We start from the raw sequence: 137969 nt of genomic DNA, 5'->3' as shown, positions 1-137969 counted from the left end.
TCTACTTTCGAGTGGTCCCTGCATATCGCACAACCTTCCGTAAACCAGGCAAGAGTTTTCTATTCCTTCAGTCAAATGATCATAAGGAACTCATCGTGAGGCTATAGGTGCTGACTGGGAGAGGGCAGATGTCACAGGAAAGGAGACCATGGGCATCTGGGCCACTTCCTCATGCAACTTACTTGTGCCATCAGGTCCTGCTTGGGCTTGGTCTTGTATATATCACTTCCATTTGTTGATTAAGTACTGCTGTGCATGTCCTACTCTATGGGTCAGACAACATACAGTTCATGACAGGCATCTCAGGCCACATGGTGACTTGGTGGCCCATGGTTAAGTTTTCAGTCTCTACTAATGCCCAGTAACAAGCCCAAAATGTTTCTCAAAAGTGCCTAGTTATCTGCAGATGGAAGGTCTTTGCTCCAAAATTCTAAGGTTCTTCACTGTGATTCACCAATAAGGGTCTGCCAAAGACTCCAAACAACACCTTTATATACTACTGACACTTCAAGCACAATTGCATCAGCCAAATTATACGGCCCAAGTGGCACAGTGGCTTCCACAGCAGCCTGAACCTGATGCAGAGCCTTCTCTTGTTCTGGGCCCCACTCAAAACTAGCAGCTTTTCGAGTCACTTGATAAATAGGCCAGAGTTGCACACCAAAATGAGGAATATGTTGCCTCCCAAATTCAAAAAGGCCCACCAGGTGTTGTGCCTCCTTTTTAGTTGTGGGAGTACCGAGATGCGATAACTTATCCTTCACTTTAGAAGGAATATCTTGACATGCCCCACTCCACTGGACCCCTAGAAATTTCACTGAGGTGGAAGGCAGCTGAATATTTGTGGGATTAGTTTCTCACCCTCTAGCATACAACTGTTTTAGCAATAAATCCAGAGTCATTGACATTTCTTCCTTCCTAGGTCCAATCATACTCCAGGTCATACCTTCACTCTCATAGACTTGTTCTAATTTTCTTCAACTTCGAATTGAACTGGCATATGAGCAGTTTATGATCTGTTCCACAGTCAAGCCCTGGCTTTATTCTGACTGATGATATTGAGCTTTTTCATCATCTCTTTCCACAGATGTAGTCAATTTGATTAATGTGTATTCCATCTGGTAAGCTCCACGTGCATAGTAACCATTATGTTGTTGAAAAAAGGTATTTCATTGAAAAGTCATTGGTCTTGCAAAATTCTATCACACCATTTCCAGCATCATTTCTATCACCAAGGCCATATTTTTCAACTACCAATTCTTCTTCTTTGTTTCCAATTTTCACAGTCCAATCACCAGTACTTATCAACCCATCTTGATTGCATGTTCAATCAATTTCAGACTACAGAAGTTGGAAAATATCTTCAATTTCTTCATCTTTAGTCTTAGTGGTTGGTGATAAATTTCAATAATAGTCATATTAACCAGCCTTCCTTGTAGGTGTATGGATATTATCCTATCCCTGACAGCGCTGTACTTCAGGATACACCCTGAAATCTTTTTGATGATGAATGCATCTCAATTCCTCCTCAAGGTGTCATTCCTGGCACAGTAGACCATATGACTGTCTGATTCAAAATGGCCAATACCAGTCCATTTCAGCTTTCTAATGCCTAGGATATTGATGCTGATGCATTCCATTCCATTTTTGACTACTTCCAATTTTCCTAGATTTATACTTTGTATGTTCTATGTTCTGATTATTAATGGATGTTTGCAGCTGTTTCTTCTCATTTTGAGTCATGCCACATCAGCAAATGAAGGTCCCAAAAGCTTGACTCCACCCACATCACTAAGGCTAACTCTACTTTGAGGGGGCTGCTCTTCCCCAGTCCTCTTTTGAGTGCCTTCCAAACTGAGGGGCTCCTCTTCCAGCACTATATCAGACAATGTTCTGCTGCTATTCAGAAGGTTTTCACTGGCTAGTTCTTTTCAGAAGTAGACTGCCAGGTCCTTCTTCCTAGTCTGTCTTAGTCTGGAAGCTCAGCTAAAACCTGTCCCCCACGGGTGGCCCTGATGGTATTTGAACACTGGTGGCATAGCTTCCAGCATCACAACAATACACAAGCCCCCACAGTACAACAAACTGACAGAACACGTTGAAAGCTAAGGACTGAAGACCAGACGAGTTGTGGAATGACATCAAGGACAAAATACATGAAAAAAGCAAGAGGTCATTAGAAAGATAGGAAAGAAAGAAAAAAACAAAATGGATGTCAGAAGAAATTGCGAAGCTTGCTCTTAAGTGTCAAGTAGCTAAAGCAAAGGGAAGAAATGATATAGTAAAAGAGATGAACAGAAGATTTCAAAGTGCAGATCAAAAAGACAAAGTATTATCATGACATGTGCAAACACCTGGAGTGAGAAAATCAAAAGAGAAAAACATGCTCAGCATTTCTCAAGATGAAGGAACTTAAAAAGTCAAGCCTCAAACGATTCTAAGGGGAAACTATTAAATGATGCAGGAAGCATCAAAAGAAGAAGGAAGGAATACACAGAGTCACTATACCAAAAAGAAATGGTCAACATTCAACCACTTCAGAAAGCAGCATATGATCAGGAACCGATGGTCCTGAAGATAGAGGTCCAAGCTGCACTGAAAACACTGGCAAAAAAGAAGCCTCCAGGAATTGACAGAATACCAATTGAGATGTTTAAACAAATGGATGCATCACTGGAAGTGCTCACTTGTCTATGCCAAGAAATTTGGAAGACAGCTATCTGTCAGATAGCCAACTGACTGGAAGAGATCCATATTTATGCCTACCCCAAAGAAAGGCAATCCAACAGAATATGGAAATTGTCGAACAATATCATTTATCTCACACTCAAGCAAAATTTTGCTGAAAATCATTCAAAAGTAGCTGCAGCAGTACATCAACAGGGAACTGCCAGAAATCCAAGCGAGATTCAGAAGAGGACATGGAACCAGAGATATCCATGCTAATTCAGATGGATCCTGGCTGAAGGCAGAGAATACCAGAAAGATGTTTACCTGTGCTTTATTGACTATGCAAAGGCATTCGTCTGTGTGGATCATAACAAATTATGGATAACATTGTGAAAAATGGGAATCCCAGAAGACTTAATTGTGCTCATTTGGAACTTGTACATAGATCAAGAGGCAGTAGTTCAAACAGAAAAAAGGAATACTGTTCAGAAAGGTTTGAGTCAGGTTGTATCCTTTTACCATACTTATTCAGTCTGTATGCTGAACAAATAACTTGAGAAGCTGGACTATGTGAAGAAGAGAGTGGTACCAGTATTGGAGGAAGACTCATTAATGACCTGTGTTATGCAGATGACACAACCTTGCTTGCCAAAAGGGAGGGGGACTTGAAACACTTACTGATGAAGATCAAAAACTACAGCCTTCAGTATGGATTACACCTCAACACAAAGAAAACAAAAATGCTCACAACTGGACCAATAAGCAACATAATGATAAATGAATGGAGGAAAGATTGCAGTTGTGAAGGATTTCATTTTACTTGGATCCATAATCAACAACCATGGAACCAACAGTCAAGAAATCAAACAACACATTGCATTGGGCAAACCTGCTGCAAAAGACCTCTTTAAAGTGTTAAAATGCAAAGATGTCACCTTGAAGACTAAGGTGCACCTGACCAAGCCATGGTGTTTTCAGTTACCTCATACACATGCAAAAGCCGAACAATGAATAAGGGAAGACTGAAGAAGAATAGATGCCTCTGAATTATGGTGTTGGCAAAGAATATTGAATATACCATGGACTGCCAAAAGAATGAACAAACGGTCTTGGAAGAAGTACAGTCAGAATGCTCCTTAGAAGCAAGGATGGCAAGACAACATCTCACATACTTTGGACTTGGTATCAGGAGGGATCAGTCCCTGGAGAAGGACATCATGCTTGGTAAAGTAGAAGGTCATCAAAAAAGAAGACCTTCAGTGATATGGATTGACACAGTGGCTGCAATAATGGGCTCAAGCATAACAACTAATGTGAGGATGGCACAGGACCAGGCAGTGTTTCGTTCTCTTGTGCATAGGGTCACTATGAGTCAGAAGTGACTCAGCCGCACTTAACAAAAACAACGACAATTCCAATTATCATATTGTCATCAATGTAATGGACTAGCGTGACATTTGTGGAAGGGAAAGGTGATCAAGGTCACTGCAGACTAAATTACGACATAGAATGGAGAAGTGATATAACCCTGAGGGAGGGAAGTGAAGGTGTGCTGACCTTGTCAGCTGAAGGTGAACTGTTTATGGCAGTCCTTCAAAACAGGTATGGAGAAAAAGGCATTAGCCAGATCGATAGCTGCATACCAGGTACCAGGAGATGTATTAATTTGCTCAAGCAATGAAACCACATCAGGAATAGCAGCTGGAATTGGAGTCACCACCTGGCTAAGTTCTCAACAATTCACTGTCATTCTCCAAGATCCATCTGTTTTTTGCATAGACCAAGTAGGCGAGTTGAATGGGGATGTGGTGGGAATCACCACCCCTGCATCCTTCAAGTCCTTGATGGTGGCAGTAATTTCTGCAATCCCTCCAGGAATGTGGTACTGCTTTCAGTTTACTATTTTCCTACACAGAGGCAGTTCTAACGGCTTCCATTTCACCTTTCCTACCATAATAGCCTTTACTCCATTTGTCAGAGATCCAGTATGGGGTTTCTGCCAGTTGCTGAGTATGTCTATTCCAATCATGCATTCTGGAACTAGGGGAATCACTACTGGATAGGTTCGGGAACACACTGGATCCACTGTGAGACAGACACGAGCTAAGACTCCATTAGTAACCTGACCTCTATATGCCCTCACTCTGACTGGTGGGCAACAGTGGCATTTTGGGTCTCATGGAATTAGCGTCAGTTCAGAGCCAGTATCCAGTAATCCCCAAAAAGTCTGATTATTTCCTTTTCCCCAGCAAACAGTCCTTCTTGTAAAAGGCGGTAGATCCCTTTGGGAAAGGCTAGGAGAAAGACTAACAGTATAAATTTTGGGAAGTGTACTGGGGTCCTTCCTCAAGGGGACCTGGCCTCCCTTTCATTCAAGGAGTTGTGGGTCTGTAAGCTGTCTCAAGTCTGGGAATGGATTGAGGGGCTGCGACTCTCTATTCTGGTGATTTGAGTTAGACTGCGGTTCGTTTGACCTACAATTCTTCTGCTTGTACAGATCAAGTAAATATTTAGTACGTCTTCCAACTATTTCACTCCTAGGGACACCATGACTAAGCAGCCAACACCGTAAGGCCATATGAGTCAGATTGTTCTGATTACTGCTTTGACTCCACTCGATTACGGTAACCGTGCTCACCTTGTCTTTGTCAATTGAGTGTCTCCACTTGGCCCCTACCACCACAGGGTGGAATCAGCCCCATTGTAGTTAAAAAACAAAACCAAACCCATCACTGTTAAGTCATTCCAACTCATAGCGACCCTATAGGACAGAGTAGAACTGCCCCATAGGGTTTCCAAGGAGCGCCTGGTGGATTCGAACTGCCAACCTTCTGGTTAGCGGCTATAGCTCTTAACCACTATGCCACCAAGGTTTCCCCATTGTAGGTAGGTGTCCTAATTCAGTTAGGTCAGTTCCCACTGCCAAATCTGACTTACATAAAATAGCAATCACAGTGGTCTTCAGGGATGCTGGGGCTCCCTTCACAAATTTGTTCCTCACCATTGTGGTAAAAGGTGTGTCCTCTGGGCACTCCATGTGTGGGTCTGTGGGTCTAACCTGATAAATCTACTCTAACATGCCAGTCTTCCTGAGCCTTTGGATACCTTCTTCTACAGTATACCAAGGCAGGTCTGGTACTTCAACTTGATTTAGTGTAGACCTCTGAGTAATCCATGCTTCAGTGAATCAATCAAGTAAACTATTCAATCCTTTCCTAACCTCTCAAGCTGAAACACTGAATGAAGAATCTGTGCTTAGTGGGCCCATATCAATAAACTCAGACAGATCCAATTTTATGTTCCTTGCACCATTATTCCACACCCTTTATAGCCATTCCCACACATATTCCCCAGGTTTCTGTTTGTACATATTAGGAAAGTCAAGCAGTTCTTTTGGAGTGCAGCATACCTCCTCACATTTTATGCTTCATCTTTTGGGGCTCATTGGGGCTTAAGTCTAGTTGTAGGTCTAGAAGCAAACATGGGTGGTGGGGATGTGTTCTGAGAACATTCATCAATGTATTACAAGGTATCTACCTCAGGCAATACCCCAGGCAACACCTCAGGTGATATTTCAGACAAAGACTCTTCAGACACAGCTGGGTTAATCTCATCAGATGAGGGTAGAAGGGATAACGGTTTTACTGGGGAGGGTGGCTTAGCAGACAAAGATGCAGTGATCTCTTCATATTGGAGTAAGAGGGCTGGTTCTGTTGCCAGGAATGATTCAATGAAATTTAGGGGCCAAGTCCCCAACTTCCTGATTATCTGCCCATATGTCCCCATTCCAAGTTTCAGGATCCCTTTTCTTCCCGATCAATGCCCATACTTTAACTTCAGACACCACTCGAGGTTTGGAGATTCAATTGGCTTAATTCAGCCACTCTTATGATAAGACTTTCGGTTTGTGTTTCAGCAATACCAACTCTGTTATTACAAGAAATAAGTCTTTTTCTTTCAGGACACAAGTGGCAACTTTGAGGCCTTTTATTCAGTGCTTGAGCTGTGACTCTGAAGCCCTGAGCTCATCTCTTTCTTCCACCACTTTGTCTAGCAAAAGGAGGTCCAACCAACCACCTTCCCTATGCTTCTCACTCTGACAAAATTGTAGAAAAATATCAAATGTGTGATCACCCATAGCCTCACTTTTCTTCAATACTTGATCTATTGGTGGTGATATTTTGTGCATGAATATGGCCACCTCACTCCATGGATTAGCAGTGCTCTCTTTACTACTGGGGACAGAATTATCAGCACCTTTAAAACTAATCAGACTTGAGAACCAATTTAAAAAACTCATCCTTATGATTTTGTTTCTCTAGAACGACTTTTGGAAACCCTGGTGGTGTCGTGGTTAAGAGTTTGGCTCCTAACTAAAAGGTCAGTAGTTCAAATTCACCAGGCACTCCTTGGAAACCCTATGAGGCAGTTGTATTCTGTCCTATATGGTGACTATGAGTCAGAATTGACTCAGTGGTAATGGGTTTGGCTTTTTTGGTTTAGAAACACTTTTGGTATCAAATGTCTTAGGCTGGGTTCTGGAGAGAAGCAAAACCAATAAAGCATATATGGAGAGAGAGAGATTTCTCTCAAGAAAATGGCTCACATGATTGTAGAGGCTGGCAGGTCCCAAATCTATGGGCCAGGTGTCAAGCTGGAGGCTTTTCCTGACTCATTTAGCTGCAGTGGCTGACAAACCCAAGATTGGGAGGTCAGATGGCAGGCTGCTGGCTCAACTCGCAAAAACTGGAGGTCCGATGACAACAAGTTGGTTGCAGGATCTAGAGCAAGCAAATGAGGTTTGCCAGAATATCCATACATATATTAGATACAGGCCACACCCTCAAGGAAACTCCCCTTACAACTGATTGGCAGATCACATCAGATCACATCATGGAGGACGACTATATTATTATATAACTCCCAAACTACATTATTACATAACGGCCAAACCACTAAGAATCATGGCCCAGCCAAGCTGACATACAACTTTAACCATCACACCCCCCTCATAGCAAAGGGGACCTGAATTCCCTTCCCCATTATTTCAGCCACATGGTAATTTATGAGTGCATCTCCGTAGTAAAGTTGCCTTGAGAAGAGAAAACAGTTGAGCTACACATAGAAGGAGAAGAGAAAAGATACAGCAGAGATCCCTTAGGGCAAGGGGAGGGGTCCGAACAAACTCCATGACCAGAAGAAGGCAGAGAGATGGTAGGATGCCCAACTTGTCCCATTTGCCCAGGAATTTTCTGGTATTAAAACTGTAAGTCCTGTGTTACGGAAACACCCTCTATACCTCAGTCCAGGGGAAACCAGGACTGTTGATCACTGTAATGATACGACAGACCAAAGGTCCATGGACAAAAACTTCACCCTCGTTTGACATAGAGGGCCAGGACAGGACTGGCATAACTGTGGATCAAAGACCCTACCTTGCTGTCTGTGAGGAGAAAAAAGAGTAGCATTTCATGATGAAGAAATTTGGAAATGGATAGGCGTGATGGTTGAAACACAAGATGGATGTGATTAATGTCACTAAATTGTACATGTAAAAAAATGTTGAAATGACAACTGTTTTGTTTTATATATATATTTACTACCAAAAAAAAGAGTAGTATTGGAGTACCTGGAGTGAGGCAGGGTGTAATTGAATGGTGGCCCCCAAAAACCTGTGGGTGTGACCTTATTTGGAAAAAGTGTTTTTGCAGATGTAATTAAATTAAGGATCTCAATATGAGATTATCCTGGACTATCCAGGTGGGCCCTAAATCTAATGACATGTGTTCTTAGAGGAGACCAGAAGAGGAGGAAACATACAGATGGTCTTAGGCTGGGTTCTCTAGAGAAGCAAAACCAGTAAACTGTATAAATGTGCATAGAAAGAGATTTACATCAAGGAAGTGGCTCACGAAACTGTAGAGGCTGGAATGTCCCAAATCTGTAAGTCAAGCTGGCGGGTTCTCCTGATTCACACAGCAGTAGGAGCTGATGAACCCAAGCTTGGCAGGTCAGACAGCAGGGCTCTTGCCCACAGGCTTCGAAGACAAACAAATCCCAAGATTAGCAGGCAAGACCACAGGCGAGCTGCTAGCTGAAGTCCCAAGAACCAGAGGCCAGATGAACAGGAGCCAGCTGCAGGATCCAGAGCCAGCAAAAGCCCACAAGCCTTGCCAGAGAATTCACTTATATTTGATGCAAGCCACATCCCAAGGAACTCCTTTCAACTGATTGGCTACTCAAGAGCAGATCCCATCATGGAAGTGATCACATTATATCAAATCTCATCATGGAAGTGATCACATCATCATATGACTGCCAAACCACTGACACACAACCTAAACAATCACAGAAGGCTATGCGAAGACGGAGGCAGAGATTTAAGTAATACTAGCCAAGGAATGCCCCTAGAGCTACCAGAAGCTAGAAAAGGCAAGGAAGTATTCTCCCCTAGAGTCTTCAGAGGGAGTATGGCCCTGCAGACCCTTGGATTTCAGACTTCTACCCTCCAGAACTGTGAAAGAATAAACTTCTGTTATTGTAGGCCACCAAATTTGTGGTAACTTATTATAGCAGCTGTAGGAAAGTAATACACAGAGAAACAAAGAAGCAACTCAACTGTACACCTGAGAAGTACAGGTGAGGCAGCAGGTGAGTGCCCAGGTGAGGCTGACTTAGAGGCAAGAGAGGTAGAATCATTTCCTGCTTCAGTACCATAGGGAAGGATGCTACTCTAAGATAATCGAAACTGGCAAAGTGTGGCAAGCTTCTTCCAGGCAAGGAGGCCAGATATCAATCACTTACCTCCATAGCGCTAACACCCCTGCCCCACTTCTCCTCACTCCACACAGGTCTCTGGCACTGGACACCACAGCTCATGATGCAGGACCCACTATTCCCAACAGTCAAAGTCACTGCTGCAACCACTCAGGTATGACCTCTGAACTTGTGAGGTAGCACAAGGCATGTGCTGGAATTCTCTGGAACATGGGTGGGGGAAAGGGCTCCAGCACTGCCTTGAATCCTGGACCCAGCCTCCAGTCCCTCTCCCTCCAGGAAAGGCAACAGGGCTCTCTGGAAGGGGATGATTTCCCTGAAGGCTCCCTCAACACACCTAACGTTCCCACCATTAAAGTTACTTCTCTGGGTTGGACGACAGCGGAAGGTGGAATTCCCACTATACAAATACACACCATTTTCTCATGGACAGAAGAGAAGGTGCTGGACAGGGAAGGGAGCAGCCATAATGGGAAGGGCTCCCAGGAGGACAGGTCTGAGAGGCCAAACCCCAGATGGTAAGGAAAGGGGTCAACATCCCATTTGTCTAATTGTCTGGAGCCAGGTTGCTCTGGCTCAACGTTTTGCTCCCAGTATGGGCCTGGGCATCAGTAGAGAGGGGAGCGGAGGAGGAGGAGTCCTCAGCAACTGTAGGTTGCCGGTAGACCCAGCCACAGTCTTGGCAGCAGCATTTCTGAGCTCCACAGCAGTGTTCATCCCTAGACAGTGCACCAAACACCAGGGAAACACATTCTGCAAAGTGTGCCAGGCACACGCCCTGCTTGGCTCTGAGATGAAAGAAGGGGATGAACAGGGAAGGACAGGCCCCACCAGCCCAAGCCCCAAACAGGTCCAGGCCTAGGCTCCCCATCATGACCAAGCCATATGTGGTTGAGACTGTAATGTAGTTTGGAGAGGATACTAACCCTTTGCCATTTAACTGATTTTGACTCATTGAGACCCTACAGGACAGAGTAGAACTGCCCCATAGGGTTTCTAAGGAGGAGCTGGTGGATTCAAACTGCTGACTTTTGGTTAGCAGCCAAGATCTTTACCACTGTTCCACCAGGGCTCTGGGTAGATACTAGATAATCATAAACCCTTCCTCCCAGGCATCTCCCCCACCCCCGCTCCAGCCTTCTCCTGTCACACACTTAGAAACCAGAAAAAACTTCAAGAAAAATCTTTTAAGAAAGACAGTTATTCCAGCCTCTAGCTGACATGGATGGAACCCCTGGGCCAGGATCTGCCATGCTTAGCTGAGTCAGATGAACTGACCCTGTTACTGCTGGTTCCTGCTGAGTTGGTTTTCAACTCATAGCAAACCCATGTGAATGAGCAGAACTGCCCCGTAGGGTTCTCTAGGCTTTAATCTTTACGGAAGCAGATCACCAGGTTTTCCTCCAACAGAGCCACTGGGTAGGTTCAAACCTCTAGCCTTTGGGTTAGCAGCCAAGCACTTAAATATTGTGCCACCATGGCTCCTTGAACTAACACTGCTGCTTGGCATAAAGTCACCTTGTGGGAAGTAGGAGACTAGACCTTACCTTTAGACCTACACTGTTCAATATGGTAGCCACTGGGCATACATCGATATTGAGCATTTGAAATGTGGCTACACCAAATTGAGATATGCAGTAAATGTAAAATATATCCTGGATTCCAAAGACTTAGCGTGAATAAAAGAACAAAGTACCTTATTAATAATGTTTACATTGATTACCTCTTGAAATCATAATGTTTTGAAAATATTGGTGTCTTAGTCATCTAGTGCTGTCATAACAGATATACCACAAGTGGATGGCTTTAACAAAGAGAAATTCATTTTCTCACAGTCTAGTAGGTTACAAGTCCAAATTCAGGGCGTGGGCTCCAGGGGAAGCCTTCCTCTCTCTGTTGGCTCTGGACAAAGATTTCCTTGTCCTCAAACTTCCCCTGGTCAAGGAGCTTCTCAGGCACAGGGACTTTGTGTCCAAAGGACTCGCTCTGCTCCTGGTGCTGCTTTCTTGGTGGTATGAGGTCCCCCATTCTCTGCTTGCTTCCCTTTCCTTTTATCTCTTGAGAGATAAAAGGTGGTGCAGGCCACACCCCTTTACCTTGGATCAGGGTGGTGGCCTGAGTAAGGGTGGTGTTACAATCCCACCCTAATCCTTTCAACATAAAATTATAGTCACAAAATGGAGGACAACCACACATGGCCTAACCAAGTTCATACACACATTTTTTGGGGGGGTGGGGTAGGGACAATTCAACCCATGACAATGGGGTTAAATAAAATTATTTAATTTAACCTACTTTTCACTTTTTTTCACGTGGCTACTAGAAAATTTGAAATTAAATATGTGGCTCACATTACATTTGTATTGGAGAGCACTGCTCTAGCTGTTTCCTTCTGCCCAAGAATTCTACTCGGACTAACTTCTCATTTATGTACACCTCACTTTCTTCCAAAAAAGATTTGAGGAACTTAATATATTAAACAGGTTACCTGAAACTGAAAATCATTAAACCAAGAGTGAGACGGAGCAGAGACGAGTAATATGAATGAGATGGTGGCAAGAGGACATTAATCGTGGCAGAGACGCTGAATAACAATTGCTCACATTTATGAAGCACATATTTTGTGCTAGGCTCTGTGCTACTTGCTTTACATGTTGAATCTTCATGGAGATCCTTGAGATGGGTAATGTATTATCCCCGTTCTGCACACAGCTAATAAAGCAGCAAGAGTCTGGATTCAAACCCAGCCCTGACTCCAAAACCTAAGCTTCTAATCCCCAAAATATTCTGTTTACCAGAATCGAGGACAAAACTCAGCTCTTGGCTTCCTGGTAGCCAAGGCAAAGATAAAACCATAAGCTCTAGAAAGCACCTACCACAAGGGCTGGTGACACAGGAGTGCCCCAGAAGTGATTTTCCTGCCCATTCTCACATTAGCTTGTTGTAAGAGAGAATGTTTTTCCTGGCCTGGAGTTCCACAAGGAATCTGGACCTATTTACAAGAAACACTGATACAAAATGATGAACAGTGTCCCCCAGACACATTTTACCAAAAATGCGGAAGCATTCCACATCATATGGAAAGGGAGGGCACAATGTTAGGTCTGAATTTATTAAGTACAGTCCTGTAGGGATCCAGAGTATCGACCTAGCTGCAGAAATTCTTCTCAAAGTGGACAGAAAACGCTAAGAGAATCTCAGATAATACTGTAGATAGCAAACTTTTCCCTAAATGTTCCAGTTGGCGACCCTGTGTGTGTCAGAGTAAGAACTATGTTCCATATGGTTTTCAATGGCTGATTTTTTTTTTCCCCGGGGCCTTTCTTCCAAGGCACCTCTGAATAGACACAAACCTCTAAACTTCTGGTTAGCAGCCGAGCACATTAACTGTTTCCATCACCACCTAAAGACTCCTTTCCCTAAACTGTTGTTGCTGTTGAGTCCATTCCTACTCATGGCGACCCCACGTGTGCAGTGTAGAACTGCTCCCTAAGGTTTTCAAGGCTACGAAACTAGGCTTCTGGAATGTTTCCCTTGCCTGAAAATGGCCTGTGATTTAGACCTCTGCTGCCCTCTGGTGGCACTAAGAATAAACCAAAAACCCCGACTCAGAGTAGCACCAGGCAAAGAATTTGTTGCACTCACAACTTCCTGCCTGTTGTGGTTCCCACACTCACCTCCAAAGCACAGCAAAGAATAGGATCCAAGTGGGGGACAGAATCTGAGCCCCCCACCACTCCCATTAGGTCTGGAGCCTCACTGAACATTCTCATCCCATCTCACAAACCCCATTTCACTTCCTGTCCTTGTTGGAACTGGCCTCCCGGCATAGGCTAGAGCCGGGGCGCAGGTTACTGAGAGAAGAAAACAATTCAAGGCTGTTAGCTGATGGTCAGTATGTAAGAACAGGGGGCAGAGTGACCAGGGTGTGGACGAGAAATATGAAAGGGAGAGTATAAATTGGTCAGAAAGGTTAAGGGTCAGGCTCCATATCACACCTGGGACTTACTCTACAAGAGAGAATCTTCATGCTGAAAGGGACCTTAAATCTCACAGAGATCAATGTTCTCATTTTTTTAAATGAGACGCAGCAGCCTAGAGGGGGGAAATGACTTGTCCCAGATCATACAGCCCATCTAGACCAAAACCCAGAGTTACCCCTGCCTGTCCCCCTTTTCTTTACTTTACAAACTGTTACAGTTCCTCCTAAACTACTGGCCTAATTTATAGTGACAGGAAGTAGAACATCAAAATTAGAAGAATTGTGTAGTCAAACAGACTCCAAGTTTCAGTCTCTACCCCTGTGACTTACTCTGGGACCCTGTAGGACAAGTTCTTTAAGCTTTCTGACTCTCAGTTTCCTCATCTGAAAAACATAGGGAATTCACAGGGCTTCTATGAGCATTAAATGAGACTGTACATGTAAAGTTCTTAGCTCAGTGCTGGTACCTACCTAGTGATCAATAAAGGTTAGCTGTTAAGCTAGCAAGCTGCCATCTAAGATGCATCAATTGGCCTCAACCCACCTGGAGCAAAGGAAAATGAAGAAAACCAAAGACACAAGGTAATTATGAGCCCAAGAGACAGAAAGGGCCACATAAACCAGAGACTACATCAGCCTGAGACCAGAAGAACTAGATGGTGCCTGGCTACACTTGATGACTGCCCTGACAGGGAACACAACAGAGAATCCCTGATGGAGCAGAAGAGCAGTGGGATGCAGTCCTCAAATTCTTGTAAGAAGACCAGACTTAATGGTCTGACTGAGACTAGAAGGGCCCCAGAAGTCATGGTCCCCAGACCTTCTATTAGCCCAAGACAGGAACCGTTCCCAAAGCCAACTCTTCAGACAGGGATTGCACTGGACTATGGGATAGAAAATGATTCTGGTGAGGAGTGAGCTTCTTGGATCAAGTAGACACATGAGACTATGTGGGCAGCTCCTGTCTGGAGGGGAGGTGAGAAGGCAGAGGGGATCAGAAGCTGGCCGGATGGACATGGAAATAGAGAGTGGAGAGAAGGAGTGTGCTGTCTCATTAGGGGGTGAGCAACCAGGAGTATATAACAAGGTATATATAAATTTTTGTATGAGAGATTGACTGATTTGTAAACTTTCACTTAAAGCACAATAAAAATTTAAAAAAGAAAAAAATCAATTCGACGGCATCCAACAATAATAAGTACTTGCATATTGGGTTTGACATCTTAGAACACTCCCTCTTAAAACCAGCCACCATGCTGTAAAGAAGCTTGGGCTAGGCTATGGAGTGATAAGAGGCTCCCCGGAGAGAGAACCTGAAGGATGTTCCAGTGGCAGCTGAGCTCCCCCGCACGAGGGACCTCACTCTACCATGTGGGTATAAGAACTGCCCAGCTGAGCCCAGTCAAGCCACACAATCTGTGGTTTTAAGCCACTACACATTGGGATGGTTTGTTATGCAGCAATAGATAACTGAAACCCTTATTGATGGAGCCCCAGGTTTGTTCTGAGAGGTAATAAGTCCAGCTAAGATTATTCACTTCCCGATAGTCCCTTGAAACTAAGGGTGACCATAATCTAAGACATAAACCGGGGAAACTTTTGCATCCCTGATACAGGGAACACCCCTTTCAAACTGCCCCCTCACTTCTTTCTTCTTCAGGTCTGAAAGGTAGACATAACACTAGGGGGGTAGGGTAGTGTTCTTTCAACCAATAGGCAACTAGTATGAGGACAAGAGTCAAGGACTGCAAAGGAGAAAGAGAGGAAAAGCCTCATCCTTGTAAGCATCATGGTATCACCACACCAGCCTTGGTGCCTGGCTCGGGACTTCTTGTCATAAGAGAAAAACAAATCCTATTTTGGTTAATTTTCTGTTGTGTACAGCCAAACACATTCCTGATGTGCACTTTCATCAACCCTATGAAGATAATGAAACTCCGAGAAGAGAAGGGGCTTGCCCAGAACTACAGAATGAGTCAGTGCCAAAGCATGACAAAACTTGGCCTCTTGGTTGGCAATGAAGTACTCTTTCTACTACACCATGCTTAAAACACGCAGGCAACTGGCCAGATCCTCGGGAATAGACGCACTGAAAGAGGCCACATCATCCAACCAAACCCACTGGCCATGACTCATTCATCTCAGTGTTTATTTCAAGTTATTATAATGGAGGAAAAGGCGACAGGCAATGAAAGCTTTTGTAGAAAGCCAAAGCAGGACTGGCCCAGTGACTTGAGTAGGAACAGACTCTGGGAAGTCTGCCCGGATGGAAAAAGCAAGTGTTGAGCTCCAAAGAGAACACACCCAACTAAACAACCGAGGTATAATGCTCCTGCCTCCTACATTTCCTGAATAGCCCCTATTTCAAATATTCTATGCCATTGTCAGACTGTGTCAAAATGACGTGTCCTGATTTTCAATTCAGAAAATATGGTTACCGTAACCACCAGATGCGCCTCCCCACACTTCCCTCACCTGCTGGACAAACAGTGAAATCCATTTAACAAAGAACAAAAGCCTTTTATCCCATAGTTGAGAAGGCTGGGCCTGGTGGAAAAAACCAGCATCGTAAACTTCTCATGCAGTTGTGTCACATACCCTAGGAAGTGGGGGTGGAGATCACCATACTCCCCAGATTTCACCATTTTGCTGAGCTTGGGCCTGAAGTGACTGGTGCCAGGAGCACTCTGCTACCACCTGCCCTGGTCCCTAAGTATAGAGACCCAACCTCTACTCTCTTCTAGGCCAGGCTTCCTTGAGCGTTTAACTCTTGTGACACCAGTGCCCCTTAACTCTTTCTACCACATCATGCTTAAAACACACAGGAAAATGGCCAGGTCCTTAGGGGCACTCAGAGATTTGCCAAATTTTAGGAGGAATGAAGGGATGCTTTGGGGATAGGCTAAGGCCCCAAGGGTCAGAGTACATCACCTTTGATCAGTGCCCAGCATCACCACCCAGTCAGTCCAACACCCCGTCTGACGCTTGAATCCCTGCCAATGCCCTCCTCTCAGCTCGAACATCTGAAGTGAATGGGGACCTCACTACCTCCACAAGCTAGACTCTGCCATCCTTTGACAACCTTAGTATAACAAAATTTCCCCATATACTCAACTGAAATCTGGTTTTCTAGGAGTCCTAGCCGTTGGTCTTTTTCCTATCCCCAAACTAGTGGCTGTCAGGTCAATTCCAACTCACCGTAATTCGATGTGTGTCAGAGTAGAATTGTTCCGCGGGGTTTTCTTAGCTAAAATCGTTATGGGAGCAGATCTCCAGGCCTTTCTTCTGCAGCGCTGCTGGGTGAGTTCAAACCACCAACCTTTCAGATAGTAGTTGAGTGCAAACCATTTGTGCCATCCAGGGAATGCTATTTCTTTGCAGATTCTTGAGCTAAGAACATAGCAGGCACTTAATTATTGTTCTTCGAAATAAATACTAACAACAAGATGGTGTGTGCATATTTGAGAAAGAAACAAGCAGCCCCATAGACCACAGTGTGTGGGGATGGGATTTCTTTTCCAGCTTCTGTTTAAGATTGGAAATGCAGAGCTCTTGTTGCAGCCAGACACACAGCATTTCCCTACATATGGACGTGTCTCATTGGAGATGCACCTTTTAAAACAGGGTCGTTTTTAAGCAACCCTGACAATCTCTTTATCTCCCTGTAGCAAAAAGGTAGACAGATACACAGAGAGGAGATAATGGCACCTGGTGACACCCACCAGCATAGCAGAAGACAAAGTCAGAGGAAGGAAGCCCTGAGCTTCATTGAAGCCTCTCTGGCCCCTGGCACTAAAGGAAAGAGACAATAAGAATTAACAATAACCATTTACTGACATTTATTACTTACCAGGAACATCGCATTTAATTCTCAAAACAATCTTTTGAGGTAACAACAATTACCCCCATTTTAGAGATGAGGAAACTATAAGGCTTAAAAAAGGCTATTTAAGGGGCTTTCAAAGGTCTGCCTAGTTGTAGGATCTACCCTCTCAATTACTCTCTTAAACAGATGTTTTTACGTAACTGAAGGAAAACTGTGTCCTAGGAATCCTGAGTCCAGGGTAAAAGACACAGATAATCAGTGGTGCATTCTTTTCTGAGAGAAGGCAAAGAACTGGGACACTGACTGATTACCCCACAAAGGGGAAGAGGTACTGTAGGTAAATTAGACTTCAAGAGCCGATCTAGGAGGCAGGAAGCTCTCTGATTCTATCTACCCCAGAGGCAGGCTCAGGGTGCACACTGGGATTTTAACCCTCCTGCCAATGTACCATTAGGAATGTCTCCACGGGAGACCCAACCGCAGCCCTGCTGCAGCACTTCTGTCCAGCCATACATGACTTATCCCCCGGCACAGGTCTCTGCACAGGTTCTCATCAGGAGGGCATTCTCCCTCTTTCACTGCAAAAGATACCATATAAGGTTGAGGTAATTGGCCAGGCCTCAAGAAATGGAGAAGGGAAGCCAAATGTACTTCAAGGACTTCCAGCCACTCCAAACATTCCTATCCAAAATACATCAGCAACACCTTCCCCTCCTCCCCCTCAACCACTAACAAGAGTCTGCCACCATTCTGCAGATAGAGAGAGAGAGAAAAGCTGGAGTGATCTAGTTCTTACTTTAGGGAGCTCGAGGGAAAAGTTAAGGCACTCTAGTGGCGCAATAGTTAAGTGCTTGGCTGCTAAATGAAAGGTTAGAGATTCAAACCCACCAGCAGCTTCTCCGGAGAAAGATAATGACGATCTGCTTCCATAATGATTACACCCTAGGAAACCCAATGGGCGGTTCTACTCTGCCACATGAGGTCACTATGAGTTGAACTCAACTCAACTCAACTCAATAGCACGTAACAATAACAATAAGGAAAAGCTGGAACTGCTGGGAACCCCAAATGGAAGTCTTAGCTCCTTGTCCAGAGATGGTAAAGACAGCCAGAGAGGCCTATGCTGGCTGTCCTGAGAATCAATTTACCCAGCCCTGTACTAGAGATGGCCATCTCCACGAATAAGGAACATCTCTGGGAGGAGGTAGGGGATGGCCTCTCCTCCAGTCTCTGTTACTGTTAGCCAGGGGTCTCAAATGACAGCTTGTCATTCTCTCCTGCTCAGTTCTGGCCAGAAGTGTGCACACCTTACCCAGGGTGCCAGGGACCCAAGAACAAGAAGTGCCTTCATAAGGAAGCAGTAGCTCAACATCCTGATGATGCTGAGAGCTGAAGTGAGAGCTCAGCTCAGGCCAGAAGTGTGCACAGAGGGTCAACTGAGGGAGGAGCAGGACTGGGGGACTTTCTTAAACCCAGCCCCAAAGTCTTCCCTTTCACAACATGCCCCAAAGTTATCTTCTCTATGCCATACCAAAAAAAAAAAAAAAAGTGATTGGTTGCTGGTGTGCAGGAAAATTGCTGGCATTACCACAGGGCACGTGAGATGAAGGTGATCAAACTCTGTAATGCAATATACACAATATCCGTGGGAAGCAAAGAGGAGCCTAGTGGGAGCTAGAGAAATGGAGGGATCAAAGAGAGAAAATAGCCAAAACAAATTCAACGCATTGTCTCCTGTTCATCCTAGCAATCTGGGAGACAGAATGGAATAGACCATTTGGAAACTCCAAAAAAAACTACAGACAAGCAGTATTGTTCAGGACTAATACAAACACACCAAAAACCTACATCTTGGTCCCTCTAACCCAGTGTTACGGATTGAATTGTGTCCCCAAAAACTATGTTTTGTAAATCCTAACCCCTATCGGTGGTTATAAACCCATTTGGGCATGAGTTTTCTTTGTTATGTTAATGCGACAGGATTAGTATAGGTATGTCTTATTCAATTTCTTTTGAGATGTAAAAGAGATTAAACAAGCAAGAGAGAAGCAGAGATGGGGGAGGAGTGATGCCGAGCCACATGGAGATCTCCAAGGAACCAGGAAACAAGCTGAACAGACAAGGACTTTCCCCAGGGTGGACAGAGAGAAAAAGCATTCCCCTAGAGCCGGCACCCTGAATTTGGACTTCTAGGCTTCTAAACTGTAAGAAAATTAATTTATTTGTTAAAGCTATCCACTTGTGGTATTTCTGTTAAGGCACCACTAGATAACTAAGACAGAATTTGATACCAAGAAGTGGGAGTGCTGCTCTAACAAATACCTAAACGTGGAAGTCATTTTGGAATTGGGTAATGGGTGGAGGCTGAAAGAGTTTTAATGTATCTAATAGTAAAAGCCTAGAGTGCCTTGAAGAAACTGTTGGTAGGATTACGGATGCAATTCTGGCAAGGGCTCAGAAGGAAGCGAGGAGAGCCTTAGAAAAAGTCTTTATAGTCTTAGAGAATACGTACATATAGTGCCAGCGAAAGAGTGCTGCTAGACAAGTGGGTGTTAAATGTGCTTCTGATGACACTTTAAAAGAAAATGACGAACGTGTGATTGGACAATGGAAGAAGAGCACTGCTTTTATGCAATGGCAAAGAACTTGTGTGAATTATGTTCAAATGTTTGGTGGAAGGTAGAACTTGTGATGAACTTGGATATATAGCAGAGAAGATTTCTAAGCAAGATCTTAAAGGGGCTGTGTAGTTTCTCCTTGCCACTTACAGTAAAATGTGAGAGGAAAGAGATGAATTTAAAAATGAACAATGCAAAACTAAAACAAAGATTTGGAAAATTCTGTTGTACAAACTAAGGACACGTGCCCTAGAACATTCACCAAAGATGTGGCTACACAATCTTTTGTTAAAGAGATCAAGCCTGCAACTGATGGATCTAACAGACTACCACAGCAGAAAACACATCAGCTTCGACTGAAGGGGACAGAAAAAGAACAAAAGGAAAGACCATTGTCTACCTCTTGGAATTCTACAGGCAGGAAACAGGGCAAAGGTGCTATATCTGTTGTCCTCCAAGAAAAGAAAAGAATTAACCCTGGAGCAGCTCAGAGATAAGCAGAAATGCTAGAAGGAGGATGGGAAGCAGGGCCTTCTCAGTTTCAAAAGGTGGGGCCATGTTCTCCTGAATCTCAGAGTGGGGCCAAAGCCTCCTAGGTTTCAAAGAGTCAGATATTCACCAACTTGGTTCTGGAGTTTGGGGCTGCTATTAATGTGTGCCAGGGGGATGGGGCCACAGCCTGAAACTGAGGGGATGGGGCTGCCATGTTCAAGAGCCAGAAGAATGGGGCTTGCCAGGGCCAAGGGAGTAGGGTCACCAATCAGATGTACTAGGAGAATGGGGCCACCCAAAGCTGAGGAAGCAGAGTTGCCATCCCATTGGACCTGGAAGACTAAGTTGAAGCTCAGAGTTGAGGGGCCTCCACACAGAATCCAGAGGGCATGGCAAACACCCAGAGACTGGAGGGCGAGGCCGTTGCCCACATGGTCCCAAAGGACGGAGGATTATTTTCAAGCCTTGAGAGCTATTGTAAATTGTTCTGCCAGATGTTGGACTTGCTGGGTGCCCATTATTCCTTCTTTCCCTCCCATTTCTCCCACCTGTAATGGAAATGTCTAACTTGTGCCTATTCTACCATCGTACTTAGGAAACAAATAACTTGTAGTCTAGATTTCACAGGTTCAGAGATGAATAGGAATTTTGCCCCAGGATGCCTAAAGTCTCACCTATATTTGATTTAGATGATTCAGAAGATGAGATTTCGGACTTGGAGTTGATTTAAGACTTTTGGGATGATGTGATGCAGTGAATGTGCTTTGCACGTGGCCAGGACATGAGTTTGGTGGGGCCAAAGGGTGGAATGTTATGGATTGAATTGTGTCCCCCCAAAATATGTGTTGTAAATCCTAACCCTTATGCCTGTGGTTGTAATCCCATTTGAGAATGGATTGTCTTGTTATGTTAATTAGACAGGATTAGTGTAGAATGCATCTGTCATGGATTGAATTATGTCCCCAAAAAAATGTGTGTATCAACTTGGTTAGGCCATGATTCCCAGTATTGTATGGTTGTCCTCCATTTTGTGATTGTAATTTTATGTTGAGGGGATTAGGGTGGGATTGTAACACCATCCTTACTCAGGTCACCTCCCTGATCCAAGGTAAAGAGAGTTTCCCTGGGATGTGGCCTGCACCACCTTTTGTCTCTGAAGAGATAAAAGGAAAGGGAAGCAAGCAGAAAGTTGGGGACCTCACACCACCAAGAAAGCAGCACCAGGTGCAGAGCGTCTTTGCTCTTTGGACAAGAGGTCCCTGCCCCTGAGAAGATCCTTGAGCAGGGGAAGATTGAGGACAAGGGCCTTCTTCCAGAGGCAACAGAGAAAGCCTTCCTCTGGAGCTGACGCCCTGAATTTGGACTTGTAACCTACTAGGTGACTAATACAGTGTCTTAAATCAATCTCTTTTGAGATATAAAAGAGATTAAAAGCAAACTAGCAAGCAGAGACAGGGAAAGAGAGATGCCAAGCCACTTGAAGATTCACCCAGGAACAGAAGCTCAAAGAGACAACTTACCTTCCTCCAGGGCGGACAGAGAGAGAAAGCCTTCACCTAGAGCTGGCACCCTGAATTTGGACTTCTAAGCTCCCAAACTATGAGAAAATAAATTTCTGTTTGTTAAAGCCACCCACTTGTGGTATTTCTGTTATAGTGGCAGTAGATAACTAAGACACTCATAAAGGCCATCCTTGGATTTTATGAAAGCTAGTTGGCAGAACAGCTGCCATTACTCACATACTCTTGACCATTTATATCCCTTTCTTTCTTCTTCCTTCATTTTTATTTTTCTATTCTGCTTATGACACAACGTTGGCCTTGATGCACAATGGTGTTCATTGGCACTGCTTAACTCTGTCAGAGTTAAAGGGCAAGGGACATTCAAAGCACAACGTAAAAACCTTTTTAATAGGGCCAAAGAGTTGGGTGCCAGAAGTTGCCTGATGTTGGAGCATAGATATAATACTTGTTGATGATGCTGTTGTTGTTGTTGGGTGCTGTCTAGTTGATTTTGACTCCTAGCAACTCCATGTGACAGAGTAGAACTGACCCATAAGGTTTTCTAGGCTGTAATTTTTTACGGGAGCAGATTGCCAGGTCTTTCTCCTGTGGAGCTGTTGGGGTAAGTTAGAACTGCCAACATTTTGGTTAGCAGCCAAGCGCTTAACAATTACGCCACCAGGGCTCATTAATATGTGGTTTATGCACATTATTTATCTTAATCTTCACAATAATCTTGCACAGGTAAGAAAACTAGCTCAGAGAAGTTGAAAAAAAAAACTCCCAGGGTCATAAAACTAGTAAGTAATAGCACTGGAATTTAATAATAGTAACAATAGAGTTCCTGGTAGTTTAAACAGTTAATGTGCTTGGCTACTAACCAAAAGGTCCACCCAGAGGCACGTCAAAAGAAAGCCCTGGGGATCTAATTTGGAAAACTCAGCCATTTAAAACCCTATGGAACACAGTTCTATTCTGACACACATGGGGTCACCATGAGTCAGAATAGACTGGACATCAACTGGTTTGGGGTTTAACAATAGGTAGCATTGTTAGCATTGTTTGAGGGTTTATTTCTGTCACATTCTAAACACTTACATGAATTCACTTGATCCTCACTTGCAGCCCTATTGGCTAGGTACTATTATCCCCATTCTACAGCTAGTGAAACTGAGGCACAGAAGGTCACACAGCTAGTAAGTTGTAGAGCAAAGGCAGGCAGTTCAATTCCATAGCCAATCTTCTCAACCACAGTACCATTTTGGATTTGAACCCAGATCTTTCTAACCGCAAAACTCACCCACTTTCCATGGTGATTTGGCAGTTTTTAGCCAATCTGTGAAAAGGTGAAGTTTTCAATGATTTTACCCATTTTGTAATGTTAATATATATTGATCATTCTGTAATATTCCTTGGACTCAAACAGACATGGCTCTGCCAGCTTGCTTGTCTGTTTTCCCACTTTTGCCTATTCTGTAATATTCCTTGGATTCAGGCAGACATGGCTCTGGCAGCATGCTTGTCCACTTTCCATGTTTGCCTCTTAGAACATACGCTAAAAAAAAATCTTTCTTTTTGGTCTAAAAAAAAGACTCACCCACTTTCTACTACCCCAAATTGGGAGCAGTAAAAGGAAATTCCTCTACCACCCATGAATCAATCCAGTTCTATTGAGGGATGTCCTAGCTCTGAGGCAGATGGAATTCACACTCGACAGCTGTTAAGCCTCTCCAACCCCAACCGAGCCAGAGGCACCAGTCTCTGGGGAGAGAAGCCCAGCTTCCTGGGGCTGGGGGAGTCAATTGGCCAAGACCCAAACTTCATTCCGTCATCTTCCGAGGAGAAACGGCAGCACCTGGGGTCAAGAACCTGGAGAGACCCGGTGGATGGGTGTTTCAGTTGGAATGACCCAGGTTTCCTCTTTTGGGGTTTCCCGTTCCCTGCCTCGGAAACACTGGTGGCAAAAATAGTGGTTAAGTGCTACGGCTGCCAGCCAAATGGTTGGCAGTTTGGATCCACCAGGGGCTCCTTGGAAACTCTATGGGGCAGTTCTACTCCGTCCTATAGACTATGAGTCGGAATTGACTGACGGTAACAGGTTTTTGGTTTAGTTCCCTGCATTAGTCCCCACTCTAATTCCAGGGGCTGGAGGGGGGCATGTTAAAATCTACAGTTTTCAGAGACTGAACGGCAGACGCCGCTGTATGGAACGCCCCCTCTGTTCTCTAACCCCACCCCACGGAAATCTGCTCCCTCCTCCTACACCGCGTTTGTCCCCGTGCCTTAGCCGATCCAGAGAACGGCTCTTGGCTGAACGTCCGCTTTAAGTTCGCCAAGACCCACTGTCCACCCCCGAGGCACAGCTCGGGAGGAACACCCAGGTATCCCCCACGCCCAGGGCCTTCCCGTGGCCGGGATCAGGTTAAGAAGCGGCAGTTTGGTTCCCACGGCAACTCCGCAGCTCGCCGCATCGCGCTTCCGGGCCAGCGAACGGCGCGCTCCAGTGACGTCACGGGGCCACCTTCCGGCCGGTGGCAGTGTCGGCCTGAAGTTGTGGGGCCTTGGGGCGCCATGGGGGCCACTGGTGATGCCGAGCAACCGCGGGGGCCTGGCGGGGCAGAGCGGGGCGGCCCTGAGCGGGGGGACGCGGGCGCAGCGGGGCAGCTGGTTCTCACGGTGAGGGCGCCCCCGGGGGCCAGGGCCGGGCTGGGCTCGGGCCGGCAGGGCCTCGGGCTCCCGGGTCACTGGCCCGCGGGCTAGAGAACGCGGCGGCTGGTGGTGCCGAGGGGGTTGGCGTTTTCGCAGCCAGTCGACCTGGATTCAAATTCTGTTGCCGCCTTCCTAGCTAGGTGACGTGGGCTAGCCCTGTCAACCCCCCGAGATGATTAGTTGCCTCATAAAGTTGTGGGAGTGGGATGATAAATGCAGGTGAAGCGTTCAGCACATCATCTGCCACAGAGTAGGCCCTCGGTAAACCCCTCCCCTACCGCCACAGAAAAGCTGGGGATGGGACTTTTGAGGCAGGGAACTTTTCCTCGGTTCCTCTTCCCTGGCAGAGCCTTCCAACCGCTGCCCTACCCCCATCACAAGGAGAGGCAGTGAAGAGGTCTGAGAAGCAGGGATGTCTAGGTTTAACTTCATACTCACCCTGGCACCCTCAGCCCAGTGTCACGGGCCTTATTGACATCTGCTCCCCTGGTCCCCACAGAACCCTTGGAATATCATGATAAAGCACCGACAGGTGCAGCGAAGGGGCCGCCGTTCACAGATGACGACAAGGTAAGGCTGGCCTGGGTGGAACTTCCTAAGCACTGACTTGGATGGCAGCTTTAGAGCCCCTGCTGCACAAGGCCGAGATGAGATTTACAGCCAGTAGAAGGAGTTCTGGACTTGGAAAGAGAAGAGCCAGATTCTGTAACTTTGTGTGACCTTGAGCAAGTCACTTCCCCCTCTGAACTCAGCATACAAAATGAAAGAGGTGGATTAAACAATGCCTACGATCGCTGACATTGTGGTTGTGGTCTCTAAGGAGGCAGGATAGCATAGAGATTAAGAGCACAGGCTCTGTAGTCAGACAATGGGTTCAAATGTAGACTCTGACATTTATTAACTGGTGACCTTGGACATAGCACGTAATGTCTCTGAGCCTCTGGTTTTCTCAGCAGTAAGATGGGGCTAATAGTATCCATCTAGGGGAAGGGAGAGAGCACGAGATGGGCTTTTTTAATGTTAGTTATATTTCTTGACCTGGGTAATGATTAAGTGGGTGTTTATAGTTATGTATTAAAGTGTGTGGACTTTTCTGTATGAATATTATATTTCATAAAATAGTCGTGATGAGACTGAAATAAAGCCATGGATCTAATGTGGTTTGCACAGAACCTGGGCACATAGCTAGTTCTCAGTAAAAGCTATCTGTTATTGCTAAAGGATCCTGTATCAGTAATTAGCTGGGCAGACTGGGAAAGGGTGCGTTTCCGACATGCCTTCTGTGGAATTTACATTGACTTTACCCAAAGAATTTGGTGTTTGTCCTCGGTTCCTGAGAGATAACCCCTCAAAAAAACCTTGGAATTTCCCTAATGGTTTAAATGTCCTCGATAAGGACTCCATACCTGACAGGTTATTGTGGAGGGGACTGTGGAGTGGGGGGCTTGCTAGGCCAGAGGAATGTACCTCCCAGTGATTACCTCTTGGTGGCCAGGCCAGAGAGCCCCACCTTGTGATGCCTCATGATGATCTCGTGATATCAGCCGATCTCAGGGAAGAGGGGCTGGAGTTTGTATTGTGTAATGAGACCCCCAACAGAAGTTCTGGGCATAGAAACTCCATGGGCTTCCTTGTTGGTGAAAGACGTCAGTGCACGTGGGGAGGTAGTGCATCCTTTGGCACATGGTAACTCCATACTGGGAATCCTCCCAGACCCTCTTCATTTGTATCCTTTTTTTTTTTTTGCTGTAATAAAGCTGTAATCATAAGTACTCTAGCACTTTTTTGTGAGTTCTGTGAGTCGTTCCAGTGAATTATCGAGCCCAAAGGAGTAGTAGGATCCAGCAGGTCAGAACTGAGGGAGCCCAAGAGGGACTCCCAAGCTTGCAAGTGGCATCTTAAAGAGTAGGGGGAAATCCCAAACCTGTAGCCAGCAGGTCAGAAGTGAGGGTGTCGTGAGAACTCCCAAACTTGCAGCTGGCATCTGCCTATTTGGCAGTCTGAAGGATGGTGTCCTTTTAACTTGTGAGGTCTGGCTTAGCTCCAGGTGGCTAGGGTCAGAGAAGGAAGTGCTACGTAGGCAGCTGGTGTCAGAAGTGAACAAAGAAGTGAAAAGTGGAGATTTGGTTTATGTCGATTATTATCTAATACCCCCCTGACTGTGTCTCCCTCCTAATGCAGTTTCACAGATCCTGCCATCTCCATGGACCTCCTCCGTGCTGTCCTGCAACCTAGTATCAACGAGGAGATCCAGACTGTCTTCAACAAGTACATGAAGGTGAGAGGAACCCAGGACAAAAGATTAAGAGGGAGAAAGACTTAGGGGCAGCCCAGTCCTTCCCTGTGTCAGCACCCTCTCTGGATCTCTACTAAACACGGATAGAGCTGATCCTCGTTATTCGCAGATTCCATATTTTTTAATTCGCCTGCCCACTGAAACGTACTTGTAACCCCAGAATCAACGCTCACAGGGCTTTCGCTGTCATTTCACAGACACGTGCAGAGCAGTGAAAAACTTGAGTCTCCCATTGCACACGTTCCCAGCTAAGGTTGAACTAGGCAATGCTCTGCCTTGTTTCAGCTCTCATACAGTAAACAAATGTCCATTTGCTGGTGCTTAGTGTCACGTTTTTCTCATTTTGTGTTTTTTATTGGTGATTGCACTGTTTAAAATGACCACTAAGTATAATGCTGCAGTGCTATCTAGTGTTCTAAGCACAAGAGGCTATGATACGTCTTACAGAGAAAATACCTGCTAGATAAACTTCATTCAGGCATGAGTTATAGTGCTGTTAGCCCTGAGTTCAATGTATAATGGATCAACACTAAATATGTTGTCTTTAAGTAGAAGCACATATAAAACAAACAACATATTGCATTGGGCAAATCTGCTGCAAAAGACCTCTTTAAAGTGTTAAAAAGCAAAGATGTCACCTTGAGGGCTAAGGTGCACCTGACCCAAGCCATGTATTTTCATTTGCTTCATATGCATGCAAAAACTGGACTATGAATCAGGAAGACCAAAGAAGAATTGATGCCCTTCAATATTGTGTTGGTGAAGAATATTGAACACACCATGGACTGCCAGAAGAATGAACAAATCTGCCTTGGAAGAAGTACAGCCAGAATGCTGCTCAGAAGCGAAGATGGCAAGACTTCGTCTCACATACTTTGGACATGTTTTCAGGAAGGACTAATCCCTGGAGAAGGATAGTATGCTTATAGAGGGTCAGTGAAAAAGAGGAGGCCCCTCAACAAGATGGTTTGACACGGTGGCAGCAGTGATGGGCTCAAACATAGCAGTGGTTGTGAGGATGGCACACAAATGGGCAATGTTTCATCCTGTCGTACATAGGGTCGCTATGAGTCGGAATCGACTCATCAGCACCTAACAACAACAGGGTATGTATTGATCGGTTGACAAAAATGTTATGATCAGGGACTTGCAGGAACCTAACCTCGTATTTCCACTAGAGGAATAGTTCAGTGTTCACTAGTTCAGTGTTCACAGTGACTTTGTAAAACATCGTGGTGGTTTTGTGTGCTGTCAAGTCAGTTCTGACTCATAGTGACCCAGTGGGACAGAGTAGAACTGCCCCATAGATTTCCTAGTCTACAGTCTTTACAGGAGCAGATCACCAGGTCTTTTCTCCCACAGAGCAGCTGGTGGGTTCCAACTGCCAGCCTTCAGTTAGCAGTCAAGTGCTTAACCATTGTGCCACCAGGGCTCCTCTTACAAAACATAACTACTACAAATTATGAGAATTGACTCCATCTAAAGTTTCCTAATTCTGATAATCCAAGCACTTTTTTCCCCTCGCTGGAGGTAGTTTGAATACCTCTTTCACCAAGGTGTTATGAGGATGAAAAGAGGTATAATGTGCTTAACCCTGTGCCTGGAACATAGTAAGTGTCCAGCAAATGTTGCTGTTATTTTTTTTTTTTAATAATATCACCGGTATTGTTATATAAATTCTTTTCTAGGCCCATATATAAACCTCTACATGACTCTACCTGAATGTCCCATGGATGCTTCAAACTGAGCATGTTCAGAACTGAACTCTTAGTTTTTCTTCCTAAACCTTTTCCTTTCGTATTTATTAGTTCATCCAACAAGTATTTTTTGAATGCCTGCCATAATACTAGGCATTATTCTAGGCACTGGGGATATGGCAGTGATCAAAACAGGCAAAGCCCTTGCTCTCTGTTATGTAGGATTTAATGTTAGAAGTTAATACAGATACGCCCAGGTTTGACATGCATAAACTCGTTTAGTCTGTTGCAACATAGTCATGGCAAGGCAGGCAAGTAAGACCTCACAACATTCATTTAGAACCAGAGAATCAGAATTAGCAATTACAATATAAGTTCACCGGTTAAAGTCTAAATTTATTTGATTTCAGGTATTTACCTTTAACAGAAGGTCTTGGGAGGAAGGCTTGATGTGGCTTGAACTTGGCAGAGGTCCCTCAGAGCTAGGGCCTGAGGTCAGCAGTAGCAGGCAGAGTCTCAGCAGGCCCTCGGTGTTCAGGGAGAGCAAGGGACTAGAGAAAGATCACTGCCTCTGCCTTCTGTCAGTGAGTGTGCAGAAATTCAGGGTTTACATGTGAAATTCTCACCTTGGCCTCACACAACAAGGGCCACTGTGACATGAGAGACTAGTATGTTATATCTCCTGTCCAGGGTTAGAGATTAGCTAAATTTCACCTCTTCCCTTCAAGATTAGAGATTGGAGAGGTTGTTTAGCCTTATGTCTTAAGGTTAGTTTACAAAGATTACCTAGGTTCTGTTTTCTTGGTCACAGCATGCCAGCTCAAAGTGAACTTAAAGGTCGTTTACGTTCTTCACATACTTCACATGCTTCTATGTCTAAGTTCAGAAATTTTCTAAATAACTTTCTAGTGACAGGTTTATAATAACTTAGTAATAGCGTTGCTGTGAGTTGGAGTCGGCTCCATGGCAACGGATGGTAACGTTAGAGAGCCTCACAGAGGTAGACGTATTTCTGAGTTCACATTATGAGTCCTTATATATCTCTACTTTGAAAGCATAATAGTGACTTACACCTTATGTGATTTGGGATCAATATAAAACGTAGAGTACTCTCTTTAAACAAATACGTGCTATGTTAGAGAATGACAGAGGAGGTCGGGAAAAGAGTAAGCAGTAGGAAACAGGGATGCTATTTTATGTATTGTGGCTAGAACCCCTTTCCTGAGCAGAGACCTTAGTGAACTGAGAAAACAGCAAGCCACGTAAATACCTGGGGAAAAGTAGTCCAGGCAGACGGAGCAAGGGCACGGGCCCTGTGGCAGGAGTGTGCTTGGCATTGTCAAAGCAACAAATCGGCCAGTGGGGCTGGAGCAGACTGAGCAATAGGAGAGGTGGTCCAAGAGGTAACCGTGGCTTGGGTATTAGCAGTAAAGACATTGGGAAAGAATCAGATTCTATATGTATTTTAAAGGTAGCCACAGGATACGCCAGGATTCAGATCTGTCAGATGAAAGAAAAGAAATAAACAACTCCCAGATTAATTGTCCTGAGCAACTGCAAAAATGGAATTGCCATTTACTTGATATGAGGAAGACAGGAACAAGCAGGGGAAAGCAGGAGCTCGGTTCTGGACACGCTAAGTTTGAACAGTACCACCATTCACATAGAAACCAGGAACCCTGTCTTCTCTTTCATCTTCCATATCCGGTTGAGTCCTGTGCATTCTACTTCAGTCTGTCAAATACACCCTATTCTCGCTTGCGTCTGCCTTGCTTCAGGCCTATGTTATGCCTCACCCGGACTTCTGCTATAATCCCTAAATGCCTCTATTTTATCAATACTGCCAGAGTAGTCTCTAAAATGTAAATCTGAGGGTGTCACTCCCCTACTTAAAATCCCTCAGCGACTTCCCATTGTCTTCTGCGCAAAATCCGAAGTCCTTAACGTGGCACATATGCCCTACTATGGTTGACCCCCAGCCACCACCCCCAGTGTACCCTGGCTATTGTTTGTTGTTGTTGTTATGTGCCATTGAGTCAGTTCCGACTCATAGCGACCCTATAGGACAGAATAGAAGTGTCCCATCGTTTCCAAGGAGTGACTGGTGGATTTGAACTGCTGACCTTTTGGTTAGCAGCCGAACCCTTAACCACTGCACCACTAGGTCTCCTCCTGGTTATTACTGTCCCTAATTTAATTTTTGCACCATGCTTTATCACACCTCACACCTGTCCATATGCAGAAATAAAGAGGTTAAGCCACTGTGAAGAGACCAGGACAAGACTTAGTCCAGGACCATCTGCCTTCAAACCCTTTTCCTTGTTGCTTCCCAGTAGCAGATACCACGATTCAGGGACTTTCCTCCTGGACAAAAGCTGCAATAAGCACAGTTTGTAGCTCTGAGCTCCCTGCTTTTCCAGTCTGTGAAGATCCCTCCTTATCGCATTTGTTTTCAGAAAAGGTACAGATAGCTTAATTGTAGCTTATAGCATTAGGCATTATAGCTTCAGAGAAATTCACAGCTTACACGTTTACAGATTGACCTTATCTGATCTTTTGACAATGTTCCCAAATCTCAGCTACCCATTTCCTTGAAATGTTTCAGGGTAAGTAAGTTTTAGATACGACTGAGCTTAGCTAAGACCAAGTTAATCTTTATTGATTGTTTTTCTGGTTACTAAATGCATATCCCTGTTTTTAAAAAAAAAATTAATCATATGGATAATAGAGAAATGGGTAAATGGATGCAAATATGATGAAACAGATACAGCCAGATGTTACATTTAGGCTCTGGGTGTGTGTATTTGGGCGTTCATTGAGTAATTCCTGCAACTTTTCTGTATGTTTGAAAATTTTCATAAGAAAATGTTGGAAAAATAATATAGATATTAAAAAAAATGAAAACTGAAGGTCACTAAAACTCACCTCCCTGAGATACCAACTGTTAATAGTGGCTACATGGTTTCCCAGGTTTATTTGTGCCTATGTATGTTTAAAAAAAATTAGAATCATTTTACATACACTGTTCTACAACCGGAAACCCTTGTTGGTGTAGTGGTTAAGAGCTACGGCAGCTAACCAAAAGGTCAGCAGTTTGAATCACCACGCGCTCCTTGTAAACTCTGTGGGGCCATTCTACTCTGTCCTGTAGGGTTGATATGAGTCAGTGTTGACTCCACGGCAGCGGGTTTGGTTTGATTTGGTTTTTTTGATTCTACAACGTGCTTTTTTCACTTCACAGTATATTTTGGGCATGTTTCAGTTAGTGGTCAGTACATATAGCTCATCCTGATTCACTTGTAACAGTTGCAGAATGGTCTGTTGTATGGGTGCAGCGTAATTAGCCAGCGCCTCGAACGTTTCGCTTGTTTCCAGTTTTTCTCTGTTGCAAACAGTATTACAGTGAACACCTTGAATGTACCTCTTTCTTCACTTGGGAGAGGATTTCTGGGGGATAGATTCCTAGAGATGAAGTTGGTGGGTAAAAGAGAAAACACATCTTTCCCTCCAGAAAGGTTCTGCCATCTTAAATTTCTACCAAGAGCGTTTGAGAACACCTCGTTCGTAAGCTAATTTCATTCTCATGTCCAGAGGTAGCGCACAATCACCCAGTATTCATTGCACTGCCCACCTCATAGACTGACTGTAAAGTGTCCAGATTACTTTAGCTGGCTTTACTTAGCCAGTAATCAATATTTAGCACCAGAATTAAACTCCAGTTTTTTGTTTTAAGGTCAAACTCATCTGATCACTCCATTTCATTTGGTCTGAAGTATTTCCCTCCTAAACTCTTGAGGTCTCTAGCCCAGTCTTTTCACATTCCTCTCCTTGGTTTGATGTTAACAACACAGGCAGTTGACCTTGCTGAATATAAAGTAGCATATATCCCCATAGTTGTCTCTCATGTTAGGGGCATTGGTGATAGGGTCTAGAATTTTACTACGCTCTGACAGAACTGACACTGTCATCTAGAGATGTGACTTGGATTCTGTGACTGTTTTCCCAAGTGCTTTGGTTTGGGGCCTCATGTCACCTTGTCCGCTGGTGTTTTCAGGCTGAAGCTGTCCCACGTATCCAGCCATGAAAGCTTCGGCTTTCCCCAGCAAGTTGGGGCAGCTGGCATCCTGGTGTCCTTGCCAGTTCACATTTCCCCCATTCTACGGATGTTTCTTTCAGATTGAGGAAAGTCAAAATTCAATTAGGACTTCTGTGATCTGGATCTTCTCTGGCCTCCCCCTGGCCTGTTCATTTCAGGCACTGACATTCTTTTTTTCTTGCTACAGAAGTAATACATGTACATTATAAAAATTAAGAGAATATAGATAAACAAGAAGAAAATAATAATCCATAATCTCACCACTGTTCCTTTAATATATATCTTTATAGTCCTTTTGTCTATGTGTGTTTATTTTTTGCTGTATTACATAAACAGGTTCATACTGTATGAGCCAAATTCTTATAACTTGCTTCCTTCAACTAAAGCCAAAACAAGTCCGTTGCCACCAAGTCAGCTTCAACTCACAGCAATCCTATTGCACAGAGAAGAACTGCCCCATAGTTTCCAAGGCTGTAATCTTTATGGAAGCAGACTGCCACATCATTCTTCGGCGGAGCAGCTGGTGGGTTTGAAGCACCAACCTTACAGTCAGCAGCCAAGCTCAGAGCCACTGCGCTACCAGGACTCCTTTTGTTTCCTTCACTTGGCTATGTATCATGAATACCATTTTGTACCATTTTTCTCCTATACCATCATCAGGTCCCTAGGTGGCGCAAACGGTTTGTACTCTACTGCTAACCTAAAGGTTGTCACTTCAAACCCGAACCCATCTAGTGGTACCGCAGAAGATGGGCTTCTGTTAAGATTACAGCCAAGAAAACCCTATGGAGCAGCTCTACTCTGTAACACATGGTGATGAGTCCGAATCGACGCAGTGGCAGCTAACAGCAAAACAGGCTGCTGTCATTTTTAATGATTTACTGTCGTTTTGAACAGTTGCATAGTATTTCTTTGTGTGGATATGCCACAGTTTATTTAATCTGTAGGTAGACTGGACATTAAGGTCAAGCTTTGATTTTGCACATTAGTGCTGTGGTGACCATCCTTGGGGCACCTCCATGATTACATCTTTAAGAGAGGGAGTACAGTGGAAAGCAGTAGACCCTGGGATATGAATCTCAATCTGTCTGGTCCCAAAGCCATGCTCATAATTGCTTTCCCCTTCTGTTTGAGAGTTAGGATGAAAGCTTTTTTTTTTAATACCCTTTTTCCTTCAGATTGATGCAAACGTGGCAGGACCTCTGACCCTGTCTTCTGTTGTGCTTCTCTCTAGTTCTTCCAGAAGGCAGCAATGAATGTACGAGACAACATTGGGGAAGGAGTGAATGCAGAGCAGCTGATCCAGGAGGCCTGTCGCAGCTGCTTGGAGCAGGTGAGACCTAGGAGATGAGATGTAGCCACAAGGCTTCGCCCTCAGGGATCTGCTAAGAAATATGTTTTCATCATTTGTGGTTCCTTTGGGAATACTCAACAAGCCATTTACATCCAGATAGGGCTTGGAGCTGTTGCTAACAAGAAGGAAAGGGAAAGGGAAGCTAACATTTATCTAGTAAAGTTATATGCCAGGTACTGTGTTCGATGATTCATTACTTCATTTGCATCTCAGAAGAAACCCTATACAGAAGGCACATGTTGGTCCCTATTTTACAGAGGAAGAAATTGTGGCTTGGAACAAGCAAGAGGTAGAATAGCTGAAGTCTGTCTCACTTCTGCAAGTGCTTGGTCAGTCACCCTCCAGGAGTCCTGGCTCCTTTTGGCATTGTGGGGACTATCACTCTTTCTGCCTCCCTGCCTCTCAAAGTGTGGGCAGGAGGCATGACCTCAGGCCTATAAATGCCTATGTTCCCAAGATAGTAATGAACCTGTTTACATGTGTCAACTGCTGTTATTAATAGGAATTGTCAGCATCACCCAGATTCTCTGCTTGATTGTGAAACCATTAGCCATCAAAGATGGAAATTTCTTCATCATCAGAGCCAGGAGGACTAGCTTGAGTTCAGCCTTTGAGGGTAGTAAGACGAGACAGTTGTCTTCTGGGAGGTTGGCTGGCTGTCTACTCAGGCACAGCCTTTGAAAGGAGTAACCAGGGCCTGGACCTCAGCTTCGAAAGGATAGAACTCTTATCTCACTGGTGCAGATCGACAGAAAGCCAGTCTGGTTCTGGTAGAGTATTAAATTCACCCGCTCATCTGGGACTGCAGTATGTCATGATCATTATAACATTTGCTGATGATAAAGTGCAGACGTTTGCTAGTATTTTTTATTATTTAAGAATAGTTATAATAATATTTATCTTTTATAAGTTTGAGCTGAATCAAGATTAAATTTATAAAACCCTCCATTCTCATTTACATCCCAAAATGCTTTCTTAAATTTATTTATTTGTTCAACCAATCTTGACTGAGTACCTTCTATATGCCAGGTACTATGCCAGATTCCAACAGTGGTGTGCAGGATAGACATAGTCCTTGCCCTCAGAGCCACTGGCATCACTCAGATAACCATACACTGTATCTATAATTACAAACTGTTACAAGTCCTGTAACTAGCTAAGGCAATGAGACAGGATGCCATAGGGGGCAGAGCCCAGGGGAGCATAATATGTCCAAAGAACAGAAGGAAGCCAGTACTGCTGGCTCTCAGACAATGAAGAGAAGAATGTCCGTTGATCAGGCTGGCCAAGGCCAAATCAAGCAGAGCGCTACAAGCCAAATTAAATATGTGGATATTTACTGAGACTTTATGTTTGCTTTCTTATTTTGATGAGTAGGTTTGTTAACTTTCTTTCTGATTACCTTGGAATTTACTCCTATCTTCCTAAGTTTAAACCAGTCTTCTATTACTTGATAACACCTTGACTTGCTATCAGTTTGAAAGTTCTATACCCACACTGTTTGTTCCCTGTTTTATTGTTCTGACATTGTTGTCACTTACAGATTGAGTCTTCTGGTCCTCTGCTGTGAATTTTTTAGTTTTGTTTTCTCCCTGAGAGTTCATTATCTGGGTGGGTGTCTGGCTGGTGCTGTCTTACGTGCTAGATTTAGATGGTTGTCTGATGTTGTTGGTTCTCTAATTGAAGCACTCGCTTAAATAATTCTTGTAAGTTTGGTTTGGTTTTTATTCCCTTAATTTCTGTTTATCTGGAAATGTCCTAATTTCGCCATCATATTTGACCAAGAGTTTTGCAAGATACATTATTCTTGGTTGGCAGTTTTTTTCTTTTAAGATTTTGTATATGTCATCCCATTGCCTTCTTGCCTGCATGGTTTCTGCCAAGTAATCAAAGTCTAGTCTTACTGTTCCCCCTTTGTATGTGACTTTTCATTTTTCTCAAGCTGCTCCCAGAATTCTTTCTTTGTCTTTGGTTTTAGCGAGTGTGATTATATGTCTTGGTGTTTTTCTTCTGGGGTCTGTTCTATATGGGGTTTGTTGAGCTTCATCGATGGTCAGCTTTTCATCTTTCATGATATATGGGGAGTTTTCTGTCAGCAAATCTTCGGTGACCCCCTCCGTGTTTTCCGTTTTCTCCCCGTCTGGTGCGCTGATCGAACACAGATTTTTGCTTTTGATTGTTTCTGTGTTCTTAGAGTTTCATCATTTTCTTCCTCTGATTTTTGCTCAAACAAAGTGGTATCCAAGGATTTGTCTTCAATTTTGCTGATCCTGTCTTGCATTGTTTCACATTTGCTCCTAAAACCTTTATTGCATTAACCATTTATAAAATCTTGTTTATCTTTTAGATTTCTAATGCTGTTTTTGTATGCTTTCTAGTTATTTATTTTGATATTTTGTTCCTGTATTATTTTCCTGATTTCTTCCATTGTTTTGTCTGTCTTTTCCATGATTTTGTCTGCATTTTCATTCATCTGTTGGAGAACCCTGAATATTAGAGTTTTTAATTCACTATCAGGTAGTTCTAGTGCCTTTTCTTCTAGCAGAAGGTCATCTGGTATTTTATTTTGGTCGTTTTCTAGAGCCATCTTCTCCTGTTTTTTATATGTTTTGATATTGTTTCCTGTCTTTGGGACATTCAGGAATTGGTTTTTTTGTTTTTTTTTTTTTTCATTTATTGATTGTAGATTTGATTGTTTCATCCTCCTTTTTTATTTGGTTACATCTGGGCAGGCAAGCCGGGTGTGTTTTGTTGCTTGCTCGCTTGTGGGTACGATACTTCTCACTACCTCGTCCAGGTGGGCAGGCCCGGTCACTGTGCTATGGTGCACAGGGCCGGTCCAGCGAGGGTAGAGGGGCAGGAATGGGTAGTTTGCAGCACAAACTTGGGGGTGACAGGGCGGGGCTGGAGGGCAGTTCAGGGCAGAGTCCAGGGAACCACGTCATACCGCTTGGGGGAATGGCACTTGGCACACAGTGTAGCTAGCCAGAAGGGAAGAGAGAGGATGTGATAGACAGAGCTAAGTGGGTGGGTGAAAGAAGAGGAAGAAGAGAGAGAAACAAAAGTAAAAAAGAAGTAAAAAGCAAAAAATGAAGGAAAAAAATGAATATTTATTAAAAAAAAAAAAAAAAAAAGTAAAAGGTCAACGCTGTAGGATTCGGTGGATGGGAGCGGGGCAGACCCAACAAGGCTATGTGCTGCTGGCTCTCTAGCCAAGCCATGTTGCTTAGCCTGTTGAGAAGTGGCATGGGTGGCACGCGGGCCTAGGTTGGTGGGAGAAAGGAGAGGAAGAGGGAGAAGAGAGAGAAGAAACCAACAATCAACCAATCAAATAAAAATGTGGTGGGGGAGCTGACCATTGGGGGCAGGGCGGCATTGGAGTGGCTGCGAGCTGATGTCTATCTCGCCGGGTGGCATGGCACAGCCTGTCAGGAAGGGACAGGGGCAGTGCAGGGCCTAGGTGGGAGGTAGAAGGGAAAAGATAAAGATTACGGTGCTGAGGAAGCCAGCCTGTGGAGGTGGTGCAGACCCCAGGAGGCCATATGCCAGCTGCTCTCCAGCTGAGTGGTACAGCGCAGCCCGCCAAGAAATTGGGGGTAGCACATGAGGCTGTGTGGATGGGGGAAAAGAGAGAGAGAGAGAACCAACAAAAAAAAGCCCAAAAAACAAACAAAAATACAAACCAAAAAAAAAAAAAAAACAAGCAAGCAAAAAATGGCACTGAAAGGACTGCCCGATGAGGGCAGGGCAGACATTGGTGGCAGTGAGCTGGTATCACTACAACCAAGCAACCATGGCCCGTTACCAAACAGCAGAGGCTTCGTACAGAGAAGAAGGGTGGGGGATGGGAAGGCATGTATCCCTGGTTACCAGCTGCCCTGTCTCCCGTGGGAACTCCATGAAGTTGCCTTCCCGTACTCCTTGTCTGAGTTCTTTGGTGGCTGTAGTCCAAGATGGCAAATCCAGCCACATTAGCTGGTAGGGGACCTCCACTCTGTGGCTGTCCTTGTTCTCTGTCAGTTTCTCATTCCATTCGGTGCTTGGTTGAGTTCTTTATTCCTTCATTTGGTATTTAGGGTTCCAGGATTGACATTTGTATTTGTTTATTTCATTTTTCGGGTCTTTCCTGCAGAGGGACAGCATGGTGCTTCTGTCTGTAGTGCCATGTTGGCTCTGCCCAGCAAAAAATGTGGACTTTTAAACAGAAGAGTGGAAAAGATTGCAGTGAGGAGATCGGTTTGGAAAGGAATTTAGGAAAGATGAAGGTGAAGGTGAAATTTAAGTGAATTGGGCATAACTGTACTCCGTGAATGGCTGTACGTTTCCAACCTCCTGAATCCCCTTGTCCACTCTCCAGGGTTCCCCCTTTCCAGTACTGATGTAACTGGAAAGCCAGAGTGTAGAACAGAAGGTTGTTTGGTCATTATCAGGTCGGAGCCCAAAGAGCTATTTCATCCTCATGCAACGTGAAACAAGATAAATCAAGAAACTTGAAACTAGTCTGTTAACCATTCTGAGCCTCAATTTCCTCATCTCTAAAGTTGGAGTTAAGACCACTTCCCCACCTGTGATTTGCCATGAGGGTTAAATGAGATAGTATACATAAACTATTAGCAACACAGTGCACGTACGTACAGCACAAAACATACTACATATTAAATACACGGTATTTACATTCATAATTACGTATAATAAGTAGTTTTGCCTCACAACAGAGTCGAGCTTTCAGGGGCCAGAATACCTTGAATCTCCTTGGGGTCCTCCTTTTTAAACTATATGCAGAACATCTTGTTGTATTAACAGATTCTTCAGAACGAACGTAAGGCAGTTAGATTTTTTTCTTAGTTTTGCTTGATTTGCTTTTTTTTACTCGATTTGCTTTCTTTTGACTCTATTTGCTTGTTTTCACTTCTGAGACCACATCTTGACCATCTCAGTAGTATTCCCTGATCTCCTCAGCTACTCATTTAGGGTATACCCACTTAAAGCATGTAGATCGATAACTAAAGACTCAGTGTTACCTGCTGCTATTACACTAAAACTAGAAAATACAAATTTTAAGGAAGAAAATTAAAAACAATAATTTCTTTTGACATTTTGATGTGTTTCCTTCCAAAACCAAAACCAGCTGCTGTCAAGCCAACTCCGAATCTTGTCTACCCACGTGTGTCACGGTAGAACTACACTCCGTAATCTTCGAATCATGTCTGCCCCACGTGTGTCACAGTAGAACTACACTCCATACACTCCGAATCATCTCTGCCCCACATGTGTCAACGGTAGAACTACACTCCATAAACTCCGAATCATGTCTGCCCCACGTGTGGCACGGTAGAACTACACTCCATAAACTCCGAATCAGGTGTGCCCCACGTGTGTCACGGTAGAACTACGCTCCATACACTCCGAATCATCTCTGCCCCACGTGTGTCACGGTAGAACTACACTCCATAAACTCCGAATCAGGTCTGCCCCACGTGTGTCACGGTAGAACTACACTCCATAAACTCCGAATCAGGTCTACCCCATGTGTGTCACGGTAGAACTCCTCTCCATAAACTCCGAATCAGGTCTACCCCATATGTGTCACAGCAGACCTACACTCCATAAACTTTGAATCAGGTCTGCCCCACGTGTGTCACAGTAGAACTACACTCCATAAACTCTGAATCAGGTCTACCCCATGTGTGTCACGGTAGAACTACACTCCATAAACTCCGAATCAGGTCTACCCCATGTGTGTCACAGCAGACCTACACTCCATAAACTCCGAATCAGGTCTGCCCCACGTGTGTCACAGTAGAACTACACTCCATAAACTCCGAATCAGGTGTGCCCCACGTGTGTCACGGTAGAACTACGCTCCATACACTCCGAATCATCTCTGCCCCACGTGTGTCACGGTAGAACTACACTCCATAAACTCCGAATCAGGTCTGCCCCACGTGTGTCACGGTAGAACTACACTCCATAAACTCCGAATCAGGTCTACCCCATGTGTGTCACGGTAGAACTCCTCTCCATAAACTCCGAATCAGGTCTACCCCATATGTGTCACAGCAGACCTACACTCCATAAACTTTGAATCAGGTCTGCCCCACGTGTGTCACAGTAGAACTACACTCCATAAACTCTGAATCAGGTCTACCCCATGTGTGTCACGGTAGAACTACACTCCATAAACTCCGAATCAGGTCTACCCCATGTGTGTCACAGCAGACCTACACTCCATAAACTCCGAATCAGGTCTGCCCCACGTGTGTCACAGTAGAACTACACTCCATAAACTCCGAATCAGGTGTGCCCCACGTGTGTCACGGTAGAACTACGCTCCATACACTCCGAATCATCTCTGCCCCACGTGTGTCACGGTAGAACTACACTCCATAAACTCCGAATCAGGTCTGCCCCACGTGTGTCACGGTAGAACTACACTCCATAAACTCCGAATCAGGTCTACCCCATGTGTGTCACGGTAGAACTCCTCTCCATAAACTCCGAATCAGGTCTACCCCATATGTGTCACAGCAGACCTACACTCCATAAACTTTGAATCAGGTCTGCCCCACGTGTGTCACAGTAGAACTACACTCCATAAACTCTGAATCAGGTCTACCCCACGTGTGTCACGGTAGAACTACACTCCATAAACTCCGAATCAGGTCTACCCCATGTGTGTCACAGCAGACCTACACTCCATAAACTCCGAATCAGGTCTGCCCCACGTGTGTCACGGTAGAACTACACTCCGTAAACTCTGAATCAGGTCTACCCCACGTGGGTCACAGCAGACCTACACTCCATAGGGTTTTCAATGACTCATGTTTCAGAAGCAGATCACCAGGCTCTTCTTTGGAGGCATCTCTGGGTGGGCTTGAACCTCCAACTTTTTGGTTAGTGGCCAAACATGTTAACCATTTGTACCACCTAGGGACTCACACATGTTTTTATACATATGTGTTCATTCATTGAGGCACTGGGAATACAACAATGAGCAAAAACAGACCACCCTTGACCCCAGAATCCTCTCCAGCTCCCACACTATTTTTCTGTTCCCTTTTACAGCCAGACATCAGGAAAGGTTGCCAAGAATCACTGGCTCCACTTTCTTACCTCCTGTTCAGTATGTTTTGGCTTCAGCCCCAACCAATTTGCTGGAGCCCCTTTTATCAGGGTCACCAGAAACCTACAAGTTGTCAAACACTGTGGACCCTTACTGTCTTTGACTTACTCAGCTTCTTGGTGGCATCTGTCGCCATGGATCGTTTCATCTTTCTTGGAACATTTTCCTGTCTCACCTCCTGGCCTTTACTGAGCTTTCTCAAGTTCATCTTCTTTACCTGACCTAACTGTTGGCACATTCCCGAGTTAAGACCTCAGACCCCTTGTCTTCTGTGGCTCACTCTCTTTCTAGGTGATTTCATCTAGTCCAGTGGTTTTGAAGCCCATTTAACTGCTCTTGATTCCCAATGTGTATCTCAGCTCTGTGCTGCATCCACTGTTCCCCACCTCCAGTCCATCTTCTCACACAGCAGCCAGACTGACCTCTTTAAAGTGAAGCCGGTTGTGTTACCACTTCCTTCCTTAAAACCCTTTAAGGACTTGCCATGGCCAGCCAGATACAATGCAAACACCTCTGAACCACAGAGCCTGTCTGAACCAGCTCCTGCCTCTTTCTCTAACTGCATCCCACCCCACCTCCCCCTTACTCACTATGTTCCTGCCACGCTGAACTCCCGTCCATTCCTCCAGCACACCAAGCTCGGGCCTTTGCACTTGCTGTTCTCAGTGCCTGGAATATTCTGCCCCTAACTCTGTACATAGCTGGCTCCTTCTTTTTTGTTGTTCAGGTCTTTGCTTAAATATCACCTTCTTGGAGAGGCCTTTCCTGACTACTCTACCCAAAATAGGCCCCCCACCTCCCGTTACTGTCTATAACTTCATTTGTCTGTTTCCCTCATTTCATTTATTTCAATCTAAAATTCTTTTTTTTTTGTTTATTTTCTCTCTGCTTCCCACTCCCATCTCTGCTAAAATCTGAGCTTTACAAGAGCTGAGGCCTGATCTTGTTTATTGCTGTGAATATGGCCCTTAATATGTGTACATTAAGTGATTATTGAAAGATTGAGCAAGTGAATGAATGAATGAACAAATGACAAATGTACAGACATGGTACCTGCTCTCATAAAACTTACAGCCTAGTTAGGCAGACAGACATTAATTATATTACCACACAAATGTCTGCGTAAGTACACTCTTTACTAGAAAGAGACAGTTTGGAGGAGATTATGAGTTCAGTTTTGGACTTAGCAAATTTGAGACATCCAAGCAGAGACATGGAACAGGCTGTTCATAGTTGCCAAGTGAAGCTGTGCACATAGATGAGAGTAGATAGAATGTCTAATGAGAGAGGATAGAAGGAAAAGACCCAGACAGAAGAGGATAAGCCAGCAAAGAAGACTAAGGATGAGCGGCCAGAGAAGTAGGAGGGAAGCTGGGAAAGGATGGCCCCAGGAGCTGGTAGAAAAGTGCTTCAAGAAGGGTTTGCTCAGCATTGTCCAGTGCCGCTCCAAGAGGTCCTGGAAACCAAGCTCTTCACATGGCCTCCACGGCCCCCCTTCCCCACCTCACCACACTCCTCACATACCACCCTTCCCTTTGCCCGCTACTTGCCAGGCCTTCTTTTTCTCCCTCAAATCAGCCTGTTCCCACCTGAGGGTTTGTGCTCTCTTCCTTGCTGAAACAGACTTCTCCTCAGCTCTCTTGATAGCTGGCTCCTTCTCCTTCACAGCTCACCTCAGAGGCTACCTTCTCAGCAAGGCCTGCCCTGACCACTCTGAAGTAGCCCTGCCCTCAGCTGATTCTCTGTCACAGCTGCCTGGGTTTTTTGTTTTGTTTTGTTTCCTTGAGAGCATTTATTGTGATCCAAAATTACCTTCTTTGTGTGTTTGCTGGTTATGCAGATCACCCACAGAATGTAAGCTCCACCAGAGCACCGGCCTTGCTTGGCCTGCTTACTGCTCTGGGCCCAGCACTTCTGTACTAGGTACTCAGTCATTTCTTAAATGAAAAAAAGCACGTTACTGAGGAATATGTTTATGTTAATGCATTTAGTTTAAAAGATATAGCACATATTTACATGGATAAAAGTCAGGAAGAATTTACATGAAAATGTTAAAAGTTTTCTGTGTGTAATGAGATTTCGGGCTTGTTTTTTTGTTTTGTTTTGTTTTTGTTTAGATTTTCTAATTTTTTCAACAATGGTCATTATTTGATTTTTTTAAGAAACAGATACATTCATATCTAGGGGTGACTTTATACTGACTATGAAAGTGTTTTCACCCCATTTGGAGTTATGTCTATAAAAATGGAGGCGGGGAGTGCTTTCCCACCAAAACGGTGACCATTAACACTTGATCTTTTCACTTCAGGCTAAGCTGTTGTTTTCAGATGGAGAAAAAGTCATACCCCGGCTGACCCATGAGCTTCCAGGGATAAAGGTCAGAGTCATTGCATCCTGGGGCAGAAAGGGGGAAACTAATGAGGTTGGGGGGCCTTGGGAAATTTTGTACTACCCATTTGTAAGACTCAGACCAAACGGTATCGTGGCAGGAGGGTGTCTGAGGCCTGAACAGGGTGGGGCCACATGGGGCTGGAGTCCAGGAGCTCTCTTCTGTAACAATCTCTTCCACTGACTTCCTTCCTTCTTCCTGTAGCGTGGCCGCCAGACAGAAGAGGAATGTGCCCATCGAGGAAGCCCCATCCCCAAAAAGGTAAAGCATTTCCCCATTTTCTGCTGGGAAAGGGCCCTTCAGCTCTAGCAGAAGGTGCTCTGCTCCCTGAATGCATCTTTAGGCCTTTCTAGGCATGAGAGGCAGGGACCCTAGAAACAGTCACTCCTCACTTTATGCTCAAGCATCCTTTGTTGTCTTTGGAAAACCATCTCCCCCAGGTGACCCTAGTGGGGTGGTGGGGACTTCCACAGGGCCAGGCCTCTGACATCTGTTCTTTGTGGCAGAGGAAGGGACGGCCTCCTGGACACATCCTGTCAAGTGACCGGGCAGCCGCCGGCATGGTGTGAGTAGAGGCCAACAGTGTGGTGAGGGTCAAAGTGGGGAGAGGAAGTGGGTGAGCCTGGAGGAGAGGAAGCCAGAGCTCTGTGCCTGGCAAAATCAGATCCATCTGTGTAACTCACCCTGAGGGAGGGTAGCCCTGGTTTGAGGGAGGGGCCAGAAGGCAGTAAGGAGGAGGCTGTTTTATCCTGTTTTTGCCCCAGAACCGTTCAGCCCACCTTGACTAAACGCCAGAGTTTTTTAATTGTCCTTAGCATGTATTGGGTCCTTATAATGTGTCAGTAACTGGTCTAAGCACCCTACATTCTTTACCATTTAATCTGTACAGCTACCCTCAAAAGAAGTTATAATTAATTTTGCCAGTAAGGAAACTGAGACTCAGATGACTTCCCCAAGGTCATAGAGCTAATAAGGGGCAAAACTGTACTGCGCTGGCTCCAGAATGGTAGTTTTCAAACATTTTTGAAGCAGCAGAATCTTTTTCTTCAAAGAAAACCTTACATAGAAGCCCAGTATATATAAAGAGATAAAGCCAAGCTGGGCTGGCTGAAGGAGGATGGGGGATAGTTTAAAACTACTGGCCTACGAGATGAAATAGTATTAATAGTCACACCTTAGATTGGTCTCCTCCCCAAAGAAAGTGTGAGTACATGAGGGACTCCTACCACCACCAGCAAGCTTTCTCCCGGTCCTAGGTCTCACCTTGGAGAAGTCACCCTTCTTCTTTCCTTCCAATCAGATGGAAACCAAAATCCTGTGAACCAATACGCCGTGAAGGCCCCAAGGTATGGTGATCTCAATGTGGCAGTAACCACTGCCCCAGGGAGACTCAACCAAGGCTCTGGGGCCCACCATGAGGGAAAGGGGCTGAGGTGGTGAAAGGTGTATGCACTCCATTCCAGAGTTGTCTTTCCCCAGTCACACTGGCCTCCACAGAAGATCCCATATAGGGATTAGAATTAGGACAAAACAAAGAGAGGGCTTCAGTCTTTATTGAAGAAGCTTTCTCCCTATAAAAGCTAATGATCACTAATATTTATCCAGTATTTAATAGATGACAGGCACTATTCTAAGCCTTTTGTATGGATTATCTCATTTAATCCTTACAACAATCTTATGAGATAGATTCTGTTAGCATCCTACAATTAAGGAGCTTCCTTTCCTGCCAGCTCCCCGTGGATAGGAAATTATTTTATCTAATAATTTTATATCATTAATACTGAGGCTTAGAGACTTGTCCAGACTCACATAGGTAGTATGCTGTAGAGCCTGGTCTCAAACCCAAGGTCTGCTGACACCAGAGTCTCTACTGTTAACCTTTAGCTTCTGGTTGTCTCCAGAACAGTTGTTTGTGAGCCCTTTTAGCAGTAAAATCCTTTCTTCAACTACAGTCATATATGAAAGCCCACTAAGGTAGATAAGAACACCGCTGCCCGGGCTCAGGCTTGTCCAGTAGACATTGTCCACTATTTGTCTTGCTGGCTGTCTGTGCTCCACACTGGTGATCACTCCTCTCTTCTAAAACTCTTACTGCTTTAGAGCTGGTAGCCCTGCATTCTCCTGGATCTTTCTGTTCCTCTCCAAAAGTGCCTTTTCTCTGTTTTGTGTGAACAGTAACCCATATATTGAGTATTCCCCCAGAATTCTCTCCTTGACCCACTTCTGCACCTGTCTTAGTTATCTAGTGCTGCTAGAACAGAAATACCACAAGTGGATGGCTTTAACAAACAGAAGTTTTTTTCTCTCGCAGTCTAGGAGGCTAGAAGTCTGAATTCAGGGTGCCAGCTCCAGGGGAAGGTTTCTCTGTCTGTCGGCTCTGGGGGAAGGTCCTTGTCATCAATCTTCCCGTGGTCTACCAGCTTCTCAGCTCAGGGACCCTAGGTCCAAAGGATCCACTCCACTCTTGGCACTCTTTTCTTGGTGGCATGATGTCCCTCTCTTCTCTGCTCCCTTCTTTCTTTTATATCTCAAAAGAGATAGACTCAAGATACAACCTAATCTTGTAGATTGAGTCCTGCCTCATTAACATAACTGCCTCCAGTCTTGCCTCATTAACATCATAAAAAAAACATTAACATCGTAGAGGTTAGGATTTACAACACACAAGGTAATCACATCAGATAACAAAATGGTGGGCAACACAATACTGGGAATCATGGCCTAGCCACGTTGACTCACGTTTTTGAGGGACATAACTCAATCCATGATAGCACCTAAAGTTTCTCTCCAGATGATGTAAGTCATCCATGCTTATGGTTTCAGGGGCCACCATGTGCTAAACTCCCACACCTCTTTGTCCATCTCAGGCTTCTCTTTCTAGTTTAAGGCTTACAGATCCCACTGCCTGTTGGACCTCTCTGCCTAGGAGTTCCATAGGCATTCCAAACTCAGCATACCTAAAGGTGAGCTCAGAATCTTTCCTCACAGACCATCTTTTACATTCTCTACCTTAGTGGTCTTCGCCTCTTCCTTTACTTCACCTCCCTGCATCCCCTCAGGTCCTGGATGATGCCACCTCTTAAATATATTGCAGTTCCTGTTCCCTCCTCTTCATCCCACTACTGTCCTAGTTCAGGCCCTCATCTTCCTTCAAAATGCTTTATTACAGCAACCTCTCAACTAGTGTCCCTACCCTGCCCCTCAAATCCATTATCCACACTGCTGGGAGAGTGAGCCGGCTTTAAAGCAGATCTGTCTGTCACTCTCTGTTTACAGCCCTTCAGTGACTCCCCATTGCCTAGAATAAATAAAACGTGAACACCTAGAACATGGCATACTAGGGCCCTAGCCCCTGTCTGCTTCTGTCTCTAGCTTCATTAATTGCTACTCCCTAACTTGTACACTCTCTCCTTTAGCAGCACAGAATTGCTTGTAGTTTTTCCAGTCCTGTGCCTGGATTGTCCTTTGTCCTTCCCTCCACCCCGCCTAACGCATGCTCATCCTTTCAGAGTGAACTTGGGAATTATCTCTTCAAGGAAGCATTCCTGACTACACCCTCCTCTTCAGTACCCCTCGTAAAACGCCCTGCACCCATCTGTATTGTAGTCCCATGATTACCTGTACATATGTCTGTGGTCTCCTGCAGAACAGAGTGTATCTTATTCATTTCTTTATCCCCAGTATCTAGCACAGGGCCTAGCATATTAAAAGTACGCAGTCTTTTTTTGTGTGTGTTGTTGTGGTTGTTGAGAATATACACAGCAAAACACACATCAATTCAACAGTTTCTACATGTATAGTTCAGCAGCATTGATTACATTCTTCTAGTTGTACACCCACTTTCACCCTCCTTTTCTGAGTAGTTCCTCTCATTAACATAAACTCACTGCTCACTAAATTCCTATCTAGTTTTTCTAGTACTTACTTTCTTAAACTATCTATCATCTGCCTTGAGTATTATGGTCTTTTAAGAACTATCTATATAGGATCAAAGTGACAACAGCAACTCGAAAGAGTAGATGCCACTGCCAATGCCACTGCCGTTGAGTCCATTCTGACTCATAGCGACCCTATAGGACAGGGTAGAACCACCCCATAGAATTTCCAAGGAGCGCCTGGTGGATTTGAACTGCCAACCTCTTGGTTAGCAGCTGTAGCACTTAACCACTACGCCCCCAGGGTTTCCGAAAGATTAGATAGGAAGGTGAAAATGATTGCACAACTGGAAGACTGTAATCAATGTCACTGAACTGTACATATAGAAACTGTTGGATCAGTGTATGTTTTTATGTATATATTCTCAACAACAACAAAACAAAATAAAAATAAACCATCTGTTGAATAGAGGACAAGGGTGGTGGGTGGGAGAGGGCAGGGGGAGGAGTGTTGCAGTCCCACCCACCAGATTCAACTTCCCCCTCACCAGCCTCTCCATTTTTTGCATAGTGGGACCCAGCTCGGCTGAATGAATCCACCACCTTTGTGTTGGGGTCTCGAGCCAACAAGTAAGTCTGAGAGTTTTGGCACTGAGGGAAGGGGGAGCTCGGGGGTCCACCACGAGAACTGCAGCCGCTGGAATCCTTACCCTCATCTGTTACTTTTTAGGGCCCTGGGCATGGGGGGCACCAGAGGGAGGATCTACATCAAGCACCCACACCTCTTTAAGGTAGGTGGGTGGTAGCCGTGAGCCAGGCCCTTGCACAGGGAGTAGATGGCACAGAGAAGCTTGGAACAAACTTGGGTCTTGAAATCAGGAAGTCTGGGATGCAGCTGATCCTGTGCGATTAACGTTTGCCTTTTGTAATTTGCTTTCCACCTCTGTGCCTTAATGACCGCAGCTACTTTTCCTTGCATGTTTATTGTGCTCCAGACACTCTTTTAAGCTACACTTACATCATGTCCTAGAACTGTTTTTAAGATTAGTATTCTTGTTTTACAAACGAAAAAAAAAAAATGGAGGTTCAGAAAGGCTAAGTGACTTGCCCAGGATTACTTAGCTAGTCAGTGATGAGTTAGAGTAGAACCGTCCCATATTGTTTCCAAGGCTGTAATCTTTGCAGAAGCAGACTGCCACATCTTTCTTCTGCACAATGGCTGGTGGGTTCAAACTGCCAACCTTTTGCTTAGCAGTTGAGTGCTTAACCACTTTGCCACCAGGGCTCTAAAATAGATTAAACGAAGGCACTGGTTCTAACCCTTTTCAGAAAGGAGGCTTCACTTCTGAGAACAGCTGTGCTTCAGTCTCCACTGGGGAGGCTGGGTGATGAATTCACTCTCCCTCTTACGTTAATTTGCATTTTCTCAGTCACAAGAGCATCCAAATATATTGGGAAAATAGTCCAAGTGTGTTGAAAACACGGGGTTTTTTTTTGCACCTATACATAAGGTTTGGTGCCCTGTGCCAGAACTGCACAGCCCGTTTAATGTCCCAGAGTCATAGGCTCTGTGTACCACTTCTGTACAAGTTTGCAAATTCTCTGAAGTCTGACCTGCTTTCTCTGCTTTCGCAGCCTTATGTCCTAGGATTCCCAACACCCAGACAATTTAACCTGCTTGCTGTGTCTTCATTTTCCTTTCTTAGTGTCTTCACGCCTGCTGTTCCCTTCACCTGGGTGATCTCCCTCCCCCACCCCATCTCTGCCTATCTGTTCTATGAGATCTACCTCCTCCAGGAACCTGGCTTGCATCATCCCCCAAGTGGATATGTTCTTGGAGCTTCTTGGAATTCCTGGTGCACAATGGTTAAGAGTGTGGTTTCACTACAGGTTCTATTACTTACTAGCTGTGTGACTTGGCAAGAGGCTCCACATTTTGAGCCTGTTCCATCGTCAGTAAAGTGGGAACATGATAGACTGATCTCTTAGGGTTCAAAGAACTAAGAGAGAGTACAGTAAAGCACGAGCATAATGCCTGGCACGGAGTAAGGGCTCAGTAAGTGGTAGTCGCTACTAGCAGCAAGGTTCCCAATTCTAAAACCCACTGTTTATAATAAATCCCAACCCACACCCTCATCATCAGTGGATATTATCTCTCATTTTAATCTTTCCAGTCTAATAAGTGGAAGGAAAACCTTTCTGTTGTTCTGCTTTGGAGTTCCATGTTAGTGATGATGAGCATCTTTCTGTTCATTTAAAATCTATTTGTATTTCTTCTGTAAACTGGTTATTACAGCGTTTGCCCATTTTCCTGTCCTTCAAAGGGCATTATTCTTATTTTTCTTTTCCTTTTTTAAACTCTCTTATGTATAGAAATAACATAAACCCATTCTTACTGTAAAAAGAAAAGATTTAAAGAATATATCAGAGCTTACAAGGAGCAAAGCAAAAAGTAGCCCTTCCTCTGTGACTGTCTCTCCTTCCTGGAGGCGACCACCAACAGCAGTGGCATGCAGCCTTCAGTCTGTGCACACACACACACACGTGTGTGTGTGTGTGTGTGTGTGTGTGTGTGTGTGTCACTTAATGGCTTTCTACTTACATGGAGATCATACCATCTTGTTCTCTGATTTTATTTTTTTACCCAAAAATTCATTCATCCATTCACTGAACAAATGTGTATTGAGTGCCTACAATATGCTGGGTGCTTTCAAAGTGCTGGAGATACCAACCCACTGCCCTTGAGTTGATTCTGACCCATGGAAACCGTAGAAGACAGTGTAGAACTACCCCCTAGTGTTTCCAAGGAGCGGCTGTTGGATTCGAACTGCCAGCCTTTTGCTTACCAGTCAAGCTCTTCAGCACTGCACCACCAGGGCTCAAGCAGTGAACAAAACCAAGCTTGCCCTCATGAGCTTACATTCAAGTACAGGGCAAACTGTGACCTGTAGGCCCAATTCAGCTTGTAGCCAGCTTTTGTCCAACTCAGGGATTTTTACATTTTTAAAGGGTGGTTTTAAGAAAAAACAACAAAAAATATGAAAGCCTAAATTATTTACTGTCTGGCCCTTGATCACTCCCCTCTGTCTAAGTTGGTTTTTTCTCCGTGTTTTGCTGTCACAAACAGTGCTGCACCAAACTTGCTGGCACCAGGGTCTTTGTGTGCCTGTGTAGGTGGTGCTGAAGGCTGAGTGCCTGGAAGTGGAAGTGCTGGGTCAGAGAGTGCACGCTTGTGAAATTTTGATTAATACTTATATTACTTGGGAAGTGAAATATTTATTTAAACCCAAAGGATGGTGACCACGCAGCCCAAATTTTCCAGCTTTGTCTCAAATATTTTTCCTATTTTATAAACCATATATGTGTCAGATACTATGTTTAACACTTTTTATACACATCTCATGTATTCTTAACAACAACCCAATAAGTATTAATACTCTGCATTTTACATACGAGGAAACTGAGACTCAAGGAAATTAAGGCTCAGGTTTACAACTCTAATAAATGAAAGAAGCAGAACTTAAACCTTGTTTGTCTACCTCCACAACCATGTTCTTAACCGTGATTCTGTTCTCCCTCCCCTAGTGCATGAGGTGTCCTGATTTTTTATTTACAGATATGGTCGCGATAATAACCATAGGTGTTGTAAGCCACCTCAGACCATTTTTTTTTTAAAGAGGAGGTTCTAAATAAATTAGTCACCAGTCCCACCGGTCACCAGAGATGCTGTTTAGAGAAACAAAGGGCGTGAGAATTAGAAGTGTCCTAAATCTCTGGGAATTGGGTCCCTTACCCTGGCCTCCTGGGAATTAGCGCAACCAGCTTTGAAGAGGCTGGGGAGCCCTCTACATCCACCATTCTGGAACAAGATCTTGTAGGTAAGAACCGCTCAAGCACCAAGAGTATGCTCTGGGACTAAATGAGGAAAGGCACCCTCGCACCAGACTAAAGTCTCCCTCTGTGACTTTATCTCTCTCAGTATGCAGCTGACCCCCAGGACAAGCACTGGCTGGCAGAGCAGCATCACATGCGGGCAACAGGGGGAAAGATGGTAAGCACTGTTCACACATGCCACTGCCACAAACCCACCCAGGGTTCTCGCTATCAGTGGCAGTTTTTGGAGACTTCGATGAATGTGAGAAAGGAGACTTGCAAGGGTAGAAGGGCCCATTCCTTCATGAAGAGCAGGCTGTAGTCCCAGGATTCCCTTCCCCCTTCCCTGTCCCCAAGTCTGCCTCCCACATCCTCCCCCCAAGACCACATATCTGGATCATACTGGCTATGCATAGAATGGTGGGTACAAGACACTGTTCCCTCATGAGCCCATTGACAAGATTTCACACATTGATCACAGCACTTTTCTGGCTTTGGAGTCTTTTCTCAACACAGTACTCCAGGCAGCACTCACCTGTCAGTGGAGTTAGCCTGTGAAATAAAGCTTGTTCACCACACCTGGCGCAGTCCCTTTCCGAATCACCTTCATTTAGAGAACTCTTCTTAGCTCATATCAGGCACCCACCTTAGGAAAATTATTGTTGAATGTGTTCTAAAACTATCGTGAAAGGCTTTGTCCATCACATGCTCCCAAAAGGGCTCCGTCCCAGAGCAGGCCTTGGCATTGTGCCACAGTATCTCTACCCCCTAGTGCAGTACAGCAAGGTACTGGACAGCAGGGCAGATTACCATGTTTCCCCTTTGCCATGAAGCTCAAAACCAAATTGTCTTAGTCCCCAGAGTTATCAGATAGCTTAGGGCTTTGTGATTGAAATGTAAGGGCTCCCTTGCAGACGGACGTGCCATCTTCTTTCTGTAATGAAAGCTGTCTTATTTTACTGCTTATTTATGCCTCGACGGCAGTGGGTTTATTTATACCTACACTTTATTTCAAAAAAGATTTCTGGGAGCTTACTAGGGATACATAAAGTACAGTATAACATAAATAAGAAATAGATGGAAAAGAAAAGGAAAGACAGGACTTAAAATTAAGCCAAGAGCAAGACGAGTTAAAAAAACATTTTTTTTTTTAATTGCCGACCTCGGTGACCTGAGAGCACTGGTAGGAGTGTTCACAAACTCAGCTCAGGGCCCCTCTCAGGGACACCTGATCTGTTACATAGTTCACCGGGCCTACAAGATAAAAACAATCAGCATCTCAGGGGACACACAGTTACCCAAGACCCTAAGGCTAGAAAGAAATATCTCCCATGGAAGACTCGAATGTGGTGTTCAACATCCCCTATGTGGGAGGCTTCCAAGAGGGCTCCCTCCCAGAGCTGGCCTTGGCATTGTGCCACAGCAGTTCTACCCCAGGACAGTACAGCCCACTGCTAGACAGCAGAGCTGTTTATCCTGGTGGCCATGAAGCTCAAAACCAAATTGTCTTTGTCCCCAGAGTTCGCATATAGCTTCCTCCTCCTGGCTTCCCGTTACCAGGTATATTGTTCTCTCTCCCACCATTTTGTTGTAAGCTAACTTGGATCCTTTTTTAAAAGAGGGGGAGGCATAGATAAATAGTCACCAGTTTCTACTACTCCATCCATAAAGTTTCTATTTGAGTAAAAGATTATCTCAAGGAACCATCCTCTAGACATCTCCTTACTTTTCTTCCCTACAAAACTGTAAACTCCCCCTTTCAAGCCCAGCAACAGACCTTACATTAAGCAGATGTTTTAATAAAGAGCTATTGAGTTAGAGTAAATCAGGCCTTAACCACTGTCTTTTGCTGCCGCCCCAGGCGTACCTCCTCATCGAGGAGGACATCCGGGACCTCGCTGCCAGCGATGACTACAGGTAAACCCACTAGGTCTCCTTTCCCTTACCCTGCCCCCTTCCTTCAAAGTAGCCCTGGGGATGAGGCTGGGCCCACATCCTTCCTTGCTTCAGCTTCCCTCTTCAATTTTCTCTTCCAGGGGCTGCCTAGACCTGAAGTTGGAGGAGCTGAAGTCCTTCGTCCTACCCTCCTGGATGATTGAGAAGATGCGAAAGTATATGGAGACGCTACGGACAGAGAATGATCATCATGCTGAAGCGTCTTCACAGACTTGAGGCTGGCTCCCTGGCTACACGTGGATGCCCCCCTCCAAGGCCCTCTCTTCGTGGCTGAGGCCACCACTGGGCCTGCTCCTAGTGGGATCTCAGCAGCATTACGCTGGGCCTGGGCTAGTTTTTAGTGACCTAATGCAGAGCACCCCTAGACTGGCATGTGGTCCTGTATTTGTAAAGTTATTGGGATAAGAAGCAATTAAATAGTTTGTAGTAAACACAGATGGTGAGCCTGCTGTGCAGTGTGCCCTTTGGGGGCTGGGAAACATCAACGGCGCTAGGAGTGGGTGTAGGAAAAAAGAACCAGCTCCCCTCCCCCTTCCCAGATTAGACCTGGGAGGGGTACACTGTCCCATGCGTATCTGCTTTATGAGACCAACTTCCCTGTCCCTCTGTTGTTTACCTCTTCACTCACCTAAGGAATGGATGTGACAGAATGTGATGGTTGGCCCCATGGCAGTGGATGAGGGACCATATGAAAAATGCAGAGTGGCATTTATTATCCCCATTAACTGACAGGCCCAAGATGACGCAGCGAAGCAGTTGGAGAAGCAGGATATGAACCCGTGTTTCCTGATACGCAGTCTTCTGCTTTAGCCCTGGCTTCTAGTCTTCCCCTCTCAGTGCAATTTTTAGATACCTGGGGCCCCAGCAAAGGTGTCCAGGGCATTATAATGGGAAGGAGCAGGAGTTTCTGTTTTGGGGGAGAGGTACCGGTTCCCCAAGATTGCACACACTCCCTCCCCCAGGGAAAACTTAAGGATCACGGTTGGGCGTGCCGGGCGGATCCGAGAGTAGCTAGGCGTTTGACTTTCAAGAGGCTCATCCCATGTGGACTTTTTCTTGGCCCTTTAATGGTCGGCGTTTTCTAAAGGCCACCAATCCATTACGGATTCGTTAGTTAATGGCAGCCTCGCCTACCAATCCGTCCTCAGAAGGAAGATCCCGCCGCCCAATAGAGGCGCGCTGGTGGGTGGGCCTATCAGTTGTGCGGTGACGGAGTGCTCCGGGGCATCTCGTTGGCTGGATCAAACCCAAGCGGGCCGCTGATTGGCCGGCACTGCCGGAGGGTTACAATTCAAACGCGGGCGGACGGCTCCGCTGCCCTGCAGTTGCCGTCGTGTCTGCCCAGTTTCTGTCGCCCTGCCAGCGCCGCCCGGATGGCTTCCCAGAACCGCGACCCAGCCGCAGCCAGCGTCGTCGCCGCCCGGAAAGGGACTGAGCCCAGCGGAGGCGCCGCCCGGGGCTCCGTGGGCAAGAGGTGAGCGGGGCAGAGGTGAAACACCCGTCGGAGCCGGGCATGCCCGGGTATTGGAGCCGAGAGCGGGACTTCCGGGACCCCCACCTCATATTGGACAGGGGAGGTCCGGAGGGCAGCGGCGGGGACACGCTCGGACCTCGGGCTGCTCTTTGAGACCCTTCCGAAGGAGGACGGGAGGGTAGGAATGCTGCCGGTGTTCTCCCGCCGCGGAGCCGAGATGAGGATACGTCCGGGACCCTGTAGCTGGTGTGGACGGAAAGGGGAGGACTCGAGATTGAGAACTTGCCGGAAACTTCCTGCAGGAGCCTGGAATTAGGGAGGGTGAGGGCTCACTAGGATCTTCCTGTGGAGATGGGGTGAAGTGGAAGCCTCCCAGACTGCTCCTCCAGACCTGCAGGTGACCCCAATGCTCTCTTTGCAGGCTACAGCAGGAGTTGATGACCCTCATGGTGAGTGACTGAGCCGCCCAGATCTCCAACCAGGTGGTCCACCTCCCACCCAGTTATCACTGGCCTTTTCTCTCCTACATCAGGCCCTTGGCTGGACGATGTGGGGCTAAAAAGATGAGTGTGGTCTGCCTACTTCCTTGAAGAAGTTCACACACTCCTACACCTTTTCTTCCAGCAGTCTTTTCTCCCAAACCATCCCCTCACAGTTATCTCTCTGAAGCCTTCCTCTGTCCAGCCTGGCTCTCCTTCCCTGCCTTAAGCTTTACCCTGTCCGACTCCCCACTTTTCTTAGCATTTCTAGTTCTGTCACAACTTTGGAAGGCTCTCTTCCTAGATGTCCTTTTCTACATCAGCCATGAATATTCAGCTCAAATCCTCCAACTCCCACACTGCATATCTCCCTAGACTGTGAAGCCTTTCCTACAACCAGTCCTAGGCTTTATATGAAACCAGCACTCGATTGCAGGTGGAATGAATTACCAGCAACCAACATGATCCTGGGTACAGAGCTGCCTTCTGCTTCCCTGCATAACCCCTCCCTCCTCAGCCTGCCCACCATCCTCTGTAATCCCAATCTAATCCCATCCCCAGAAAGACCCTGTCGTCTTGGGCTGGTTGCTTTATTTTGGATCAAAATGTGATCAAGTTGAGGGGAAGGGACTCACCCACTGACCTCCATTGCTGTGCCCAAAAAGTGTACTCAGAAGTGCAGTAAGTCTTGTTTCCTCCCCAGATGTCTGGTGACAAAGGAATTTCTGCCTTCCCTGAATCAGACAACCTTTTCAAGTGGGTGGGGACCATCCACGGAGCAGCTGGCACAGTAAGTGTAGGGTTGGGTTGCGTGAGTGTGACTCTGTGAAGTCTGGGGTGTGGGAGGAGAAATGCAATTGCCGGTCTGCTTCAGCCGCGCGAAACACTCCGCCAGGTTGTTCACTGCTCTGAGCCTCGTGGCTTTGTTCTTTCCATGTCTACAATAAGATGGTGGGTTTAAAGCAAGACTCGCCATCTTAGGGCCAAATAGCAAAGTAAATGAATGAAGTACATGTGAGCTTTTTTTTTTTTTTTTTTTTAATGGGAGGGGGATAGGTGCCCTGATTCTCAAAGGGGCTGCTTCCCATTGTTGCAGATTATTTGAGATGAACTGAAACTCAGACTTGTGTGCAGAATCTCATAGTTTTTACTTTTTAGAGTTAATGAAAATCCTAATTAGTTTACAACCCTGGACCAAAGGATCGCTGCTGTTTCCTCTAACTCTTATTGATTCTCCACTGATGCTTCATCGGGGCATATTCATCTCCTACAGGGCACCTAACAGCTCTAACCACAGCCACCAGATAGGAGAGAAAGCACCAGAGCCGACCTGGAGTTTTCTTTGTCTTCAATTTCCAGACAGAAACCCCACTGTCCTACCAAGCCCCCTGGTCTGAGGCTCGGATTGGGATATGAGGCTGAGATTAGGGACGCTCACTCTCACCTCTTTTTCCAAATGGCAGGTATATGAAGACCTGAGGTATAAGCTGTCTCTTGAGTTCCCCAGTGGCTACCCTTACAATGCACCCACGGTGAAGTTCCTCACACCCTGCTACCACCCCAACGTGGACACTCAGGGTAACATCTGCCTAGACATCCTGAAGGACAAGTGGTCTGCCCTGTATGATGTCAGGACCATCCTCCTCTCTATCCAGAGCCTGCTGGGAGGTAACTACTGAGACCAAGGCCCTCCCTCTGCACACAGGGAACCTGCCCAGGACTCCCCTGGGCCAGCCTTTTCTGCCCCCTTGACAGTTCCTTTTTTCTCCACCCACAGAACCCAACATCGATAGCCCTTTAAACACACATGCTGCCGAGCTCTGGAAAAACCCCACAGGTGGGTCCTTTGTCCTCAGGCATAGGGTACTCCCTGCCCAGCCCTCAAACTAAAGGATCCCAGTGACTTGGGACAGTGTCATAAGTCAGCTCTGCCCCTCCCTGGTGCTCCTGGTTTGCCTGTTTGCAATAAAATCAGGAAATTCACTCCTACCCCCTCCACTTTGAAGGAGCCCTGGTGGCGCAGTGATTAAGCACTTGTGCTAACTGCAAGGCTGGAGGTTCGAACCCACCAGCCGCTCCGTGGGAGGAAGATGTGGCAGTCTGCTTTTGTAAAGATTACTGCACTGGAAACCCTATGGGGCAGTTCCACTCTGTCCTCTAGGGTCAGCATGAGTCAGAATTGACTTGATGCCGATGGGTTTGGTTTGATTTTTTTGGACCCGGTCTGCATTGATGTAGGTTGCAGGGCTTTTTAATAGAAGGCAAATGACTGCCCTCTCCAGTCTCACTGGAAACAAAGGCCATCCAGGAGGGAAGCTAGCCTCTCCCCAACCTCTCGAACCTTTGTTTCCCTGGTCAAGCTGCCCTCTTGCCCATCTTCATTCCTCCTGTCCCCATCACTCACCAAGACCTACCTGTTCTCTTCCAGCCTTTAAGAAGTACCTGCAGGAAACCTACTCAAAGCAAGTCTCCAGCCAAGAGCCCTGACTCCGTCTGTCTAGCCTCTCTCCTTGTGTTATCTTTATTTTTTTCCTTAGCTGGTCTGTCCTCTCCTTGATTTCTGTATAGGTCTCTATCTTAAGCTGTGACGTCATTTTTTGTTTGTTTGTTTTTTAAATTATGTCTCCATTTGAGCCCTTTATGAATATATTGAATAAATACATTTTGGGTTTTGTTTTGTTTTTCTTTTGCAAGGGGCTCCCTTACAGTTATTCTAGAGTTGGAGGTCCAGCCATGTCCATGGAGGTCAAGCTTAGGATCTACCTGGGCTCTTGCCCTTTTCCCCAAAGAGGAGAAGCAAATGCTAAGCTGTGGGGCCCAGCAGTGGTGTGACTAGGATTTGTTCCCTTGTGACCTTATTTTACAGCTGTGTATCTCTTTTCCTCATTTGTATGATAGGCATCACAGTGATGCCTGTTTCTGTGAAGTTGTGAGGTGTACAAGGAGTGTTAGTGGACTTTGTCCCAGTGTGCTGCAGATAAGCCTGAGCCAGACCTTGGGCTGAAACAAAAAGGGGGTGCGTGTTGAGGCGAGGTGAGAGACCAGCTACCCACCTTCTGGCACTAGAAGGTGTTCTGGCCCTGAAAATAAGAAGGCTCAGGCCACCCTACAGCAGGCCCAGGGTCTGAGGACGCAGTGAGAGGGAGCCCCTTCCCTGTCAGAATCCTCAGGACTGAGCGAGCTCTGGGCTTATTTCCAGTCCCAGGTCCCCCATGGATGGCTCCATGCACCAAGGGAGTACATTCACCTCCTGCTCCATCTCTGCCAGCAGCTCCTCCAGCCACTACCCACTGGCACAGGCTCCTAGCCCCTCGAGTCACCTTCCCACTGGCCCACTGCAGTCTTTGGGCCCCTGGGAGGAGACACCAGTACTGACCAGCTGGGTCCACACCGGGCCAGGGGCAGGCAAGGTGAAGAGCAGGCAGAGGTGATCAGCCCAGCCCAGGTCCTGTAGGAATACCTCCAAGGTGGACAAGCACAGCACCCAGGTGTGCTCCAAGACGGCCCAGGTCTTAGGCTCAGCACCCAAACCGGTCAGCTACCCCAGCAGCTGGTCCTGCAGGCCTGTGAGTGGCTGGAGCAGAAGGAGACAGCAGGGGCACCTGTCAGGAGGGTTCCTACCTGCCCCTTTCTCTTCCAACTGCTAGCCCAGGCCCCTGTCCTCTGCCCTATCTCCACATCAGGCAACCACATGTGAAAAAAAACTTGAGTTGTCAGAGCTGGAATTGAAATGCAGTAGTCTTCTGCTGAGTTTCCTCATTGTGCTCTTAGCCCTCTCCTGAGGCTCAGGGCGGTGCTTCACAGTCTAAAGTGAGGATCTGGGTAAAATGCAAATTTTGATTAGGTAGACCTGGGGCGAGGGATGACGGAAAGGCCTGAGAGTCCTTTCTCATCAGTTCCCAGGTGATGTCATTGCTGCTGGTCTAGTTAAAGGTTTAGAGGGATTGTTCACATGTGGTCCTTCCAGCTGCTCAGGCATCAGCTGGGAGCTTGTTGGAACTGTAAATTATCAGCCCCCATCTGTTAGGCTCTCCAGGTGATTCTGATACTTGCTCCAGTTTGAAAATCACTGGCTCAGAGGATGTCTGACAGGAGCAGAGCTCAGTACCTGACACTAAATTGGTCCTTCATAGGTGGTGGCCGAGGGGACCAGAGTTTTGTCTGTCTTTGGGAAAAATCTCTCTGTGTGATCATCAGTTATGGTGTTTGGTCCCCCAGATTGTCACATGACCTACTTTATGTCAATCTACTCTGTCGTTCAGAACCAATCAGAGACTTCCTTGGAATTAATCACTGGTAGAGAAAATCTTTTACTAATTGGGTTACTAAAAGGGGGACGGGGGGGCAGTAAGTCTGGGCTGCTGATGGAGACAGCTGCAGATGGAAGCAGCCAAGCAGAGGCCAATAGCTGAGAGAGAGGTGACACAGGAGACTCTAGCCTCCAGTCCATGCTGTGACTTCTCAGTTTCATAAGCATTGGCTTAAATCAATTTGACCTTTAACTTTCTGTCACTTGAAACGAAGAAGGTACTAGAATAAGTGTTGTTGTTGGGTGCTTTTGACTCATGGAGGCCCCATGTGACAGAGTAGAGCTGCCCATAGGGCTTTCTAGGGTGTAATCTTACAGAAGCAGATCACAGGTCTTTCTCCCATGGAGCCGCTGGGTGGGGTCGAACTGCCAACCTTTCGGTTAGCAGCGAAGCGCCTAACCATTGTGCCACCAGAATTCCTTAGGGTAAGTATTAGAAAGTATTATTACTCCCATTCCATTCAATGCAATCATCAAAAGCCTACAAGGTAAAGGTCCTGTGTTTGCGGCTGGTGATAAATCAGAGAAAAAGACAGTCTTGTCTTCAAAGAGGCTGAAGTTTAGGGGGTGGATAGACACATCAATTACACAGTAGAATAAGTAAGTGCTCTACAGAGTGGTGGTTAAGAGCTCAGACCACGCAGCTTAAACAACTATTAGAATCCTGGGTCCACCACATGCAGCTTATAAACACATTTATACTTAACCTCTCTGTAAAAAAGCCCTTTTGTTTTTGGTGCTGTGGTTAAGTGCTCAGCCGCTAACCAAGAGGTCGACAGTTAGAGCCGGGTTCATTCTGGTCTGAACCCCTGTTGAAATTTTGCATTTCCACCCTAGATATACTGAATCAGAATCAACATTTCAAAACATCCCCAGGTGATTCTTATGTGTAATAAATTTTGAGAACCACTGCTTTATTAACAGTTCTCAGAATTGGTCCCTAACCAGCAGCATTAGCATTGCCTGGGAACTTGTTAGAAATGCAACTTCTCAGCAAGGGTTTGAACCAGAAGGAACCTGTTTGAAGCCCTGGTTCAAACCCACCGGCCGCTCTTCCGAAGAAAGATGTGGCAGTCTGCTTCCATAAAGATTACAGCCTTGGAAACCCTATGGAGCAGTTCTACCGTCTTCCAGGGTTGCTAGGAATTTTTTAGGAGTCAGAATTGACTCTGTGGCAACAATTTCTGTTAAAATGAAAATACGAGTACCTGCCTCATAGGATAGTCATAATGATCTTAGGACAGCGCCTGGCACATAGTAAGTCATCAATAAATGTGTATGGGACTCACAAGTTGCTATGAAAGCACAGAGGTCAGGCACCTAAGGCAGAATAAGAGGGTCAGGGAAGCCTTTCCAGAGGCGATTGAGCCCCGGAGGTAGATAAGAACATGGGGAGAAAAGGAGGAAGACAGGCTGGCGGAGTAGCACAGGTGTCCAACCACAAAGGGCCTTGCCTCTAAGGTTGTTGTGTGGGTGAAATGAGACAACGCATTCAATGCATAGCACATAGTAGGCATTCGATAAATGCGGTCATTATTAAACTCCAGCACTGATCCTGGCTGGAAATACAAACTGGAGACTTACGAATCCGATAGAAAGGGGAGAAGAGAACATGAAAGGGCTGCAGCAATGAGTAAGGAGAGTTCAGTGTTTCAAGAATAACGAAGGTCTGAGACTAGAAGGACCCCGGTGGTCATGGCCCCCAGACCTTCTGTTGGCCCAGGACAGGAACCATTCCCAAAGCCAACTCTTCAGACAGGGACTGGAGTGGACAATGGGATGGAGAGGGATGCTGGTGAGGAGTGAGCTTCTTGGATCAGGTGGACACTTGAGACTATGTTGGCATCTCCTGTCTGGAGGGGAGATGAGAGGGTAGAGGGGGTTAGAAGCTGGCGAAATGGACACGAAAAGAGAGAGTGGAGGGTGGGAGTGGGCTGTTTCATTAGGGGGAGAGCAACTGGGAGTATGTAGCAAGGTATATATGAGTTTTTGTGTGAGAAACTGACTTGATTTGTAAACTTTCACTTAAAGCACAATAAAGTAAATAAAAATGAAAAAAGAATGATGAAGGTGACAACAGCAACTCAAAAGATAGGAACCTTAGGAGGCAGTAAGTTTATCTTAATGAAGGAGGAACAATTCAGAAAAGGAGTGTGAGAATGGTCACACAACTCGAAAAATGTAATCAGTGTCACTAAATTGCACATGTTGAAACTGTTGGTGTTATGTTTTGCTGTGTATATTCCCAACAACAAAATAAATAAAATTTAGAACAAAAAGAATGATGATGGTGATAATGATAATAATTAACAGCATGTATTAAAAGCACTCCCTGGGTGGCACACATAGTTAAGTGCTTGACTATAAACCAAAGGTCGTTGGTCCAAACCCATCCAGGGGTACCTTAGAAGAAAGGCCTGGCTGGTGATCTGCTTGCAAAAGGTCACAGCCATTGAAAACCTTATGGAGCACAGTTCTACCCTGAAACACATGGGGGTCACCATGAGTCAGAATTGACCCCACAGCATATGGTTAGTATTTATTAAGGTGGTTACTAGGTGCTAGGCACTGTACCACGCACTTTGCACACAACCCTGTGAGGTAAGTCCTACTGTCATTATCTCCATTTCACAGATGAGGAAAATGAGGCACAGAGTAGTTTAATACGAGATTCAAACTCAGCCAGCCTACTCTAAAGCTAAACTATCACTACACTTACAGCCCGATGCCTGCTATAATTGTGTTTTGGACAAAGAGCTCCAGGAGCCAGAGTCGGCAGCCAGAGGGATCAAGGAAGGAGAAGATGGTATGAGAATGGGATCTTGTGAGTTGAAGAATTTGTCAGGAGGAAAGGCGTTTCACGCAAGAACACGTGCAAAGGCCCAAAGCCTTGAAAGTGCATGCCTGTTCCTATCAAGAATGGTTGGTTTCCCAGTGTGGCTGGAAATCCGCAAGGGGGCATGGGGGGAGGGGAGCAGAGGGAGGAATTTGGATTTAGATCCTAGAAGCAATGAGGAGCCTCGGAGGGCTTCCAACAGGAAGTGGCCGGATAAGAGTTCTCTCTAGCCTGATCATGATGGTGGCCCTCTGTTGAGCGCATCGGAGGGGGCATAGGGCAGGGAGACTTGACGAGGCAGGCAGGGATCCAGGGTCGAGATGACAGGTCACCACCCCTTCATGGCTGTGTTGCCATCCTCACGCCTACCTACCATCGACGGTACCTCGCATCCCGTTAGCCCGCGGAAGAACAGACAGGCAGAAACCATGCTGGGGTGGGTGAGCACACAACACACTCCCAGCTCCCCAGACCGGTGGCCTGCGTAAGGTGTGGCGAGTACGGTACCCAATACCCAAAGGCTCCAGAAAGGCAGGTGGAGAGGTGAGGGGACTGCAGGGCTCTGCCGCCCGGGTCCCAACCTCCTGCTGCGCCCTCAGCCTATACCCTCCCACCCCAACCCGAGCTCCCTCCGCAGGCTCACCCGACTCAGCTCGAAACCCCTGCGGCCTCCCTCCTCCAGCACCAGCCGCAGCCGATGCACGTCCGCGGAGCTACACAAGCCCAGCTCCAGCTGCGGGTAGCCGGCCACTAACCCGCCGACCTCAACTAGCGCAGCCCAGCACAGGGCGACCGCCGCCTCCGCTCCCGCACCCCGACGCCCTTCCGCGTCCCTCAGCTCCCAGCCCACCGCCCACCCCCCTGGAGCGCCATCCAGACGGCCCTGAGACCCGATATCCCGGCCCTCCGGTCACTGAAGCCACGCGCTTTCCAAGGCTTGATTTTATTCGTTCCAGACACAGAGCCAGAAGGATCCGCGCCTTTCTCCCGGGCGGAGGTGGAACCGGGCGGGGACAGGGCGGAGCCGCCCGCGCCCGGGGGAGGTGCGTTCTAGGCGCAGGCCCGACTCCTTACTGCACGCCCTCCATCATCTTCAGGAACTCTGCGGGGAAGGAGACAACAAGCGCCAAGGATGCTGGCTACGGCCACGGCGAGGGGCGCCATGTCATCAATTGATAAATAGCACCAAGGTGCCCCAGCGCAATACCGGCTCGCAGGGGTGGGGGACCCGGTCCCGGTCAAGCTAGGCCCAGCCCTGCCCTCAAGGCCAAGGACACCCAGGTGGGTGCCAACCGCACCCACGTGCTCCCTGGACGCTCCCGCGTGGCCCCCTTCTCCGCCCCCGCGGCCCTCACCATCGAAGTCGATGCGGCCATCGTTGTTCTTGTCTCCGTCTTTCATTAGGGACTCAATCTCCTCGTCTGTCACGTGCTCCCCGGAAGCTCTGAAAATCTCAGCCAGCTCCTCCGGGTCGATGTAGCCATCTGCGTTCCTTCAGGGCAGAGGGGCAAGACCAGGCTCAGGGACTGGACCAGCTAGCTGCCCTGGCCATGCGGGACAGTTCTCCCACATCCTCACCCCAGAGAACCTTGGCTCCCTGCCTGCCGACCAAGCTCCCAGGCCCCCAGTGCACCTGTCGAAAATGCGGAAACATTCGGCCAGCTCCTCCTCGGTCTTGCCCTTTGCATCCTCTTTCATCTGGCGCACCATCATGACCAAGAACTCCTCGAAGTCGATGGTGCCGCTGCCTGAGGGGAGAGGGTGGCCAAGTGGGCCTGAGCCCCAGGTGCCTGCTTCTCCTCGCCATCACCACACCTGCCACGAAGGGCCACCCACTCACCATCCTCATCCACCTCCTCGATGATGGCATCCAACTCCTCTTTGGTGGGTGTCTGGCCAAGCATCCTCATCACGGTGCCCAACTCCTTGACACTGATGTCACCGCCACCATCAGCGTCGAACATATCAAAGGCAGCCTTGAACTCTGCCAGGGGGGATGAGGGCCCAGGGCTGAGTGGAACCTGGGTTTGCTGTCACCTCCAGAGCCCCCATCATAGATACACTTGCCCTTCCACCCTGCTCTACACCAGACACCCCCCCCGCCCCCCCCCCACACACACGCAGCTGCAAACACCCAGCCGGCCAACCTCACTCACCAGCAATCATCTCCTCGCTGAGGTAGGACCGAGCCTCAGCCTGCTGGTCCGTCTGCAGAAGACACAGAGAGTCAGAGAGCAGAAAGGGCAGCCATAGCACAGATCCTTGCCATAGCTCCATTCTCCCCAACCCCCATTTCTGTAAGCACCCCCACCCCCACTTCCTCCAGAAGACCAGGTCCAAATTTGTCACACCTCCTTCATGGCCTCCCAGCACCCAGCCACATTTAGAAGAACTAAGAAGAAGATGTAGATTATGTCTAAGGCCTCCTTACTGGTCAATCTGAGGCCAAATTAGGAACACCGTGCCCCTGTGACGATGAGCAAATCACTCAGAACTGTGATTGAAATTCATCATAGAGACGAAATCATGTTTGCGTTAGAGTTTTGTAAAGCACCAGCACCTTTCCAGCATGATTTTCCAGTTTTTCCTAGCTCCTAATGGTGCCAAATGCTTTAGTAGGTACTCAGTAAATGTTTGTAAATAATAATGCAACACAAAGTTCTTGAGCACCTACTATGTGTCAGGCCACAAGCAAGTATTGGAACCACCAAGAAGAGTGGGACCCGTTATTCTGAGAACTTGAAGAGATGCAGCTCCAAATGTTGAGATTCCTTCTTATGAGTCAATCATTAAAGACTCTCATGCTGGGCAGAATGGGATGCAGCCCTTCAGGGGGTGAAAATAAGACTGCTGCGAGGGTTTCCAGTCACATCCAAGCCAGACCATCTGGGTAGGTTGCATGGAGGAGGGGCTGTTGCAAGGAGGCTGGCAGCAAGGAAGGGCTGAGATGTCCAAGGAGTTCTTCGGCCTCTGGCCCTGCTCCTTTCTCCCCTCCCCCTCCCTTTCCCTATGCCAGGAGGGCAGGCTATTTTTAGTCAGGTGTGGGCAACAGCAGCTGGTCCTTGGGGTCTGGTTACTCCTTGAAGTGGGGAGGGGAGTCTCAGAGGAAAATGACAACCCCAAACCAGGACCAGTCTCTGAGAATCTGTGTCTCTAATTCTAGTCTGTTATCGTCTATCCTTTCCCATCAGCCTCAGGGCTCTTGGGGCCCTGCCCCTGAGCTGTTCCCAGGTGTTGCAGGCCTCCTTACTTCCAAGGGAGCCTTTTCCTGTCACTGACAGTAGTAGGTTTGGCCAGGCTTCTAGCCCACTCTTGCCACTGGCTCACTGGCTGACCTTTGTCAACTCACTCTGGCTCTCAGGGTCCCCATCTGTACCATGAGAGAGCCAAGCTAAGAACCCCTCACAGCTCTATGACTGACATTGCTGGAAGTCCCAGAAGGTCTAGAAGAATCAGCAAGCCTTGAGGATCAATCCCTGGAATATCCCGGCCCTTCCCCTTCCAAGAGAAGTTGAGGGACTTCTTCCCAGGCTTTCTTCAAGAAACTTGGGTTCCAAGGAAACTTCACACTCTTCTGCAAACATCCAAGTTACTGCCCCCCAGAGCACCCAGATCCGTCCTCAGAGAAGCCCAGAGGCACCCCAGCGAGTGAGGGAAAAGAGTCCCTCCTTATCCTTACCATGGTTGCAGGTCACTCGGACACCTCTGCCACAGGTCACCTCCTCTGAAATGCACCACCCAAAGATGTCCTGGCCCACTCCAGCCCCCGGGATTTGTAGGGGCACCCCCTCCTCCCACCCCCCCTGCTCCCCAGGACTGGATACCCTGGCCAATCAGATCCTGGGGTCAGCAAGCCCCACCCCTCCCAGAGCCCTAGCCCATTACCTAATTTAGCCAAGGGCCCTTGCAGAGAAATTTAAGCCTCTGAGCAGGTGGCAGGACTTGATGTCCTAGTCCTAGATTCTTATGAGGAGTACCCACCCTGCTCCGCCATCTCGGAGAGCGCCCCCCCTCCGCTCAGGAAGCATACTTGCTCCAAGATGGGAAAGGATCATCAGAACAGAAAAGTGAGGCAACATGGTAGAGTGGGAAGAGCACAGCCTTGTGGTGTGAAACACAAGATCCAAGTAATGCCTCTACAAGCTGTGTGACCTCGGGCAAGTGGTCATGCCTCTGTAAGCCTCAGTCTCCTCAGCTGCAAAATGGGGATAATTAAAACCTCCCTCACAGAGAGACCGTGATAAATGGGAACCCAGGTATAAGTCACCTAACTTGGGCCAGGTACATGGGGTTGGAGCTTGGCAAGTGGAATTTCCTGTCCTTAAACCATAGTAAGGGGTAGGGGACAGGATGAGGGGGAAGTGGTAGGTACAGCTGCCATTTATTGAACCTCTATGGTGTGTCACACACTGCGCTAGGCATTTGAACCACATGATCTGACCAAGTATTCATCCTGTGAGGTAGCAACTATTATTATCCCCCCTTTTACTGAAGTGCTTTATAAATCCTGAAGGTCTGTATTTATGTTGGTGATCCTTACTATTGATCCTGACTGGAGAGAAACTGAGGCAGTCTTTGGGCGGCAGCAGGTGTCCAGAACAAGTGTGTGGAGGGTTCCGGGAGAGAGTGCAGATTTAGAGAGGAAAGAAAATAAGCATTGGAAGCAAAGACTCTTCTCTGAAACTTACCTTCTCTAGGAAAAGGATGTATGGGATTGGGATTCTTTTTTTTTTTTTTTTTTTGCGGGGGAGGAGCGGGCAGTCAGGGGAAAGTTCTCTAAGTACGTGAAGCGGCAGCTGGCCCCTTCCTAGAGCTCCATGAAGAAGTTTGGAGGAGCTCACCTGGCCATCTGGAGGGTGAAGGGGTGGGCAAGTCAAGTCTGAAGGGAGTCCACCCGTGAGGGTCTAGGCTGGGCGTTGCCAAATATGCAAGGCTCCTGGACAGTGGCTAAGTCAACAGTATGAGCACTGAGGCCACTCAGTGCAGTTCCTAGAGCCAGGGAAGGGGGGCTGGACAGCAGGAAAGGCAGATGGACAGTGGCAACTGGGCTGCCCCCTTCCCCCTATATATAGACATTCCAAGGAAAGCTGTAGGGAGCCAGGCCAGACTAAATCAGGCCTCCCCCAGCCAGGCAGAGGGCCAGGGGCGACACCTAGGGAATTTCAATTTGGACACCAGTCCCTTTGGAAAAGAGGTCCTGGAACCCTCAGAGATCATTTGTTCATTGATTTGTTCTTTTGTTTATTCAGGGAAATAGGTAAGGTCCCACCCACCAGTCCAATCTCACTCCCCCGGCTCTCTGCACCTTGCCTGTTGCTGTACTCTGGTCGGTCTTAAATACTTAAGTCCTCCACCCCTTATAGCCTCCAGGCCTATGCACATGCTCTTTGTTTGTTTGGAGTTTTTTTTGTTTTTGTTTTTGTTTCCTGCCAGGATCCCTCCTCCTCTAAGGCCAGGCCAGGGGAGTCCAGGGTGGCCTCCAGTAGTTTCCTCAGTCATAAGCCCTGAGCCTGTTCGGCATTCCATAGACCACAGAAGGTTTCCTGTATCCCATCTCATCCCCCAGGACCCAGCGTGTGGCACTTAACTGTGCCGTGGAGTTGATTCTGGCTCATAGCGACCCTATAGGACAGAGTAGAATTGCTCCATAGGGTTTCCAAGTCTGTAATCTTTACTGAAGTCGACTGCCACATCTTTCTCCTGCAGAGTGGCTGGCGGGTTTGAACCACCGACCTTTCAATTCGCAGCCAAGTGCTTAACCACTTCACCACCAGGGCTCCTTACTTGGCACCTTACTTGGGTGTTCAATAAATATGGTGTTCTACATAAGATTAACTGAACTGAATGAATCTGGTTCAATATAAGGAGGAACTTCCCTATAGTCACAGATTAACAATAATGGGAATGGAGAGCCTCAGGAGGTACTGAGCTCCCTGTCACTGGATGTACGTAAGCAGGAGCTAGATGACCATCTCTCACGGAGGCTGTAGGGAGATATCTGAACAGTCTAAGACTAGTGGAGAACACAAGACAGGACATCAGGAGACCTCCTGCTTCCATGCTTCTGGCCCTATTTGTATGAACCAGGGCAGTATGAAGGTCTTTCCCTCACTGAGCCTCAGACTTCCCGCCTGTAAAATGGAAGCAGATTTCTGAGGGACCCTCCTGCTCTGACAGCCAAGGTTTTACGAACCCCTGCTTTGTACCCAGGTCCCTGGGTGCCACAAACGGTTTGCACTCAGCTACTATGGCAGCTTGAACCTACCCAGTGGTGATGCCTCAGAAGAAAGGCCTAGCACTCTGTTTCCAGAAGATTATAGCCCAGAAAACCCTGTGAAGCACACTTCTACTCTGAAGCACATAAAGTTGCTCTCGGTAGGAATTGGCTAGACGGCAACAAGTTTGTGTTTTTTAATTTATACTCAGATTTACGACGCATATGCCAAAGGTCAAGTTAATATTCAGCCAATGTTTGGTGAATGGATGAATGCTGAATGAATGAATGAGATGTCTTTCTTGCCTCAACACCCTGCCTGTAAGCAGAATGAAGAGGAATTAGAGCTTTGCTGTTACACCCACCCACCCACTGCCATCTTAAATCCCAGCTCCCCCGTTCCCTAGCTGTGGACCTTGGAAAAGTTGATTTGTCTTGGTTTCTTCATCTTGAAAATGGACCATTACTGTCCAGTAATAGCCTCCTCTCCAGGGTGCTATGAAGCTGAGGCGTGGCAACATGTAAAGTGCCTAGAACAGGACTCGGGGCAGAGTGGAAGCTTGAGAAATGAGAGCTCCACTCAGGGGTGGGTTAACCAGCACGGTATGTATGGGTTTACTTGTGTTAGTAATCTGTAGTGCACAACTTCACAAACCCCAGTGTACCTTGTTTATAGGGTAATGCGTGCCTGGCTCCGCCCCTTCTGATCATCTGTTCATCTCTCCACCCTTCTCCCCTGTGCCACTCAAAAAGGGTAGGTGCAAAATAAATTATATATATAAAACAAAACAAAACCCGTTGCCAGCAAGTCAATTCCAACTCATAGCAACCGTAAAGGACAGAGTAGAACTGCCCCATAGAGTTTCCAAGGAGCACCTGGTGGATTTGAACTGCTGACCTTTTGGTTAGGAAGTATAGAATTTAGCCACTAAGCTGCCGGGGGTTCCATATGTATGTAAAGGATAGGCACTACAGTCAGGCTGTGTTTGATTGCATAACTAGCAACATCTGCCCTGCAAGGGACTGGTAGCTAGGCCTTCTAACAGAAAAAAGCATGCTTAAAATCTTCTTGACCTACTGGTCCCCTCTGGATAAAAGATAAAACCCAGCCCCAGAGGAGGTGCTGAGATTACTGGCCTGCAGCATGGGAAAGAACTGGCTGTAGAACCCAGAAGACCTGAGCTCCAAGCCCCCATCCCCAGAAACCTCTGTAAGCTTGTGGCTTTGGGCAAGTAACTCTGCCGGCTGGGTCTCAGTTTCCCAGTTTGCTTACTTTCTAAGTGTGAAGCTCAAAGAGGATTGTGAAAGCCTGTGAACCCTGTGGAAGCCATGATCGTTATGTAACTGATCAATACCTCGGCCACCCTGCAGCAGGCGCTGGACTAGGGTGGGACCTTCCTTGAGCTGCAATCAATCTCTGCAAAACTGATACTATTGTTCCTGTTTTCTGTTAAGAGAAAACCTAGGAAATCTAGGTCAGATGCCACACCAAGCCACGTGTCTTTTCTTGGTCTCAGTTTCCCCACTGGAGAAAGGGGCTTCCTAATGTCACACAGGAGCCCTTCCTAATGTCACATGGGTGGAGCAGTGGTTAAGAGCTCAGCTGCAAGCCAAAATGTCAGCAGTTCGAATCCACAGCCGCTTCTTGGGAACCCTATGGGGCAGTTCTACTCTATCCTACAGGGTCGCTGCAAGTCAGAAGCGACTCGACAGCAACCGGTTTGATTTAATGTCGCATAAGGACCTGAGAAAGTGGAGCATCAGGTGGAAACCGAGGGGGAGGGAGGCAATACTGGAGTCGGCCTGGGTCTTTGTGAGTGGTAGAAGGACACAAAGAGGGTGTGCGCCCTACGGATTGGGGATGATCAGCAGGTGGCTTGGAGTTCTCCCGGGGATGACCCCAAGCCTCTCCTGGAGCTAAGGGCCCGGGATTCTCCGGAGGCTCCAGGGAGCGGGCGGGGCCAGAGGCGGGGCGGCGGCAGGAAGAGGCCCGAGCGGCGCTCAGAGCGGACTGGGCCCGGCTGAGTCCGGCGGAGCCCAGCGGCTCCTGGAGGCTTCGGCGAGCCGCTGGGGGCTGCTCGGGGACCCCAGGGGAGGCGCGCTCCGGAGTGCACCGCTGGGCGCTGGAGGTAGAGGCGCGCGAAGGGGGCACAGGGACGTGGGAGGAACCGGACCCTCTGGGAAGACCGCAGCCCTGGACGCGTAGGTCCGGGAGGCGGTGGGGCGGGAGTCCCAGGACTCGCTGGGCCCCCCGGGGCAGGGCGGGGCCTCCGCGGCTCCTCCCCCTGTGGGCGGGCCCGCCCCCTCCTCCCCGCGGGCTGGGTCCTGCTCCCGGGTGGGGACCCAGCGCCGCGCTCCCCCCAGAGTGCCATGGCCTCCCGGCTCCTGCACCGGCTGCGGCACGCCCTGGCCAGCGACGGCCCCCGGGAGGCGGCGGCCGGGCCCGAGGCGGAGCAGTTCCCGGAGAGCTCGGAGCTAGAGGATGACGACGCCGAGGGCCTGTCCTCCCGCCTCAGCGGCACCCTCAGCTTCACCAGCGCCGAGGACGACGAGGACGAGGACGACGAGGAGGCTGGCCCTGACCCGCTGGCCCCCGGGGATGGGGCTTCGGGAGAAGACGCAGGTGAGTGTCGGGGGACGAGACCAGACCCTGGAGCTCAGTTAGGCCTCCATCCCAGCCGCGTTCCCGAGAGCATCTGGGGGCACTCAGAGTTGATCCAGCCGAAATTCCGACACTTCTTTAAGTGCCCCAGCCACCTCTTGGCTGTGTGACCTTGAGAGAGTCACAACACCTCTCTGAGCCAAGTTTTCCCCTGCTTCAAATAGGGGAAATCACCCCCATCTCTGGGCTGGTGTGGGCTTTAAACATATGTATGGCATGGGATACACATGGCAATACTGTGCTGACGATGCTTCGGGATGAGAATATTTATTCAGCGCCTACCATGTTCCAGACATTGTGCTTGGCACCCGGCTCCTCACTGGCCCTCAATTTCCTTTTCTGTAAAATGGGGATAAAGCTTGTCTTACAGCTTAAGAGGATAAATGAATTCCTGGCATGTGGTTACATGCGTCCTGGCCCTAGGCCTGGTGATGTGACCAGTACCTGTGTGCTTCCGCAGAACCAGGCCCCCCGCCGGACGGTCCTCGGGGCAGTCAGCTCCTGGCCCGGCAGCTACAGGATTTCTGGAAGAAGTCCCGTAACACCCTAGTACCCCAGCGGCTGCTTTTCGAGGTGACTAGTGCCAACGTTGTCAAGGATCCACCCTCCAAGTACGTGGTGAGTGAGGGTCCAGGTCCTGGGCTGTGAGCCCAAAAGAATGGTATGGCTAAGAGAGAGCAGGGAAGGCTCTAACTTCTTGGAAGCAGAAGGGTGAATACAGTTAGAAATGGCTGCCCCATTTTACAGACGGGGAAGCCAGGCCAGGAAGGGGCTGAAACTTGAGCAGATCCTCAAATGACTTAGCTTTTCCGAGTCTGACTGAAGTGGAGATAATGAACTTGCCTCCTAGTCTAGTTTTGGGACAGAGAACTTATATGTGTGAAAGGGTTTTGCAAACTGTAGCAAGATAACAGGGGGAAGGACATGATCTGGGTTAGACTTGCAACCTGAATTGCATGGGCTAGTGGTTAAGGAAGTGGGCTTTGGAGCCAGAACAAGCTGAGTCAAATCCCCCTTACTGGATCCCAGATTGATCTCAGGTGTTTGGTATTGGGAGAGTCATGTGACCTTGTTGACCCTCAGTGTTCTTATCTGGGCAGTGGGAATAATGACAGTGATATCTACATCAGAGGATTGTAGCAGGAATTAAAGGAGACAGTGCACAGAAAGCTTTCAGCATGGTGCCTGCCTGGCATTCTGACATGTATGTGTAAGGACCCCTGGTGGTACAGTGGTTAAACACTCTGCAACTAACTGAAAGGTTGGCGCTGTTCAAACCCACCAGCTGCTCCGCGGGAGAAAGATGTGGCAGTCTGCTTCCATAAAGATTACAGCCTTGGAAACCCTATGGGGCAGTTCTACTCTGTCCTATAGGGTCGCTACGAGTCAGAATCAACTCAATGGCAATGGGCTGTTTTTTTTTATATCATTATTTACTTTGGGTTGAAAATGGCTGGCATCTAGGGCCTCCTGTGGCCTCCTTCCAACCCAGGATAACCAATTCTCAAGCACCCACCCTGTACAGTATAATCTTGTCCTAAGGGCTAGACTTAGGAGGCCAGTAGGGGCTTGGGGTGAACAGTAACATGGAGGAGAGGCCTTGGAGTCCCCATTTTCCTTGCTGTGGAGAGGAGGGACTGGCATGAAGAATGAGGTCTACCAGGTTGTGCTCCCTGCCAGGCCTGAAACCCAGCCCGGCCTGGCCAGTCCTGGCGGTGGTGGCGGTGCTCTGCCTCTCACGTCCCTCTTCACCACCCGCCTCTGCCTCTGACTCAGCAGGAAGGGGGCCTGGAGCCCTGTCCCACATCTGGGCCTCTCCACCCCTCTCTGCTGCTGTTAGTACACAGGTCCACACCCATGGGGACACTCCTCCAATTTGAGCAGGGGTTGATTCTGTGATGCTCAGGTCTTAAGTGGCAAAGGTCTTAGAGTTCTAGGATGGATGAGGGGTAATGCACAGGAAGGAGACACTAAGAATCAGTCACCTAGGAGCAGCCCAGAGGCAGGGAGGAATGGGGGCCCATGTCTGGGGAAGCAGTTCACCTCCTCTGCCCACTGGGGACCCCTGGTCCCCATCTAACTTCTGGGGGAAAAGCACAGGCTTTGGAATCTGACCTACCTGGGTTTGAATCCCAGCTGGGCCACTTATCAGCTGTGTGCCTCAGAGAAAGGCTTTGAGCCCTTTGCCCCCGCCCCCAGTCCGCTTCCTCAGCTGCCTACCAGATAATAACACCTTCCTTGCAGTGCTCTTGTGATGATTAAATAATACTGTAAATGTTCAGCACATAGCACAGGGTGAGTGTTCAGTCCATGGAGCTACTATCATGATTTCCTGTCTTGGTGGGAGGTTACAAGGATCAGATGAGATAATGGATGTAAAAAATTTTTTTGCAAAAAAATTAAAAATAAAAATAAAAGCTTCATGAACATAAGGGGTTATCATAGGCCAGTGTTTGCTGAAGTGTATTCTGCAAAATAATGGTTCCTGGGATATTAATAACTGTTCAGGAAAGGGTTTTGCAGTCAGTATGTTTCGGGAATGCAGATCTGAATGAGAATAAGATAGGTTTCTTTATCGTGAGACTTTCGCATCCTCTGTATTAACATACTTGGTGAAGTAGAGGGCCGGTGAAAAAGAGGAAGACCCTCAACGAGATGGATTGGCACAGTGGCTGCAACAGTGGGCTCAAACATAGCAACAATTGTGAGGATGGCGCAGGACTGGGCAGTGTTTCCTTCTGTTGTACACAGGGTCGTTGTGAGTCGGGACGAACTCCACGGCACCTAACAACACTGAGAATCATCAAGAGAACAGAGTAGGCAAACCTAAGTGACCAGGAGTGGCTATAACACCAGCAAATCTGCAGAACACTGGAGAGAAAAAGGTGGTCTCCTGGTAGTATGGAGTCCCTGGGTGGCATAAACGGTCAAGCGCTGGCCTACTAACCAGAAGGTTGGTGGTTTGAATGTACCCAGAAGCACCTCAGAGGAAGGCCTGGCAATCTACTTCCAAAAGATCACAGCCATAGAAGACCCTACGGAGCTCAGTTCTACTCTGACACACGTGGGGTTGCCATGAGTCAGAACTGACTCGATGACAACTGGTATTTCTTGGTTTGGTGTCAGTATACCTTTAAAACCTAGCACTTGCTAATCCCTTTTTTAAACCTGTTGGCTCAGCATTACTGTCATTAATCCACACTCAGGTTCTCAGAACTGGGGGGAAGCTCAGCGGTCATCATGCTCAGTGTTTCCCAAAGCCTCTGTCATTCCAGTACCGCCTTCCCAGTTCTTGTCCTGTCTGAATATCACTTGTACCACTATTGGCTTCATATTTTCTTTAAATGAACCTGCTTTTTTTCATTTTCCTTAAATAAGTTTATTTTAAAAGACCATTTTACAACAGCACTGTATGTGTGGAAAACCTCACTTGCCATAAATAGAAGGTAGACATCAAAATAAAGGCAGAGAAAATGAAGCTGCGTCAGCCTAGATGCTGCTGTTGCCGGAAGGGGGCCCTGACCTGCGATTAGCTTTCGGGCTCTTTTCTAAAACTGGAGATGAGAAATGTTGGGGGAGTGCTTAAAAAAAAAAAAAAGTGCCAAGCTGAGAGCTTCTCAATTTATAGTCACAGAGATTAAGAGAGGACTAAAGGGGAACCACCTCCTATCTGTGATTCATCATTATTTACCCTGGTACATAAAAACGAATTACTTCACTTGTACACGTTAAGTCAACACCGACCTGGTCCAACGCTTCTGGTCCTAGAAGGGGACTGTTTTGCCTGCAGTCACATGGTGAGGTGGAAGCCGACCTGGGGTTTGGAACACCTTCAGTGTCCTTGGCACAGCGTTCCGGCTGTCTGAAGACTTGTCCTCTGGGCCTGGTTTGGAATAACCTGGCCTGGGTAGAGGCTGTGTCTGGAGAGGAACAAAATCCAGGATGGTCCTAAAGGTTGGCTCGGAGGCCTGGAACCTGGGTTTCTGAGCAGCTGTTGGAACAGCCAGCAGGGCTATGGGGAAGGGGTGTTCCCTAGAAGGAGCAAAAAGGGCCAAGTAGCCCCAGTCCCTGAAGCTCATCTCTGTCTTTCTCTCTCCGTGCTGACGTGGGCCTGGGTCATTTCAGACGAGCCTCAGGTAAGATGGCTGGGGTTTCCTAGCCACTGCCCAGCTGCTCCCACCTTCCTGGGCCCAGTCCTAAGGCTGAAGGGGAGAGGTGGGAGGGTGGTGAGGAAGGGAACCCGTGGAAGCCTTGCACCTGCCCTGACACTCATTCCCCCTGCAGCTCTACACCCTCACCGTGATGGGCCCAGGGCCTCCAGACCGCCAGCCAGCCCAGATTTCCCGCCGCTACTCGGACTTTGAGCGGCTGCATAGAAGCCTGCAGCGGCAGTTTCGGGGCCCCATGGCTGCCATCTCCTTCCCCCGGAAGCGCCTGCGCCGGAACTTTACAGCAGAGACCATCGCCCGCCGCAGCAGGGCTTTTGAGCAGTTTCTGGGCCACCTACTGGCGGTGCCCGAGCTGCGCCATGCCCCGGACCTGCAGGACTTCTTCGTGCTGCCTGAGCTGCGGCGGGCGCAGAGCCTCACCTGCACTGGCCTCTATCGTGAGGCTCTGGTGCTCTGGGCCAGTGCCTGGCAGCTGCAGACCCAGCTGGGCACCCCCTCAGGCCCAGACCGCCCCCTGCTAACCCTGGCTGGGCTTGCTGTGTGCCACCAGGAGTTGGAGGACCCTGCAGAGGCCCGGGCCTGCTGTGAGAGGGCCCTGCAGCTGCTAGGGGACAAGAGCCCCCACCCTTTCCTGGCGCCCTTCCTAGAGGCCCATGTCCGCCTCTCCTGGCACCTGGGCCTGGACAAAAGCCAGTCAGAGGCGCGGCTCCAGGCCCTGCAGGAGGCAGGCCTTACCCCCAAGCCACCCCCCAGTCTCAAAGAGTTGCTCATCAAGGAGGTGCTGGATTAACCCTTGCCTAGGCCACTGTGGGGAGGGGCTGCCCCAGGATGGAGGGACCCGATGAGGACATGGGCTGCAGCTGGGAGGCTGCAGGGGTGCTGGGAGCCCCTAGAAATTTCACGAAGAGAATCTGCAGCAGACCAAGGAACTTTGTTGCTTCTGTCCCGCTGGGCTCAGGATGAGCTTTGGCTGGAGTTGCCCTGGGGTGGTGGAGGGGAGAAGTCTGCCACAGCCTCTCCAGCACAGCAGGATCAATGTTCCCTTTTCCAAGGGCAGGGACTCTGACCCTGAAGTCCTGGAGTTGAGGGTTGCTATTCCAGCCCAGGGAAATTAAAGGCCAGCCGCTCCAGTGGTACCAGTCTCTTTATTGGTCGCGTGCATTGGAAGGCCCAGCCTTCTACTGTAACTCTTGCTTCAGCAGTAGAGGTGGAAGGGAAGTCCTTGAAGCCCCAGGCCAAGCTGGTACCTCTGGCTAGAGCTTGCTCTTTGAGTCCCGGGGCTTCACTCGGATCACACCCTCCTGGGCACAGGACACAGCCAGGACCCCATCCCGACGCCACAGCCGCCCATGGACCAGTCCCCGGGAGCCACCTGTGGGCAAGGGGTAAAGTGGGTACGGCCTTCGCTCCCTAAGCACAGCCAAGCGTACTTCTTGAAAAGAATTTAGCCAAGGGCAGGGCCAGCCCATGCAAGGGCGCCACTGACTGTGTCAGCTGCTCCATGTCTCCCTTTATAAGCCTATTATGGTCAGTCACTGGAGGTGACCCCTCCCATGGGAACTTACCTGACAGTTTACAAGCACTTTCACATATCTGCTGGCTTCCTCAAAAAGACTGCAGAGGGAAGGACTCAGAGAACAAACTTTAAGTGGCTTGGCCGAGGGGATCCGCTTACCTCTGACCACTTGTGTTAGGAAACCCTTCGGTTGCCTTTATAACCTCAAACCAGGTCCTTCAGGCCAGTTATTTGTGAAAACTTCCATCACCAAGGGGAGGAAGAGGCTGGGGGCAGAAGACCTGGGGCCATGAGGTCTGGGGACTCTCCATTGCTGGCCTTAGGTCTGAGTTGAACGTTTAGGAAGGGAACGATTGGCCTTCCTTACAGATAGCTTAGCTCACTTAGTCCTCACAATAGCTAAGCGAAGCAGGCGCTTGTTCCATTTCCAGACAGTGACACTGAAGTCTCTGGGACTTGGGAACTGGGCCCTGAGGACCAGGGCCAAACCTGAACCCAAGTGTCCTGACTTCAAGCCTGTTAATTCGTATTTTGATGCTCTTGATACTTGAGAGCAGCCCTTTCTGAGTATAAGGAGTCCTTTAAGTTCTGTCCCTGTTTCACAAAGTAAGGCTTTTCTTCGTTTGAAGTGGACCTCCTTGAAAAGGAAGCCAGGGTTCTGAGACTAGACATTAATGAACGAGTGTGGGTTTCTCTCTCTCCCATACAAGGATGGTCCAAGTAGTGGAGTCCTTAGGAACCGGTGAATCCCTGACCCCCAACCAGGTTAATCACAGAATCACTTGGTGCTTTTGAAAAATGCAGATTTCTGGACCTTAGCCAAGACCTGCTAAGTCATAACCAAGTGGGTAGAATCTGAGTATGTTTTGAAAAAGCTCCCCCAAGTGGCGGTCTGATGAACCACCACTGCTCTAATGCAACCCCCGTTTGCTCAGATGGAGAAACTGAGGCTCAGAGAGGTGTTGGGACTTGCCCAAGATCACACAGAGAATCTGGGGTGATTCTGGGACTAGAACTGGGTCTCTGTGAATCAGTCCCTTGACATTCCCAGCATGTTAGAAAAATTTAGAGCTGAGAAGGTGTCTCATCCTTGAGCCTAACCCTGTCATTTTGAAGGATGCCAAAGCCTGGGACAGGGCAGGGGAGGAAGTGACCTGTGCAGTGCCCCACAGGAAGGGAGGCAGCATCACCTGAGAAACAAGGCTCCCTGCCACCCCAGGGGCAGTGCCCTCGCCCCACGTGGCCCCACACTCACCAGCCCAGGGGCTCTCGCACTCATACAGCATCCAGTGGTCCGCTCGGAAGGGGGTGTGGAACCACATGGAGTGGTCCAAGGAGACCATGAAGTGCACCTTATGCTGCCACTCGTGGGGCAGCAGTGCTGTGCCCAGGAAGGCATAGTCCGAGATGTAGGCAGCCACACAGCAGTGCATCTTGATGTCACCCTCCCCTGCAACAGGTGCCAGCCCCATCAGCCCTGGGCTCCTGGGCTTTATGGCTCAGCACCTGCAGTGGGGTGGGATGGAAGGGGCTCCATGCACAGATATGCAGACTTTACTGACAAGGGTACCTGGCCCAAGGTGTGTGTGTGGCAGGAGATAAGGGGGGAGATGAGTGAGGATGGAGATGCAGTCTTCACTCACCAGTCTCCCACCCGGGCCCCGGAAGGGGTGCCTTTTTCTAGTTGGCACAAAGGCACCCTTAGAGTTAGCAGCAGACCAGGAGAAAAACCTCAGGTGCCCTGCCTTCTTCAGAAAGGGCCTACATTGGGATTGTAGTCACCTCCCCATTCTCCCCATGCAAAGGGCTAAGACAGCCCTGGTGAGAAACTGGGCCAACTTCCCCATCACACAAATAAGGAAACAGTACCCGAGAGGGCAAGTACCAGGCCCAAGGTCACAGGGTGATGAGTTGCAGGTCTAGACCCCTGGAGAGAGTTTTCCTCCAGTCCATGGGGTCCTCTTACCAATATAGCCCCGGGCTCGCACCCAGAACATCTGTTTGGGCTCCAGGCGCTGCAGCTGGCTCAGGGTGGGTGGGTTTATGACCCTGATCTCAATGGGCACCTCCTGGGCAGCAATCCGGTTCAGCCCCACTCGGTACCTCTTGTGGAGGTTAGGGTCCCTGAAAGTAAAAGGGAGAGTGGGGAGATGCAAGAAGAGCGGAACTTCTCATCTGAGCTGCCTCTTCTGACCCCCTCCTTCCTCCACAGGACTCCTGACTTGTCCCCAAAGCTCCCCTCTGCTTGTGGCAGGCACAATAGTAGTTTTTTAATTCCTTCTTTGCTACATATGAGCCATATGGCTTTGTCTCAGTTAGTGATCTCTCTGAGCCTATTTTCTCATCTGCAAAATGTGGATAATCATAGTAACCTGGCTGATAACAACGTGGTGAAGACAACACATTATAGCAGTAAGACGCACACTTGAGAGGCACTATTCTGTTCTAAACGTCTCACATTAACTCACGCCTCCCAACAACCCTGTGAAACTGGCACTGTCATCACCCCCTTTTGATAAATGAAATAAGTACAGAGAGGCCACGTAGCTTGCTCAGAAAGTGGAGAGGGCATTTGGACCCAGGCAATCTGGCTCCATAGTTCATGCTCTTAACCATGTCAGCATTCTACACAGTCAGGAAACAGCAACTTGGCCTGAGTTACCTAACATTAAAGCAGCTGGGAACAATCTTCTCCCCCAGAGGGAGGGGCCCGTTTCCAAGGAAGCCCTTTCACCACAGTAACAACCACCCATAGTGCTTCTCGGGGTGCCGCCATTTTCATCCCTATCCTCACGAGTGCTGTCCCACAGAACTTTCTGTGATGGAATGCTCTATACCTGCACTGTCCACTATGGTAGCCACAAGCACATGTGGCTTTTAAGCTCTCGAAATGTGGCTAGTATAACCAACAAACTGAATTTTTACTTCTTTTAATTAATTTAATACAGCCACATGTGGCTAGTGGCTACCTTACTGGACAGCACAGCTCCATAAGCGGAGCCCCTAAAGAACAAAAGTCCTCATTTCATTTCAGCAAACATTTGTTGGGCACTGACTACATACAAGGCCCCCTACTTATTCCTGTCAAGAGTGGTATAACTACCATTTACTGAGTACCCTCTAAGTGCCTTATTTCCCTTACCTCATTTAATCCTCACAGCGGCCTTGGGAGGTAGTAATTATTATCAGCACCATTTTACAACTGAGGGCACAGGCTAAGAGAGGGAAAGCAACTTGCCCAAGCTCACAAAGCCAGTAAGGACCAGTCTAAATTTGAACACAGGCCTTTTGGGCTCCTAAACCCACATCCATCTACCCTGCTGCCTCCCCAGCATCCAGCACAAGGCAGAGGAGCTGTCCTTGTGATTCAGCTGTGAAGCAGGCAGGGCAGAAGTGACTACTCCCATGTCTTAGATGCAGAAACTAGGATCAGAGAGGCTGGGGAACTGGGCAAGTCCACAGCAGGTATGCCCTAACTCAGCCGGCCAGAAAACACCATCTGTCCTGAGTCTGGACCTGGTGCTCTTTCTCTTGCACCAGCATTTTTCAAACTTTATAGGCTGTGATCCAAGTGAGAAATACATTCTACCAGGTGATACACCCAGTAAGGCAAAGGCAAAGAGCTGGTGGCAAAGCCATTAAAGTGCTTGGCTGGTAACCAAAAGGTTGGTGGTTTGAACCTACCACCCACTCTGTGGGAGAAAGATGTGGCATTCTGCTTCCATAAAGATCACAGCCTTGGAAACCCTATGGAGCAGTCCTACCCTGTCCGAGAGGGTCGCTATCAGTCGGAATCGACAAGAGGGCCAATGGGTTGAGTTTTTGGTTGATATTATCTAAAGCAAGGAGCCCCGGTGGCACAACAATTAAGCACTTGGCTGAGAACCAAAAGCCTGGCAATTCAAACCCACCAGCAGCTCAGTGGGAGAAAGATGTGGCAATCTGCTTGCATAAAGATTACAGCCTTAGAAGCCCTATGGAGCAGTTCTACTCTGTCCTATCGGGTCACTATGATTCAGAATCGAGGCAATGAGTTTTGGTTTGGAAGGCAAAGGCAGCGACCAGTCAGAGCAAATTTGGGCCATAGCTTCGCAGCAGGGTTCTAGAGGACACCCACCCCTGCCAGGCATTAACTCCTAAGCTGCTGAATCATGGGTGACCAGGAGAAAGGAGAGGAGATCATGCAGTGGCCTGAGGAGGTGACTATTTACCAAGTGGTTACAGAAGTATTTCAATATTTTAACAGCCAGTAAAGCTGTAACAGTGCCTGCACTGGCTGAATATAAACCCTGCATTTTACATCATGACCCAATACACACACAACTGAAACTCAAGTGTCACCAAAGAATTCTTACCCTTCCTACGTACGATATACTCCAATATCTTCTTTTCTATTCTATATTTCTAAAATGCTGGTCAAGACCCATGAAAGGATCTCATGACCCACTAATGACTGAGAACCGCTGTTTGAAAGCACTGCCCAGGAGCCTCCAGGCTTCTCACCTTAAGTACTGGTCAATGAGGGTCTCATAGTCGAGCAGCTCCTCTGGCGGGGGCACAGCTGGCATGGAGAACTGGTGCTGCAGGGGACTGGGCTGGATCTGTTGGAAGGAGGCCTGGCAGATGAAGATGGGCTTGCCGTGTTGCACGGCCCTCACGGAGCGCACCGAGAAGCTCGCCCCTGTTCGCGTCCGTTCCACCTGGTATAGCACTGGCAACTTTGGGTCTCCTGCAGTGGGCACAAGGGGCACAGTGAGCCCTACAGGCTTTGTAGACAGCACAAAGGCCAGGTGGGCACCTCTGCCACTGGTCCTCTATTCCTTTCTCTGTTCAGTAGCTAGGGACTGAGACCAGGTACTGGGGATACAAAGAGAGCACTAGGTGGAGTGCCTCCTGTCAACAGCACAGAATACTTGGACTCGGCCAGATTTCCTGCATTCAAACCCTGGCTCTGCCACTCACCAGATGTGTGACCTTGGAAAAGTCGCTTAACCTCTCTGAGCAGTTCACTCCAGTAAAATGAGGACCCTCATAGTGCTCAGACCTCACAGGATTTTTATGAGAATTAAATGAACTCATAGTTGTACAGTGTTTAGAATAATATCTGGCTCATAGTTTTTCATAGTTAGTACTCTCTAAGTGTTGGTTAAATAAAATAAATTCTCTCAGTTCTTATCTTGTTCTGTCTGTGACTGGGATCATGTCATGACTACAGAATCATTTCTTTAAAATCAGGGGTCAGCAAACTATAGCCCGTGGGCCAAATCCAGTCTGCTACCTTTTCTGGTAAATAAAGTTTCTTTGGAGCACAGTTACAATCATTTGTTTGCATATTGTCTATGGCTGTTTTCGCGAGCTACACAGCAGAGTTGAGTTGTCACAAAGAGACCCGCAAAGCCTAAAATATTTACTATCTGGTCCATTACAGGAAAAAAGCTTGCCGACTCCTGCTCCAGATTTTCCCAGCTCTAAACCTGTTGACTCAACGGCAGTGGGTTTAAACCTGTAGCATGCTACATTCCTGTACTACATTCTTTTACCTCCCTAAAAAAAAAAAAAAAGACATTCTGCCTTGGGCTTTTAGAGTTGATAATATAAATGACAAAGATTACCCACCCTCAGCATCTTTTATAAATATATATATCATTTAAAACATCTTCATTGGTTATATTTGAGGTATGTGGTAAAGGGTCACATCACAAACTACTGAGAGCTTCCCTTTTTGCCTTGCTGCCAGGGAGCTGAGAACTAAATTTTGTGAGAAACTACAGCAATATGCCTTAGCCCAGTTTTTTGGTAAAGTCATTTTCCCCAGGCTCCCTATTAGGACTACTCTGTTGTCCTTTGACCTTTATTTTGATAGTCCTTTGATAGCTATCAATTATCTTCAGCTGTCTTGCAGCCTTTCCAGGAAGAGATAAGGAACAAATAATTGGTGATTTATTTTGAAATGGTAGCAAGGAAGAAGATCCTTCCCCCAGAACCTGGAACGAGCACTGTGATGGTTAATGTTATATGTCAACTTGGCTAGGCCATGATTGTAATTATCTTCCCTTTTTGTGGCCTGATGTAATTATCCTCCATTTTATGTGTTGAAAGTCCTAACCTCTACGTGCTAATAGGGCAGGATTAGTGTAGGGTGTATCACGAGTCACATCCTTATAAGCAGGTATGACCCAAGTCACACCCTTGCTCAACTATCTGACGTGATGGGAGTTTCCTTGGAGGGCACAGCCTTCATTCAATATACATGGATGACTGGCAAAGGTCTCCCTTGCTCTGGGTCCTACATCGAGCTCGTCATCATCTGACCTCTGCTTCTTGGTACTTGAGCCAGCAGCCTACCATGTGACCTGACGATCTTGGGTTCCGCAGCCCCTGCAACCATGTGAGTCAGAAGAAGCCTTCCAGCCCAACGCCCGACCCATGGATTTGAGAACTGCCGGCCTCCACAACTGTGTGAGCCATTTTCTTGAGATAAATCTCTATCTATATACATATATAGATATATACACTTCACTGGTTTTGCTTCTCTAGAGAAGCCAGCCTAAGACAGGTACCCTGGTAGCCCTACACGGATTTGTAATGATCTTCACAAGTGAAAAGAGAAAGTAGCAGAAGACTGTGGAGCTGGAGGCACACAAACCTGGGTTCAGATCGTGGCTCTGCCTCCCTGAGCAGCTGTAGGAGCTGGTTACAAATCTCTTTAGGTTGCCATTTCCTTATACACTGAATGGTGGCAGGAATGCCCACCCTCATGTTATGAGGACTAAGTAAGATAATGTACCTGGCCATCCTCTGTGCCATGCAAATATTAATTATTCTCATAAACTCATCATAAAAAATGATTATTATCACTTATGGGAAACCTGCAATGTGCCAGGCACTGCACTAGAGGCTTTCACTACAAAGAGTTATAATTCTTTCATCACAGGATAAAGAATCAGATTCTGAGGGATCAAGTAATGCCCCTACTTCCACAAGGCAAGACAAAACCGCCAGGTCTCTCACTGAGCTAGGAGGATTACACTACCAAAAGGCCAGCATCTTGGAAGCTTACAGCCAAACTGAAGAAATAAAGTCCAGAGGTGCTCCCAACTAGCACAAAGGTAAGAACTGGGCTGGTAAGTAGCGATGACAATCACAGTCAAGGGGCTCAGGCAATAAAGGAAGGGGGAGTGAAGGGCATGGTAATATGGTGTGAAAAAATAGATTTATTATTATAACTATTTTTTATTTTTAAAATGAAAGAAAACCCCCCCCTATTGTTTTCTGAGTACAAATCACAGAATATAAAGTTAAACAAAATCTTCCCAGCTGGTTTGACTCTGAAGAAGACAACAAGTCTAAAATTGTGGGCACCTGCCTTAGAAGTCAGGGGTATGGAGGCAAACCAAGTGAGATTTTTGTTTCTCAACAGAGAGTGGGTTTTAAAAGACTGCCCCTTGCTCCTTGACCGGATCCCCGAGCTATAAGCAACTATAGAGATCATCCAACTAAAAGCCCCTGGACCAACCCTTCCTCTCCTCCCCACTAACTTCACTCTAAAGAGGGCACAAACCAAGCCTCAGGGAGGGAGGTCATCTACTCAGTGTCACAAGGCAAGTTATTGGCAAGGCTGAAACTAGAACCAAGATCTTTTGATTCCCAGCCTGGTGCTCTTTTCTCCAAGCCAGGCAGCTGTGCCCCCCAAACCCCTAACAGAGGTTACAGCAGATGTGAGGATCTAGCGCCATACTCACACCAACAGGAAACAACTAAGAACCAAGTCTTGCATCATCAAGAGCCAGAGAACAAGTTAACGGTCTCAGTAAGTGTAAAGTCCAAAGCTCTTTGTCGGCCCCAGGCCTTGTTTCTCTCTTGGCTCCCCTGCGACTGGAACTCTCTGTCTCCGTTCTTCGCTTCCCCTTTCCCCTCAGTCAGCCCCCCAAAGCCAGGAGGAAATGGCTCCTAAGCCCCCCTTCTCTCCCTCTCTCCTCAGTCAGCCCTCCAAGACCAGGGAGAAGTGGCTGCCGGGTCCCCAGGACTGGGTGGGGGCAAGGAGGGGGTGGTTTACCTGCCCGAACAAAGTAGCAGTGCAGGGAGTGTACGTGGACGTCTTCAGTCACAGACTTGGCTGCAGCTACCAGGGCCTGACCCACGATCTGACCCCCAAACAGCCGCTGGGTGGTGGGTACCCAGTAATGCCTTCCTCTGTGGGAAGAGGAAATTGGGAGAGACTTGGGTAGGGGCTGAATCCTACAGCTCTCAAAGAGCCTTTACTGCAGGATCTCTTAAATTTATTGGGGTTTGGGATCCCTTTGAAAAACTGGTGAAAGCCATGGGCCCTCTCCCAGGCAAATATCCTCACACATTACTCTGCATACAACTTCATGGCCTTCATGACCACCCAGAGCCCTTCTGTGGATTCAGTTAAGGATAACAATCTAACTCACTTATTTCACACTCAGAGAATGGCGATCAGAGAGTTCAAATGACTTGAGCAGGGTCACAAAGCTTAAACATTGCACATCCTGGACAGTTCTGGAGTCTTTTGACCCCAAGTCCAGTGTTTCTTCTACTCCCCATATCAGAGTAAGACACAAGCATCTTGGGTGGACCAAGATGAACCTCCAGGGCTGAGTCTATCCCCTATATTCCTCAACCACAACAGCCCAGTTCTTTCTAGAACCCGATTCAGAGCTGGAAGTGTAAAGATGAGGAAATTGGGTCCCCCGAAGTGAAAAAAGACCAGTTGGCATGTGAGCCCCAGCCCCAATTTAGTATTCTCCATAGCACTGTATTGCAAATAACCCTCCAGGAAGTGATTTACAAGTCGTTAAGTGGACGGAAGGGAAGTTAAAGCCAAAGATGGATTCCAATAAAGCCAGTAGGAGCTCTGGAGGCCAAAGCGGTCAAGAGCTTAAGTGAACTGGGAAGGAAAGAGGCTCAGACCTCAGCATGAGCAGCAATGAGCTACCAAATCCCACCAAGTAGTGGGGAAGGAGTATGTAAAATTAAAAGGATAGTAAAGATGCAAGAAGCTGCGAATCAGGGGACTTAAGTTTTAAACTAGATTTGCTGTGTGCCCTTAGGTAAATCACTGCCCTCTCTGGGCTGACTCCCCCAGGGACCCCAAGGGCCGACTGCCGTATCACAGGTTACCACTTTATTTGCCCAGTTCGCAAGAGCGCTGCGCAGTCCGGGCATGGAATGGGAGGGAGGAAGCCAGTGCAGTCTGGACAGCGCAGTGAGGGCCAAGCCCTCTCTCGATCGCGGCAGAGCCTGCAGCCTCCGCACAGCCCATCCTCGTTCAGGAGCTGAGGGACAATGGGTGGCGGCTGCCGAGACCAGGGGCCTCCGTCCCAGTGGGGGCGCGAGCCGGATGCTGCAGGCTACCTGAAGAGATCTTCGTCCAACGGCTCAAGGTTGAGCACGCTGGTGACCAGGACGCTGCGGAGGTCCCTGGGGGGATCGTGGCCTTCCTGCCCGTCCTCCGGAGCCTGCGGGGACGACATCTTACTAGCTGGCGGCTGGCCTCGGTCACTGCCCTGGGCGAGGGAACTGGAGACATACCCAGAGCCGGAAGCCCCCGGCAAATTGCCCTCGTAACCGGAAGTGCCCTGCGGGACAGTGAGAAGGCGGGATCCGACTATGATTGTTGATGTTCCTATCCGTCTTCTGGTGGATGAGGCGGGATTTCTCTAATGATTGGAGAAAATAAGTGCCACTCTGGGGTCCCGTGTGTGATTGGGTGTGATACTGAGGGGGCGGAGCCTCGGGGCTGAATAATAAGGACTGAGTGTCAATTTCCCTCTGTCAGGCAGTAAAGACGCCCCTCGCCCCAGAAACCCCTCAGACTTGGGATCCTCCTGAGCTCCATAACAGGCACTCAAGTGGAACCGACCTCTAAGGGCCCTGGACCTAGACCAGCCTGTAGACCCTCACAGTGACCTCTGACCCCCGGTGTGATACTGGGCCCACGCTAGGACCAGCCCCTGCTGTGGGCTGAGGGGACAGCCATGGAGCTGGGCAGCTGCTTCAAGACCTACGAGGACTTCAAGGAATGCTTCAGCGCCTACAAAAAGGAGAACAGGTGCTCCTTCATTCTCAGAGACTGCGTCTCCGTCCGCTTCCACAACCTCCACCATGGCACCTCTATCCGCGAAGACATCCTGTAAGGGCGGGGCGGGGGCGGGGCAGGAGGATGGGGAGGAGGGTGGCCGGCCCACCGGAGGGCGGCCTGGAGGAGGAGGAGGAGGCGGGAATGCTCTTGGGCCCTTGTCTCAGACTTCCGCAGCCATTCATTCAGCAGGCACCTGCTGAGCACCTGCTGCGTGCCTTGTGGATATAGAGCAAACCCTCTTTAGGCGTTGCTTTTTGACCACCCACTTCACCGTCACTCACTCATTCCTTTCTTGAACAAGCTTTTCTGGAATTCATAACTGCAGTTTGTCCTATTTTTGAAGCACCTACAGTATTCCAGACACAAAATACTGCCTTCAAAGATGGATAAAAACGCCTTAGCGTTTTATTCTTTACAAAGCAGTAACAGGTCAGTTGGTGATTGTTGCATTCATTCATTCTGTAAATGGTTCTTGAGCTCCTAATATTAACAACCATTTTTCAAACACTTTGCATGTCCCAGGCAGCGTTCTGTACTCTGGGCGTGCTTTACCCCTCAGGGCTGTATCAAGGATTAGACGTTATTCTTCTCATTTAACAGATAAGAAAACAGGCTTAAAGAATTTAAGACAGGAGTTGAAAACTCAAATGCCTTTTGGGCTCAGGTGAAACAGCCCAGGGTAAGAAAATGTAACATAACTTTTTATTGTACTGTAAGAATAAGAATGATGAAATAACGCCATGGGGACAACAGAGAAAACTGTGAACTGGGGCAAATTAGAGAGCAAATCCCATCTAATCGACTCCAGCTGATTACTGCCATGTGAAAAATGAAGATTCATTGTTGCCAGAATTTTGGGCGAGAGGAGTGAGAAACAGACTTTTATGTGGATTTGGCCACTTTTTAAAAAAAATGGAAATTAGTTCAAATTGTGGGCTACACTATGTGGGCCATCTCTGAGAGTCAAAAATAGTGTATCTCAGGGCCACCAGTCTAAGACCTCTGGTTTGAGAAGTTGGCCAGAGCTCCCCAGCTTGGGAGCCAGGCAATGTGTGTTCTTTCTGTTACTCAGAAGTCTACTGTTGTGTTGGGTACAGATGACGTAGAGATGATTAAAAAATCCAGCCGACCCTGAAGGAGCTTAAAGTGGAATAGACTCGAACTCAGATAAGCCAACCTGTAAGTGATAATGCTTTAAAAGAGACTTGTGCAGAGGAAGAAGTAACATGCCTGGGAGGTATGGAAAAGCTTCACTCTGGAAGTAATGGTTTCTCTGGGCAGTGAATACACACAGAGGGCTAGAGTAGGAGCCTCAAAGTCCCTGGGTGGTGCAAAAGGTTTGCTCTGGACTACTAACCTAAAGGTTGGTGGTTTAAACGCAACTCATATGTCAGTCATTCTGTGTGCCATCATCTCAGCTCTTGCCATGTCCTGTACTACAATTTACTTAACGTTTTTTTCTTTAAATTCACTCAGGTTTAATATTCAAAGTAACCTATTTTAGACCTAACCTAGGAAATAATATATATGAAGTAACAGCATAAACCCGTTTGCTATTGAGTCAATTTCAACTCATAGCGACCCTATAGGACAGGGTTGAACTGCCCCGTAGGGTTTCCAAGGAGCAACTGGTGGATTCGAACTGCTGACGTTTTGGTTACTAGCCTCAGTGCTTAACCACTGTGCCACCAGGGCCAAAAAAAAGTGCATTCTGGAATCAGACTGACGGATTCCAGGTAAAATGCAGAGCATTCATGTGAAATGAATGTTATGTATTTATAAATAATCCTGAAAATATCTGTTCTTAAGCAATCTGAGGTCATTTTGGACCCCTTATGGGAAACTCGGTCTTAGCTAGTTGTTCATTTTTCTTTAGGTCTCAGCACTTCCTCCAGGAAGTCTTTCTTAACTTCCCCAAGATTAGGTTTGATGTTCCTGCTGTGCTCCAGCAGCAAGTGTTACACCTCTTTGCATATTGCTTTGTAATCCAGTTTACAGAGTTTTCCCCATTGGCTGTGCTTTTCCAGGGAGAAACTTTGGTTCACCATTGTGTCCGCAGGGTCTAGCTCTGGGTTGGGCCCATAGCAAGTCATTGTATATTGAATGACTGAATCATCAAGTGCTAAAAGTGTGCTTCAGGGGAATAGGTGCTGCAGGAACTGGGAAGAGAGAGTAATCACTGGGCTGGAGAAGTAAGAGAAAGGGAGACCTGAGGTGCACCCCCTAAAGATGGAGAGGGGGGCACTGGGGGGTATGTTAGTTTTCTTTTTGCTGCTGTAACAAATTACATGAACTAATGGCTTAAAACATCACAAACTTATTTTTAGATTCTGTAGGTTGGGAGTCAGACATAAGTCTCACTAGGCTAAAATCAAGGTGTCAAGGAGAATTGGTTCCATTGCCTTTTCCAGCTTCTACAGACGCCTAGCCCTCCTTGGCTTATGGTCCCCTTCCTCCGTCTTCAAAGCCAGCAATGGCAGGTGGAGCCCTCCTCACATCATATCACTCTGACCTCACAACCCCTTCTCTGACTCCCCTTTTCTGTCTCCCTCTCCCACTTTAAGGACCCTTGTGGGGAAACCTACTTAGCTAGAAGGAAGATTTATGCTGAAGAATAGTGGGGAAGAATTGGATGGGCCCAGATAAATAGGCTGGAGGGTTGACATTAGTTTCATTTATTTTTGTCTTTGAAGGTTGAACAATTTTAAAAATTAATTTGTTTTGGTTATAGTTAATATAGTAACTAAATTAAAAAAAAAAATCAAACAGTACCAAAAAATCTAAAAGTCAGTGTCCCTTCAGCATTATTACCTAGAGACAACCACTGTTAACCTTCCTGAGACGCTGGTGCCTGAACAACCGTATTGTCTTTGTGCATATGTATTTTAGCACAAGTGGGAGCGTACTATCAATACACGCGGTTCTGCACCTTGCTCTTCTCATGTATCTGTGTATCTTGGAGATTATTCCGTATGGCTTCTTCCACTTGTATGTGCAAAGCATCCTTACTCAAAGTTCCCTGGTTTAATTCATTGATTTCAGCATTTATTTACTGAACACTGATTCCATGCTAGAGTCTGGAGAGACAGTATTGAAAAAGATAAAGTGGGTTCCAGCCCTCCTGGAGCTTACCTTCTGGTCAGGGAACAGATACTAACTTATCACCACAGAAGTAATTATTTACTTAAAATTGTGGTAAGGGCTGCAAAGGAGAAGTCTAGGGTGCTGGGTGATGGAATGACAGGGAAACAACCTGGTTGGGTGGCCAGGGGAGAGTGGTGGTGGTGGTGGTGGAGGAAGAAGGTATCGGTTGAAACTTGATACCAGTTCAGGTTCTTGATTAGAAAAGTGATGTTGTCATCCCTGATACTTTGCAGAGATCATTTACAAAGCACGCGCACCTTCATTATCTGACTTGTTATTTTGTTTGCCTATTAAGTGAGTTAATACATGTAGAGTGCTTATAGGAGTGCCTGGTTCATAGGAAATAGTCCATAATTGTAAGCTGCTATTATCGTTATTATTTTGCAGGTGGGGAAACACAGCCAGGGGAAGTCAAATGTTAAAAAGGGACTAATAATTTCTACCTCTCTGCTTTAGGTCCAAGGAGCCCTGGTGGCACAACGGTTAAGCTCCGGCTGTCAACCAAAAGGTCAGTGGTTCAAACCCACCAGCGCTCTTTGGGAGAAAAGACCTGGCCGTCTGCTCCTGGATAGATTACAGCCTAGGAAGCCCTATGGGGCAGTTCTACCCTGTCACATGGGCTTGCTGGGGGTTGGAATTGACTCCACAGCCTTCGACAGCAGCAGCTTTAGGTTACGGCACTGAGCTCATTTACATAACACTCGGAAGGCTGCTTTGCACGGAGTTCCAAATGTGTGAGCACAGGCAGAAGAGCGGATAGATAGAGGCCAGGAGTAGGTGGGAGCAGGCCCCCAGGCAATCGAGGCATGGAAGAGGAAAATCATGAGAACCTGTGGCAAAAAGCACCCTCACCCCCAAAAAGCACATGGGTGTGAGCCAGGGAAGTCTGAATCTGGTACAGTCACAGCCAAGAAAAATGGGAAGGGGCAGAAAGGAGGGGGCAGGTCAGAGTAGGGAGTAGGGTAAGATTTCAAGAAACCGTAAGAAAACACTTAGGTGTTAGGATAGAGTAGAACTGCCCCGTAGGGTTTCCAAGGCTGTAAATCTTTCTGGAAGCAGAGTGCCACAGACTGCCACATCTTTCTCCCGTGGAGTGGCTGGGGGGTTCAAACTGCCAACCTTTCGGTTAGCAACTGAGCGCTTAACCACTGTACCACCAGAGCTCCTCCCTTAGCCTCATGGTTAACAGATGAGAAGGGAAATCAACAAGGATGATAATAGGATTGGAACCTGAAAAGGAAAGGATTTGCATAGCAAAGAATGAAGATAGATCCTTGGGAAACCTAATACAGCCCTGGAATATTTGGGTAAAACTGACCTCTGCATATTGCAAAAGTGAGACAGGAAATGAAGTACCATAGTGTTTGCAAAAATTACACCAGGGAAAAAAAGTTGGCACTTAAGGTTGTTCTTTTTGTTTTTGTTTTGTTTTTTTTCTTTGCCTATTCATCTATGCTTAGGCCAGTACAACCTCAAGTTGTTCTTTGATTATTCTAAGAATAAGCATATAGTTGTCATTATAATCTACGTTTTATTAAATATAATATTAACTCCATAATTTTTGTCTTATTTTTTAAGGTGAAATTCCACTCAAATCTTTTTTCTCCCACTATTTACTGTGAAATGTTGCTTCCAGGGATGTCCTTGGCTACAAGGAACTGAAAACCTTACTCAAATTGGCTTATTAGTTCCCATGTAGAAACCCAAAGGTAGGCCTCTGCAGGTGACTGTCTCCGAGGCCCAGGCTATTTCCATCCTCCCACCCTGCCATCCACAGTTCTCAGCTGTGCCTTCAGCGTGGCTCCCCACATGGCACATCCAGAGGAAAAAGCTTTCCTTGGTGTCCTGAAGACTTCCTACTGCCTTTCTTGGCCAGAATTGAGCCAGTATACGTGCCCCTTCCTAATGGGATTACCTTAATTGGCTTAGACTAACCCTGAAGCACAGAGCTCTGTGGAGGGGTGGCAACCAGAATAAAATGGAAGTTCTGTTAGAAAGGAGGAAGGGAGGGGACAAAGTTCTGTGGGGCTGGCAACAAGCAGAATCTACCAAAGCCTTTTAAATGGATTCCCTTTAAGTGGTACTGATCATTCGTAGAACAAGAGGGACCTGTTCCTTTGGTATTTCCACATTCCTGACTGTGCAGATGGAGGTTTAGAAGAAGTGAAGTGCCTTGTCCAAGGTCGTACAGCTAATCTGTGGTAGAACTGGGATTGAAACTAAGGTCTCCTGACTCCGGAGTCTTGTTCCTAACTCAAACTATATTGTCTGAGATGTCTTTAAGGCGCCCTGGCAGCACAACGGTTAAGCACTTGGCTGCTAACTGAAAGGTTGGCAGTTCAAACGCACCCAGCAGCTCTACGAGAGAAAGACCTGGCTATCTGTTCCTGTAAAGATTATAGTCTAGAAAACCCTATGGGGCAGTTCTCTGTCACATGGGGTTGAAATGAGTTGAAAATCAACTTGATGGCACTAACAACAAAGATGGCTTTGCCTATTCTTTTTTTATTGTACTTTAGATGAAGGTTTACAGAACAAACTAGCTTCTCAATAAACAATTAGTACACATATTGTTTTGTGACGTTGGTTACCAACCCCACGACATGCCAATACTCTCGCTTCTCGACCTTGGGTTCCCTATTACCAGCTTTCCTGTCCCCTCCTGCCTTCTAGTCCTTGCCCCTGAGCTGGTGTGTCCCTTTAGTCTCATTCTGTTTTTTGGGGGCTTTGCCTATTCTTCATCTATAAAAATCCTACTCATTGGTCAGGGCCCAATTTACATACAAAAAAGGGCACAAATCTTACACAAAATTAATTGGGAGCCTTAGTTAATCATACCGATTTCTACGGTCAGAGTGCCTCACCTAGTTTTCAGTGATAAATATATTGTTTGTGCCTCTATTTAACATTCAGTTGATTTTGACTTTATTGGCCACCTGTGTAATAATCTGCTCATGAGACTTTGAGAGTAGGAACTATCTAATTTGTCTCGGTAGCCTTCTGAGCAACTAGAAGTATTTGGTACTTAATTGTTGTTGTTAGTCTCTCCCTCATGCCAAACTTATGTATGATAGAACAAAACATTGCGTGCTCCTGCACCATCCATCCTTACAACTGTTGGAATGTTTGAGCCCATCCGTTGCAACTCCTAGGTCATTTCATCTCACAGAGGGTTTACCGCATTTTCTCTGACCCTCTACTTTACCGAGTACGATTTCCTTTTCTAGTCATTGGTCTTTCTTGTTGTCCAAAATAAGCAAGTTGAAGTCTCGTCATCTTTACCTCTAAGGAGCATTCTGGCTGTACTTCCTCCAAAATGGATTTATTTGTTCTTCTGTCAGTTCACAGTATATTCAATATTTGTCGCTGATACAATTCAAATGCCTCAATTCTTCAATCTTCCATTTTCAATTGTCCAGCTTTTACATGCATATGAGGTAATTGAAAATACCATGGCTTCGGTCAGGTGCACCTTAGTCATCAAAATGACATCTTTGCTTTTTAAAACTTTAAAGAGATCTTTTGCAGCAGGTTTGCCCTATACATCGTTCGATTTCTTTCTTTAATAATATTTTATTGTGTTTTAGGTTTAGCAAATTATTTTATACATACTGTTGAGTCACATTGGCTACATTTTTCACAGTGTCAAGATTCTCATTATTTCCATTCTGGTTGTCCTGTTTCCATTAATCCAGCTTCCCTCCCCCCTTATATATTCTTAATTGTTGTTGTTAGGTGCCTTCAGGTTGGTTCCAACTCATAGCGACCCTATGCACAACAGAATGAAACACTGCCTGATCCTGCGCCATCCTTACAATCGTCATTATGCTTGAGGCCATTGTTGCAGCCACTGTGTCAATCCATCTCATTGAGGGTCTTCCTTTTGTCTGCTGACCCTATACTTTACCAAGCATGACATCCTTCTCAGGGACTGATCCTTCCTGACAACATGTCCAAAGATCCAGTCTCGCCATCCTTGTTTCTAAGGAGCGTTCTGGTTGTTCTTCCAAGACAGAGCCGTTCGCTCTTTTGGCAGTCCGTGGTATATTCAATATTATTTGCCAACACCACAATTCAAAGGCATCAATTCTTCTTCCATCTTCCTTATTCACTGTCCAACTTTCACATGCATACGACAGGATTGAAAATACCATGGCTTGGGTCAGACGCACCATAGTCTTCAAGGTAACATCTTTACTTTTCAACACTTTGAAGAGGTCCTTTGCAGCAGATTTCCCCAATGCAATGTGTCTTTTGATTTCTTGACTGCTGCTTCCATGGCAGTTGATTGTGGATCCAAGTAAAATGAAATCCTTGACAACTTCAATCTTTTCTGTGTTTATCATGACATTGCTTATTGGTCCAGTTGTGAGGATTTTTGTTTTCTTATGTTGAGGTGTAACCTATACTGAAGGCTGTGGTCTTTGATTATCATTAGTAAGTCCTTCAAGCCCCCTTCACTTTCAGCAAGGAAGGCTATGTCATCTGCATAACGCAGGTTGTTAATGAGTCTTCCTCCAATCCTGATGCCCCATTCTTCTTCGTATAGTCCAGCTTCTCAGATTATTTGCTCAGCATACAGATTGAATAGGTATGGTGAAAGGATACAACCCTGACATACACCTTTCCTGACTTCAAACCATTCAGTATCCCCTTGTCCTGTCCGAACAACTGCCACTCGATCCATGTACAGGTTCTTCATGAGCACAATTAAGTGTTCTGGAATACCCATTCTTTGCAATGTTATCCATAATTTGTTATGATCCACACAGTCGAATGCCTTTGCATAGTCAATAAAACACGGGTAAACATCCTTCTGGTATTCTCTGCTTTCAGCCAGGATCCATCCAACATCAGCAATGATATCCCTGGTTCCACATCCTCTTCTGAATCTGGCCTGAATTTCTGGCAGTTCCTTGTTGATATACTGCTGCAGCTGCTTTTGAATGATCTTCAGCAAAATTTTGCTTGCGTGTGATATTAATAATATTGTTCTATAATTTCCACATTTGGTTGGATCACCTTTCTTGGGAATAGGCATAAATATGGATCTCTTCCAGTTGGTTGGCCCATAAGCTGTCTTCCATATTTCTTGGCATAGACAACTAAGCACTTCTAACACTGCATCCATTTGTTGAAACATCTCAATTGATATTCTGTCATTTCCTGGAGCCTTGTGTTTTTTCGCCAATGCCTTCAGTGCAGCTCGGACTTCTTTTTTCAGTACCATTGGTTCCTGATCATATGCTACCTCTTGAAAAGGCTGAAAGTCAACTAATTCTTTTTGATATAATGACTCTGTGTATTCCTTCCATCTTCTTTTGATGCTTCCTGCATTGTTTAATATTTTCCCCCACAGAATCCTTCACTATCACAACTCGAGGCTTGAATTTTTTCTTCAGCTCTTTCAGTTTGAGCAACGCCAATTGTGTAATTCCCTTTTGGTTTTCTATCTCCAGCTCTTCGCACGTGTCATTATAATATTTTACTTTGTCTTCTCGAGATGCCCTTTGAAATCTTCTGTTCAGTTCTTCCACTTCATCATTTCTTCCTTTTGCTTTAGCTGCACGATGTTCAAGTGCAAGTTTCAGGGTCTCCTCTGGCATTCATCTTGGTCTTTTCTTTCTTTCCTGTCTTTTCAATGACCTCTTGCTTTCTTCATATATGATGTTCTTGATGTTATTCCACAGCTTGTCTGGTCTTCAGTCATTAGCGTTCAATGTGTCAAATCTATTCTCAAGATGTTCTCTAAATTCAGGTGGGATATACTAAAGGTCTTATTTTGGCTTTCGTGGACTTGCTCTGATATCATATCAATTGCATACGAGCAATTGATAGTCTGTTCCACAGTCAGCCCCTGGCCTTGTTCTAACTGATGATATTGAGCTTTTCCATTGTCACTTTCCACAAATGTAGTCGATTTGGTTCATGTGTATTCCATCTGGCAAGGTCCATGTGTATAGTCACCGTTTATGTTGGTGAAAAAAGGCATTTGCAGTGAAGAAGTCGTTGGTCTTGCAAAATTCTGTCATTCCATCTCTGGCATTGTTTCTATGACCAAGGCCATGTTTTCCAACTATCGATCCTTCTTCTTTGTTTCCGACTTTCGCATTCCAATCACCAGTAATTATCAATGCATCCTGACTGCATGTTCGGTCAATTTCAGACTGCAGAACCTGATAAAAATCTTCAATTTCTTCATCTTTGGCCTTAGTGGTTGGTGCATGAATTTGAATAATAGTCCTATTAACTGGTCTTCCTTGTAAAACCCAACCCAGTGCCGTCGAGTCGATTCTGACTCATAGACTTCCTTGTAGGCGTATAGATATTATCCTATCGCTGACAGCGTTGTACTTCAGGATAGATCTTGAAATGTTCTTTTTGATGATAAATGCAGCACCATGCCTCTTCAAGTTCTCATTCCCAGCATAGTAGCCTATGTGATTGTGTGATTCAAAATGGCCAATACCAGCCCATCTGAGCTCACTAATGCCTAGGATATCGATGTTTATGCATTCTATTTCATTGGAATTTCTACTAGAAATTCGGCCCCATGCTTGAACCCCTCTATATTCTCAGCCCCATTGGTGTCTGACCAACAGCAAGCACATGGTAAATATTTGTCGAATGAGCCACGATCTTGTCTTCTTTACAAAAATTTGCCAGCTGATCCTAGCCTTTTCTTTCTTTTTTCTTTTTTACCGTACTTTAGATGAGGGTTTACAGAGCAAACTACCTTCTCATTAGACAACTGATACACATATTGTTTTGTGACATTGGTTGCCAGCCCCACGACATGTCAACACTCTCCCCTTCTTGACCTTAGGTTTACCATTACCAGCTTTCCTGTCCCCTCCTGCCTTTTCATCTTTGCCTCGGGGCCGGTGTGCCCATTTAGTCTCGTTTTGTTTTATGGGCCTGTCTAATCTTTGGCTGAAGGTTGAACCTCAGGCATGACTTCATTACTGAGCTGCAAGAGTGTCCACAGGCCATACTTTCGGGATTTCTTCAGTCTCTGTCAGGTCAGTAAGTGTGGTCTTTTTTGTGTGTGTGTGTGAGTTAGAATTTTGTTTAAGTTTTTCTCCAGCTCTGTCTGGGACCCTTTATTACGTCATTTGATTTCTTGACTCTGTAAATGTTTGCAATGAAATAAAGAACTTGCTCAAAGTAATAGTGCTAGGGATAGTTCCAGTAAGAGTAATAGCCAATGGTGCTTGGCTGAGAGTAGCCAAGTCATCTACTCCTATTGTAGGAAGAACATTCTGTGTCATACATTCACTCATTTAATGTTCATTCAGCGTATGTCTATAAAAACCCATTACCATTGATTCTGACTCATAGAGACCCTATAAGTACCAGGTACGGTGCCAGACACTGGGAGTACAGTGGAAGCATCAGCAGGCCCCTTCCTTCTGGGGTTACAGTCCAGTAGGCAAGTATGGATTGGAAGGAAGCAAGACTGACTGACTTGCCTTCCTCCACTTTGTAGTTGAGCACTCTTAGATATTGTTGTTGTTTTATACTATCAAGTCTATTCTGACTCATAGCAACTCTATAGGACAGAGTTAGAACATAGCCCCTTAGGCTATGATCTTTACAGGAGCATGAGGCCGGGTCTTTTCTACCGTGGAGTGGTTGGTGGGTTCAAAGTGCTGACCTTTCAGTTACCAGCCAAGTACTTAACCATTGTACCACCAGGGCTCCTTAGTCTTAGATATAAACACTTCAGTATAACTGAATGTTTTGTTGCATTACACATAAGGTCTCTATGAATCAGCACTAACTTGATGGCACCTAACAACAACAACAACAAAGGAGATTCAGAAAGAATAAAACCTCGTCCCTATTTTTAAGGGAATCTGTGCTTTTACCAGCGAGACAGAAATAAGTATAGATTGAAATAACAATAGCACTTGGTGAATTTTTACAAAAGATTTGTGTGCTTCAGTGTACGTAAATTATATCTCAGTCCAAAAAAACTGAAGGAAGCAGAAGAAAATAACAGAAGCTTAACCCAGTGTCTATTAAGTATGAAATGCATGATGCCGACAAGGACAACAAGTTTAGGAACCATTAAGGAAGTCTTCCAAGGTGAGGAAGAAAAAAATGGGAATTCAAAGAAAGAAGTCAAATCTGAGAAATATTTTTAAGGAAGAGAGGAAATATAACAGTTAATTACTCAGACTGTAGCCAAGCCGGCTTAATGTAAATCCCAGATCCTCCAGTCTCAGCTGTAATGACAAATCCCAGAGCTTCATCCTTGAGGACGTTACCGAGCTTCTTTAAGCCTGTTTCCCATCTGTAAAATGTGGGTGATAATAGTACTCCTTTCCTAGTATAAAATGATGGAGGTTAAGGGCTTACTATTGCTGGCGTATATGTATAATAAATCCTCAACACATGTAGTAGTGGTAGGAAAGAATTAAAAAGTCTCGGGAACATATTGGATATAGGCACAAAGGAGAAGGAGGAATTAAAAAAGAATACCAAGGTTCCCATATTGGAAGATATGGTCATTAATGGAGCCAGGAATGGTCAAAAGAACTATTTGTTGGCAGTCACTAGTATCTTTTTTTGGAGGAGCTCAATGAACATTCACCGAGTGCACATCCCCAAACCGAACCCACTGCTGTCAAGTCAAATTCTGACTCATAGCGACCCTATAGGACGGGGAGAACTGCCCCATAGGGTTTTCAAGGCTGTAATCTTTACAGAAGCAGACTGCCACATCTTTCTCCCATGGAGCAGTTGGTGGGTTCAAACTGCCGACCTTTGGGTTAGCAGCTGAGCACTTAACCACTGTACCACCAGGGCTCCTCTTAGTGTACATAAAGCCAATATAATTTGATGAGCTAGAGTTATGCTAAGATATTGAGAGAACAGAAGGGTAGAATCCAGTCTATGTTCTTGAAGAAGGCTCCCTGGAAAAGACAGTGATTGCATGTGGTCTTGAAGGATGAGTAAGCTTTGAGATGAAGAAAGGGGGAAAGGGCTTTCTAGACAGAGGGACAAACATGAACAAGGCAGGAAGGGGAGACACAGCATAGTGAATACAGGAAGTGGTACGCAGTTTGTCTTTCTAGGGCCTAAAGAGCAAGATGGGTGGGGGGTGCGAAACGCAGCTAGAGAGATAGGCAGAGGCCCCATGGTGGTCACCCCTCACTCCCTTGCCATACTACTGGGCTGCTCCAGCCCCTTCCTGGCCCTGAGCTACGGGTGGTGGCACTATTCTTCCACTGTGTACACAACAGGTGGGGGCGTCCTCAGTCCCAGGCCCCTCCACCCTGTCATTAGTGGGCATGACATATCCTGTTTTTCTAAGCGTGTCCCACAGGATAGGCAAACAGGACCAGCTGGATTAATGTTTGGAAAAGGGTGGTTGAAGTTCCCTGGCTGTGCCATGTTATGCCAGAGATCTTTTCCCATTCCCATGGTCTTTGGGTGGCACAGATGGCTTGAACTCACCTACTCACCTAAAGGTTGACATTCTAACCCACCCAGCAGTGCTGCTGAAGAAAGGCCTGGCAATCTGCTTTCGTAAAGATGACAGCCAAGAAAACCCCATGGAGCAGTTCTACTCTGTCACACTTGAGGTCACCGTGGCTCGGAATAGACTTGAAGGCAATGGGTTTGGTTTTGGTGTTTGGTCTTTGGGCTGGAACCTCCCGTGGGGAGGCAAGGGTGTGACCTGTCCCAACCACCAGTGATTCATCCAGGAAGGCTTTGATAAGCATCTGATGGAGGAATAGTATTGTGTTAAGAATTTGGAATACAGTGAGGAATCTCTCAGTCCTAACACTTGCAGACTACCCATCCAATCGGAAGGGCACTACATAAACATTTGAGAACTTAAATAGCAGGAAAAAAAAAAAACAAGAGAATGTCACAAGGCACAGGAGCTATAATAATAGCAGTAAACAAACAAACAAAAAAACCTGTTGTCACTGAGTCGATTCTGACTCATAGTGACCCTACAGGACAGAGTAGAATTGCCCCATAGAGCTTCCAAGGAGCGCCTGGTGGATTCGAACTGCCGACCTTTTGGTTAGCAGCCTTAGCACTTAACCACTATGCCACCAGGGTTTCCAATAATAGCAGCAGCTAACATCAATAGAAGGCTGAACCAGGCTCTGGGCTGAATGTTATGCCTGTGGTTCATTTATTCCTTGCAACAACCATAAAAAGATAGCCTTATTTTTCGATGGCGTCCCTGAGTGGGGCAGTTAACACATTTGGCTGCTAACCAAAAGGTTAGCGGCTCGAGTCCACCCGGATTACCTTGAAAAAAAGGCCTGGTGACCTACTTCCAAAAATCAGCCCTTGAAAACCCTATGGAGCACAGTCCAACTCTGACACACGTGGGGTTGCCATAAGTCAGAACTGACTCCACGGCAACTGGTATTTTTCGATGAGGAAGCTGTACAGAGAGGTGGAGTACCTTGCCCAAGGTTAAACAGCTACTGAGTGCCGGAGCCGAGATTCAGATCCAGGCGGTCTGCCCCCGGTGTTCCCACTGGTTAACCACTAGGTGTACTGCCATTCAGCTAAGCCTTGTTAGATAACCCATTGCCGTCAAGTCGATTCTGACTCATAGCAACCCTGTAGGACAGAGTAGAACTAACTGCCCCATAGGGTTTCCAAGGCTGTGATCTTTAAGGAGGCAGACTGCCACACCTTTCTCCCACAGAGCAGCTGGTGGGTTCAAACCGCTGACCTGCAGCGAGTACTTAACCACTGCTCCACCAGGTCTCCTTGTCTTTTAGATTTAAAAAAAAAAAAAGTTGCTGTCGAGTTGATTCCAACTCATAGCGACCCTATAGGATAGAGTAGAACTGCCCCATGGGGTTTCCAAGCAGCAGCTGGTGGATTCGAACTGCTAACCTTTTGGTTAGCAGCTAAGCTCTTAACCACTGCACTTTTTAAATAAATGCTATGAATTCAGAGAAAGAAGCAATTACTGTTGCGTGGGGCATCAGCAAAGGCTCCCTGGAGAAGGTGGGACCTGATTTGGTCCTTAAGTATGGATAGAATGAGGATAGGAAGAGAGAAAGTGCAGATATTCAATTTAATTACCCCTTCCTTCAAATCATCACTTTCTGCCTAGAATGGCAAAGCTAGAAGAACCCTAAAGATCATCTAGCCCAGTGGTTATCAAACTTTCAGGATGTGGACATTTTTCTTTACATGAAACAGAGAGCAGGCCTGGACACACCCAGCCCCAAGGGCCCTGAAGAGCTCAGCTCTAAACAGTTGATCTAATCCAGGTCCTTAATGGGTCAGCTTTTCTCTCTGATGCCTGGAGGAGGAGGCAGAGGCTCCCAGAGCACAGGAATGAAGGGGACGTTTTAGGCCGTGAGGAACCAGCTGGGTACACTGCTGCCTGCCTCTTGTCTGTTTTCCCTTATATCTTGCCTTGGGTTGAATTGTTGGCAACTAAAATGGGCAACAGTAAATGGGCAACAGCTGGGGCTTAAACTGTTACAGATGAAAATGTGGAGAGTTGCAGTTGGCGAGGGTCTTTAAGAAAGGGCTGGATTCTTTGGGACTTGAGAGTTAACCTAAATTGTCCTTCTCAACATCCTACACTACGCTGTGGTCACCAGGAAATGTATCAGCCAATATAAGTTCCTAAGAGTGTTAGCTACAGAGCCTTGTAAGTGGAATAGGGTGGCCAGCAGCATTCTCATTGTAACCTCTACCTTCCCTAGATATGTGCAGGTGAAATTTGTCTGTATTCGGACCCAGTCAAACAGGAAGAGAACATCAGAGGCAGACACGTGCCCAGCATACTTGTCCCTGCGGTATGATGAGAAACTGGATAGACTGTTCATCAGTGGGCTAAACACTAAGCATGTACATGGCGACTCTACGACTGCAGGTCCTGGAGGAGATACCACTGGCAAATCTCAAAAGACAATGCGTCTGCAGAAACCCCAGCCAGCGTGGCCCCCAATCAACAAAGACCTTGACGCTGAGAAGTCCCCAACCGAACCATCATTTTGCTTAGATAAGGTTCAAGTGCCCCCAAAGCATGAGCAGGAGGGCATCACTCCTTCTGACCTGGCCAGTATAGCAAAAGTGATGAAGAACTTTCTCAGGTTAGATGTAGGCTCCATGGCCTCCCTTAGTGTGGGCAACAGCCAAGTCCTGGACCGACTCAGCTTCCAGAGCAGCAAGATGAGTGACCTGTTCATCCGTTTCCCAGAAAGTCTCCTGCTGCACCGGGTGGAGAACGCCCAGGGCCACATCCTCTATGCTTTCCTGGTGGAGAACAAGGAACGAGAGGGGCGAGTGGTACACTTTGCCGTGCTCAAGGCTGAGACCGCCACCTCCGTAGCCAAGATGCTGAACATCTTCACAGAGTTCAACTCCGACTGGCCCAAGGTCAAGGTGGTTTTTGTGGACCCATCCTTCCCTCACCGGGCCATCCTGCAGGAGATTTTCCCTGCTGCCCGCATCCTCCTTTCCATATACCACACGACCCGGCTGTTGGAGAAGAAGTTGCATCGTAGTTCAGCAAATGCGTCCTTTAAAAGGCTCATGAAGGAAGCCCTGCGGGAGGCTGTGTTTGTCACTTCAGAGGCCAGCCTGCAAAATCTCTCTCACATGTGCCAAGCCCTACTGGACAAGGAGCTCTTCAGCTTCCTGCAGGCCCACTGGTTCTCCTGTGAACTGCTGTGGTACATGCATGTCAGGAAGGGCCTGCACGCATGTAATACCTACATGGACAGCCTTGACGTCGTCACCAGCAAAGTGTCAAGCCTCTTCCGGGAACAGCAGTCCCTGCTGGACTGCATCCTGCGCTTTGTGGATTACATGGACTTGTTTAACACCAAAGGCTTGAAGAACTTGCCCACAGTTCCTCCCAAGCCAGCTCCTCCCAAGCTAAAGAGGGCCCGGCCAGCAAGTGGCATGCTGCCAAGGTCCAAGAAAACTTTGGGAACCTGTGGAGGGAAACTTCCTAGACCTTCCTGGCTCCCTGTGGCGGAGACAAAGCCAGACTCGCAGCAGCCAGAGCTGCGGTCTTCCCAGGGCGGCATGCTAGCCACTTTGCACCAGAGCGGCTCTGAGCTGGCCTATAAGCTGTGCCGTAGTGAGTGGGAGGTGGTAGAGAACTCCACCCACCTGGTAGAGGTGGTTGGCTCCTCAGTGAATGTTCAGCTGCTAGAGGATTCCCACCAGGCTAGCAAAGATGGCTGTAGCTGCAGCTGTTCCTTTCAGCAAAGGTACCACCTGCCATGCCGGCACATTTTGGCTCTGCTACACACCAGCCAGCAGCCCGTGAGTGAAGCCATGGTGTGCTCCCGGTGGCAGAAGAGGTACCAGCACCTCCTTGGGCCCAGTGGAGAATTTCGGGACCCTATTCTGGTCCCAAACACAGGTCAGCATGAGAACCAAGGACGGAACAACATGATCAAAGACCTAAGCAGGGAGCTGGCCAACCTGCTAATGCAGAGTGAAGGGCCAGAGCTGGAGGAGCGCTGCTCCACCCTGCGCAAGATAGTGGACATCTGGGCTGACCCCTGCCAACCTCCTGAGCTCAGGCAGCAACCTAGGGACTTCAAGGATGTGGGCCACCTCCCTTTCCTCTGGGGAAAGCAGGAGGAAGGGGAGGGTCTCCTTCCTGCTAAGCCATGATTCATGACTGAAGCACCTGCACTGGAGCACTGGCCCCAAAACACCACTTTTTCGAAGTCAGAGAGCTCAAAGTGGCAGGATATGCCAGGGGCCAGCATTTCAACCAATGTCTTCCTAGGTAGGGCTAGGAGGAGTGTTACAATAGGGAGGAGTGGAACCCTACTGTACGCGAAGGCCCTTTGGATCTGCCCCTTTTCTGCTCTGCCTTTGACATTCCTTAAGAGCCTCATTCATTGTTCAAGGCCAAAGTTCTCTCTGTGCTGAAAGGTTACCCTCCTTTTTTACCCCCAACCCCTGAGATCAGATCTTATTCACTCTACAAAGATAACCCCCCGCCCCAGGATAGGTGAGACAAAATGGGCCTGGCAAAAGGGCCTGTTTTCAGGGACAAAGGGAGGGAGGGTGATCCTTGACTGTTGCTGCTCTTTATACCTATTTTTATTCATATTAAATAAAAGTGTTTGTTTGTTTTAATAAAATCAGATAAGCAGGAGAAATGTGTTCTGCTTGAACAGGGAAGGAAGGGGAGTTGGCTTACCTAACAGGAGGACTCCTGGCTTCGCTATCAGGAAGTGGGTGCTGTAGGTTGGATTTGTTAATTTTAAAGGAAATTGAGTATTATCAATCTAATGGGGTTATGGAGCCAAATAGAACCTGATGCCTCCAATTCAAGCACTTACACTCTCCCACTTAACACTCTCCCTACCAACCAAGTCTGCAGATTGATTTCAGGCTACCTCATATGCTAGCTGTTAGGTGCCATAGAATCGGTTCCGACTCACAGCAACACTATATACAACAGAACAAAACACTGCCCAGTCCTGCACATCCTCACAGTCATTGCTATGTTTCAGCCCATCGTTGCAGCCACTGTGTAAGTCCAACTCCTTGACGGTCTTCCCTTTTTTTACTGATCCTTTACCAAGTGTAATGTCCTTCTCCAGGGATTGTTCCCTCCTAATAGCATGTCCAAAATAGGTAAGACGAAGTCTCACCATCCTCTCTTCAAGGAAGCGTTCTGGCTGTACTTCCAACACAGATTTGTTTGGTTTTCTGGCAGCCCATGGTATATTCAGTATTCTTTGCCAACAAACATAATCCATATGCATCGATTCTTCTTTGGTCTTCCTTATTCATTGTCTGGCTTTCGCATGCATATGTTCTTATTGTTGTTTTTAGGTATCCTCAAGCCACTCGTGACTCATAGCAACCCTATGTGCCACGGAACAAAACACCGCCCAGTCCTCTGCCATGCTCACAATCATTGCTATGCACGAACCCATTGTTGCAGCCACAGTGTCAGTCCAGCTCATTGAGGGTCTTCCTCTTTTCCACTACCCTGTACTTTACCAAGGATGATCTCCTTCTCCAGGGACTGATCCTTCCTGACAACATGTCCAAAGTATGTGAGATGCAGTCTTGCCATCCTTGCTTCTAAGGACCATTCTGGTTGTACTTCTTCCAAGACAGATTTGTTTGTTCTTTTGGCAGTCCATTCAGTATTCCTCGCCAATACCACAATTCAAAGGCATCAGTTCTTCTTCCATCTTCCTTACTCACTGTCCAACTTCACATGCATATGATGTGACTAAAAATACCATGGCTTGGGTCAGGCGCATCTTAGTCTTCAAGGTGATATCTTTGCTTTTCAACACTTTAAAAACCTTTGCAGCAGATTTGCCCAACGTAATGTGGCTTTTGATTTCCTGATTGCTGCTTCCATGAGTGTTGTTTCTGGATCAGAGTAAAATGAAATCCTTGACAACTTCAATCTTTTCTCTGTTTATCATGATGTTGCTTATTGGTCCAATTGAGAGGATTTTTCTTTTCTTTATGTTGAGGTGTAATCCATACTAAAAGCTGTGACCTTTGATCTTCATCAGTAAGTGCTTCAAGTCCTCTTCACTTTCAGTAAGCAAGGTTGTGTCATCTGCATAACACAGGTTGTTAATGAGTCTTCCTCCAATCCTGATGCCCCATTCTTCTTCATATAGTCCAGCTTCTCAGATTATTTACTCAGCGTACAGATTGAATAGGTATGGTGAAATGATACAAACCTGACACACACCTTTCCTGACTTTAAATCACACAGTATCGCCTTGTTCTGTCCAAACAACTGCCTCTTTATCCATGTACAGGTTCCTCATGAGCACAATTAAGTGTTCTAGAATTCCCATTCTTCAAAATGTTATCCATAATTTGTTATGATCCACACAGTCGAATGCCTTTGGATAGTCAATAAAACACAAATAAACATCCTTCTGGTATTCTCTGCTTTCAGTCAGGATCCATCTGACATCAGCAATGATATCCCTGGTTCCACGTCCTCTTCTGAATCTGGCCTGAATTTCTGGCAGTTCCCTGTCAATATACTGCTGCAGCTGCTTTTGAATGATCTTCAGCAAAATTTTGCTTGCATGTGGTATTAATGATACTGTTCAATAACTTTTGCATTCAGTTGGATCACCTTTCATGGGAATAGGCATAAATATGGATCTCTTCCAGTTAGTTGGTCAGGTAGCTGTCTTCCAAATTTCTTGGCATAGACAAGTGAGCACTTCCAGCGCTGCATCCATTTGTTGAAACATCTCAATTGATATTCCATCAATGGAGCCTTGTTTTTTCACCAAGGCCTTGACTGCAGCTTGGACTTCTTCCTTCAGTATCAGCGGTTCCTGATCATATGCTACCTCTTGAAATGGCTGAACATCGACCAATTCTTTTTGGTATAATGACTCTGTGTATTCCTTCCATCTTCTTTTGATGCTTCCTGCATTGTTTAGTATTTTCCCCATAGAAACCTTCACTATTACAACTCAAGGCTTGAATTTTTTTCTTCAGTTCTTTCAGCTTGAGAAATGCTGAGCGTGTTCTTCCATTTTGGTTTTCCATTTCCAGCTCTTTGCACATGTCATTATAATACTTTGTCTTCTCGAGAGGCCCTTTGAAATCTGTTCAGTTCTTTTACTTCATCAGTTCTTTTGCTTTAGCTGCTCAACATTCAAGAGCAAGTTTCACAGTCTCTTCTGACATCCATATTGGTCTTTTCTTTCTTTCCTGTCTTTTTAACAACCTCTTGCTTTCTTCATGTATGATGTCCTTGATGTCATTCCACAACTTGCCTGGTCTTTGATCATTAGTGTTCAACGGGTCAAATCTATTATTGAGATGGACTCTAAATTCAGGTGGGATATACTCAAGGTTGTGGTACTTTGGCTGTCATGGACTTGTTCTAATTTTCTTCAGTTTCAGCTTGAACTTGCATATGAGCAATTGATGGTCTGTTCCACAGTCAGCCCCTGGCCTTGTTCTGACTGATGATATTGAGCTTTTCCGTCATATCTTTCCACAGATGTAGTCGATTTGATTCCTGTGTATCCCATCTGGTGATGTCCATGCGCATAGTCGCCATTTATGTTGGTGAAAAAAGGTACCCACAATGAAGAAGTCCTTGGTCTTGCAATATTCTATCATGCGATCTCCAGCATCGTTTCTATCACTAAGGCCGTATTTTCCAACTACTGATTCTTCTTCTTTGTTTCCAACTTTCACATTCCAATCACCAGTAATTATTGATGCATTCTGATTCATGTTCAATCAATTTCAAACTGCAGAAGCTGGAAAAATCTTCAATTTCTTCATCTTTGGCCTTAGTGGTTGGTGCGTAAATTTGAATAATAGTCGTATTAACTGGTCTTCATTGCATATGAGGTGATTTGGAAATACTACGGCTTGGGTCAGGCGCACCTTAGTCCCAGAGTGACATCTTTGCTTCTCAACACTTTAAAGAGGTCGTTTGCAGCAGATTTGCCCAATGCAATATGTCGTTTGATTTCTTGATTGCTGCTTCCATGGGTGTTGATTGTGGATCCAAGTAAAATGAAATCCTTGATGACTTCAGTATTTTCTCCATTTATCATGATATTCTTTATTGGTCCAGTTGAGAGGGTTTTTGTTTTCTTTATGTTGAGGTATAATCCATACTGAAGGCTATAGTCTTTGATCTTCATCAGTAAGTGCTTCAAGTCCTCTTCACTTTCAGGAAGCAAGGTTGTGTCATCTACTTATCACAGGTTGTTAATGAGTCTTATGCTAGCAGAAGGAGCCAAATAGACTGGGGGGAAGAAACCTGAATTATAGACTTGAATGCCAGCACCTTGCTGGGTGACAGTTTCTTTGGTCTTAGTTTCCTAATCTGTAAAAATTAGCATGTTGGCCTGATCTAATCCTGAACGAACCCACACTGCCCCCCAACCCTGGATTTATGTAAACAGAACGTTTTCCTTGCATTAATAAGCACAAACACTGTCTTTTGTGTTGTGCTAATTTGTAGTATTAATCGCCTAAGGCCTGGTAGCCATCCAGTCTTCCAAGATTGTTGGAGGTCTAGATTGACATTTTCAAGGAACTGAATCCAACATGGCAGTCAGTCTTGGTTCTTGCACTAATTCGCCATGACCTTGAACAAGTCACAGCACTACTCTGGACCTCTGAAATACTGGAGGGGGTTGAGCTGGAGAACACCAAGGTTCCTGTCTTTCCAGGGGATCTGGATTTCCCCAGGTCTTGAGGGTAGGGCCCCTGAGCCCTGAGGGAGAGGCAGAATTTGAGACTTAAGCTTCAGTTTCCCCGTAACGCAGTGCAACTACATATTCACCGTTTCCTTACTCCCTGAGGCTTTGGGGTTTGAGTAAAAAAGTTCCCGTAAAACACTGGTATTTATTTTCATTTTCAGCCATTGAGGGAGTTTCTATTAGTAGCTCCCCGTTCCCGTAGTCTACGCAGAGGAGAGGCTCCGGGATTCCAGCCTCAGGGCTCAGACTTGTCTGGATGCAAGCGTCCTCAGGCTGTCATTGGTTATCGCCTACCGAGCGCCTCGTAACCCTGGTAACAGTGCCGGCCCACAAGGCGCTGGGCAGTGATTGGTCCATGGCACCAAATACTAAAAGCGAACTCCTCAGGCCATTGGCCTGAGTCACTGCGAAGCAGGCGTCGCGGTTGGTGAATCGAGAGGTCAGTCAGAGTCGGGGGCAGGGCCAAAGTGGGAGCAATGGCGTTGGAGCCAGGCTTTGGGTGAGTGATTTTGGAAGGGGTGAGTTTGTGAGGGAACAGTCACCGGAGTTAGCCATGACACAGGTCCCACAGGGATGGTAAGTTGGCTCTTCATCTGGCACCGGCCTGACTCCGAGTGGGAACGTCAGACGTCCACATCCTCCGACCCGGGGTTGAGGTGAGAGGTCAAAGGCCATGTCCCCACCCCTTCCCTGGCCTTTGAACTCCAGATGATGTGCAAAGCAGTCAGCCTCCTGAGGCATAGACTAGGTTTTCACCTACTTACAGAGTGATGGTGGGCAAGTCATTTAACCTGAGCCTCAGTTTCTTATCTGTAAAATGGGGGCAATAATCCGGTTTGAAGCCAAATAGAGGAAATATTTGCAGTTAATTGTTGTCAGGTGCCGTCGAATTGGTTCTGACTCATAGAGAGGACGCTGTCCCGTCCTGCACGGTCCTGCGCCATCGTCACAACTGTTGCTATAGTTGAGCTCGTTGTTGCAGCTACTGTGTCAGTCTGACTCATTGAGGGTTTTCCTTTTTTTCGCTGACCCTTTACCAAGCATGATGGCCTTTTCCAGGGACTGATCCCTCCTGATAACGTATCCAAAGTAAGTGAGATGAAGTCTTGCCGTCCTTGATTCTAAGAAGCTTTGTGGCTATACTTCTTCCAAGACAGATTTGTTCGTTCTTTTGGCAGTCCATGTTACATTCAATATTCTTCACCAATACCATAATTCAAATGCATCAGTTGTTCTCTGGTCTTCTTTACTCATTGTTCAGCTTTTGCATGCATACGAGGTGATTGAAAACACTATGGCTTGGGTTAGTGCCTTTTAGTCCTCAAAGTGACATCTTTGCTTTTCAACACTTTAAAGAGGTCTTTTGCAGTAGATTTGCCCAATGCAATGTGTGGTTTGATTTCTTTACTGCTGCTTCCATAGTTGCTGATTGTGGATCCAAGTAAAACGAAATCCTTGACAACTTCAATCTTTTCTCCATTTATTATGCTGTTGGTTATTGGTCCAGTTGTGGGGATTTGTATTTTCTTTACGTTGAGGTATAATCCATACTGAAGGCCGTAGCCTGTGATCTTCATCAATAAGTGCTTCAAGTCCTCTTTGCTTTCAGCATGCAAGGGTGTATCATGTGCATATCACAGGTTGTTGATGAGTCTTTCCCCAATTCTGATACCCCGTCCTTCTTCATATAGTCCAGATTCTTGGATTATTTGCCTAGCATACTGATTGAGAGGCTACAGGCATTGTTTGCCCCATTTTGTGGTTGACGGGATTGAGGCACAGAAAGTGCCACTGATTTGCTCAAGATCACACAGCAAGTTTGGAGCAATTGCAGCTCTCTTGTATATACCAGGACCAAATGAAAGAATGGGTGCCAAAAAGTATTTTGTAATTATAAAATGCTGTACATTTTTAAGGCCATATGCAGCTCTGGCCTTTACATCCATTTAAATCCCATGGAGCCAAATCTTTCCATGGCTGGCTGCTTATCATTTAGGTCTCAGTTCCCATGTCATCTCCTTCCTCCCAGAAATGCCTTCCCTGACCACCTAAGCTAATTTCTCCCTCCCTCCCTCAACCTCCCCTCTGGTCTGTTACCTAGAATTATGGTCTTTGTAACCTTCACTATTTGATATATCCTTGTTTGTTTATATCTTTATTGCATATTTTCCCCCAGAACAGTGCTGATACATAGTAAGTGTTTAATAAATATTGTCTGGATGAGTACTTGAAGCGCCACGTCCCCACTGGTTCATTAAACCTCTTTTCCTCCATAGGCCCGTCTTTGGAACAAGATCTTGAGAGTACAGTCCAGCCTCAGGCCTAGACGTAGTGGTGGCTTGAGAGACTGAGAATCTCTGGACAGCAGCCTCAGGGAGAGAGCACTTCAGGAGATAGACACCTCCCATCTCCCCCATGGCCCTGACCATGCTGAGTGAGCCCCCAGTTAAGGACCCAGGCCCACCCATGCTGCTGTACCAACTTAGCAAGACTGCCCAGTTAGAGACCCTCAATTACCAGAGCTGCTCTATGCAGGGCATTTTTGCCCAGTTCCCTGAGATCTTATTTATCCACCGGACCTATAACCCAGTAGGCAAGGTGTTATACACCTTCCTGGTAGACGGACCACAGGTACGGCTAGAGGGTGCCCTTGCCCGTGCAGTCTACTTTGCCATCCCTGCCAAGGAGGATGCTGAAGGCCTGGCCCAGATGTTCCAGGTGTTCAAGAAGTTTAACCCAGCGTGGGAGAGGGTCTGTACCATCCTAGTGGATCCCCACTTCCTCCTGCTGCCTACCCTGGCCATGGAGTTCCCTGCTGCTGAGGTCCTGCTCTCAGCCTTCCACATCTGTAAGTTCCTCCAGGGCAAGTTCTATCAACTGTCCCTTGAGCGGCCAGTGGAGAAGGTGCTCCTGACCGCCCTGCAGAGCACGATGTGCTCAGCCACTGCTGGCAACCTGAGGAAGTTGCACGCGCTCCTGAGCAGCTGCATCCCCCCGGCCCAGCTGCCCGAGCTCTACTCACACTGGCTGCTCAATGACCGCATCTGGCTGGCGCACCGCTGGCGGAGCCGCGCCGAGAGCAGCCTCTACTTCCAGGGCCTGGAGGTCACCACCCGCACCCTCAGCCAGTTCTTCAGCACCCCGTGTGTGGAACAAGGCATGGCCTCTCTGCTCCAATACATGCAGCAGAACTCTGGAGACAGGGCAGGCTTCAGCCTGGGTCTGAGCCCTCAGAGCAGTGCTACCCACTTAGACAGCACGCCTGAAAGCCCCCACGTAGTGCAGCTGGTAGAGTCCCACATCCAGCACTCCCTCAGTGTCATCTGCACGGAGCCAGCTGCACAGCTCTGCCTGGGCGAGTTTGCTGTCGTCCAGAAGTCTGTGCATCTCATTGGCTCTGGCTCAGAAAAGGTGAACATCCAGATCCTGGAGGACACCCACAGGGTGCAGCCCCAGCCCCCTGCCAGCTGCAGCTGCTACTTCAACCAGACCTTCCACCTGCCCTGCCGCCACATCCTCGCCACACTCAATGCCCGCCACCAGGTGCTGCAGCCCGACATGCTGCCAGCTCAGTGGGAGGCAGGCCGTGCTGCCAGTCTAGAAGGCATCCTGGGCAGCCAGTGGAGCGAGACCCTGGAAAAGCGCCTGGCAGTGGCTTTCCTCACTGAAGAGGTCAGGCGGCTCTTGCAGCACTGTAGCCAGGAGGAGTTTGAGCGGCGATACAACACCCTGCGGGAACTTGCCGACAGCTGGATCGGCCCTTATGAGCAGGTCCAAGTCTGATCGCCGTCAGTGCCCAGACATGTTCATGCATGTGTACATGTTCACATCCTCCCCTGCACACACACACACACACACCCAGCTGTATTTCTGTGGGCCCTCCTCCGGGAAAGGAAGGACAAGGGTCTCCTCCATTGTAACTGCTACCTACAAGCCTTTCAAAAGGTAAAAACCATTCTTCACTGGAGGGTCTTAAAAACAGGCAATCTCTGCATTAAGACATAGGACATTGCGTGGAGAGGTTGAGAGCTGGGCTTGGTCACAACTTCCCAGGTCATGCGATGACTTCCCTACCCCATCTCCTGGGAGAGAACAGGCCTAGAAGCCTTCCCTCAGAGGAAAAGGCCCCTCGGGAGGTGACCCCACCAGGCTCCCAGTATTTCCCTCCCTTCTCTGTCCTGGGGTCATTAAAGTTGAATGCAGCACATTCCAGCTCTTATGTTGTTTAGTTTTTTTGTTCTGGGTATATCCTGGAAAGAATATAGACTAAGGAGTCAGACACTATGTGCAAATCCTGGTTCTTCCCCTGCCTGACTTTTGGTTCAGCCTTTTACTAGCTAACTGATCTCAGGCAAGTCACTCTAAGCCTCAATTTGTTCATCTGTAAAAATGGGGATCCCCACAGGGTTATTAGGTTCAAAGGACAGTGGGCATGTACTGGGCCTGATGCCCAGTGGGTACTCAATTAAGTGCTCATTTCCCTTCCTTACCTGTGGTCCCACCATCTGCCCTCAACAGGCTGGAAAATTTAAAGCTAAAGGGAAATTTACATTGCCTAGCTCAGGACGTTGTATAAGACATTTTGATTGAGTCTCCCAAATGATATAAAAGCCTCCACTCTCCAAGCAAGGCCTCCTATACCACAGGTAATTTTACTTGTAACTACTCTGACAAGACCCATCTCCTGGCCTAGCAGTATCTGCAGAAAGTTCCTGGGGTCTGGGCCCTCATGAAGGACTGGTGTTGGTCAAGTGGCTCAAACAACCACCCTGTCCCCATCCCTGCCATAGGCACCGCCAAAAACCATATGGAAAAGCCACCCTATGTGTCTGGTGCTATTTCATCCAGCTACAAGCAGGAGCCAGGAGGTGGGCCCCTCCTGGGTCTCACTAGGGGCATCTGCCCAGAGGCCGTGTGGGCGGGTGCCTGCTCCCACCGCATGCCTTCCACAGCTCCCTCTGGCTCTGGATGGGCCATCATGAAAGCTTGAGCTGCCCGGATCAGGTCCTCTTCCCGCAGGCCTGGGACAGGCACGGTGGGGATGCCAGCGATCATCATGGCCAAGGTTAGGATGCAGATGTCAGGCTGCGAGCTGGCCTCTTGCCCTCCTGTCTCAGAGGGCACCTGCAGAACCCCTGGTGACACCCCGCACAGCAGCAGGGACCTGGGCCGGCCGGGGCCACCCACCTGGGGCACTCGGCCTCTGGAACAGCCATCCTCCCAGCCCAAGCTCTCCGGCTGCCTCATGGGAGGGAATCTGTGGCAGTATGGGCTGTACTCCTTCCGCCTCCGCAGTGGCTCCCAGCCAGCCCCTTCAGGGCAGCCCCTGGCTTCCTGCATGGCTAGGGCTGGGCCCCAGGCCTGGGCAGCAGGTGTCAGCTGCTCAACTTTCTGGCTCAGTGGGCCCCGCCCACCAGGGGCCACCACCACTGGCTCTGCAGGGCTGTAGAGGCCAAGGGAGGAGCCCGGAGAAGCAGCCCCACCTGCAGAGACAGGAATGAGATGGAATGTTGTTACTGTTCTCCTTGAGGAGGCCCTGAGGGGCAGGGCATAGGGGTGACATTGGGAGCAGGTGACAAGACTAGCTCAAGAGGACTGTCTTGAGGTTGGGAACTAGGTGTTATCCATCCCTCCAGTGCCCAACACGGAGCAGGTGATGGAGAAGTGTTCGTTGAATGAATGAATGAACAAGTGGGCAGTTACTGGCAAGGACTTTTGAAATGGCTTTTCTTCTAAGAGAATTGGCTCCAGGGCCAGCCCAAAGATGCCCAGCAGAATCCCCACCTCCCCAGAGCCAGAAAGCAGCTTCTCGGGGAAGGCGTACCCCCTCCAGTTCCAGGAGCCCCTCTCTCACCTTGGCCAGAAGGCAGAAAACCCAGATGAGTTTGTGGAGACCTGAAGTAGGACATGGCCAGCCCAAGGCCCCTGGTTGTGAGGGAACAGTCATCTGCCTCTTGTCCTACCCTCTCGACCCTTCTAGAACCTCACCTCACAGTCCCTCCCCTTTACACCTGGAACCTACCTCACAACACTGACTTGTTCATTCTAGGGCCCCTCTATGACAATGGGATGGGGTTAAAAGAGCACTGTGCCAGGAAGTGGGTGTTCTAGTTTCTTGCCCTTACCTTGGGCAAGTCACCCGGACATCCTCACCTGTAAAGTGTGGGTGGTAACTCTGCCTACTACCTCACCAGGAGTTGTGAGGAATAAATGAGATTGTTGGTATGGAAGCAAATGAGCAGAGATAAAATAAAGGAGTCTAGTGCTTTGTGCCCTGTAGTATGAGACAAGGAGCACTCTGCATTTCTGCATTCATTCATTTGCTGTGTGATCTGGGGCAAATACACTCCCATCTCTGGGCCTCAGTTTCCCACCTGCAAAATTCAATAGTTTGTCTAGGGCACTGTTCTCAGCCTGGGCTGCACATTAAAATCTCTTGGGAAGTTTTTAAAAATCCTGGTGCCCAGCCTCATCCCAGACCAGTGAAGTCAGAATCCCAGGGTCAGAGCCAGGCTGAAGACCTCTGTTCTAGGGAAATGCTTTTCTACCCTGGCTGTACATTAGAAATTCCAGAGGAGCTTTAAAAAAAAAAAAAAAAACCTCCGGGCCTAAGTCCCCAATAGAGCCCCGGTGCCCAGTGGCACAATGGTTAAGCATCTGGCTGCTAACCAAAAGGCTGGCAGTTCGAATTCAACAGCCACTCCTTGGAAACCCTATGGGGCAGTTCTCCTCTGCCCTATAGGGTTACTATGAGTCACAGCCAACTTGACAGCAATGGGTTTGGTTTGGTTTGAATCCTGCAACAAACTGGACAAGAACCTCTGGAAATAGGGCCCAGGGCATTAGCACTCTTAAGTATCCCAGTGACTCTAGTTAGTAGCCAGGCTAAGAACCACTGGGCTCCAAAAATAAATAAATAAACCCGTTGCTGTTGAGTTGATTCTGACTCATTGTGTCCCCATAGGACGGAGAAGAACTGCCCCATAGGGTTTCCAAGGGGCAGCTGGTAGATTCAAACTGCCAACCTTTTGGTTAGCAGCCAAACATTTAACCACCATGCCACCAGGGCTCCCACTATCCTCTATGACCTTTAAAATGCTCTCTCTTGCTCTGACCTGCTGACCAGCAGTGATCCTAAAGGAAATACCCCTCAGTGGCTGCAGGGGCAAGGAGACTGTGTTTATTTCTGGCCCTGGCTGGCAGCCACATCACCGGCTGCAGACAAGCCGCAGCTCTGGGGCCAGCACGTGCTCTGTGGCCCTGAGCCTGGTGACTGTACTTGCAGGCCTTCACTCGTACTTGCAGAAATCCTTCAGTCCTTTGGGCAGATGGAGCCCATCGATGGCCAGCCGGTGCACCACACTCCTCTGGATCACCAGGCGGCACAGAGTCTGCAGGGATGGCACTGGGAAGAGAAGGGAAACAGAACTGGAGGGTGGGTCTGATGCTGAGCCCCAGAAGATCTAAATGTTGGCCTCTACTTTGCTGTTAACTTGGACAAGTCCCTCTGCTCTCTGGGTCCAGCCTACTTCCTGGGCTGTTAACATGGCTGAGATAAGCACCTTTCTCTGCGAACTCTCATGGTGCTGCAGCAGGTTTCTATCACAACACTCAGTGCCCTGTCTGCTTCTCAGCCGAGCAGCTTCCAGGGGTCGTGTCTGGTTGGCCCCAGCTTCCAGCACCCTCCCCACACAGAGTACCTTCAAGTTCACTGAATTCATGCAATGAGATCAGAGGTATAAATTAAGGGCTTCACAGGACTGCAGTGCACCAGACCTCAGGATTAAGAAGTCTCAGTCTGGGATCTGTGAATTCTTTACACTGGTCTACCCAAATCTACGAGTATTTTTGTAATAAGAGAGCACACAATTCTCAAAGAGGCCCAGGATCTGAAATCCGCTTAGAACCCCTGCCATAGGTTAATACAGAAAAGATTGCCACAGCCAGAAGGGAACTTTTAGGGCATACTGTCAATGGCAGCCAAGACAGTCAACTGTGGTCTGAGATGACAAGCAGAGGAGGAATTTGAAGCCAGGTTCTACGACTTCTAAATTAATGTTGGATCAAGGCCCAGCTAGCTGGCTAGGGAGTCCTAGCAGGATCCTGCCCCCACAGCAGGCCTGGAGGGGTCACTGCCCAGGGGGCAGGCTACCTACAGCCATATTCCAGCTGGACCAGGCGCACGCTCTTGGTGGAGGCGAACACGTCCACCACTGCGTAGAGGGGCTGGGTAGCTGGCAGCCCCCGGGCGCTAGGGCCCATGTCCTCGCCATTAATGATGATGTGCATGTCGGCCGTGCCGTCCCGGCGCGGGCAGAAAAGGACACCCAGGCGGCTGCGGCGCGCGGTCGGAGGCAAAACGTTTAGCTCGTAGAGCTGGTCTAGTAGGTGACTGTAGAGCCCTGGCCGGCTGCGGCCCACCAGGCGGTCCCGGGGAATGCGAAACTGCTCAATGCAGAGATAGGGTTCCTGCAGGAGGGCCGAGGGTCGGCTGGGGAACACGACCTCCACCTCCGGGTGACCCTCGGGGGGCACTCGGTTGTGGTGGCGCGTGATGGCGAAGACCCAGGTGTGGCCGAGGCTGACCAGGTCGGGCAGCGAGAACTCGGGCACTACAGGCAGGCTGGCGGGGTCCAGCGCAGTCAGGCCGAGGCGCAGATGCCCGCACCAGCCCAGCTCCTTCTCCTCAATCTCGACCAGGAACACCTGGCCCGGGGCCAGCGGCTCGCGACTAAAGCACACGCCGTGAGCGAAGCTCTCCACGCGAGTGGCCCGCGTCCCGGAGGGGTCCAAGCGGATGTGGGCACCGTGCACCCGGTGGAAGCGGGTAGGAGCGGGCTCGGGGCGCCCGGGTCCCCAGGGCGCACCCAACTCCACGGCGTCGGAGGCAGAAGCCATCTCCCAGGCAGGAGCCGCGCCGGCATACGCCGGGGGCTATTTTGGGTGACGGGCTCAGCTGGTGACCGCGGGGGCACCATGTAAGGTATTTCCCCCCTGACTCCCGTCCCCCGGGCTCTGCCTGGGGGTCCTAGCGCCGCTGGCCCGGCCATCCAGCCTAGAATGGGGCCCCCAGAAGGCTGGGGTGCTGTCCACACCCGGCTCTATGCATCTCCCAGGATACAACCCGCGAAGCCTATCGACCCTGACCGGGCATGGACCGCCTCCACCACCGACCCCCAGGCCAGAGGAGACCAAAGGAGGGCCCATGAAGGCTGTCATGTGACACCCGAGTTCACGTGACTCGGAGTACACATGACTACCAGTCGCCGGCCGCTTCTTGGAGCATAAAGACGTGGGGAGCAGAGGTGAGGGGAGTCCGGAGGCTGAAAGGGATCCCCGAGTCGCCTCTCCGTGCGCGGCGAAGGAGGCTGAGCGGATGGGAAGCTGGGTCTGGGAACAAGGCTTCCGTCGCCAAGGCGCCGCCAGCTCCTCCGCAGGGCGGCTGCACGGAAGCGCGTAGTAGCAAACAGGGCAAGGAAACTGTAGGCTCCTGCTTCTTCCTCCCTCAGATGTTCAGAGCCGCGCTATTGCTGCCGTCGCTACTGCTGCTGTTCCTGTCCTGGGCGCCCCGAAGCAAGGCAGCTCCCCAGCAGGACGAGATCCAGCGCCTCCCCGGGCTGGCCAAGCAGCCGAGTTTCCGCCAATACTCCGGCTACCTCCGCGGCTCCGGTTCCAAGCACCTGCATTACTGGTCAGCTACCCTACCTCCCGGGGGGGTTTGGGGGACACTGAGATGTCCTACCAAGGGAGATGACGGGTCGGGGGCGGTTCTGAAGACCTCTGAAAGCGCCTAGGAGCAGAGAGGGAGCTCAAAGGGGCCTCTCCACCTGCAGTGACCTTGCCTTGACCCCCATCCCAGGTTCGTGGAGGCCCAGAAGGATCCCAAGAGCAGCCCTGTGGTACTGTGGCTCAACGGAGGTCCAGGCTGCAGCTCCCTCGATGGGTTCCTCACAGAGCATGGGCCCTTCCTGGTGAGTGTAAAGCAGCCCCCCTCCTCCAGTAACCCAGGAAAGGAAACAGTGGGGGCAGTTCTCAAAGGAAAAGGCTAAGGAAGAGAGCACAAAAGACTTTGTGATTTTCCCTTCTTTCTGAGCCTCCATCTTCATCTGTACAATTGGTTTGGCCACTCAGGATTTCTGCCCTCATATAAAGTGCCTACCTAGCATAGCGCCCCTTCCGTTGCCTAGTTGCCCTTGGTACTTAACTCGGCCATCTCTTTCCTCCTCAGATCCAGCCAGATGGTGTTACCCTGGAGTACAACCCATATTCTTGGAACCTGGTACAGCTGGACCTGTGGGATGGGAGTGTCTGGGGAACTGGATGGGGTGGGGAACATCTCCAGCTGGTTTCCTCCTCTCCTTTAGATTGCCAACATGTTGTATCTCGAGTCGCCAGCCGGGGTGGGCTTCTCCTACTCTGACGACAAGTATTATGTGACCAACGACACTGAAGTGAGTCTGGCAGCCTCCAGCTGCCCCAGCCTTCTTGGCTTTCTAAGATGGCACCGCAGGGGGAGAACACGTGGCTTTGGAGTCCATTGCTGGCTCTGCCACAAACTATGTGGTGTGGTTTTGGCCAAGTCACTTCCTCTTGCACAAACAGGGTGGGTTGATCTCGTTATCTCTGATGTCCTCTCCAGCTCAAATATCAGTTTCCTGATTCCCTCTATCTTGCCTTCCTCAGGTCGCCCAGAGCAATTATGAGGCCCTTAAAGATTTTTTCTGCCTCTTTCCGGAGTACAAGGACAGCGAGCTTTTCCTGACAGGAGAGAGCTATGCTGGTGTCTACATCCCCACCCTGGCCATGTTGGTCATGCAGGACCCCAGCATGAACCTGCAGGTTGGGGGCAGCTGTGGGAGGGGAGGGAGGCAGCAGTGGTCATAGCCTTGCTATTAGCAAGGTCAGAAAGGCCAAACCCCTCCCCCATCCAACCCAGTCTCTGTCATAACATCCCTGCCACTAGCTGACCTGCCTCTGCTTGCATGCCTCCCACGACAGGAAGCTCACTACTACCTGTAAGGCCCAAAATTCTGTTCTTTATATTGAGTGATCTCACCCACTCCGACAAACCACCGTGTGTTTCAGCTTCCAGATTGCTGAAGGTCTGAGTGTAGGTCAAGGGAGGCTCCTCCTCCTCCTCACCCTCTCAATGAGCTGAACACCTTGGGTGTTTCACAGGGGCTGGCTGTGGGCAATGGACTCTCCTCCTATGAGCAGAATGACAACTCCCTGGTTTATTTCGCCTACTACCATGGTCTCCTGGGGAACAGGTATGGGAGAAGGGCAGTTGGGCAATCTCCAGGGTGGGGCCGGTCATGAGCTATCAGATCTGACCCTGAAACACGTGATAGCCCAGGACCTTGCCCTGGTTTATGAGCAGGAGGTGGGGGCTGGGGTTGCTGGAAGGGCTTGGTGCTGAAAGGCCAATGAATAGAGATCAGAAGGGACTAAGGAGAACTGAAGGTGCCCTAGTGGTGCAGTGGTTAAAGCACTCGATTGCGAACCAAAAGGTCAGCTGTTTGAACCCACCAGCTGGTCAGAGGAGAAAGATGTGGCAATCTGCTTCCATAAAAATTTACAGCCTTGGAAACCCTGGGGGGGTAGTTCTACTCTGTTCCATACAGTCACTACAAGACAGAATCGACTGCGCAGCAGCTGGTTTAGTTTTGATTTGGAAGGAGGGCTAGCTGCATGGCCCAGGGGCAGCTCCTTGGGAGCTAAGTTTGGTCACCTACATACCACACCCTGTGATGTATTTCTAGTCACCGGGGATCAGGTCCTGACTGGGGTTGGACGGAGGAGCTGGGATGTTCACCTCTGCCCAGTGGGGGCCTAAGCACTTTTCACTCTGGTCTCTGACAGGCTCTGGACTTCCATCCAGACCCACTGCTGCTCTCAAAACCAGTGTAACTTCTATGACAACAAAGATCCAGAATGTGTCACCCAGGTGATGTTCTGCATCAGCCCTGCTACCCCTCATCCTCGGCATGGGGCCCCATCTCACCCTTGAGGACTCCTTGTGCCCATCCCCATTGCTTTCCTGTCCTGCATCTTTCAGCCGTCCCGTGCTCTCTGGGATGCATGCTGTTTGTGTGTTCCCACCAGCAGCAGTAGCTATGACTTTTTTGGGGGAAATCCTATAACCCCTGTGAGGGGGAAAGGACTTCACATTTCCCAGACATCTGCCACGTGCTAAACTGTATCCATATAGACTATGCATAATCTTCAGGACTCTTCTTCAAGGAAGATTGCACTGTCCAGTTTTCCAGATGAGGAAACCGAGGCTAAGAATGTTGAAGTCACTTCAAGTTCCAGTGCTAGGAAGTAGTGGGGCTGGGTTTTGGACTTAGGGCTGGCAGATTCCTTCCACGGAGCCTCAGTTGTCCTACCTGTGAAAAAAGTGGAGGAAGGGGAATGACAATAGAATACAAGAGAGTTGAGTCTTGGGGAAAAGTTGGTGAGGTCGTGGAGAGGCCAGGGATCTGGAAAGTGTGGCAGCTCCGTGTGTCATTGCAGCTTAATGAAGTGTCTCACATCGTGGCGCAGTCCGGCCTCAACATCTACAACCTCTACGCCCCCTGTGCCGGGGGAGTGCCTGGTCACGTCAGGTAGGACCTGCCCTGTGGCCCTTGGGCCCACCCCAGCCGTATCTGGAAGCGCAGGCCCTCACGCCCCCACCTCCCCGGCAGATACGAGAAGAACACCATGGTGGTCCAGGATTTGGGGAACATCTTCACTCGCCTGCCACTCAAGCGGATGTGGCATCAGGTGCGCGAGGGCATGGGCTTCCTGCTGCAGCAGGGTGAGGGGCGGGCTGGGGCAGGGGAGCAAAGGCTCTGACCCTGTTTGTGCCCACAGGCACTGCTGCGCTCTGGAGACAAGGTGCGCCTGGACCCCCCTTGCACCAACACCACAGCCCTGTCCACTTACCTCAATAACCCTTACGTGCGGGAGGCCCTGCACATTCCTGAGCAGCTACCCCACTGGGACGTGTGCAAGTGAGACTCTGGGGCCCTGCTGGCCTGGGGGTGGAGGGCTGGTGGGGCTCATAGGCATCAGAAAAATTCCAGGGATCCTCTGGCTAGTGTTTGGGCTTTCAGGGTACGACAATTAGTCGTTGTACAGAATGTTGAACATCCCAGACCCCTGACTCGATATTCAGCCAGTTTGTTCTGAAACGACCACGTTAGTTATGAAAACCTTGATTACTTCTGTAGTATTGGAAACTCTGGTGGTGTAGTAGTAAAGTGCTACAGCTGCTAACCAAAAGGTCAGCAGTTCGAATCTACCAGGCGCTCCTTGGAAACTCTATGGGGCAGTTCTATTCTGACCTATAGGGTTGCTATGTGTCGGAATCAATGGCAACGGGTATGGTTTTTTTGGTCTGTAGTATTTGGTAGGCAACGTCCCAAGCACCCCCCCAAGCTCCCCCGTCAGCGCCCTCCCCAGGTGCCCAGATTGAGCCAGCAAGTAAAGGGGTGATACCTGGTATAACGGGGCCACTGTAATTGGTCAGTGCCTATATACTTGCAGGCCCCTAGGCGCCAAATACCAGTCGCTTCCCCAGTTATGGAGCCCTGGTGGCGCAGTGGTTAAGAGCTCGGCTGCTAGCCAAGAGATTGGTGGTTCAAATCCACCAGCTGCCCATTGGAAACCCTATGGGGCAGTTTTACTCTATCCTATATAGGATCACTACGAGTCAAAATTGACTGGACAGCAACGGGTTTGGTTTGGCATCGGGTCTGCGGTTATTGTGACAACCAGAAAGTGTCCCTATGCATTTCTAAATGGGGGTGCGTTGAGGATTGCTGAACTCCAGCCCCCATCCTGGAGAGGTGAAATGCCCAAGAAGGACACTGAAACCCAGCTGCCTGCCTCTGAGGCTGGAGCTTGCGATGGGAGAGGACATTCAGTTGGTTGGCTTTTTTTTCCTGCTACCTGTTCTTCCTGGGGCCCTGCCGTGTGCTCCCGGCAGCTTCCTGGTGAATTTGCAGTACCGCCGCATCTACCAAACCATGAACCCCCAGTACCTCAAGCTACTCAGCTCACAGGTGAGCAGGATAGCACAGCTGGGTCCACCGGCAGCCGCAGGGTTCTGGAGCAGCAGGGCAAGGCAGGGGCCCCTTCACAGCTCCCCTCGGAAAGCTGGGGATGCTCAGACCTCAGGAGGGGAAGTCACTTGCCCGAGGTCCTGCAGTTGGTAGTGTCGGGATTTGAACTCAGTCTGTTCCCTGATGCTCTGCTGGAGCAGCCTGAGGGGTCTGCATCAGCTAGGGGGTCTTCAAGTGAGGCGAGCCAATCGCCTTGTGTTACACATGGGCAAACGGAGGTCTAGGGTGGGCGAGGGCCTTGTCCAAGGTCACCTTGGAGGTGCTGGCAGAGCCAGGTTAGACTCAGGGTCTGTACAGCACAGTGGTTAAGAGCACAGGCTCTGGAGTCAGATTTCCTGGGCACAAGTCCCTTTCCTAGCCATGTGACCCTGGGCAAGCTTCTTAACTATCTTGAGCCTCATTTTGACCATCTGTAAAATGGGGACAAAATACGTAAAGCATCTAATACTATGTTAGACGTGTAGTAAACGGTCAGAAAAGCATGAGAATTTCCTGGTTCATGCCATTTAGCTGGGTCCCTTGAATCCCCGGGTGGGGTGGAAGGGAAGGACTTTAACTGGGGAAGCCATAGGGCCTGGGCTTGTTCTAGAACCCCATTTGTCCCCCTGTCCTGCTCCAGAAGTACCGGATCCTGATATACAACGGAGACGTGGACATGGCCTGCAATTTCATGGGGGATGAGTGGTTTGTGGATTCCCTAAACCAGAAGGTAAGGCAGGGATTTCTGGTCCTGGGGGAAAGCTGGGGTTTGGAGTTGTGGGTCGGGGACCTGGGTGTGGCTGGTTGCTTGGCTCCAGCCAACAGAGGGCAAACCTGGAGAGCAGTTCCAGCCCCTGAGGCCTCGCGTGCAGCCATGAGCAGGGAAGATGGGCCTGCCGCAGGCTGATAAGTTTTCCTGGGGGGGGGGATAGATGGAGGTGCAGCGGCGGCCCTGGTTAGTGGGCTATGGGGAGAGCGGTGAGCAGATTGCTGGCTTCGTGAAGGAGTTCTCCCACATCGCCTTTCTCACCGTCAAGGTAGGACCTGGCCTGGCTGGGCCAGCTGGGGAGAGAGGGCAGGGGCAGAGTCCTCCCTGTCCTTCCTTCCAGCCTCCTTCCCTTCTGGGGCTTCCCTTTGGCCCCTGTAAGGACAAGTTTTTTCAGAGGGGTGGTGAGGATAGGGGGGCTTGAGTACAGGGGTCTGGGGAAGGGCTGGGGGAGGAGAAGTTCACTGGTTAGAGGGATCCAGTGGGATGAAGGCAGCAGATGGGGGAGGGATGGTGGGGGTCAGAACCTCCACACCACTTTGCTCCTCAGGGCGCTGGACACATGGTTCCCACCGACAAGCCCCAGGCTGCCTTCACCATGTTCTCCCGCTTCCTGAACAAGAAGCCATACTGATGACCTCAGGGACCAGCCCCAATGCCTGATCCAGCCCTCCCATCCCCACCCCTAGGAGGGAAGGCCTCCTTTACCCACAGGCCCCTGTGGGGCAGGCCCCTGTCTCCAGCACCCGCCCTCCTTCCCAGGCCCTGAGCATCCCAGAGGGGCACGGAGACAACCTGGGGTGGTTAACACTTTATTCCCACAGTAGACCCTGACTGGGGAGGGGGGTGCTGCCTCCCTTTCCTGCTTAACAGATGCCTTCTAATGCACTGATCCCACCCCAGGAACCCAGCTGAGCTCAGGAAGGCCCTGGGGGGGGTGGGTGGACGGACTGTAATTGATGAATTGACTGTGATTATGGAATTAAATTGGGACAGCTTAAAACTTTGTCTTCTCCAAGGCACCAGGGGTTAAAGGGGCTACTACAGGCTGTGCGGGGGGCGGGAAGAGGAAGGGATGAGAGGGACCGGAGTCCTGAATGTCAGCTCCCAGGGTAAGGTCAGAGGGCTCAAGCAGTTGCTGTAGAAGATGGAGGGCCACTGGATGCCTAGGGGTCCCTGGCTTCAGCAGGCCGGTATTTCTCAATCACCTCGCGCAGCCCCTTGGCAAAGTGGAGGTCAGCCCCAATGGTGAGGAAGCCCTGTACAGCAAGGCAGAGGGGGGGTCTCAGTCTAGTAGGAGAGTGGAGCAGCACAGCAGTGTGTGAATGGTGCTGAAACAGAGGCTGAGGGATCACAGCCTGTAGGGGTCGCAGAGGGCTTCCTGGAGGAGGAGACCACTTAGCTAAGACCTGAATGATCAGTAGGAGCTGGGGGTGGAGTCAGGGAAGATTGTTCCAAGGAGACGGCATCATGGCTTGTGCAAAGGACTGGAGGTGGCTGGTGTAGGATTAAAATGAGAGGGGGCAACCGAGAAGGGAGGGCTCTGGTCCTGGAAGGCAAGGGCACTGGGGAGCTAGAGAGGGTGGGGCAGCTCTCCTCTCCTTCCCCTTGCCCCTACTCACCGCATGGTTCGTCACCACCTCACGCACAAAGTTGATGCCCTCAGGCAGGGGGATCTGCACCCCACGCAAGGTCCGCTCTGTGGGTGGGGGCAGTGGGCTAAGCCTGGGCCTACGCAGCCCAGCTCCCCTTCCTCCCTCTTACTCACACCCAACCGTACCGTTGATTATCGGCATTACCCCAACCTGCAGCATGGCCTTCAGGGGGTCCTGCAAAGGAATCAGCTGGGAAGGAAGAAGGATGTAGTCAGGGCAGCGATTAGGGGGTTGGCTGGCCTTAGCTGGCCAACCCTGACCCGAGCCTTGGCCGCCCTACCATTCCCTACTCACTGCCAGTGACTCGAGTGCAGACTGGTTCGAATAGATTCGGAACCTGCAGGAGAGAAAGAAGTGCCCAGTAGGCAAGCGCCCCTTCCTCAGGTCACCCAGGCCCACCCACCACAGGCCCCTCAGTGTCAGTCTGGGATGTCCTACTATACACCTTTCCAGGCAGCTCTGCCACTTTTCAGGTGTGCATTATCCTTGGTGAGTCATTTCTTTCTTTGGACCTTCTTTTTTTTTCTTTTAGCTACCATTTATTTGTTGAGCACTTCCTATATGCCATTCTTCTGTTGATAGCTTTGTATGTGTTGTTTATCTTTACTTAACAAATTTTATGGTGCTTACTTTCTGCCAGGTACTAAGCATGTAAGCATGTTACAAAAATGAAAATATTAAATATTTTAAGGTATCAACTGCTTGAATCCTCATAACAGCCCTAAGAGGTAGGTGCTATTATGATCTGCACTTTACAGGTGAAGCAGATGAGGCCCAGAGAGGTTCAGTAATTTGCCAGAGGTCACATAGCTCATAAGTGGCAGAAGCTGCTCCTAGAACCTAGGCTCTTCACCGCTACCCTGCAGTATTTCATTTAATTCCCTAGAGAAGTGCTGCCCAATAGAACTTTCTGTGAAATGTTCTGTATCGGCACTATCCAATATGGTAGCCCCTTGGTGGTTTGAATCCACCCGGAGGCGCCTTGGAAGAAAGGCCTGGCGACCTACTTCTGAAAACTCAGCCATGGAAAACCCTACAGAGCACAGGTGTACTCAGACAACACACACGGGGTTGCCACGGGTCAGAGTTGAATTGATGGCAACTGATTTGATTTGGTTTTTAGCAACCTGTGGCTATTAAGCATTTGAAGTGTGGCTAGTGCAACTGAGGAACTATTAAGTTATAATAGTGGCTGGTGTTCATCATATTGGACACCACAGCCCTAGAAACTAGATGCTATTTATACATGTATTTAACAGATGAAGAAAATGAGGCTTAGAAAGATCATGTGACTTGCCTCAAGGTCACTAGGCTACTAAGTTGTGCTGAGGTTTCTGCCAAAATCCAAGTTCCCAGACACTAGCTGCATGGCTGCGGGATGTCATTTACCCTCACCGAGCCATTGCTCGTCTCTCGATACCTGCACTGCCTACCTCTGGGGTTTTGAGAGAATGCTGAGAGGTAATGCTTTAATAAAGCACTGGGTATGCAATAACATAGAAAGGCCCAGCTCTCCAGTGACTGCATCTTAGTTCCATGGTTTTATTGGACAGGTGTGACTATCTGAAGACATGGAGGCTCACTGAGGTCAAGGGCTCGCCCAGGGTCATCGGGCATCTGCATACTTGCGCAGATCCAGCTGTGTGCGCAGTGCCTTCCCCCGGAGTGTCATCTTGGCGCTGAGCCGGGTGTCCTGTAGCAAAGTGGGAGGGGTGTTACTGACTGGAAGGGTACACAGCCCACTTTTCCCTGACCCTCAGCAACCCCCACTCCAGCAGCCACACCATGGTCATGCTGGACAGCTGGACCTCAGGCTGGTTGGGCGGGACCAGGGCGATGGTGACAGTCGCAGTGATGGAGATGGTGGTGCCAGAGGGTTTGATGGTGCAGCGCGGCGGCGCCATGACCCGGAGCTCCAGCTTCATCGGGGAGTCAATCACTGCTGGGCTCTGGGGACCAAGCAGGGAGGGCGAGTCACGTCCCAGATCTGTTCCCTCACGAGCCCTCCCGGGAGGAGGGGTGGTGCAGCCTCAGCCTTCTGGGAGCCCAGGCTCTGACAAATACAAAGCCTGGTCTGGCTTCCAGAACCCTCCCAGATCTGCCTGCAGCCCTGTGCCTTTGTCTGCGTTGTAGACCTAGGATATTGTCTCCTTCCTTCTCTTTTTGCATTCCTAAGTTCTCACCACTCAAGATTCATCTCCAGTCCAGATGCCTCAGGGACAGCCTCTTTGCATGAAATGTCAAAGCCAGCCGGTGGCTTTGTCCCCTTTTTTCTACACTGCTGTACTCTTTCTCCTAATGGCTAACACTGATGGAGTGCTTACCCTTCACCAGACATGATTCTAAACACTTCACATGTTACTCCTTTAAGCCTTACAATAACTCTGTGAGGCAGCTACAGTTATTATCCCTATTTCACAGAAGCTGAGACACAGAGAGATTAAGTCACTTGTTCAAGGTCATGTAATTATTAAGATGCGGAGCTGGGATTCCAATCCAGGCAGTATGGCAACAGAGTCCATGCTCTTAATCGCTTGGCATAGGTTTGATGATGATGATGATAGTAATAATAACAGCAACTAGTGTTTATTGAGTAATTACCCTGTACCAGGTGCTGTTCTAATTGCTTGACACGTATTGATTTAATCTTCGTTACAATTCTGCGGGATTGTGGCATGTAGGGGAGAAAGTCAGTGTGACCTAGGATCACACAGTCTCAAATTCTGGCTCCATCATTTTCTGCATTGAACGATAACTATTTCTTTTTAAATGTTTAACTCCCATCCCCCTCACTACACAAGGGAAAATAAGCCAAAAGAATAAGTAGTCATTTAAGCCTGGGTTTACTGCAAAGCCTGGGTTCTCACTGCTGCTCTGTGAGGGAGACAGGACAGGAAGTAGCGTTCTGTCTAAACAGACTTCGGAAACAGCTCAGTGGTGAGGAGGAAACTTGGCCATGGGCAAGAGGCCAGGTCTTCTGTTTACTCCTTAGCTACTGCTGGGGCCAGAGCCTCAGCACCCTCACTGGTCCCCTCATCTGGGATCTAGGTGGTGTGCCCCCCACTCTGGCCATGTCCCTACCTCCCGCCAGTGCTCACCAGCAGGACGATGCTCCCAAAGTAGGTGGCCCGCAGCAGCATATCCAGATCGTGGGGCACCTGGACAGGGAATGGAGGTGAGACAGGGTCATCAGGAGCTGTCACTGGCCCTCTCTTGCCCACCCCCCGTATGGACCCTGGTATACCTTGTCCCCCACCAGCGACAGCTGCAGAGCCCCTGCCTGGAAGTAGCTCTCCATGGCAGAGTCAAAGAAGAACTCCGAGAAGGCCACGTATACCATCCGCTCCTCCTCCTGCAGCTGGGGCTCCACTGCCCGGTTGGGCAGGCTCCAGTTCCTCTCGGCCAAAGGGAAGAAGGCCCCCTGGGGTTGGAGGTCAGGGTCAAGGCAGACTGGCTCAGCACACAGCCTGACAGTAGGTGTCTCCCAGCCCTGTCCCAGGCGCTATGGGGAGTAGCAGGGGGCTGGACCCAGGTGCTGCCCTTGAGGGATCTGCAAGTACATCTCTTAAAAGGCATCAAAACAAGGTCAGCTGCGGTGCTGCAAGGGAGCAATTCCATCCCACTGGAGGGGGGATCAGAACAGATTTCACGGAAGAGATGGCACTTGAGTGGATCTTGAAAGCTGAATAGCAATAATAATAATAGCTACTGTTTGTTGTTGTTAGCTTCCACGGAGTCGGCCCTGACTCATAGTGACTCCATGCACAACAGAACAAAACGCTGCCCAGTCCTGCGCCATCCTCACGATTGGTTATGGACTGGACTATTGTGATCCGTAGGGTTTTCACAGGCTGATTTTTAGAAGTAGATCTCCAGGCCTTTCTTCCTAGCCTGTCTTAGTCTGGAAGCTCTGCTGAAGCCTGTTGAGCATCATAGCTACATACAAGGCTCCACCGACAGATGGGTGGAGGCTGCGCGCCAGGGGGACTGGCCGGGAATGGAACCTGGGTCTCCCACATGGAAGGCAAGAATTCTACCGCTGAACCACCGCTGCCCTGGTAGCTACTGTTTACATAGTAATTATGTGCCAGGTGCTATTTAATCCCTTCATATAGATTAGTTCCATTAATCCATATAAACAACTCTGTGAGGTATGTTTTCTTATTGTATTATTTGCAGTTACATATTAGGAAACAAAGGAACCCTGGTGGCATAATGGTTAAGCACTCGGCTGCTAACTGAAAGGTTGGTAATTCAAACTCACCCAGCAGCACCGAGGGAAAAAGACCTGGCAATCTACTTCCATAAAGATTACAGCCTAGAAAAACCCTATGGGGCAGTTCTACTCTCTCTCATGGGGTCACTGTGAGTCAGAATTGACTCGATGGCACCTAATAACAACAACAACATTAGGAAACAGGCACAGAAAGGTTAAGCCAAAATTTGAACTTCAGCATTCTGGCTCCAGAATCTGTGCTCTGAAACTCTGCTACATTCCATTGGGAGAAGCTAAGGATGATGGTTATGAGCAAAACTGGCCACGTGCTAGTTGTGTGACCTTGGGCAAGTAACTTCACCTCTCTGAGCAGGTCTCACATCCCTAAAATGGGTATAAGGTTAGTACCTGACTCAGGGTTGTAAAGAGATGAGATTATGAGCATAGAGCTTTATGTCCAACTCCTTCAGGAGGAGTAGGAAAAGGTCGTGGGAGCAGCATGAGCAAAGGCCCTGAGGTCAGAAGCAAGGAGCATATCTGGGGAAAAGAGGAGGTGCAGAGAAACAGGATAAAATTAAAGAGGTTGGGCCAGATACGATTAAGAAGGCTGAAATGCCAGACACAGGAGGTTGAACCTAATTCTCTAGGCAGCAGGGAGCCATGGCATTCTAATGGAATGGCCTCATCATAGCCCGTGCTTTAGGAAGATAAAACCATCAATTTAGAGAAGGAGGAGGAAAGAAGGATCTGGTTAGGAAGTCAGCAGTCACAACACACCAGCCTGGCAGCTTACCCGGAATTCCAAGTCCAGGTTGCTGACAGAGGCCACAGGATCCTTCAAGAGGGAGTAGTCAATGCCAACGAGCTCGTCCACAGAACTGCGCACTGACGGAAAGGCTCAAGTCATTCAAAGCTGTGTGATGTTGAGCAAGATGCTTAGCCTCTCTGGGCCTCAGTTCCTCATCCACAAAATGATGATAATAGAACTTTCCTCACAGGTTTCCTCACTTAGTGCCTGGTGTGTAGTAAGTGCTCAATAAGGTTAGCTGCCGTTATTATCATTACTATTACCCACTCCACTGCCGCCGAGTCTATTCCAACTCATAGCAACCCTATAGGACAGAGTAGAACTGCCCCATAGAGTTTCCAAGGAGTGCCTGGTGGATTTGAACTGCCGACCTCTTGGTTAGCAGCTGTAGCACTTAACCACTATGCCACCAGGGTTTCCATCACTACTATTAGTACAGAGGTTTCATCAAACCACTAAGAGCAAAGTGGGCAGGCATTCCTGTTTCTCCTCTTTGGTCTCCCCTGCCTCTCCTTCCTGTCCCTGTGTGTGGAGTACCATGGGACAAGCTGTCTGTCCCACAGGCAGAGGACATGGCTTAGAAGAAAGGAATTCACGTTATCTGGCCACCTATTAAGTGCCAGGCCATGAACACATTGGGCCCCCAGTGGTTGGCAAGGACATATTGAGATGTCCTCAATACATTAATCATCACAGCAACCCCATGAGGGAGGCATTACCAGCCAAGTGAGGAAACGAAGGCTCAGAGAGTAGGGAATACTTACCCAAGTCCACAGAGGAAGTCGGCAGCGGAGCCCAAATGTGAACCCAGGACTGTTTGACATAAGGGCTCGAAAGGGGCCCACTCTGAGGCACTGCGTGACAGCTGGATCCCAGCCTCTTCCCCATCCCCACTCCAGCTCAGGGCCCGACCTAGAGCTTTTAGTCCCGCAGCACCAACTCACCAGGCAGGGTCCGCAGGAGGGAGTTGAGCAGCACCATCCCAGCGTGGTGGAACACCGGGCAGATCTGGGAGGTGGGGCTAGAATCAGGGCCTTCTAGGTGAGGCCACGCCCATCCCTGCTGCACCCCCCCCCCCCCCGCCACTGCACACACCTGCTGGTTGAGGAGGAAGCGCATCCCTGGGGTGATGAATGTGGACAGGAAGTCATACACCTTCCTGTGGGGATACAAGAGGCCAGGTGAACCCAGACCCTGTCCCTACCCCAGGAGGAATCATAGTGACTAGAGATGTGGCAGTGGTGGTAGGGATGCCTCTGCTTTGACCTGAATTACCAGCTCCTTTTTTCATGGAGGTTTTCCAGGACCCAGGCCCAAGTCTCTCCAAGGTCTGATTTTCTTACCCCCACCCCCTTCCAGCCAAATGAATCTACCACAGTTCCCCAAGCCTGCCCTGAGCATCCTACCTCCAGGTGTTTACTGATGCCCTCCCGTCCACCTTCAATGCTTCCTGCCCTGTCCCAGATCAGATGCTTCCTCCTCCAGGCAGCCTCCCCAGATCACCCTCCTCTGAACCCCCAGAGTCCTGACTTGGTTCCTCTCTTAAGGCCCTGGTGACAAATGTCCCTCCAGTGAAGCACTGAGCTCCTTCTGGAATCCTCAGGGCCTGGCAAATACTTTGCTGAATAAATAAAAAACTGGCATCAGGTGACAAATCCACCATCTTCCAGAACCAGCACAAGGTCCCCTTCTCAGCTCATCTTCCAGAATTATGTTACTATTTTTGCTATTATTAAGAGCTGCCCAGTTATTAAGAAGCCACTACATGTCCAACTGTGCACACGCTAATCCTCACAATTACTCTAAGTGGTTAGCACTTACAGAAGTGTTTATTATACACCAGGTACAGCACTAAATATTTCTACATATATTAACTCAAATATGCTCACAGCAATCTTATAAAACGGGTTCTATTATCATCCCCATTTTACAGATGAGGAAATCGAGGCACAGAGCTTCAGTGACTTGCCCAAGGTCACACAGGCAGGAAGTGGTAGAGTCAGGGCTTGGACCCAGTTGGTCTGACTCCCAAGTCTGTGCACTTCATATTGCACTAGGCACATGGCCTATGGGGCTCCAAGGGGGTGCGCTGGGGTTGGAGATGGGGCTTACTTGAAGGTTCCCCCGAAGGCTGCGTGTATTCTGGAAATAGAGGCCTGGCAGGAGATGTTGGACACCTTGATCTGGCCAGTAGGGTCTCGGGAGAGCTGCAGAGCTGTGTGGATGGACATGCCCTCCGCCGAGGCATTGATGTAGCCCCCATCATAGCTGCCAATGAGGGGTTAATGCTCACCCCAGCTGGGAGCTTAACTGGGTCTTCACTCCCCCGCCCCCGTCTCCACCCCCATACATTATGATAATTCATTTAATAAGGCTTCACTTCACAGCCTACCAGACATCCTACCAAACCCTCCTATCAGTCCTTATGCACAGAAGAATTTGAGATTCAGAAAGGCTAAGCACCCCCAGCCCTCCCAGCCCAGCGCCTCCCTGAGGCTCTGGATCCTCACAAGAACCAGTAGAGCAGCTGTCTCCGGAAGCGCAGCCCCAAGGAGGCATTGGTGATTTGTAATATCAGTTCCTGCTCCGGGTGGAAATGGAGTTCAGAGGAGGTCAGCTGCAGCTCTGTGACCTTCACCCTGTTGGGGACCCTTAGAGTCAAACCCAGGGCGGGGGCCCCTCAAAGGGCCTGGAGACCAGGGCCTGCTCACATCCCCCTGGGCCAAGAAGAGGGGACCCGCCCAACGATGGGAAATTCATTCCCTCTTCTTCTAGTCCAAGCCTGGGAAGCAGGGTTTGGGTGGCTCAGAGATTAGCTTGTCCTGACACAGGCGCTAAAGGCGAGCTTCACCCCCATCTCTTAGAAGTCTTGTTGCTTGCACCCGCTTCCCTCCCACATCCTGGGGTTGCTTGACCTGGTCTTTTAACTGGCTCCTTGGACTTCACCTCCACCATCTAAACTCCGCCCCATCTCCAAATGACCTGTTCCCCACTCCATCCTAAACCAAAGCTGGGGTCTTTACTTAGGAGCTGGATCCCCCTCCATCCCCAGCCCGGGTGCCCTAGACTCCACTCTCATCCATTGGCCAAGTTTCTTGATTCCGCCTCTCAGTTCTTTGGCTACGCCTCAATATCATTGGTCGTACTTTACTCTTCTTGGCCTCACCTACACTTTCTAGGCCACGTCCACCTGCTTGGCCCCGACTAAATTGGCTGGCTTGGCCCCATGCTGTTTCTTACGCCCTGCCTCATCCATTGGTCTCGCCCCCATTCCACTCATCTGTCCGGTCTTCCGAGACCATGTACTTATTTCATAAGCCCCGCCCCCATGTCGCCTAGGCCCCGCCTTCACGCCCGAGGCCCCGCCCCGGCCCCCTACTCACTCGGAGATGTTGTAATAGAAGTGGACTTGGCTGCCCCGCAGGTCCGGAATGGTGATGGTCTCCAGCTCTTGCTCCAGAAAGCGCAGCCCCTCCTGCTTCACTGAGGCAGCAGCGAGACCCTTAGCGCCGGCGCCCACTGCTGGGACGACCCCACCGCAGCCCGCCGCCGCTCGCCCTCGCGCCCTTACCCAACTCCAGCGCCTTGGAGGTGATGCGAATTTTGCAACCCGGGAGCTCCGCGTAAGAGCTTGCCAGCAGCGCTAGGAAGAGCGCCCCGAATAGGGCCATGACGAGCGGGCCTGGGGTGGGGGGGTCGCGGGGGTCATCCGGGCCGCTAAAGCCCACTCCTCGGGCGTCCCATCAGGAGAAGGGGCTGGCCCGGACCGATACGCTGGAGATAGCTCTTCGGGGAACTTGCAACCAATAATATTGCCTCCATTTGGCAGATGGGGAAACTGAGGCTCAGAGAGGCGAAGCGACTTGCACCCAGGCTCCCCGAGGATTCGAGGCCGGGGGAGGGGTGTCCTCGGCTCTCTCGCGCAACCGCCGCGTGACAGGTTTGGACCTCGGGGGGATCAGCCCCCCCTCGATTGCCTCCCTTTTCCTTAGCGGAGGGCGGGCGCGGGCTTGCCTGTTGCTACAGCAACGGTTGCACGCGCATTCCTAGGGGGCAGTTAGCCGTCTCCCGGGTCCCGCGCCGGGTCCCCCTCCGGGGGAGTGGAGGAGGCGGCCCCCAGCACACGGGCTCCTGGGTCGCCTGGCTCCCCCAGGCCCTAAACCCTGCCCTGCACGATCCTGCCCGGTGCCCCCCATCTCAGCCCCCTCCTCCATCGGTTCTCCTCCCCACCCTGGGTTCAGTAGACTATGCGGTTCGCCGAGGGTCTGGGGTAGGGAGGACAGGGACGCGCCTCAACTCACGCAGCGGGGGAGCTGGGGGTGGCGCGGTCACGTGGGCGTCCGGCAGCGCTGGGATCCGGACGGCGGGGTCTGGCCGGCAGCGCGGTTCCAGCGCCTTTATAAAGCCAGACCTCCCCGACCCCCCTTTTTTCTCTCCTTCTCCCCTCCTCCCTCGGGGGCTGGGAGGGGACAGGGCGGGACGCTGGCAGCCAGGAGGGTGGAAAGGGCTGTACGGAGCGGGCCCGTGATAAACCTTGCCGCTGTAGAGACAATTGAGGCGTCCGAGGAGGACAAGAGAGAGGGAGGTGCAGGAGCCGCCGCCCCGCCCCAACAACCCCTGCTTCTCGGGGCCTTAGTTCAAATCTCAGTTACCCACGTCTTCCTGCCTGGTCTTGGGCAAGTCCCTTCCCTTTGGGCACTGAGCCTCAGTTTCCTCATCAAACAAAATGGGTGTAATAATAGGAACTGCCTCTAAGGCCTTGACTGCAGCTCAGGGCAAAGCACCAAGTCCATCCCCAAGGCATGTTTTTTTCTTTCCTTCCACCCACAATCGCTTCAAGGCCTCTCCTTGTCGGTCTTCTCTAGCTGGGCCCCCAGCTGTCCCTATGTTGCTACCTTAAGGGCCCAGAAGCCTGTCCCACTTGAATCCAAGTATGTGCTGCAACCCATAAGGTGAGGACACTGCGCAGGAACCTGAGTCACCTCCAGAGGGAGGATTGGTGTTTTCCCAGACCCCTGGATTTTTTGTGTGTGTGTGTACCGTTGAAGCTAGGTGCTTGCACAGTGCCCTCCATCTACCGCCTACAGTATTCCCAGCTCCCAGGACAGGGCACAGAGTAGGTTTTTTATTGTCAAATGGATGAAAGGAGAAAGGAGAAGCAATAATGGTCAATGCTCATTGAACATGTATCGGGCACTAAGCTCTTATCTTTCCTGATGCTGAAACTGAAAACCCTTTCCTGGGAACTCCCTCAGTCTCAGGCAAACCGGGACAGCTGATCATCCTAGATCTAGCTGAACTCATTTAACCCTCTTAAACTAAAAACCAAACCCGTTACCATTGAGTCAATTCTGACTCATAGCCACCCTACAGGACAGGGTAGAACTGCCTCATAGGATTTCCAAGGCTGTAAATTTTTGGAAGCAGATCGCCACATTTTTCTGCTGCAGAGGGTTTTAATCACTGCGGCAACCACCAGGGCTCCTTACCCTTCTTAACAACCTGTGGGGGGAAAAAACCCAAACCTGTTGCCTGTGGAGTTGATTTCCACTCACAGCGACACTAGAGCGACCCTGTGAGGTCAGTACAATTATGAACTGCCTTTAGTAGAACACTAGAGTTAAAGAGGAGCCTGGTGGTGCAGTGGTTAAGAGCCTGGCTCCTTAGGTCAGCAGTTCAAATCCACCAGCCGCTCTTTGAAAACCCTATGGGACAGTTCTGCTCTGTCCTATAGAGTCACTATGAGTTAGAATCGACTCGATGGCAACAGGTATAACGATAATCCTGTCAAGGATTTCCCTCTTGGGAAACCCATAGACTGTTCATGGAAGAGTGAGAGGTGAGTTTTTATAGCCCGATAGCTAAATGCTTAGATTCTTGTGTTTGAAAGACCAGGGTTCAAATCCCTGAGCACCAATTCTTAGGAATATGACCTTGGATATCTTACTTAAGTACTCTGAGCTTTAATTCCTCATTCTAAAATAGAAACAACAATTTAAGGTTGTTGGAAGAATAAATTAAATAGGATTGTGTATGTAATGTGCATAACCACAATGAAAAGTTATGGAATTCCCATTCTTAACAATGTTATCCATAATTTGTTATGATTCACACAGTCGAATGCATTTGTGTAGTCAATAAAACAGGAAAACATCTTTCTGGTATTCTCTGCTTTCAACCAAGGTCCATCTGACATCAGCAATGATATCCCTCATTCCACGTCCTCTTCTGAATCCAGCTTGAATTTCTGGGCAATGAATAAGGAAGACTGAAGAAGAATCGATCCCTTTGAATTACGGTGTTGGCAAAGAATATTGAATAGACTGTGTACTGCCAGAAGAACAAACAAATCTGGTTTGAAAGAAGTACAGCCAGAATGCTCCTTAGAAGTGAGGATGGCAAGACCTCATCTCACATACTTTGGGCATGTTATCAGGTGGGACCAGTCCCTGGAGAAGGCCGGTAAGCTTGGTAAAGTAGAGGGTCAGCGAAAAAGAGGAAGACCCTTAAGGAGATGGATTGATACAGTGGGTGCAACAATGGGCTCAGACATAACAACAACTTTAAGGGTGGCATGAGACCGGGCAGCATTTTGTTCTGTTGTATATAGGGGTGCTGTGAATCAGAACCGACTTGACAGCACCTAACAAGGACAACAACATCATGACAAGGGGCAGGAACCACAAGCAAAGGAGGCAGAAAGGGTGTGGAGGGGAACAAGGAAAATGCTAAGGCAACCCATGCAGGAAGTGCTTCAGTGCTGGCCAGGGACTCCTTTGAACTCCAGTAACCCTCGACCCTTCTAGTGCCTGACTCAAGAAGAGCACCTAGTGGCTGTTAGTTTTCTTTCCTCTGATTTTCCTGACATGCAGGATCTGTCTTTGTATCATTTTTATCTCCTACAGGGTCTTCACCCTTGAAATTCACTGTCCCCGCAACACGCCAAGTGGATTTTAAATGTGGCCATGTGATCTTGGGCCAGTGGTTTAACCTCTCTGGTCCTCAGTTTCCTTATCTGTAAAATGAGGATAATCGAAGTACCTCCCTCCTAGCATTGCTCATGAGGATGAAATGAGCTAATGCATTTTAAGCACCAGGCAATTAGTAAGGGCTCAAAAAATGCTGGCTACAATCACTAGCATTATCGAGCCATCGTTTTCCATCACACTTGGAATGAAATCCTGCCCCATATCCTGGTTTACAGGCTCGTGATAGGGCCTCTCTCGCCACTCTTGCCCTTTTACATCCTGCTCCTACCCCACTGGCCTTTCTCTGCCTTGAACACTCAGGCTCTTCTTGCTCAAGGCCTTTGCATTTGCTGTTCCCTCTGCCTGGCATTTGTTTCCACCTGATCTTTCCATGGCTGCCTCCTGGTCATTCTGGTCGCAGCTTAAGTACATATTTTTCACAGAGGCCCTCCCTGCCAACCTTCCAGTTATTCTCAATCATGTCAGCCTGGTTTATTTTCTTTGTAGTTCTTACTACCACTTAAGATTTTCTTGCTTTTTTGTTTATTGTCTATCTCCATGAGAGTTGGGGTTTTGTTCACCACTGTCGCCCCAGTGCCCAAAATAATACCTGGCACAGAGTAGGTACTGAATGATGATAATAATGTGTGGAGTAATCGTACAGGTTTGGAGCCCTCACATGGCCCTGGGGAGCAGGCAATACGTACCCCATTCCTCATTCTTTATGAACTTCCATGCCTTGCTAACCTCAGTCCAACTGACTGTAAGCATGGCCCTGAGCTAAGCTGGAGATTTTCCAGTTTCAGGGACTTGCCCACCCTGCCTCGCCTCTCTGTCGCATGGGCTTCCCCTTCTCCCAAAAGCTTGTTGCTTGATGCTGGCGGATGGGCTGCTAGCATGGGCTTTGGCAGTCTCTTGAGTTCTCGTCACTTGGCTTGAGGGATCAAAGGATCAGAATCCTTCCTGCTTTCACTTCTGACTTTGAAGAGGGAAGGGGAAGTCCCAGCACTCAAAGGGACCAGAAAGGAACACTTTTCTAGCCTCTATTATGCACTGGACACAGCAAACAAATGAAAAAGAGGGTAGCAAAACAGTTAAATGCTTTGGGTCC

General features: G+C 48.2%; 10 protein-coding genes across 20 annotated transcripts; 5 read left to right on the top strand and 5 right to left on the bottom strand.

Annotated features, from left to right (window-relative positions):
• Positions 1-24146: 24146 nt before the first annotated feature.
• DNTTIP1 (deoxynucleotidyltransferase terminal interacting protein 1) lies at positions 24147-53668 on the top strand. 3 transcript variants are annotated; one of them, XM_049869427.1, is made up of 13 exons: positions 24147-24248; positions 25076-25146; positions 26758-26854; positions 33900-33998; positions 43451-43519; positions 43736-43792; positions 44038-44094; positions 44788-44877; positions 47978-48036; positions 48137-48197; positions 51386-51457; positions 53141-53196; positions 53316-53666. In XM_049869427.1, exons 2-13 carry the CDS (start codon positions 25091-25093, stop codon positions 53449-53451), a joined length of 909 nt encoding a protein of 302 aa, XP_049725384.1. In that variant the 5' UTR covers positions 24147-24248; positions 25076-25090; the 3' UTR covers positions 53452-53666. The 3 variants fall into 3 exon arrangements, with proteins under 3 accessions (XP_049725384.1, XP_049725382.1, XP_049725383.1); XM_049869425.1 differs by lacking the exon at positions 24147-24248 and adding an exon at positions 24409-24543 and having other exon boundaries at positions 53316-53668; XM_049869426.1 differs by lacking the exon at positions 24147-24248 and adding an exon at positions 24413-24543 and having other exon boundaries at positions 44038-44096; positions 44832-44877; positions 53316-53667.
• A 768-nt stretch (positions 53669-54436) lies between these two features.
• Positions 54437-57819, top strand: UBE2C (ubiquitin conjugating enzyme E2 C). 2 transcript variants are annotated; one of them, XM_049869428.1, is made up of 6 exons: positions 54437-54709; positions 55131-55158; positions 55892-55978; positions 56652-56856; positions 56966-57025; positions 57617-57819. In XM_049869428.1, the coding sequence occupies exons 1-6, from the start codon at positions 54609-54611 to the stop codon at positions 57673-57675; spliced, it is 540 nt and encodes a 179-aa protein (XP_049725385.1). In that variant the 5' UTR covers positions 54437-54608; the 3' UTR covers positions 57676-57819. The 2 variants fall into 2 exon arrangements, with proteins under 2 accessions (XP_049725385.1, XP_049725386.1); XM_049869429.1 differs by having other exon boundaries at positions 54616-55030.
• A 5451-nt stretch (positions 57820-63270) lies between these two features.
• TNNC2 (troponin C2, fast skeletal type) lies at positions 63271-66067 on the bottom strand. The gene is made up of 6 exons (XM_049869463.1): positions 66013-66067; positions 64490-64541; positions 64174-64317; positions 63967-64081; positions 63689-63825; positions 63271-63435 (listed from the first exon to the last, which is right to left on the bottom strand). Exons 1-6 carry the CDS (start codon positions 66013-66015, stop codon positions 63404-63406), a joined length of 483 nt encoding a protein of 160 aa, XP_049725420.1. The 5' UTR covers positions 66016-66067; the 3' UTR covers positions 63271-63403.
• A 4458-nt stretch (positions 66068-70525) lies between these two features.
• On the top strand, positions 70526-78041 carry SNX21 (sorting nexin family member 21). Its single transcript, XM_049869449.1, has 4 exons — positions 70526-70676; positions 70912-71170; positions 71670-71827; positions 75494-78041. Exons 2-4 carry the CDS (start codon positions 70918-70920, stop codon positions 76166-76168), a joined length of 1086 nt encoding a protein of 361 aa, XP_049725406.1. The 5' UTR covers positions 70526-70676; positions 70912-70917; the 3' UTR covers positions 76169-78041.
• Positions 73753-86513, bottom strand: ACOT8 (acyl-CoA thioesterase 8). Of its 4 annotated transcripts, XR_007515416.1 has the most exons (8): positions 86273-86493; positions 84951-85087; positions 81398-81623; positions 78861-79018; positions 78150-78344; positions 76626-76750; positions 74954-75129; positions 73753-74002 (listed from the first exon to the last, which is right to left on the bottom strand). XR_007515416.1 is itself a non-coding variant. In XM_049869452.1 (6 exons), exons 1-6 carry the CDS (start codon positions 86389-86391, stop codon positions 76632-76634), a joined length of 954 nt encoding a protein of 317 aa, XP_049725409.1. In that variant the 5' UTR covers positions 86392-86493; the 3' UTR covers positions 76505-76631. The 4 variants fall into 4 exon arrangements, 3 of the variants coding, with proteins under 3 accessions (XP_049725409.1, XP_049725407.1, XP_049725410.1); XM_049869452.1 differs by lacking the exons at positions 73753-74002; positions 74954-75129 and having other exon boundaries at positions 76505-76750; XM_049869450.1 differs by lacking the exons at positions 73753-74002; positions 74954-75129; positions 76626-76750 and having other exon boundaries at positions 77950-78344; positions 86273-86495.
• A 158-nt stretch (positions 86514-86671) lies between these two features.
• ZSWIM3 (zinc finger SWIM-type containing 3) lies at positions 86672-112583 on the top strand. 5 transcript variants are annotated; one of them, XM_049869207.1, is made up of 3 exons: positions 87018-87050; positions 90600-90651; positions 110632-112583. In XM_049869207.1, exon 3 carries the CDS (start codon positions 110771-110773, stop codon positions 112136-112138), a length of 1368 nt encoding a protein of 455 aa, XP_049725164.1. In that variant the 5' UTR covers positions 87018-87050; positions 90600-90651; positions 110632-110770; the 3' UTR covers positions 112139-112583. The 5 variants fall into 5 exon arrangements, with proteins under 5 accessions (XP_049725162.1, XP_049725165.1, XP_049725164.1 ...); XM_049869205.1 differs by lacking the exons at positions 90600-90651; positions 110632-112583 and adding an exon at positions 101852-104200 and having other exon boundaries at positions 86672-87050; XM_049869208.1 differs by lacking the exon at positions 90600-90651 and having other exon boundaries at positions 86964-87050.
• A 63-nt stretch (positions 112584-112646) lies between these two features.
• On the bottom strand, positions 112647-114264 carry SPATA25 (spermatogenesis associated 25). Its single transcript, XM_049869213.1, has 2 exons — positions 114210-114264; positions 112647-113838 (listed from the first exon to the last, which is right to left on the bottom strand). The coding sequence occupies exons 1-2, from the start codon at positions 114262-114264 to the stop codon at positions 113204-113206; spliced, it is 690 nt and encodes a 229-aa protein (XP_049725170.1). The 3' UTR covers positions 112647-113203.
• NEURL2 (neuralized E3 ubiquitin protein ligase 2) lies at positions 113854-117565 on the bottom strand. Its single transcript, XM_049869212.1, has 2 exons — positions 116512-117565; positions 113854-115760 (listed from the first exon to the last, which is right to left on the bottom strand). The coding sequence occupies exons 1-2, from the start codon at positions 117251-117253 to the stop codon at positions 115645-115647; spliced, it is 858 nt and encodes a 285-aa protein (XP_049725169.1). The 5' UTR covers positions 117254-117565; the 3' UTR covers positions 113854-115644.
• CTSA (cathepsin A) lies at positions 117555-124209 on the top strand. The gene is made up of 15 exons (XM_049869211.1): positions 117555-117660; positions 117865-118046; positions 118215-118326; positions 118584-118634; positions 118720-118806; positions 119039-119194; positions 119534-119625; positions 120218-120302; positions 120872-120963; positions 121045-121123; positions 121214-121353; positions 122331-122406; positions 123086-123175; positions 123378-123482; positions 123762-124209. The coding sequence occupies exons 2-15, from the start codon at positions 117865-117867 to the stop codon at positions 123843-123845; spliced, it is 1431 nt and encodes a 476-aa protein (XP_049725168.1). The 5' UTR covers positions 117555-117660; the 3' UTR covers positions 123846-124209.
• A 142-nt stretch (positions 124210-124351) lies between these two features.
• PLTP (phospholipid transfer protein) lies at positions 124352-134408 on the bottom strand. Its single transcript, XM_049869210.1, has 16 exons — positions 134192-134408; positions 133462-133572; positions 133274-133373; positions 132401-132529; positions 132003-132158; positions 130986-131049; positions 130835-130898; positions 129876-129967; positions 128111-128287; positions 127965-128024; positions 126651-126815; positions 126492-126559; positions 125161-125203; positions 124992-125055; positions 124834-124910; positions 124352-124470 (listed from the first exon to the last, which is right to left on the bottom strand). The coding sequence occupies exons 2-16, from the start codon at positions 133559-133561 to the stop codon at positions 124378-124380; spliced, it is 1452 nt and encodes a 483-aa protein (XP_049725167.1). The 5' UTR covers positions 133562-133572; positions 134192-134408; the 3' UTR covers positions 124352-124377.
• Positions 134409-137969: the final 3561 nt, after the last annotated feature.

The sequence above is a fragment of the Elephas maximus genome, chromosome 25, assembly GCF_024166365.1.
Source record: "Elephas maximus indicus isolate mEleMax1 chromosome 25, mEleMax1 primary haplotype, whole genome shotgun sequence".
In the NCBI taxonomy this organism is placed as follows: domain Eukaryota; kingdom Metazoa; phylum Chordata; class Mammalia; order Proboscidea; family Elephantidae; genus Elephas; species Elephas maximus.
This window is presented reverse-complemented; position numbering and strand designations above follow the sequence as displayed.

Excerpts from the sequence above, each read along its gene's own strand:
- NEURL2 (XM_049869212.1), bottom strand. The coding sequence starts at position 117,253 with ATGGCTTCTGCCTCCGACGCCGTGGAGTTGGGTGCGCCCTGGGGACCC. Across the intron at positions 115,761-116,511 it reads GGTCCAGCTGGAATATGGCT|TGCCATCCCTGCAGACTCTG; the intron begins GTAGGTAGCCTG and ends TTCTCTTCCCAG.
- CTSA (XM_049869211.1), top strand. The coding sequence starts at position 117,865 with ATGTTCAGAGCCGCGCTATTGCTGCCGTCGCTACTGCTGCTGTTCCTG. Across the intron at positions 118,635-118,719 it reads ACCCATATTCTTGGAACCTG|ATTGCCAACATGTTGTATCT; the intron begins GTACAGCTGGAC and ends CCTCTCCTTTAG. Across the intron at positions 119,626-120,217 it reads CATGGTCTCCTGGGGAACAG|GCTCTGGACTTCCATCCAGA; the intron begins GTATGGGAGAAG and ends GGTCTCTGACAG.
- TNNC2 (XM_049869463.1), bottom strand. Across the intron at positions 64,082-64,173 it reads CGAGGAGGTGGATGAGGATG|GCAGCGGCACCATCGACTTC; the intron begins GTGAGTGGGTGG and ends CTCTCCCCTCAG. Across the intron at positions 63,826-63,966 it reads TGTTTCCGCATTTTCGACAG|GAACGCAGATGGCTACATCG; the intron begins GTGCACTGGGGG and ends TCTGCCCTGAAG.
- UBE2C (XM_049869428.1), top strand. The coding sequence starts at position 54,609 with ATGGCTTCCCAGAACCGCGACCCAGCCGCAGCCAGCGTCGTCGCCGCC. Across the intron at positions 56,857-56,965 it reads TATCCAGAGCCTGCTGGGAG|AACCCAACATCGATAGCCCT; the intron begins GTAACTACTGAG and ends CTCCACCCACAG. Across the intron at positions 57,026-57,616 it reads GCTCTGGAAAAACCCCACAG|CCTTTAAGAAGTACCTGCAG; the intron begins GTGGGTCCTTTG and ends GTTCTCTTCCAG.
- ACOT8 (XM_049869450.1), bottom strand. The coding sequence starts at position 86,391 with ATGTCGTCCCCGCAGGCTCCGGAGGACGGGCAGGAAGGCCACGATCCC. Across the intron at positions 79,019-81,397 it reads CTCATTGACCAGTACTTAAG|GGACCCTAACCTCCACAAGA; the intron begins GTGAGAAGCCTG and ends TTTTACTTTCAG. Across the intron at positions 78,345-78,860 it reads GCGAGCCCGGGGCTATATTG|GGGAGGGTGACATCAAGATG; the intron begins GTAAGAGGACCC and ends CACCTGTTGCAG.
- SNX21 (XM_049869449.1), top strand. The coding sequence starts at position 70,918 with ATGGCCTCCCGGCTCCTGCACCGGCTGCGGCACGCCCTGGCCAGCGAC. Across the intron at positions 71,171-71,669 it reads GGCTTCGGGAGAAGACGCAG|AACCAGGCCCCCCGCCGGAC; the intron begins GTGAGTGTCGGG and ends GTGCTTCCGCAG. Across the intron at positions 71,828-75,493 it reads ATCCACCCTCCAAGTACGTG|CTCTACACCCTCACCGTGAT; the intron begins GTGAGTGAGGGT and ends TTCCCCCTGCAG.
- ZSWIM3 (XM_049869205.1), top strand. The coding sequence starts at position 86,896 with ATGGAGCTGGGCAGCTGCTTCAAGACCTACGAGGACTTCAAGGAATGC. Across the intron at positions 87,051-101,851 it reads TCTATCCGCGAAGACATCCT|ATATGTGCAGGTGAAATTTG; the intron begins GTAAGGGCGGGG and ends TACCTTCCCTAG.
- PLTP (XM_049869210.1), bottom strand. The coding sequence starts at position 133,561 with ATGGCCCTATTCGGGGCGCTCTTCCTAGCGCTGCTGGCAAGCTCTTAC. Across the intron at positions 132,530-133,273 it reads TTCTATTACAACATCTCCGA|GGTGAAGGTCACAGAGCTGC; the intron begins GTGAGTAGGGGG and ends GGTCCCCAACAG. Across the intron at positions 128,025-128,110 it reads TGTCGCTGGTGGGGGACAAG|GTGCCCCACGATCTGGATAT; the intron begins GTATACCAGGGT and ends TTCCCTGTCCAG.
- DNTTIP1 (XM_049869425.1), top strand. The coding sequence starts at position 24,439 with ATGGGGGCCACTGGTGATGCCGAGCAACCGCGGGGGCCTGGCGGGGCA. Across the intron at positions 33,999-43,450 it reads GTCGCAGCTGCTTGGAGCAG|GCTAAGCTGTTGTTTTCAGA; the intron begins GTGAGACCTAGG and ends TTTTCACTTCAG. Across the intron at positions 48,037-48,136 it reads TTGGGGTCTCGAGCCAACAA|GGCCCTGGGCATGGGGGGCA; the intron begins GTAAGTCTGAGA and ends GTTACTTTTTAG.
- SPATA25 (XM_049869213.1), bottom strand. The coding sequence starts at position 114,264 with ATGTCCTACTTCAGGTCTCCACAAACTCATCTGGGTTTTCTGCCTTCT. Across the intron at positions 113,839-114,209 it reads TTTTCTGCCTTCTGGCCAAG|GTGGGGCTGCTTCTCCGGGC; the intron begins GTGAGAGAGGGG and ends CTGTCTCTGCAG.